This window comes from Lithobates pipiens, unplaced genomic scaffold (genome assembly GCF_037356315.1).
Source record: "Lithobates pipiens isolate NorthernLeopardFrog02 unplaced genomic scaffold, aLitPip1_a1.2 Scaffold_13, whole genome shotgun sequence".
In the NCBI taxonomy this organism is placed as follows: Eukaryota; Metazoa; Chordata; class Amphibia; order Anura; family Ranidae; genus Lithobates; species Lithobates pipiens.
In genome coordinates, this window is record NW_027507718.1 from 25,650,070 (window position 1) to 25,794,248 (window position 144,179).

A 144,179-nucleotide genomic window follows, 5' to 3' on the forward strand; every position below is an offset into this window, starting at 1 on the left:
GAGGAGTCCGGCGAGAAGACCCCCGAAGACGGAAGACCCCCGGAGCTGTGCAATAAAATATTTTATCTCGTGTGTTGTGTTTTTTTTTTTGGGTACTTTTATTTTACAGGTGAATGGGTAGGGGTACATTGTACCCCATACTCATTCACATAGGGTGGGGGGCCGGTATCCGGGGGCCCCCTTATTAAAGGGGGCTCCCGGATTCCGATAAGCCCCCCGCCCGCAGACCCCGACAACCAACGGCCAGGGTTGTCGGGAAGAGGCCCTTGTCCTCATCAACATGGGGACAAGGTGCTTTGGGGTGGGGGGGCCGCGCGGCCCCCCCTTCCCCAAGGCACCCCCCATGTTGAGGGCACGCGGCCTGGTACGGCTCGGGAGGGGGGGCGCGCTCGCTCACCCCCCTTTCCTGGCCGGCCGGGTAGCGTGCTCGGACAAGGGTCTGTTGTGGACTTTGGGGGGACCCCCACGCCTACCTGCACACGCGCTCGAAATGAGCGGACTGTTGCCTCGTGTGTGGGTGAGTCTGTTCATTTCAAAAGTTGCGCGGACTTAGTACGACGAACAAAGTTTGCCGTATTTGTCCGCTCAAAAAGTGCCGTGTGTGGGCGTGTTCGTTCATTCAAAAGTTTGAGCGGACTGTTTGACGAACTTAGTTTCGGCAGACAGTCTCCGCGTGTGTACGCGGCCTAACAAGTCAGGAATATACAAATACCCCCCAAATTACCACTTTTTAGGACGTAGAAATTCCAAGGTATTAACCTCCCTGGTGGTATGATTATTTGAGATTTTAGGCGCTGAAAGCAGTACAATTTATTATTTTTTACATGGAAATTTTGTGTTTTATATTGTAGGCCTGCAATTCTTAGGAATAACTCACTTAAATCTGTCCAAACCAGAGTCTAGTAGACATCCCGGGTATGATAAAGTTTGAAAAATGAAATCATAAATTATAATATAATTAATAACTATAAATAATTATACAAAATAATAATATAACAATAATAAAAAATATTCAATAATGTAATCAAATCAAAAACACTGAAATTTGCTCAATTGCAGAATTGTCACTGTCATTACTTTTCAGTATTTGATGACGGATCTCCCCACAAATCGCTATCGCTCAATTCTGCAAGTGATTCTAATTTATTATCGCTGTTTTCTAGCTGGTATAAAACCATTTTTGATATAAAGGGACAGTTTTGGTTGCTATGGACAATCTCCAGTTTCCAGGCATAAAGAACAGTTTTTATATTATAAAACTACATGCAGGGCACTAGGCAGACCACTAGGGACAAAGGGGATGTGAAATAATTACATACAGCAATGTAATCTGTAAGATTACATTACACTGTATGTAATGTGTGTGTTTCACTTTTTGAATTTTGCACCGTTCTCCGTCCCCATGCGTCGCAACGCTCGCAGGGAACGGAGCTCGGCTCCGTGATAGATCGAGCGGAGGACGGCTCGCTTGTACAGCGGGGGGACATCGGTGGATCCAGGCGACAAGGTAAGTAACCTCTTTCTAGCATGGTGGGGGGCGTGGCTTGACCTCGTAGAGAATGGCTGCTTAATCTCAGAGCTCCGCTGACTGGGCTAGATTTCTGCTTAAAGGGACGGTACCCGACATCTCATTTACCTGGAAAACGATGGGTACAGCCTCTAGAACCTCATCGACCTCCCGATCGCGGTCCCCCCGCGAATTACCGGAAAGATCTAGTCAGACCATCCCTGAGTTATTTCGGGCCCAGACGGGAATCACCTCAAAATCGACTACCTCACAGACCTCTCAGCGGCAACCAGGGAATTGCAACGGAATGGATCCGTCACAGCGAACTGGGCAGAATGATGGAGGGATTCTCCTCACATCTCATCAGCAGCCAAGCCTGAACGATCTTAGATCTGTGGCTGCAGATATTAAAGATACTCTCACGGCCGCCATCACAGACCTGAAATTAGAAATCCAGGCTATCACGGGGAGAGTTCCTGCGGTGGAAAATACCTCAGCTCTGCACTCATCAAGGATCCAAACTAACCACCTTGCGATTGATACCCACACAAGACAACTAAGAGACATGAATCGTCACTTAGAAGATTTGGACAATCGTGGCAGACGCCACAATATCCGTCTGAGAGGTCTCCCTGAATCTGTGGATGCAGAACACCTACAAAGTAAAGTGACTCATTTTTTTAATACTTTGCTTGACAGACCTAACGATGTCCCCATTGTCATGGAAAGGATCCATCGTGCTCTCAGGACAAAGGGCAAAGATTCAGACCCACCTAGGGATGTAGTATGCTGTATCGTGGACTTTCGCCTGAAAGAAGAACTGCTGAGGAGAGCGCGATTCCGATCACCGCTACATGATAACGGCGCTGAACTTCGCCTCTTTCAAGATCTTTCCAATATTTCCCTACAGCGCAGAAGAGAATTGAAACCTCTGCTCACTGTCCTTCGGGAGAAGGGTGTAATTTACCGCTGGAAATTTCCCTTCGCGTTAGCAGCCTCAGCTCAAGGGACAACCACTCTCCTCAGAGTTCCAGAAGACCTGCCTTACTTCTGTGAAACGATCGGGATTCCCCTCACTGATGTTCCAGATTGGTACGCGGAGTTTCGCTCCGCTTCTTCACACACAGTATCTCCCAGAAGCGAACCGATGGAGACCCAAGACACCCGCTATCGAAGACATCGCTCTCCGTCAGAAACCAGAGCATAATGTCCTTTACCCTGGACATATGGCAAAGATGCAACAAAAAATATTCCCTTTCCTCGCTCTGCCCCCCCCCTTACGAATGTGTTGTTCAACCCCAGTATTCCGGATGGCCTGTCTTTGGGCAGGATCTTCACGTGGCTAGCCCCTCCCCTTTTCCAACTTAGAAACCTGGTGCACCCCATCTCGCGTAGACTTCACACCTTTGAAACCCTACGTGCCAAATATGATATACCCAAGCACTTGTTTTACTTTTACCTACAGGTTAGGCACTTTTTTAGCTCCAAATCCCCGACCTTAACCCTTGCAAACCCCACGGCCTTTGAACACCTTTGCGCCCAGGGTCCCCACCAATTACATCTAATCTCTTCTATTCACCAAATCCTCCATGAGTCAACCCCCTTAAATGAAATTACGCACCTGTACATGAGTAAATGGTCTCGGTTGTTAGACAAACCCATCCCCCTACAGACCTGGGATAAGATCTGGGCCTCTACTTTTAAGTCCTCTAAGTGTGTCACGCAAAGGGAAACGGCAATTAAAATCCTCATGTTCTGGTACAGGACCCCCGATGTCATCCACAAATTTGATCCCTCAGTTTCGCCACGATGCTGGAGATGTGGGCTTGACGTCGGGTCATTGTTCCACATCTTCTGGAAGTGCTCCCTGATACGTCCTTTTTGGTTGGAGGTGGGGTCGTTGGTGATGGAGGTGACGGGGGTGTCCCTTCCGATCGACCCCCTACACTGTTTGTTGGGTCTCCCTCTCCCAGGCCTATCTAAAAATACCAACCGGCTGATCTCATATATTCTTTTAGCCGCTAAGAGGCTCATACCGCTATGCTGGTTGTCTGGCGCAACCCCTCCCTGGCCTAGATTTCTCCAATTGGTGTCCGAAATAAGGAGAATGGAGTACCTGACCGCCTCAGTACATGATTTGGTTTCTCAGTTTGATAAAGTCTGGGAACCCTGGGATCGGTCGGAATTTGGGTCCCCCTGGTCTGTACACCCTTAACGGCTCCAGTCGCCGATGGTAGTGCCTTCTTTTCGGCCTTCGCGCCCACCTTTCCCCCTCCCATTAACTTTCTATATGTATCAGTCCGGGTATCTTTCTCTCCTTCCCCTGAGGATTGTCATGATGTTCTTATGGTTGTTTTGTTGCTTTATCTACCTATGGCCTCCGGCCTATTGTGGCACCGACTTTTGTTTTTCATAAACTGTATGTTATTTATTTTAACTGAAACAGGTATGCAGTTCACTTTTGTGCCTGCATCTATGGACATTAATTATCTGACTTCTATGGTTAACGTTTACGTTATAATCTATGTTTATTTCTGCTTACTGATCATTTCATTGCTTGATTATTTTGTACTTGCTTTGAAATTTAATAAAAAATACAATTAAAAAAAAAAAGAAACCAGAGCATATCACCGCGATCCCCGATCCCCCTCAACCTACAGCCCGACAAAACCTCCGCGCTCTAGAAGAGCTAGGAGAGATCGATAGATGTAAAACACTTTCACGCTGTATACTACCGGCTAACCTCTGACTATTTATTCTTCAGTTCGTTTTGGCTTGTTTGTTTGCTCCCCTGACTGGGCATACATCACGATCCTGCTCATGCCAAGTTTTCTACAGCCCCTCTTCCCTACGAGCGCCACAGCGTTCACAGAGAGCATCAGTTAACTTTAGTGACTTTCACTGCTCACCTGCTGGCTAAGTGACCTTATCACATGCTTAGGAAATCTCTCAGGTTAAATTTAAGGTTTAACTCGCTTTACTTTCCAGTTGAACCTCTGTTTTTTTTTTGTTTGTTTTTTTTTGTTTTTTTACAGATTAAGCCCTTTTTTTCATAGAATGCTTGAGCTTCAGGTATGACACGTTACACTTGACTTGCTTATTGGTACATGTAATTACTGTGCTGTTTTTTAGATTCTCCCCGCCAGGCACATAGTTCGGCAGTTTTCACTTGTGTATCGCCTCTGTTCCCACATGTAGATATATTCAGATCCCAGTAGCTTGACTTGGCGGTACCACACCACTCCTAGCTGTGTTACTAGTAATATCTCCTGTTATTTGCTTCAGAGAAACTACCAATAGGCAAACCCGGAGCCGGTAGCCTTGACAACTCTACATGAGGTACCCCAGGTCCCTCCTTCTGAAACGAGCAGAGCGAGGAGGAATTATGTACTACTGTAACCTCATCCCCGTACGCAGGCACCTCTTGGTACAACTATGCACAAGTGTGGTAAAAAATAATAATAACTATGCACAAGTGTGGTAAATAATATGATGAAAAATACAACTAATCTATCACAACTAAAAATGTAAGTGCTTTGGTAAAAAGTGCTTTTGCTCACATAAATGAGCCAATACTTATACTCTAAAAAGTGATAATCAAAAAGGCATTGTGAAACTACCAAGTGAAAACATCAAAAAGATCATATAATGTCCAATCCAAAATATATTATAATGTCCAACTGAAAATATTTATTCAAAGTCGCATCATCTAGTTGCTGAAAAAACGCATAAGACTTTTATCAGATAGGAAGGTGAAGCAAGGTGACTGGTGAAAACAAGGGTTAAATTCCTCTCCGGTGCGCCACTCTGTGTTAGAGAAGAAATGTATATATGCGCTCACCAGACATTAAACCCCCAATGGGTTAGCCAAGCAGTCACAGTATGAGCCACTGTGCAGCTCTCTCAAGGCTCTGCCACCGCTGTGCTGTGGGGATATTTTACACTCTTCCTTCCGTGAATGGTCCGTTTAGCGTTTGTACATGAAGGGAAACAGAAGTACAGCCATGGTGCAATATTGTTGTGTAAACGTACAATGTTTATTAAAATCAGTTTTACTCACAAATTCCAAAAAAGATAGATCGCTGTGAAATATGTTCCGCCGGCGTTACTGCTTGAATAGCAGTGTAAGGTGCACGTTCTAGGCCACGCCCTACGCGTTTCGTCAGAGCGACGTCATCTGGAGCGGCCATATTGGTGCACCTTCACGTTTATGTAGGGTGCAGTGCTCTTCTGCGCTTGCGCGATGTATTAGCGCCATTTTAATTGTGGGAATGCCCTATCCGAGCCGCTGTGCGTCTATATTGTATGGTCTCTTGTGACAGTATAAACGTGGGAAGACTCTTTGCTTATTGTCAATCCAGGGTGTGCCGTCTTCTATTGTGTAACGGTCACAATTAAACTTTTGCCTACATGTTTGTAATTGCGGACTCCGGGCATGGTGAGATATAATAATGTAGCACCGCAACCTACATAACTATTCCAGTATACTTATAAAGGGAATATCAGCAATTGTGCATGAATACAATTGGTATCTTTCAATATACTCATAAAAAGAGGTTAACCACTGTACATAAAAACAATTAGTAAAATTAATATAAAATTAATACAGTGTATGTAAAAAATATATGTAAAACATACAGAAAAGAAAGGAGAAATTATTAAAATATATAAGGACCAAGTATATAAAATTTAATATAAAATTTAATATATTTAATATATTTAATAGTAATACCCTGACCAGCTGCATATTGCATGTGTTACCTGCTGGGCTTCCTGACTACAGGATTTTTATATGTGTTTATTTTCAGTCTGAATGGTTAAAAACAAGAATACAAAAAACTATATGTCCACTATATTAATAAATGGACATATTCCCCGGTAAAGAGGACAGGAGGAGAGGAAAAAAACTAAAAGTGAAAAAATGTGTATGTGTGCTACTAAGCTCACACAAATTAGAAAAAACTTTTTTTCTCTTTTACCAATAAGCTGAAATAAATATATTGTGGGGAGATATTAATATCTGCTCATTTTTAAAAGGCCTTATTTTAAAACATTTGTTAATAGGGCAAACTAGATAGAAGAAGTGCAATGAAAGGAAACTAATAGTGAAGTTGAATGGGGAACTCAGTGTTTAGATGTATACCTCGTTTCAAGGCCTTGTGCATGGCCTTACATGTTGCTAGACATATTCTCCAGTAGGGGGCAGACTTTTTTCTGTAATGTCAAACAATTATTGGTAGGGGGGGGGAGAAGGGAAAGGAAAACCTTCTAGGTTATGGTTCGAATGTTATATTGTGATTTATTGGTTTATTTGGTCTATATTAGTCCTGCCCTGAGCCGATAATGTATAGTTATGAGTTTAGACTGGGGGAGTTTTAAAAGTTCGTTAAAAAACAATTCAAATCCAGCTCTACATTCATTCCCTGGGGTTGGAGGGTGTCTAAATTGTATATCCATTTGGTTTCATTTCTGGATATTTTGATGGTTTTGTCCTCACCTCTCCAGTGGGCCTTTACTTTGTCAATACCATAAAATGTCATCTGTCCTGGGTCACGATTATGGTAATCCCTAAAATGTCTGGAGACACTGTGATTGGGGTACCCTTTTTTGATATTCCTAATATGTTCACCAATTCTAGTTTGGAGTTCTCTCGTGGTGCGTCCTACATATTGTCTAGAGCAGGGGCACTCTATAATGTAGGTGACATAAGTGCTTTTGCATGTAATGAGCTCATTTATTCTATATTCTTTTTTATTTGAAGCTGACTGAAAAGTGGTTCTTTTCTTTTCAGTTTTTTTACTATTTCTACACGGGAGGCATTTACCGCACCTGAAAAAACCTTTCAGATTGCCCCCTACTTTAATTTGTTTCGGGGGATCAATGGTGTTTTTAACAAGTTTGTTCCTCAATGTAGGTGCCCTTCTGTAAATGAATCGCGGTTTTTTTGGGAGGATATCTTTGAGTGTGTGATCTGCTTTCAAGATAGGCCAATGTTTCTTGATGATGGATTCCACCTCTTTATGTTGCCTATTGTATCCCGTGAGGAAAGCAACTGATGAGTTGTTAATTCTATCTTGTTTTTTATCTTCCAATAATTTGTTCCGTTCCATTTGTTTTATTTCGTTTTTGAGTTTGCGCAGGCCCCTTTCATCATATCCCTTATTTTTGAACCTTTCTATTATTATTTCCGCTTGTTGTTCGTAGTCAGTGCTTCTGCTGCAGTTTCTGTAAAGTCGCATCAGTTGGCCTTTCGGTATGTTCCCCAACCATTTAGCATGATGACAACTATTTGTGGGAATGTAACCGTTACGGTCGGTGGGTTTGAAGAAAGTGCGTGTGCCCAGTTTGTTTCCTTCCTTGTATATTTGTAGATCTAAGTAATTTACACTATTGCTGTTGTAATTACCAGTAAATTTTATGTTGTAAATATTATGGTTGATCTCGTTGAAAAATTCTTGTAGTTGTTCTGCTGTGCCACCCCATATTATCACGATATCATCTATATACCGTCGGTACATTTTGAGGTTCTCCCTATGTACACCATATATTTGCTCTTCCTCCCATCTATTGAGAAATAAATTCGCTACACTGGGGGCATATTTGGCCCCCATGGCTACGCCTTTGATCTGATTGTAGTATGTTCCCTTATACCAAAAATAATTGTGGTGCATTGCCATTTTAAGACCTTCCGTTAGATATTGTATTTGCTCTTGTTTTAGGTCAGACATCTGTTGCAATGCCCACTCGACGCTACTGAGCCCATCATCCTGTCTTATATTGGTGTATAACGATTCCACATCAATCGTAACCAATAGGTCTTTCTCTTGAATTGTCAGATTTTTCAGTTCTCCAATCAGTTGTTTGCTGTCACGTAAATAAGACTTTCCTTTGATTACCAACGGTTGCAGGAAGCCATCAATATAGGCCCCTAATCTGGAGAACAAGGAATCGATCCCACTCACAATTGGTCGCCCAGGTGGGTTGTTTTGATTCTTGTGTATTTTAGGGACGTGGTATATAATTGGAGTTTTAGGTGCCTTCTGTATTAGATATCTGGATTCCTTTTTGTTTAAAATGCCGAGGGTTTTTCCTTTTTCTACAAATTTTTTAAGTTTCCTTTCGTATTCGGCTTTGGGATTTTTCTTCAGTTTCTTATAGGTGTTAGGGATGTTAAGTAAATTCTCCATTTCCCTCTCGTAGTCCTGTTTGTTTAAAATTACCAGGCCCCCCCCTTTGTCCGCTGGTCTGATTACTATGCCTTTCTGTTTTTCTATCCGCTTAATGGTGTTCCATATGTTTTTTCCTTTAGTTCTTTTTACTTCCAAGTTCTTCAAATCGTTCTCCACCATCTTTCTGAAAACTTTTATATTCTCATCCTGCGTTACCTTAGGGTTGAATGTGGAGTTGTTCCTTAATTGGGAATGTTTGTATGGACCGTTGTCTTTGTCCCTAGTATTTGGCTTTGTTGGACCAAAGAACTTGGTGATATTAAGTTTCCTCACAAATTTTTGGAGATCTATGTAAGTTTCAAATTTATCCAGACCTTTATCAGGTGCAAATTTCAACCCCATGTTTAAAACTCTGAGTTCCTCTTCTGTGAACACGACTTGGCTGAGATTGTAAATGCCATCTCCTATTGTTCTCTTCTTCTTTTTCTGGAGGCCTCCTCTCTTCCCCCTTGTACGTTTTCTGTTTGCCAGTCTGATGGCCTGTGTGGTTCCGCCCTTCTCTGTTGCCAAGGGCGTTCGTGTTCTCCATGGTTTCTCCTTGGGTTGTCTTGTCTGGTCCATCTCGGGTTCCAACCTCCATTTCTGTAATGGCTTCTTTGCTGGTTTCTTCCCGGGTATCGAAAAGGTCCTCCTCCTCTCCATGGGTTGTGATAAGTGTCCGGTATTCTGGGTGGTCTGCGCTCCTGCCCCCTGTGAAAAAAATCTCTATTGTATCCCCTATTCCTATAAGGGGTGTATTGGGGGTATTCCCTCAGGGGTGAATACCTATTGGGATGTCTGGGGATATTTGGCGTATAGGGAGTGCGGTTGTCCCAATATCTGTTCTGAGTTTGTTCCCTAGGGGTTCTGCCTTCTGTTCTCCTATGTGCTGGGGTAGCAGGGGTGTTCTGTACAACCGTGTTACTTTGTGTCTGTATGTCCCTTACCCAATGTTGTTCTTCTTCTTGTATATCATTTTCTCCTGATTCTTCCATCAGTGAAGTTTCATTTTCCACATCACTGTAGTTATTGTCTGTCTGCCATTTGTAAACCTGCTGGTTTTTGTAGTCCAGTACGTCCCTTTTAAACTTTTTCTGTTTCTTCTGTTGCACTTCTTTGTCATACTTCTTTATGGTTTCTTGTAGTTCCCTTTCCTTGTTTAAGTATTCCTCTGTTTCTTTAAATGGTGTTAATTGCTCTCTAAGTTGTGTGATCTCCGTTTCTATGTTCCTTAATTTGTGTTGTCGTCTCACTACTATTTTTTGTAACAATTCGGTCTCACATTGATTAAAGAACCTGTACCAATCATCCATCAACTGTTTATCATTAACTGCATCATTAGGAGAAACATCCCAGCGTAATCTTCTGGGTGTTATTTTCTCAGTTATGTACATCTCTAGTATGGCCACATCCCACCATACTCTCAATTGTTTTTCTAAGCAGTGTTTTAGGTGTTTGAATAAACTTTCCAGGTCCTGTCGGATGACCACATGTTCTTGATTGAACACCTCCATTAAGTTAACTTTCCTGCTATTGACATATTTAAAGATGTCCATTGCTGCAACTTAGAGTGAAACTAACTGTTTCACAGAAAATAGCAAAAAGAAAAGATAAGATTGCGCTATGGACAAATTTACCTGTTTGCTAGACAAGTTTAAATTTAATCAATGTGAGACCGAATTGTTACAAAAAATAGTAGTGAGACGACAACACAAATTAAGGAACATAGAAACGGAGATCACACAACTTAGAGAGCAATTAACACCATTTAAAGAAACAGAGGAATACTTAAACAAGGAAAGGGAACTACAAGAAACCATAAAGAAGTATGACAAAGAAGTGCAACAGAAGAAACAGAAAAAGTTTAAAAGGGACGTACTGGACTACAAAAACCAGCAGGTTTACAAATGGCAGACAGACAATAACTACAGTGATGTGGAAAATGAAACTTCACTGATGGAAGAATCAGGAGAAAATGATATACAAGAAGAAGAACAACATTGGGTAAGGGACATACAGACACAAAGTAACACGGTTGTACAGAACACCCCTGCTACCCCAGCACATAGGAGAACAGAAGGCAGAACCCCTAGGGAACAAACTCAGAACAGATATTGGGACAACCGCACTCCCTATACGCCAAATATCCCCAGACATCCCAATAGGTATTCACCCCTGAGGGAATACCCCCAATACACCCCTTATAGGAATAGGGGATACAATAGAGATTTTTTTCACAGGGGGCAGGAGCGCAGACCACCCAGAATACCGGACACTTATCACAACCCATGGAGAGAAGGAGGACCTTTTCGATACCCGGGAAGAAACCAGCAAAGAAGCCATTACAGAAATGGAGGTTGGAACCCGAGATGGACCAGACAAGACAACCCAAGGAGAAACCATGGAGAACACGAACGCCCTTGGCAACAGAGAAGGGCGGAACCACACAGGCCATCAGACTGGCAAACAGAAAACGTACAAGGGGGAAGAGAGGAGGCCTCCAGAAAAAGAAGAAGAGAACAATAGGAGATGGCATTTACAATCTCAGCCAAGTCGTGTTCACAGAAGAGGAACTCAGAGTTTTAAACATGGGGTTGAAATTTGCACCTGATAAAGGTCTGGATAAATTTGAAACTTACATAGATCTCCAAAAATTTGTGAGGAAACTTAATATCACCAAGTTCTTTGGTCCAACAAAGCCAAATACTAGGGACAAAGACAACGGTCCATACAAACATTCCCAATTAAGGAACAACTCCACATTCAACCCTAAGGTAACGCAGGATGAGAATATAAAAGTTTTCAGAAAGATGGTGGAGAACGATTTGAAGAACTTGGAAGTAAAAAGAACTAAAGGAAAAAACATATGGAACACCATTAAGCGGATAGAAAAACAGAAAGGCATAGTAATCAGACCAGCGGACAAAGGGGGGGGCCTGGTAATTTTAAACAAACAGGACTACGAGAGGGAAATGGAGAATTTACTTAACATCCCTAACACCTATAAGAAACTGAAGAAAAATCCCAAAGCCGAATACGAAAGGAAACTTAAAAAATTTGTAGAAAAAGGAAAAACCCTCGGCATTTTAAACAAAAAGGAATCCAGATATCTAATACAGAAGGCACCTAAAACTCCAATTATATACCACGTCCCTAAAATACACAAGAATCAAAACAACCCACCTGGGCGACCAATTGTGAGTGGGATCGATTCCTTGTTCTCCAGATTAGGGGCCTATATTGATGGCTTCCTACAACCGTTGGTAATCAAAGGAAAGTCTTATTTACGTGACAGCAAACAACTGATTGGAGAACTGAAAAATCTGACAATTCAAGAGAAAGACCTATTGGTTACGATTGATGTGGAATCGTTATACACCAATATAAGACAGGATGATGGGCTCAGTAGCGTCGAGTGGGCATTGCAACAGATGTCTGACCTAAAACAAGAGCAAATACAATATCTAACGGAAGGTCTTAAAATGGCAATGCACCACAATTATTTTTGGTATAAGGGAACATACTACAATCAGATCAAAGGCGTAGCCATGGGGGCCAAATATGCCCCCAGTGTAGCGAATTTATTTCTCAATAGATGGGAGGAAGAGCAAATATATGGTGTACATAGGGAGAACCTCAAAATGTACCGACGGTATATAGATGATATCGTGATAATATGGGGTGGCACAGCAGAACAACTACAAGAATTTTTCAACGAGATCAACCATAATATTTACAACATAAAATTTACTGGTAATTACAACAGCAATAGTGTAAATTACTTAGATCTACAAATATACAAGGAAGGAAACAAACTGGGCACACGCACTTTCTTCAAACCCACCGACCGTAACGGTTACATTCCCACAAATAGTTGTCATCATGCTAAATGGTTGGGGAACATACCGAAAGGCCAACTGATGCGACTTTACAGAAACTGCAGCAGAAGCACTGACTACGAACAACAAGCGGAAATAATAATAGAAAGGTTCAAAAATAAGGGATATGATGAAAGGGGCCTGCGCAAACTCAAAAACGAAATAAAACAAATGGAACGGAACAAATTATTGGAAGATAAAAAACAAGATAGAATTAACAACTCATCAGTTGCTTTCCTCACGGGATACAATAGGCAACATAAAGAGGTGGAATCCATCATCAAGAAACATTGGCCTATCTTGAAAGCAGATCACACACTCAAAGATATCCTCCCAAAAAAACCGCGATTCATTTACAGAAGGGCACCTACATTGAGGAACAAACTTGTTAAAAACACCATTGATCCCCCGAAACAAATTAAAGTAGGGGGCAATCTGAAAGGTTTTTTCAGGTGCGGTAAATGCCTCCCGTGTAGAAATAGTAAAAAAACTGAAAAGAAAAGAACCACTTTTCAGTCAGCTTCAAATAAAAAAGAATATAGAATAAATGAGCTCATTACATGCAAAAGCACTTATGTCACCTACATTATAGAGTGCCCCTGCTCTAGACAATATGTAGGACGCACCACGAGAGAACTCCAAACTAGAATTGGTGAACATATTAGGAATATCAAAAAAGGGTACCCCAATCACAGTGTCTCCAGACATTTTAGGGATTACCATAATCGTGACCCAGGACAGATGACATTTTATGGTATTGACAAAGTAAAGGCCCACTGGAGAGGTGAGGACAAAACCATCAAAATATCCAGAAATGAAACCAAATGGATATACAATTTAGACACCCTCCAACCCCAGGGAATGAATGTAGAGCTGGATTTGAATTGTTTTTTAACGAACTTTTAAAACTCCCCCAGTCTAAACTCATAACTATACATTATCGGCTCAGGGCAGGACTAATATAGACCAAATAAACCAATAAATCACAATATAACATTCGAACCATAACCTAGAAGGTTTTCCTTTCCCTTCTCCCCCCCCCTACCAATAATTGTTTGACATTACAGAAAAAAGTCTGCCCCCTACTGGAGAATATGTCTAGCAACATGTAAGGCCATGCACAAGGCCTTGAAACGAGGTATACATCTAAACACTGAGTTCCCCATTCAACTTCACTATTAGTTTCCTTTCATTGCACTTCTTCTATCTAGTTTGCCCTATTAACAAATGTTTTAAAATAAGGCCTTTTAAAAATGAGCAGATATTAATATCTCCCCACAATATATTTATTTCAGCTTATTGGTAAAAGAGAAAAAAAGTTTTTTCTAATTTGTGTGAGCTTAGTAGCACACATACACATTTTTTCACTTTTAGTTTTTTTCCTCTCCTCCTGTCCTCTTTACCGGGGAATATGTCCATTTATTAATATAGTGGACATATAGTTTTTTGTATTCTTGTTTTTAACCATTCAGACTGAAAATAAACACATATAAAAATCCTGTAGTCAGGAAGCCCAGCAGGTAACACATGCAATATGCAGCTGGTCAGGGTATTACTATTAAATATATTAAATATATTAAATTTTATATTAAATTTTATATACTTGGTCCTTATATATTTTAATAATTTCTCCTTTCTTTTCTGTATGTTTTACATATATTTTTTACATACACTGTATTAATTTTATATTAATTTTACTAATTGTTTTTATGTACAGTGGTTAACCTCTTTTTATGAGTATATTGAAAGATACCAATTGTATTCATGCACAATTGCTGATATTCCCTTTATAAGTATACTGGAATAGTTATGTAGGTTGCGGTGCTACATTATTATATCTCACCATGCCCGGAGTCCGCAATTACAAACATGTAGGCAAAAGTTTAATTGTGACCGTTACACAATAGAAGACGGCACACCCTGGATTGACAATAAGCAAAGAGTCTTCCCACGTTTATACTGTCACAAGAGACCATACAATATAGACGCACAGCGGCTCGGATAGGGCATTCCCACAATTAAAATGGCGCTAATACATCGCGCAAGCGCAGAAGAGCACTGCACCCTACATAAACGTGAAGGTGCACCAATATGGCCGCTCCAGATGACGTCGCTCTGACGAAACGCGTAGGGCGTGGCCTAGAACGTGCACCTTACACTGCTATTCAAGCAGTAACGCCGGCGGAACATATTTCACAGCGATCTATCTTTTTTGGAATTTGTGAGTAAAACTGATTTTAATAAACATTGTACGTTTACACAACAATATTGCACCATGGCTGTACTTCTGTTTCCCTTCATGTACAAACGCTAAACGGACCATTCACGGAAGGAAGAGTGTAAAATATCCCCACAGCACAGCGGTGGCAGAGCCTTGAGAGAGCTGCACAGTGGCTCATACTGTGACTGCTTGGCTAACCCATTGGGGGTTTAATGTCTGGTGAGCGCATATATACATTTCTTCTCTAACACAGAGTGGCGCACCGGAGAGGAATTTAACCCTTGTTTTCACCAGTCACCTTGCTTCACCTTCCTATCTGATAAAAGTCTTATGCGTTTTTTCAGCAACTAGATGATGCGACTTTGAATAAATATTTTCAGTTGGACATTATAATATATTTTGGATTGGACATTATATGATCTTTTTGATGTTTTCACTTGGTAGTTTCACAATGCCTTTTTGATTATCACTTTTTAGAGTATAAGTATTGGCTCATTTATGTGAGCAAAAGCACTTTTTACCAAAGCACTTACATTTTTAGTTGTGATAGATTAGTTGTATTTTTCATCATATTATTTACCACACTTGTGCATAGTTATTATTATTTTTTACCACACTTGTGCATAGTTGTTATGTAAGATAACGGATACACATTCCCATTCACATATATTTTTAATATCACATATACAGTGTATTGGTGAAATTCCCACATTGGGCTTCATTTTATGTAATTTGCAGAATATTAGCATTTTTAGTACACCATTTAGGTTTTAGCGCCAAAGCTTAATTTATTTTTCAGATTTCTAATCTATTCCCATCTTGAGGGATAGGTTTCAAGCACAGGCAGCTTTAACCCTTCACAGTTCACTTTATTGTAGTCATTTTAACATTTAAACTTATTTAAACTTGTCTAGCAAACAGGTAAATTTGTCCATAGCGCAATCTTATCTTTTCTTTTTGCTACCTCTTGGTACAGTTTATGCCCTATGGTCAAGTCATCTTGCACATAGACCCCCAATGCAGTACACTTCCATTTCGGTGACACTTTCAGCATTTTATGGACTATGTCCTATATAATACTCCTTCCCTCTATCAAATGCATGACCGCTGTTTAATCCGTATTTGTTCTAAACTGGAGGGTTCCTGACAAGACATACCTCTGGATTTATAATCTTAGCACAGGATAGGGCACAATATAGGCTGTGTTACTATTTCACCTATCAAGGTTATTGCTTTTGAAGATGCAGCATTCTCTATAGGTTTTACCCTCAAACGATATGATGCCTAGCTGGGGTTTTCGCTTTCAGCAGAGACATGCGTTAAGGACAAGTTTAGTGATTACTCTAGTGATACCAGGATCTCACTCTCCCCTATCAGGAGTTATTCAAGATAGCTTCTCTCGACATATAGATATATGTTCGTAAGTTAGATTCTGAGCGTGTTGATAGTATGCCATAGAACATGCTCTGAAATACTGCCTAAGACTTCCACGGTTATGATTTATTTACATGGAAACATTATTATTATTTTATTTTTATTTTATTTTATTTTATTTTTTCTATCATTTCTGACGCCACCTGAGGTAATTCATCTACTGTCTCCGTGTTGTTTAACATATTAAGAGGTTTAGCCAGGTACTGGTTCTGCTATTTACAACTTTTGTGTTACTTACTGTAGATGTGTTTTGTGTTTAAGGTTCACACACAAAGTTGTCCACGCTATCTCATACAGGGAATCCTATTGTATAAAGCGCTATCTGACACTCCTGCCTATGGTTATGAGCGCCCTTCTTTATAATGGCTGCCACACAGTTACCTATCCGCTCTTTTCTTCATCAAAAGACACCATCCCCAGTTATGTCCCATGATTCAGCGGCTCTCACCCTGTGTCATCAGACGTCTACTTCTCTCCACAGTGGTCTAGCTATCGACCCACACAGTGATTCCAATCTCTCTTGTATTTTATACATTCACTCTATAGCCACGTTCTCACTGACCCTTTCCGGCTCTACTGTCCTTGAGATAATTCTTATCTTTTTCCTAGCGAGCAGGTATCGCTAGCTGCCGGACCAAACCCCCCCCCCCCCCCTTTTTTTTTTTTTTTACGTCACATATCATTCTAGTACTCGGTGACCACACACGCACCGTGTGAACGCTTCCTACTTCTTACAGCTGACCCCCCTTTTTTTTTTTTTTTTTTTTTTTACACACTCCACTTACCCGTCCCGCAAGGGCAGTGCATAACCTCCTGACACAAAATCTCCTGTTTGAGTATCATTTTTGTACATTCCCCATTGAATACTTTGACTCAATACGCATTACGTGGTATCAGTGTAGATTCATCGAGAAACTTACATCTGACAGTTCAAGAGATTCTCCCAACACGTAGAATGATTCCTAAACATAGAGATCCAGCCTCCCAGGCTCATCACAAGTCTTATCTTAAAATAGTCTCGATAAATGCAAGGGGATTAAATATCTCAGAAAAACGTTCACAGGTTCTTCTATCCATGAGAAACCTAAAGACGGACATTATATACGTACAAGAAACTCATTTCAAAGCAGACAAGGTCCCTAAATTTTCCAATTTCTACTATTCACGGGTATTCTATGCCACCAATCCGGAGTCCAAAACAAAAGGGGTGTCTATCCTTATCTCAAAAAAATGTCCAGTTCAAATAGTAGACACCCTCACTGATAGCAACGGCAGATATATTTTTATCAAAGGATCATTGTTTGGTAAGCAGATGACTTTGGCTAATATATACGCACCCAATGTCAAACAAGTTCCCTTCTTCAGACATACCCTAAAACTGCTTGCATCCTTCCAGGAGGGTATTTTAGCAGTGGGCGGAGACTTTAATGTCCCACTAAATCCCTTACAAGATACCTCCTCGGGTAAATCTACCTTACTTTTTTCCGCGTTGAAAGCAATCAAAAAGTGTTTCCAAGATCTGACGCTCCATGACTCTTGGCGCACCTTGAATCCCTCCTCTAAAGACTACACTTTTTTTTCCAACCCACATGGTAGTTATTCTAGACTTGACTACTTGTTTATCACTCAAAGAGATTTACCCAAGCTCCAAAACACCTCCATAGAGCCAATGCATATTTCTGATCACAATCCTATCACCTTATCTCTGGAGTTCTGTACCGAACATTCTAGCTCCAGAATCTGGCGCCTAGACCCATCACTCCTCACAGACTCCTCCATAGTGTCCGCCATACATGATAGTCTCACACACTACTTCAAGGAGAACGTCTCTCCAGACATCTCCCCATTGCTCACGTGGGAGGCTCCCAAATGTATCATTCGTGGGCAACTAATTGCGATAGCCTCCAAAAGACGATGGGAAAGACTATCTCACATTTCCACTCTATCCAAACGTATTCATGACTTGGAAAGAACGCATAAGTTAACTCAAGCCCTCTCTACCTACCAAGAACTCACTCAAGTTCGATCTGCACTGACAGAGATACTGAACAGTCAAATAAAACGCAATTTTATTTTATCACAAAAAATATTCTATGAACATAGCAATAAATCAGGTAAGATCCTAGCAAATGCGCTTCGAGACAAAAAATCGTCCACAATAATTCACTCAATCACGGACACGAGTGGTTCAAAAATTTCCTCCATTAACCAAATAGCAGAGCAATTTGTAGACTACTACTCGCGTCTCTACAATATTAAAACTCCCTCACCCAAGATAGGCACAGAACCTAGATTGCACTTCATTAAAGATTTCTTATCCCAATATGGTCCCACTCCCATCACTGAAGCGGAAGCGACAAACTTAGAATGCCCTTTATCAAAAAACGAAATCGATTTTGTACTAAAAAATTTGAAAAAAGGTAAGAGTCCGGGTCCGGATGGTCTAACGGTAGGGTATTATAAGGCTTTCACGGACATTCTTCATCCTCACTTCCTGAGTGCGTTTAATTCCCTATCGTCTGCAGTCTCTCCACCTAGAGATCTTTTCATGGCCCATATTGCAGTGATCCCGAAACCCGACAAAGACCCTTCTTTGGTTTCCAATTACAGACCCATTTCCCTTTTAAATGTCGATCTCAAAATTTACGCAAAAATCCTAGCTAATAGACTTCTCCCCCTCCTCCCGGGCCTTATCTCTCTAGACCAAGTGGGTTTTGTACCAGGTAGAGAGGCAAGGGATAATACCCTTAAGGCAATTAGTATTCATAAATGGATGTCTGAGTCGCATCAACAGGGGTTCCTTCTTTCTCTGGACGTGGAGAAGGCATTCGACAGGGTGGCCTGGGATTATTTGTCGGAAGTTCTAAAACATATTGGTATGCGTGATCACATGCTGAATTTCATACTAGCTTTATACTCCTATCCCACGGCCAAAGTTAGGGTGAATGGACACCTGGCGGATGCCTTCTCCATATCCTATGGAACGCGACAAGGATGCCTGCTCTCTCCGCTCATTTTCATTCTCTCACTTGAACCTTGCCTCGCACGATTAAAAAACAATCCAGACATTAAAGGAATAACTATAGCAGATTCTACCCACAAATTAGCGGCGTTTGCGGATGACGTCCTTTTGTTCCTACGCGAGCCGCACATCACGATTCCAAATCTGCTACAGGATCTCACCCTATTCGAAAACTTGTCCAACCTTAAAATTAATTTTGCAAAATCAGAGGCCTTAAATATAACGTTACCGCTTGAGACAATAAATCAATGCCAAAAGAACTTCCCATTTAAATGGAAACAGAATGCCATTAAATATCTTGGGATTTACATTACAAAGTCTCTATCAAACTTATACAGCACAAATTACACCCCAATTCTCCGTACCATACAGAAGGACCTCAAAACCTGGTCAACTAGAATGTTCTCATGGTTCGGTAAAATTTCTATTATAAAAATGGCCATTTTTCCAAAATTTCTTTATTTACTTCAGACGGTCCCACTGGCACTACCCCATGCATTTTTCACCTCATTCAGAAAATCCTGTATGGAATTCATCTGGGGAGGCACAAGAGCTAGAATGACTGTTCCCAAAATGAAAGGTGGTCTAGGTTTACCTGATATTAGAAAATATTATTGGGCAAGTCAACTCACCAGAATTGTTGACTGGAATGTACATGCGGACACTAAAGCTTGGATTAATATCGAACAAGCCTTTTCACACTTACCACTCAAATATCTCCCTTGGATTCCAACTCGCCACATCTCGCAACAAAGTAAACAGCACCCCTTCATTGGCAGTACCTTGGCTTCCTTTACTACGACATGTCACCAATTTCACATCTCATCATCACCAGGACCACTCACGCCCATCAAACAGAACCCTGACTTCATACCTGGTACTGCAGAGTCTTTTCTTCAGGAATTGAAGCCCCAGAAAGCACTGAGAGGATTTTTTCTTGGAAGGGAATCTACTCCCATTCTCCACTCTGTTCCCTCAAGGGTCGACCCGCCAGACTTCTTTCTGGTCCTATATACAACTCCAACATTTTTTACTCGATCCCCACATGGGCAAGGCTTTTTCAAGGAAATGTTCACAATTTGAGTCCCTATGCTCTACTACTGAACCGCAGCATCACCTGATTTCCAAGATTTACCTGAGTCTCTTTGATGAATACACACCCAAAACTGACAGGGCTAAAGTTCAGTGGGAGAAAGATCTCTCTGTCAATCTTTCTGCTGTAGAATGGGGGAAGATCCACTCCAACATTTATAAGGGTTCGATCAATGTCACAACGCAGGAAAATGGATATAAAATCTTTTCCAGGTGGTATAAAACACCCCTTCAACTTCACAGAATTGATCCAACAATCCCACCCAATTGTTGGCGGTGTAATAATAAAAACGGGTCCCTCCTTCACATCTGGTGGGAATGTCCCAAACTTTCCAACTTCTGGACTAAAGTCTTTCAACTCATTTCCCACATAAACACTCTCCTCCTAGACTTCACTCCAGCCCAAGCATTACTGCACCACTCCTCCTTACCTATGAAAACGTATCACAAATCTCTAGCTTTACATCTTTTGAACGCAGCTAAATTGTGTATCCCAGTTTTGTGGAGATCTTCCACACCTCCCACAATAAAGGACTGGATCAAGAGAGTGAATAAAATATCCTTGATGGAAGATCTTGTCCACTGAGCTCATGACTCCTCAGATGTTTACAGGAAAGTATGGGCTTGCTGGCAACATTTCCAAACAACAACTGAATACTCCCAGTTACTCAGATAGAGACACGTTCAGTGGCTCAACACCTCCTTTCTGACCTTGTGGTGATGAACTTCATTTTCCTTACAGTTCACTCTTTCCATGTTACTGTATTTCCGTACACGAAGCACACTTCTATTGTTGGACGGTTGTCTGGTGGTTCCGTGGCTGTGCCATGGGAGGACCGGACCTCCCCAGTCCGCACTTGGTCACCTATATCAGTATGTTTGGGTCAACTTTTTTTTTTACAACTTAGAATGATATGTATTATCTGATTCACTGCTTCAGTTACCCTTTTCACACGTATTGATTCCTTATATGATCTCTTTGCATTCTTATCTGCCTACATTCAATTGTTCCCCTCTTTCTCAATGATGTGGAGGTATTAAACTCCAATACAACGCCTACTCTAGTCATTGTTTAAACTTCTTGCACTAATTTATAAATCTTTGTTGATGTACATCATTCTGTTTGGAACATCTTTGTAGCTCAATGTATGCATATCTGTATGTTCAAATTTTTGGATTCAATAAACTTTTCTTGCAAAAAAAAAAGTAGGTAGCATGGTGAGTTTTTTTAAGTTGCCATTTTTTCCCACAATTCTTTGCAAAATTAAGATTTTGTTTATTTTTTAATTTATTTTTTTACAAAATTGTCATATTATCAGGTTATTTCTCACACGCAGCATATGCATACAACAAATTACACCCCAAAATACATTCTGCTACTTTTCCCGAGTATGGCGATACCACATGTGTGAGACTTTTACACAGCCTGGCCACATACAGAGCACCAACATTGAAGTGGCACCTTCAGACGTTCTCCGAGCAAAAATTACACATCTCATTTCACAACCACTTATTACACTTTTGAAGGCCCTGGAGTACCAGGACAATGGAATTGCTCATAAAATGACCCCATTTTGGAAAGCAAACACCCCAATGTATAATCTATGAGGCATAATGAGTCTTTTGATTTTTTTCCAGAAGTTTTTGGAAAATTTGGAAAAAAATGAAAACGCATTTTTTTTTAAACAAAGTTGTCAATTTATAAGATATTTCTCACACATAGCATGTATATAGCAAAGATTACACCCCAAAACACATTCTGCTACTCCTCCCGAGTATGGCGATACCACATGTGTAGGACTTTTACACAGCCTGGTCACATAGAGAGGCTGAACATTGAAGTAGTACCTTCAGGCGTTCTAGGAGCATAAGTGACACATCTCATTTCATTCCTACCCATCACACTTTTGAAGGTCCTGGAGCACCAGGACGGTGGAATTACCCACAAAATGACCCCATTTTGGAAAGCAAACACCCCAACACTGCAAATAGGTACTCGGGTACTCTGATGGGCTGCAGATAGGTACTCGGGTACTCTGATGGGCTGGTGACAGGTACTTGAGTACTCTGATGGCCCGGTGACAGGTACTCAGGTACTCTGATGGCCTGGTGACAGGTATTCGGGTACTCTGATGGCCTGGTGACAGGTTCTCTGATGGCTTGGTGACTGGTATTCGCGTACTATGAAGGGCGGTGATAGGTACTCAGGTACTCATATGGACTGTGACAGGTACTCGGGTACTCATATGGACTGTGACAGGTACTCGGGTACTCAGATGAACTCAGACAGGTACTCAAGTACTCATATGGACTGTGACAGGTACTTAGATGTACTGACAGGTACTCAGGTACTCAGATGAACTGTGACAGGTATTCAAGTACTCATATGGACTTTGGCAGGTACTCAGATGAACTCTCACAGGTACTCAGGTACTCAGATGGACTGGGACATGACTGGGACAGGTCCAGAATGATGACTGCCAACACCAAGCAATCCTAGGAGATGGCAGTCATCAGAAGTGACTCATGCAGATAGCAGAGGGAGAAGAGAGCTGACAGAAATCACACTAGGTGCTTTGAATTGGGACAAGTATACACTATAGGAGGATTTGTTTTGTTCATTTTTTATTTCAAAGGTTTAAAACCACTATAATGAATGCAGAGCTGAATGTGTGTCATTTATATCTGCCTGAAGTTTGTCTTTAAAGTAAAAGTGCAAGTAATACTACACATCCTATACAGTATATCCAGTTGCAGACTCTGGGTGTACTAGACACGCCCAAAAAATGTCATTACACAGGGCGTGCCTAGTATATCCAGTCCTTCTGCCTCGCTTCCGGGATTCACCTTGTCCCAGTACACGGCAATTCAGCTCTGATTAATCACAGATGCAGTGTCAAGCACAAAGAGAAGGTCCTGGCAGCAGAAGCTGCCAAAAAAACTGGTAATGTTTATCAACAACAGCACACACCAGATGAGTAACAGCCTCAGCTGTGCATTTTCCCTTATGATACTGTGTAGAGGGGTGTGTGTCCTTCCTTGCACTCAGGTTTCAGATTACACTCAGCTCCCCGGTCTATGCTGTGCAGTGTGTCATCAGATCCACACCCCCTCCCTTCTGTAAGCTTAAAAATGGTGTTTAATGGTGCACTTTGAACAGTTATGGAGAAGAGAGGGTCTCAGATAAACAGATACAACTTATGAAGGAGGCTTGGTTTGATCACAGTTTATCACCCAAGGCCAGTCATTTCGGTGGGTATATGTAAGTGTTTACAAGGTTAAGAGTTTACAGCCACTTTAATACAATATTAAATGTTTTTGTAAGCAACAAATAAAGCTTAGTTTGACCTGGTATCTGCCTTTTGCAATTCTCTGTAGAACATAACTTAGAATGAGGGAGAACAATCAATTGTGCTTCAGTTCTCACGTGTGAGTACAAGGGGCATGCTGACAAGGGGAGAGAGCAGAGTGATAAAAAGATAAGCTCATCATTCTGCTGCTTCATATTCCATCATCCTGTCACAGGTGGGAGGAGGGACACGACCCTTAAGTGTTACCTAATTATAATATCATGTCTCATGTCCTGCTGTGTGAAAGACCTCTGTAAATCTCAGTTCTCATATACAGTATGTACAGTATTGCATTTGTGTATTTAAAGTGTATGTGCAGACATTTTTTAAATCTAATTTTATTTAGAGATGTTTTCTTTACAAGAACAGAATAACATAGACAGGGAGACACATTTTTCTTATTTTTGTTTAGAGTGGAGACTTTAAAGAACCCCTGTTGGAGGTTTATTGTTATCTGTGGCTCCATTAGAGAAATTTCCCCTCACAGAACACAGAAATAAAAACACTTCTTTTTAAATAAAGTTGGGGAATGCTAGAACCCATGTTAGATTTTTATTGCTTGTGTCTATGTCCCTGTTTCAGATTTCCTCTTGCTTCCTGTTATTGTCACTGGAAGAGAAATCTCTTTAGTATTGCCTCTGCGTAGCACTGAAAACAGAAAGGGATTTTAAGCATTCCCTATCTAAAATGAAAAAGGTTGACATGTCATATATTTTAATAGTGTTTGGTGAAAGGTTTGGCCAGAACATTTGCCTGTTTAGTGGTTCGCCGAACACCCGAATTTGCAGGGTGTTCGCCCCACTGAACACCCTGCAATGCACAGTGCATTCTGCTCCCTATTTGGACAAAGCTTTGCGCAGCTTTGGAGCAGTGTAAGCTTAGAGAAAAGGAAGGTACTACTGCGCACAGCCTTTTACTGATATCCTAACACCAACTACACAAGTGAGAAATATTAAACTAATCAAATAAAAGGAAGCTGCCAACATATACAGTGATCTCTGCATTAGTGAGTGAATAATGATAAATAAATTATGTGGCGCTACCTATCTGAATAAATAAATAATAAAAATAAACATACAATTATATCAATAAATATGTGCAAAATACAATAATATATAAAGTGCAATGTGCAATTATCAAAAAAGTGCAATGATAAAGTGCAAATTCTTTAACATGCAAAAACCTATGGGTAAACTGTGCAATAAATGTATCCAGGAAAATAAAAAATAAAAATATATAATATAATCACAAAGGGTCCTTGGACAAAATCAAGCAATGATCAGCAAATATCTTGCAGTGTCTACTTTCAAAAATAGGGTCATTTTGAGGGGGGGGGGGGGGGGGGTTAACTGTCCTGGCTATTTATGCACAACATTTAGAAGCTTATGTCACACATCACCCACTCTTCTAAACACTTAGAAGAGATAGGGGTTATTTACTAAAGGAAAATCCACTTTGCACTGCAAGTGCACTTGAAAGTGCAATGAAAGTGCACTTGGAAGTAAAGCTGCTGTAGATCCGTGGGGGACATGCAAGGTAAATAAAAAACAGCATTTTAGCTTGCACATGATTGGATGATAAAATCAGCAGAGCTTCCACTCATTTCAGATCTACCCCTTAGATTTAAAGCTATTGCACTTTCAAGTGCATTTGCAGTGCACAGTGAATTTGCCTTTCGTAAATAACCCCCAAAGTCCTTTCTGACACTTTTTGTTTAAATGAAAAAATATATATATTTTTTGCAAGAAAATTACATTGAACCCCAAAACATTATATATATTTTTAAAGCAAAGGCCCTACAGATTAAAACGGTGGGTGATGCATTTTTATTTCACACAGTATTTGTGCAGCAATTTTCAAACGCATTTTGTTTCGAAAAAACACTTTTTAAAATGTGAATGCACTAAAACACACTGGGGGTTATTTACTAAAGGAAAATCCACTTTGCACTGCAAGTGCACTTGAAAGTGCACTGAAAGTGCACTTGGAAGTAAAGTCACTGTAGATCCGAGGGGGACATGCAAGGAAAATATAAAACAGCATTGTAGCTTACACATGATTGGATGATAAAATCAGCAGTGCTTCCACTCATTTGAGATCTACCCCTTAGATTTAGAGCGACTACACTTCCAAGTGCACTTTCAGTGCACTTGCAGTGAAAAGTGGATTTGCCTTTCATAAATAACCCCCACTATATTGCCCAAATGTTTGATGAAATACAAAAGATGATCTTAGGCCCAGGACATGGATACCAAACATGACATGCTTTAAAATTGCGCACAAACCTGTAGTAGCGACAAACTATATACATTTTTAAAAGCCTTTAAAAGCCTTTACAGGTTACCACTTTAGATTTACAGAGGGGGTCTACTGCTAAAATTACTGCCCTCGATCTGACTTTTGTGGTGATACCATACATGCATGGTGCAATTGCTGTTTACATAAGACTGACAGTTGCCTTTGCGCGAGAGCAGGGGGGGACAGCAAAATTATTTATTTTGCTTTTTTATTTTGTTTTTAAACTATTCCTTTCATTTTTTTTAAATCATTTTTATTGTTATCTCAGGGAATGTAAATATGCCCCATGACAGCAATAGGTAGTGACAGGTACTCTTTTTTTTAAATAAATGGGGTCTATTAGACCCTAGATCTCTCCTCTGCCCCCAAAGCATCTGACCACACCAAGATCGGTGTGATAAAATGCTTTCCCAATTTCCCAATGGCACTGTTTATATCGGGTGAAATCAGTCATTAAATGCTCGTAGCTAAATCCGCAGGCATCATTCTGGTATAACCACTCAAAGTCCAGCAACATACCAGTACATTGCTGGTCCTTGTTGGGCATATATTGTAATCTTTTTTTTTTCATGCAGCTTGTGGGCTGAATGAGAAAAAGAGATTGATTGGTGGGTATGCCCACCATTAAAATACCTCCCTTCATCCACCCACTTCTAATGATGGGCATACATGCACCATTTTGTTTTTAACTGTTGTGGTGAAATCACCTCCTACAGCGCTGGAGTCATGGCTTTATTTATTGTAGGAGCAAACACTTGCTGTCAAGATAAATAAATCAGCACTGCAGCTGAATGCGATACCTGAAAACAAAAAAATGGTTAACAATAAACCAAAGTAGACAGTAAAGTAAAAAAAAAAAATTACAAACCTGAAAAGCTAACACGATAAAACATAATAACAATAAAACATTGCAGAATAGAATACAGTAAAAAAGAGCAGAACAATAGAGAGAGAACAATAAAACAACTATTTTTTTTATATATATATATATTTTTTTTTTGTGTTTTTTTTTTTTACACTTTTATTTGTAACTGTAACTGTAATGGTTCGGTTCCAGGTTTGGGTCTCTCAAAATGAGATGGCATCTTGGGAGACCCTGTGAAAATGAGACCTAGTCTTTGCAGTGCTGTACCCTATGCTAAAACTCCACTGGTGTATAGTAGCATTCAAAACATTCACCAATGCAAAGACCAGGATTGTCAGGATAGCAGTGACAATAATAGCCGTTGTCACACCTATATTTGTGCTTGCTACAGACATGATATCTTCTTTGGGGGGCTCGTTGGGTAGGGGTACTAAGGAGGACATATGGAAAATGCCTCTCATGCAGCCGGCTTACTGCATTTGGATTAGGAAGGTGAGGTGAAGCATCATATGGAAACAGAAGGGATCTGATGATCTCTTCCTGGAATTTAAGGAAGGATCCAGTGCATCCTGAAGCTCTGTATAGCACATGAGCATTCAGCAAAGCCAATTGAAATAAATAAACAGACACTTTTTTGTACCAGCGTTTGGCCTTACGGGCAACTAGGTATGGCACCAACAACTGGTAGCTGAGGTCCCCCCCCTCCCATATTTTGGTTATATTCATGGACACAGAGGGGTTTCTCCACAACACCAGTCGCCGTAGGAATTTGGACCATAGTGTCTGCGCAAAGGGAGGACAGAACAAAAACCTTCTTATTATACCTCCACCTCACACGAGCCAGTTATTTATCATTTTATTATTTATTATTATCAAGCATGCTCTCTCCCCCATCCTAAGACAGGAATCGACAAGCATCTGGGGTAAGCCCCGGTAATTAGACAAAACAAGGCAGCAAAATGTTGGTTGAAGTGGTTTACGAGGGGTCAAATTTTGTAGAGCCAATCGTATCCAGGGTCTCCACGAGGATCACAAAATTCATTGTCGTTGAAGTGTATGAACCGTAAGATCTGCTTGTGTGTCCTGGCCATGGAAGCAGAGAACACGGGTGTATGGTGCATTGGGTCAGTGGACCAATACGACCACAACTCACTCTTTTTAGTTACACCCATGAGTTGGGATAGGTCCAGAAAGGTCTTATATTCAGAAACCATAATTGGTTTCCAATGTCTGGCAATCTCTGGCAAGGGAGGACAACTAGGGATTAGCGGCGATAAATAGACCAGCATACAAATTACTTTGGTCCACAATAGATCTATAGAGATTTTCCATGAAAAACAGCGAATAAAAATCAAGTGATGTAAAATCAACTGTTTCCACCTGAATTCCTGGTTGGCCAGTGAAAAGAGGAAGTACAGGTGCTGCAGAAGTGGTGGGCTCCTTTAACGACACCCCGAGTATGAAAGGGGTTAAAGCTATTTAGGACATTCCCTTTCTGAACACAAAGGCAGCTACCGAACACTCCAATCAGCTGAGCAAGAAACCCATACAAAAATTTTTTTTCCCCCAAGTACGGGACGGGGCTCTGCACAGAGGGTCAAGAGGGTATATACACAGGCCAGGAGCTAATTACAGTTAACAATACAAACAGTGATTCCCTCCCTCAGTCTAGTTAGCAACAAACTATAGTAGGAGTAGACTGTCCGTCTCCTACCCAGTTCTAGAGGCCAATGTGATCAGCTCTCTCAACAAACATGTTGAATTCAGAATCAAACAAACCAAGAATAGTCTTTACATATATCCATGGAGATATTGTGGATAAATATTACTGTCCCATTTTAGTAATCTAAGATATATTTTCACAGTCATCCTGTGCCCAAAAGTGACTCCCATCACAGCCCCCAATTAGGATTGGAAAATTCTGCAGGAAGAACACTATGGGCATGATGGGCCTGTCTTTGTCTTCTTGGTGGCAGCAGGACTCGCCACGTCACCATGTGATACTGCAGTGCTAGATGTACGACCAGAGTGTTCTAGGCCGCTGGTGCTTGCCAGTTCACCAGAAGGATGAGCAGCACTAGTGCTTCTCTGCTCCATAGGAGAGCCCTGCAGTTCTTGCACCTTAACAACAGCAGAAGAAGATCAGGGTCTGGTACGCCTGACCTTGGCAGGGACCACAAAAAGTCTACAGGATCGTAGTCTGAGCCTAAATCTGACACATGAGTGACTTCCGCTTCACGTCCTCTGTCATGCTCAGTAATGTGTAGGCCTCTTCACTAGTGTACCTTTGATTTGGCATTTTGGGCTCTACATTTACTGGTACACAAGTGAGACTCATAGGAAAAAAGCTCCTAGGCTGTCAGCAACTGTATCAAACACTAACAAAAAAACTGTTAGCGATCGCAGGGATCAGGCCTGACTCTGCGAACGCTGCAGTTATGTGTTTAGTGTTTTGTAAGTGACAATGATCGATCGATACTGCATTTGAGTGGGCTGGACTGGGCTTGACGGAGGGGCAAAACCCAGGTGCTAGCAGGTATCTGGGCTGATCCCACTAACACTGCATTTTTGGGAACCCTAAACTGCTGGGGTCACCAGTATAGATCTGATCAGATCAGAAATGGATCCATTCAGACACTATACCACTAAGGGAGGTGTATGCTGCTTGCAAGGGTATTAGTGCTACTGGCACTAATCTGATGCTGCCTGGGGTGAGGCAGACCCTAACTGACCCTAAAACCAAACTGATATCCCCTTCCGGGTGATCAGGGTGTTAAACCTTTATTGGGTAATAAACAGTGGGTGCCTTGATGCTATTAAAAAAAAAAAACTAACCAACCAGCATCACCCGTGACACTTATACAGTGATTACTGGTGACAGGGGGAGAAAGGGTTATCTAGGGGTCAATCAGGGGGTTAAAATCTTTATTAGGTAGTATATGGGGGTACCTGACACTATAAAAACCTGACAGTGAACCTAAATAACTAACAGGCTAAGTAGCGTCACCCACAACACTAATACGCCGATCAGAAAAAAGATTGCTTATTGACACTGGTGACCGGGGGTGAAAGGGTTAACTGGGGGGGCGATCAAGGGGTTAAACCTTTATTAGGGGGGTATCCTAGACCTAAAGGGGCCTACCACTAACTACTCTAACACTTATAAGTCACAAAATGACACCAATGCAGTGATTAGTAAAAACATGAAAACTGCTATTGGTGTCACTGTGACAGGGGGTGCAGAGGGGGTGATTGGGGGGGGGATTTGTGTGCCTATGTGTACTGGTGTTAGGGTGCTGTTGGTGCAACTCACTCTGATCTCTTCTCTCCTCGAGTGTTGGAACGAAAAAGCTTCACAAGGAGAGATGACATCACTTTCTCTGCTTCTGTTTACAGTTTCAGAAGCAGAGGAAGCTTCTCATTTGTCAGGAGCGATCATGAGGGAGAGGCCATGAATCAGTGGCCTCCCCTCAGGACGGATCACTCCTGGAATGATGCTGACCACCTTGGGCATTCTGGTGAGGAGTAATGTACATTACATAAGTTACTCTGCCTGTCCATGCCATTCTGCCAACATATATCATCATGAGGTGGTCGGCAAGTGGTTAAAAAATAAAAAAAGTCACTCGATGTAAATCTTTTGTGACTCACACTGCCCGCCACACCGACGACCCAGAGAAAAACAAAAAATAATGTTCCACCTTCTGGGGCGGCTGCTTGCCGAATGCCTCCTCTGCACTTTGACAGTTATTACATACAGTGCCTTGAAAAAGGATTCATACCCCTTGAAATTTTCCACATTTTGTCATGTTACAATCAAAAACATGTATTTTATCAGGATTTTATGTGATAGACCAACACAAAGTGGTACATAATTGTGAAGTGGAAGGAAAATGATAAATGTTTTTCAAAAGTTTTTACAAATAAATATGTGAAAAGTGCGGCATGCATTTGTATTCAGCCCCCCTGAGTCAATACTTTATAGAACCACCTTTCACTGCAATTACAGCTACTGTAAGTATATAAAGTATTTTTTGGTATATCTCTACAAGCTTTGCACATCTAGAGAATGGCATTTTTGTCCGTTCTTCTTTGCAAAATAGCTCAGAGTCTGTCAAATTGTATGGAGAGTGTCTGTGAACAGCAATTTTCAAGTCTTGCCACATATTCTCATTTGAATTTAGGTCTGGACTTTGACTGGGCCATTCTAACATATGAATATGCTTTGATCTAAACTATTTCACTGTAGCTCTGTTTAACTATATGGCGTTAAACTTGCAGTAATGCAATGAAATTTACAGCGTTAAACTTGCAGTAACGCACAGAACTATATGGTGTTAAACTTGCAGTAATGCAATGAAATATATGGTGATAAACTTGCAGAAATGCACAGAACTATATGGCGTTAAACTTGCATTAACACAATGAAATATAAAGCATTAAACTTGCAGTAATGCAATGAAATATACAGTGTTAAACTTGCAGTAACACAATGGAATATACAATGTTAAACTTGCCATAATGCACAGAACTATATGGTGTTAAACTTGCAGTAATGCAATGAAATTTATGGCTTTAAACTTGCAGTAACGCACAGAACTATATCTCGTTAAACTTGCAGTACCACAATGAAATATATACCGTTGAAATTGCACTAACGCAATTAAATATACAGTGTTAAACTTACAGTAATGCAATTAAATTTATGGCTTTAAACTTGCAGTAACGCACAGAACTATATGGCGTTAAACTTGCAGTAACGAAATGAAATATACAGCATTAAACGTGCAGTAACGCAATGAAATATATGGCGTTAAACTTGCAATAACGTACACAACTATACAGCATTAAACTTGCAGTAACACACAGAACTATATGGCGTTAAACTTGCAGTAACACAATGAAATATATGCGGTTGAACTTGCACTAATGCAATAAAATATACAGCATTAAACTTGCAGTAACACAATGAAATATATGCCATTGAACATGCACTAACCCATTGAAATATACAGCGTTAAACTTGCAGTAACATACACAACTAAACAGCATTAAACTTGCAGTAACACACAGAACTATATGGCGTTAAACTTGCAGTAACGTAATGAAATATATGGCGTTAAATTTGCGGTAATGCAATGAAATATATGGCGTTAAACTTGCAGTAACGCAATGAAATATACAGTGTTAAACTTGCAGTAAAGCACAGAACTATAGAGTGTTAAACCTTGCAGTAACGCACAAAACTATATGGCATTAAACTTGCATGATTGTAATGAAATATATGGCATTAAACTTGCAGTAATGCACAGAACTATATGGGGCTAAACTTGCAGTAATGTACTGAACTGTACAGCGTTAAACTTGCAGTAATGCAACTGAAATATACTGCTTTAAGTGTGCAGTAATGACCAGAATTGTACTGCGTTAAATGGCACGTAATGCACTGAAATATACGGCTTTAAACTCGCAGTAACGCACTGAACTGTATGGTGTTAAACTTGCAGTAATGCAACTGAACTGTACGGTGTTAAACTTGCAGTAATGCAACTGAAAAATACCTAATTAATCGTGCACTATAGCACAGAAATGTACTGCGTTAAATAGCACATAACACACTGAAATATATACGGCATTAAACTTGCAGTAATGCAATAAAGAATACTGTGTTAAAACAGTCACTACACCCACACAGACTGAACTATTCCTACATTCACACTAATGTAAAGATAAATGGTGATCGCACTACACCCACACAAACTGAGCTATCCCTACATTCATGCTAATGTAAAGTGAATGGTCCCTACACTAACACTGACTGAACTATCCCTACATTCACACTAATCTAAAGATGAATGGTCGCATTACACTCACACTGAACTATCCCTAGATGCAAACTAAACTGATATTTTACACTGACAATAGAATCAGAATAGCACACTATAGCACACTAACTGTTTAATAGCACTGAATAGAGCCCAGTTGTATCTCTCTCCACACACCGCTATCACACTACAAATGGCTGCTATGGAAAGAATACATTTATAGTGTGGGGCGGGATTAAGAGCAACGTGCCATGATTGGATACAGTCTAAATGACAGTGTCCCATCATGGCTCTGACAGTGCTCTGTGCCCTGATTGGGTGACGTTTTCATTGTTTGAGCCAATCAGGGCTTTCAAAGCACTGTGCAGTGGTGGTCCTTTGGCAGGCCGATTAAACAGTCTAATGAACAGATAATTTGGTTGTTCGGCAAAAGGCTAAACAGCCAAATTTCAATCCATACTCAAGCTCGGGCTGAACTATGCGCCTGTCCCTAATGCAGATATAGCAACTTAATACTGATTGAGTGAGCAATAACTGATTCCCTATCTATAGGCTCAGAGCTGGGCTTGTATTTTTTTTTCTTTTACTGAATCCTCAGACAGTATTTCATTAAAGCACTGTCTCAAATATATAAATAGTCTTTACGCCAGTAATGGGTGTCAGGGAGTAGATAAAGAATCATGATTATTTTGTGTGTGAAAACTTTCATAGAAAACTGATCAATCACCCAGAGCAGAATTTGAACAGGAACATTGATAACAGCAAATGCTGTCAGCAGATAAACGAAGCTAGTTTAGATTCACAGGTTGGGACATGGGACTTCAGCACCAGGCTAAAGAACACCTGGGATTTTCCAGGCAGGTATCCAGCTAAAATTGATTAGTCTGCTGCAGCTGGACAGACAGAATGTCTGGATAAAACAGGCAACCCTCTACTTCTGAAAGGATAATTATTAACTCGAAATAGAACTCAGCAGAATTATGTAATGTGCAACATGTGCTTCACATGCACACAAAGTGCATTTAGCATTAGGATTGTCTAAACAACAGAAAACACAAAAAAAAGCAATGTATCATCAGTGGAATAAATATTTCAACGTATGCCAGGTTAGATTACAGTTTGATCATTCTATACACTTCACATCTGTGAATGGTGGAGTGTTTACGGCTCACTTTTAAATCAGTTATAGATACAATAATAGATATGGTTCTTCAGAGCAGATAATATTTAAAAGCAAATATTTCTGTAATGACAACAAAGTAATTTTTCATCTGGGGACTCTTTATAGACAATCCAATACTCTAAAACAATACACAATGGAATTATGGATGCAGGTTATTTAAACAATGCTATCTAGCAGTGGGACATATTTTTTGATGCAGAGTAATTTTTTAATGGAATGAATCATTGTCTCTGTGTTCTTGAGTGTGCTAATTCTAGAAGCACTAACTCATTTCCAAACAGAATCATTATGAGTCAAGATAAATAGTCATTTGGTGGTATAGCACAGAGAAACCATGAGATTCCTTTTTAAAGCACTCATTAATTCAGTTTTCAGGGCTGCAGCCACTGCAGCATGTGAAGTATTTTATCCTTTCATCTCATTAATCACTTTAATGTTGCTGAGAAGTAGTCTATTAATACCTGGTCAGGAGACCAGGCCATCCTGATCCATAACAACTTTAGTAACAGAACAGCCAGCTGGAGGTTAATATGCTGCAATTTAATAAACCCCAAATTACTTTCAAATGTAGAACCTAATAATAGAAAGATTTAGGAAGACTATACATTTGGAATGTACAGTTTATTTTAAATTGTTCACTCTGTAGCTTTAAAAAATAGAATGCACATTTAAATGTATTTTACATACAATTAGGATCAGTCACAACAAAAATTACCTGTATGTTTGTTTTAAGATATTTGTAGAAAAAAAAAGAGTTTTAGGAAAGGATTAAAAGCTAACACTACCCAAATGTGATATTTTACAGAAGACACTGTTAGATGATTTTCCACTATAGGAATGTACTTAAGCATCCCCAGAAACCAACTTAAATTTTTTTTCTTTCCTCGCTATAATTGTGTAAAAAAGCACAGCACTAAAGCAAAATATTTATAACCACCCAATATAAAAAATATACAGTAAACAGAGCAATAAAAATAATAAATAATAAATCCAAAAAAATCACATATGGATGTTTGATCCCGAAAACCTCAATTTTTTTTTTATCTGCCACCACCTGGATAACACTACCTCCTCACCTTGAGGAGTAGACTTCTCGACTTAGGAGAAGGTCAAACTGTGTGTGCTCATGATCGGAAAAAAATCTCTTATGTGACATGACCAATTATCTTTCCTCTCAAAACAGCAGAGTTACATGTACTTCTCTTCCCATGGCTCAATTCTTATCAAATCATGTAACGACAAGAGACATTCACAATAGTGCAATATAGTTTAGTTAAATAACAGGATAAAATAAAGTCACTCATATATAAACATTGCATACTACGTTTGCAAAATTGTGCTTACAACTTCTTCAGGGAACGCAACTTTAGACATATTTAATATGCACCTGGCAGAGCTTGCATTCATCTTAAACATCTTCTTTCTATAGATCACCCAAATTCACTGCAAATCCAGACAAAAAAAATGAATCAATTCACTTGTCACTATTTTAAAAATGATTTTAAAAAAAAGTAGGGGCACCACTGCTTTAGAAATGGAACCACTGGTTTTGGTACTGGTTTTTTTTTTTACACTCTTGGTGTTCAAGAATGAGTGCTGGCAAAAGGGCCTTTTTTAATGTTTTTTTAGAAAAGGAAAGTTAACCAGGCAAATTTTTTGATGCCTAAGAACTTTGGCTGAATTTTGTGCACATGTCAATCACATGGCCCATTGAATAATTTATAAATATACCCTATCGTTTTTATATTGGTTAGCCTACTTTAAATAAGCATATTTGTGTCATGAAGTTTTTTAACACCTACATGATAGAATTTTCTAATTATACAGTATGAGATGGATGATCTAATGATATGGATCAATGAAATCCTGTTTTATACTTGTATCTGCATCTAATCTGATCAACATATTCTTTTATATTTCATAGTGGAGGAGACAAAGTTGAATTCCACAAGAAAGGAAGCATGCTTCCTTTCTTGCGTGAATAAGACACATAGTGGCATTCAACAGGCCCCAGGACGATGTCAGGTGTGACAAAACACTTAGGGAGGAGCGATGTGCTGACATCACTGCATTTACACAGGTCCCAGAGTGACGAGCTGCTATCGAGAGCCGGCTCATTTATACTTCAATCTCTTATTGTTTCAACTGTAAGTGCAATACTTTCTTATTTAAATAACGTAACCTAGGATTTTACACTATTGTTGCCTTATGAGGAGTTTATGTGTAGTCTCCATTAGCAACTGGGAATATTTGTATATATACAGTATATATATATATATATATAGTTTAGAATAAGAAATAAGATTAGTGTGTATGAAATATTGCTGTTGGAAGGGGTTAACCTATCTAGATGTAGATATATGACAGTCTTTGGGCTTGAGTATCTAATTCATTTAACAGTTCCTTTTGACTTGCAGGAATGTTAGGCGTGTGTGTGTTACGGGAGATGCTCTTCTATTTACCTGTCATAAATTCAAATGCAAGGAAGAGATACCATCTGAGTTGAATACTGTAGTGGAGACTTGACGGGGCCAAATTTGTTAGGTAAAGGCTTTGTAGTCCCCTATGTCAACCAACCCTTTATTCACTTCAAAGGATGTTTCATATGCTGAGAATATTTCTTTGATCTGTTCAGAAATGGACAATTTGCCCCAGCTATGACCATTCATAGTTAAGTGACCCATTCAAGAGAAGGTGATGACCTTTTTTTAACCACTTCAGCCCCGGCTGGCAAAAGACCAGAGCACTTTTTGCGATTGCACTGCGTCGCTTTAACTGACAATTGTGCGGTCATGCACAACAAAATTGACATCCTTTTTTCCCCACAATTGGAGCTTTCTTTTGGTGGTATTTGATCACCTCTGTGGTTTTAATTTTTTGGGCTATAAACAAAAAAATAGCAACAATTTTGAAAAAAAACATAATTTTTTACGTCTTGCTATAATAAATACCCTCCAAAAATATATAAAAAACATTATTTTTTCCTCTTTTCATTTTTTAGGCCGATACGTATTCTACATATTTTTGGTAAAAAAAAATGCAATAAGCGTTTATTGATTGGTTTGCGAAAAAGTGTCTACAAAATAGGGGATATTTTTATGGCATTTTTACTAGTAATGGGGGCGATCAGCGATTTTTATCAGGACTGCAACATTATGGCGGACAGATTGGACACTTTTGGTTCTATTTTGAGACCATTCACATTTATACAGCGATCAGTGTGATTAAAAATGCATTGATTACTGTGTAAATGTGACTGGCAGTGAAGGGGTTAGCCAGAAGGTGGCGTTGTAGGGGTTAAGTGTGTCCTAGGCAGTGAGTCTAACTGTGGGGGGGCTATGTGTGACACGACACTGATCACCGCTCCCGATTACAGGGAGCTGTGATGAGTGTCATTGTCACTAAGCAAAACAGAGAAATACTTGTTTACATCAGCATTTCCCCATTCTTCCTCTCCGTGAGACGATCGGCGTGCGTGCACCCGCAAACCGTTTCTTAATATGCCTGTATGTGCCCTTCCTGCCGACGTGAGCCGGTCGGCAGTCAGTTAATTAATTTCTCTTCAAACTACTTTTTTCCCCAAGAGAGGAGGTGCTAGTGAGGGGCTGAGCTATGCTAAATTAAGGGGAAGGGGAAATTGTCCAATTTTCGAGGAGATAAGCCTGGAGGGAGGAGAGGGGTAACAGACTTACCAGTCAGGGGGGCCCTGTTCAAGTCAATGAGAGATGGGCCTATATTAGTGGAGAAGTACACACAGAGGAGAGGAGTCATGAGTCTGACGTGGGCCTAAACATATCACTACTGGTAAATATCAAATCAGCTCCCAGCACTTAAGGTATACCTGCTTGTCATATGTTTGTTTGTTTGCTGTTTGTTTGTTTGTTGTTTGCATTTTGATAAATATACTCTGTATTCTTTTATTTTAACCTAATATTTTCTTCCTTGGTGTAGACTATAGATCACTGATGGCAAACCTTGGCACCCCAGATGTTTTGGAACTACATTTCCCATGATGCTCATCCACTCTCCAGTGTAGTTGAGCATTATGGGAAATGTAGTTCCAAAACATCTGGTGTGCCAAGGTTCGCCATCACTGCTATAGATAGATGGTTGTGTATTAGATAGACTTTCAACAACTCACCAATAAATGTTGTTATTGTGTTAAAGCTTTCACTCTTGGTCAAATAACTCTTATTTAACCCACATCATATCCTTGAGATATTAAATATAATAAATGGGTAACACTATGGAAGCTTTTATGTCTTTTTGGGGATCAATGGGCAACATGTGACTCTGAAAGTTACATTCTGTGAAGGTGCCGGGATCACTGTTCCATCTCTCAAAAGGCCCGGGGTGGGAATTAAGCCACAAGCGAGTGTGATCTCCTGTAATAGGAGATCATTTTGAGACAGTAAGCGGCAGTGTGTGCAGAGGTGGAGGTGTTTATCTCTTTTAACCATGACTCTTTGGTGTAACGTGTGTTAATTTCACATTTGTTATCAAAGTGATTGAGTACATTTTTTGAGTGGCTGCATCAGTTCTAGATTTCTTAACTTATATATATTTAATTTATGCCTTACCTCAGTGATATATTTTTATTTATTTGATAATCTAAGCACCATCACATAATCATTTAACTCTGAAATGTATATCATCACATTATAGTGTCATAGGGTGCCACAAATTATTTGGGAGTTGGGAATTATCAGTTTTTTTTAATTTTGAAAATATTAGTTTTGTTCATTAAAAGTATTAATCTAGTGGATCGCCTAGTGCTCGCCTTCAAGACTTCTCCAGAGCCTCTCCCATCCTCTGGAACTCCCTGCCCCAGTCTGTCCGCTCAGCCCCTACCCTGTCCACCTTTAAGAGTTCCCTGAAAACTCATTTATTCAGGGAAGCCTATCCCACACCCACCTAACTGTCCCCGAGACACCCCCATTAAATCATTCTCTGCAGCTATTACCTTTTGTACCCCCACCCCCTCCCTTTAGAATGTAAGCTCTACGAGCAGGGCCCTCCTGTACCTTTTGTATTGTACTGTAATTGTGTTGTCCCCCCTATACATTGTAAAGCGCTGCGTAAACTGTTGGCGCTATATAAATCGATAATAATAATAATAATAGTGGATTTATTACGCAAAAAAAAGTTGTTTCAAAAAATATTATGGGTTTCAACCTGTTTGTGAATTGATATTGCTAAGTTGAAGTTGAAAAGAACTACATGACTAAGACCTCTTTCACATGAATGGACCAATTGGGTCCACCTGTCAGTTTTTCAGGTGAATCTGGATCCTCCATTTTCCTCTATAGAGCAGCAGGTGCAAACAGACACATGCATCAAATATAGCTGCCAGGGGACTACTGACGCAATCTGATGTCACTCACTGACGCGTTTTGTCAGTAGGAGTTCTATTGGACAAGACGCCTTAGGAAGTGACATCAGATGTGCACCGGACGTGTCGTGGCAGCCATCTTTGATGCTCATTTGCATGTCTTTTTTTGTATGTAAGTGTATGGGGGAAGAAATAAATTTTGTTTTTATTTAACCACTTGCTTACTGGGCACTTAAACCCCCCTCAGTCCCAGACCAATTTTCAGCTTTCAGCGCTGATGCAATTTGAATGACAATTGCGCGGGCATACAACACTGTACCCAAATGAAATTTTTATCATTTTTTTCCCACAAATAGAGCTTTCTTTTGGTGGTATTTAGTTACAGCTCGGAGTTTTATTTTTTGCTAAACAAACAAAAAAAGATGAAAAAAAAAAAAATCATGTTTAATAGTTTGTTATAAAATTTTGCAAACGGGTCATTTTTCTCCTTCATTGAAGTGTGCTGATTAGGCGGCACTCATAGGCTGCACTGGTGGGCACTGATGGGCTGCATTGGTGGGCACTGATAGGCTGCACTGGTGGGCACTGATAGGCATAGTTAAGGCGGCACTAATAGGCACAGATAAGGTGGCACCGATGGGCACAGATAAGGCGGCACTGATGGGCAAAGATGGGCACAGATGGGTGGCTCGGATGGGTGGCACGGATGGGTGGCACGGATGGGCACTGATAGGTACCACTGATAGATGGGACTGATGGGCACTGATAGGTGGCACCGATAGGTGGCTCTGATAGGTGGCACTGCTGGGCACTGATGGGCGGCACTGCTGGGCACTGGTAGATGACACTGATGGGCATGGATAAGTGGCACTGGGGTGCAGTACCTTTGAGGCAGATTGTGGGCACTGTTGGGTGGCACTGCTGGGTGGCACTGTGGGTGGCACTGCTGGGTGGCACTGTGGGCACTGCTGGGTGGCACTGTGGGCACTACTGGGTGGCACTGACGGGGGGCACTTACTTTTTAGGCATGTGGCACTGCAGGGGGCAGGTGGGCACTGGCAGGGGGCAGGTGGGCACTAGCAGGGCTGCCCGTGATCGGGACTGATGTCCCGATCACGGCCGCCGGTGATCGGCTTTTTTTTTCTCCTCGCAAGGAGGAATAATAGCCGATTACCGGCTCCGTTATATCACATGATCAGCTGTCATTGGCTGACAGCTGATCACGTGATAAGGGGTCGGGATCGACTCCTTGCATGGATCGGTGATCAGGCGAGTCTCATGGACTCGCCGATCACAGGGCGCGCAGGCCGCTCGTGCACGGGACGATGTCAATAGACGTAGTCCCGGAAAAGGAGATCCGCGCTGTAGCCGTTATTTGGCTATAGCGCGGATCTCAAGTGGTTAAACATACTGCACTATTGCCATTTTTTAATCTCTTACATGGTCATCTTGGTTAACATTGCTGAGAATGAGAGGGGGTACTATTAAAGGAGTGGAGCAAAGATTATGTTATACAGAATTGTATTGCACTTGTGAAAGAAAGGAGAAACAGGATGCATCTTATTTTCCACTCATGTATTTTATTCTGATTCATAAATGAATGAAGAGGCTCTCATTACGTTTGGTGAAAACGATTGTGAGAACAGTTTGATGAACTTTTAAGGACAACTGAACACCTATGTGAAAAGAAGGGAAGAAAACTGTATTTTTGCTTGCAGAAGATTGGATGAGTGAAGTCATCAGATCTTCACCTCATTCACTAAGCTAAGTGAAAATTCTCTTGCAATGTGAACAGTCTATTCATCTTTAGTACATCAACCCCTGTATGTCTATTTAGTATGATTACCCAGACAGCCAACATTTTCAGAGAACAGTAAAGAGAGAACAACAAAGGCAATTTAAGCACCCTCAATATAGTTCAACTTCTTCTGGCATGGATTAAGGTTTAGGTTTATTGTTACAGTATAACTAAAGGCAAAACTTTTTTTTTGTGTTTTGGATGGAGGGGAGAGGGGTTAGAACACTTGTCAATTTTTATAGCTGTGTGTGGCCCATTAGGTAGATTCACCCTATCTATTTCACCTGTTTACCAATATCATTGAAATTAAGTAATCAAAGTAAAAAAAAAAAGCCCCACATTCTGGTTTGTCCCCAGAAAAGTAATAGAGGAGATTTTTTCCAATTGGGGTCCCCAAGTGATTTCCTTAATTTGCAGAGATTTCCTCTCACTCCCTGTTTGGCTATGGGACAGGGAGTGAAGGGAAATCTCCCAAATGGGATAAGAATGGCAAAAATAAACCCTCCCTTACTGCAGCCAAAATGAAAAACACAGGCATCCAAACGAATAACTTGTGTTGCTCTGCTTATAAAATAAATATCTATATTACTACTTCTTCAAAACTTTATAATAGTCAAAATATCATACATTTGTAATCATAATCATTCACAATCTGACATTAGAAGCTGGCATTAGAAGCTGATTGGCTACCATGCACAGCTGCACCAGATTCTGACTGCACCAGTTTTAGTAAATCAACCCCTTTGAGTCTGCAAGTATGTGCAGGTATATGAGCCCTAGAGGAAGTTACAAGCAAACACTGACAATTGTCATGCATATCTAAGTCTTGATTTGTAATGCACATACAGTATATGCATGTTTGGGATGTGTTAATCATTTGCATTTGGCAGGCATTATGTTGTTACATCTGCAGTAAAGTTTACTGTCAGCTTGACTGAAATGAAGAGCACATGCTCAGGGCAATTTCAGGGGCAGTTAAAAAAAAAACCTTTCTTTACTGAAATCAGCAAACATTAAAATCAATTAAATCAATTAAATCCATACAACAAAATATGAGTACTGTATTCATAAGTTTTGTTTGTCATTATTTAAAATATAGTAAATAGAAGTATGTATTTAATCAATGGTATAGTTGTATTTGATATTCTGCTAATGATATCAACATCTTCATATTTAACATCAACAAAATGTTTGTGCTGAAAATTATTCAGAATGAACTATTATTAACTTCATTTGCTAACTGAGCACCCATATAAACCACATCCCAGAGATATTCCACTGAGCATAACTGTGCTCACTCAAGCGAGTGCATGTACGCAGGAATGCACAAGCAAGCAACCATCATTTTGCCAGCAAAGAAGAGTGAATACTGCATGCTGCCAGCGTGAGCTCAACTCTGATAAATTTGTCTCAATCTGTAAACATAAAAGTAATTATTTTAATCATATAACATTTATAGCCTAAACTGGCATCTATAGCATTACCACTTGTCCTGTAATTTGTACTGTGCACATTATCAAATTAATTACATTCTGCAGTCATAAAAAAAAAACAGTTTTTGTGAAATTTAGAAACAATCCATGTTGAGAGTGTGAGGCTTATAAAACGTTGCCATTCTCTTGGTAAATGGAAATAATATAGACCCCGCTGTCAATAAATGTTAAAAGAGGCTTTCTCCCTTAGCATTTTTGCTTTAATTTACAATTCAGTTTAATTTTTTATTTTTTTTGGAAACTTTGTTTTTTCACCTTGTTATTTACCTGTTTACTTATGTATTGAAATTACATGCTGGTCAAACAGCAGGCATTTTATTTCACTTTGTTTTATTATGTCATCAGTAATCCATTATCGTTGAAGCAAATCATTAACCATTGAAGGTGATTTTTTCTTTAATTCCTTATATTTGCAAATTAGTGAAATACATTTTAAAGGAAAACTATGCAAAAATGAAATAGAAAAATGTTTTGAGGGAAGTAAAATTGAATAGTCTGTGTTGTTTGTGGATAATTATTTATATAGTACATATTGCTCTAAGCCCTTGTGCACACGGTCGGAGATTCCGACAACCAAATCCGTCGGAGTAATTCCGATGGATTAATTCCGGGAAGAGGTCCAGAAGTGATGTTACATACACACGGTCGGACTAAGTTGTCGGAAAATCCAATTGTACATAACGTGATGGCGTTATTTCGTTACGACGTGACTACGTTCAGGCTAGTAGCCAATAGCTTTGGCCTAGGAATTTGATCTGAGCATGCGTGGCACTTTGTCCGTCGGAGTAGGCTACACATGATCAGAGTATGTCCGATAGGAGCATTTTGTCGGAAAATGTTACTGGCAAGTTGGAAAACTTGGTCAGTCAGATACTCCGACAGAAACAGTCCGATGCAGACCACACACAGTCGGAATATCCGACAAAACGGTCCGATAGGAAACATTCCGACGGAATCTCTGACCATGTGTACAAGGGCTAAGGCGAACCTTTCACCCTCCCCAGTTGTACCTTATGCTTGCTTCCCTGCCATTCAGTTAGGTCATAAGAAGTAAGGTGAAGAAGACCTCTGCTAAGCGACATTTGGTTTTGCTGGCTTAAATGTCATTACAGGGTATACCAGCCAATGGGAGGAAGCACAGCATGTGGCAGAGGAGCAGGTTTTCAACATACCTGGAAATGTTAGATATCTGTTTTTTTTTTCAAAATTACAGCTTCCCTATGTAGCAATATACCATTATTAATACTTGTATTCTACAGAAAATAAAAAACTTTCTCTATATTCTTGGGTAGGCTTTACCTACAGTGTCTCCTATACAAAACTCCTCCATTACTTCCTGGTATTCGCCCTTTGGAATGAGAAAATCTTTAGAAGTAAGTAGTCCAGCAGCTGATTTAATTAACACACACCCTAAACCTGCCCCTCCCTTCCAGGAGATTGACCCCACCCACCTCTGTAGTTTCATGCTTTTCCATTGCAGGCAATGTCAGCGAGCCAGGAGTGAGCAAGCTACATCATAGCGGCCTGGCTATTCAAACAGCCAAGGCCTGAAAACCCAGAAAGAAGACTGGGTGAAGATGGAAGCCTCTGCAGTGGTGATTGCGCATCACTGGAGGGCTTAATTTCTAGGGTGAGTCTTTCATAATGTTCTAGTATGTACCGCATACTAGCATATTGTGGCATAAACCTGAATGGGGTCCAGATTTTATTTTTCAAGTTTACTACCACTTTAACCATTACGACAAAACAATACAAAAAGTCAATCCATAAATATTATAATAACACATGCACAGTAATATTCTTGAAATTTAGAAATAATCCTTAAAAATATTGAGGGCTCTTGATTATATTTACACTTTTATCTGTATGTTAAACCTTTAGTCAGCTTTTTATAATGTCATTTAGAATCTCAAACTTCTGAAAATTGCATTTAACAAAATTCTTTCTGCACGAACTGCATAACCCTGGCTACATGTTATTTTATTGTTCCATTAACAATGTATTCAAACAGATTTTTTTCCTGCATTGTAATGAACTTTCAAAAGAGAGAAAAAAAAAGCTTTCCTGAACTGAAAGCTGAACTCACTGGAATCCTTAGAATTCCTAATTGTAAAATGAATCCATCATGTACCTCTAAGCTTTGCCAATTCGGGTAGGTGGTAAGGGGTGGCACTGCTGCAAGACAGGAAAAGGGGTCAGCACCCAAATGTAAACGAATATATTGAACATATGAACATTAAAGACATCAATTTGTATCACCACTTCAAACCTTCTCCATTCATCATTTATGAACCATTAGGGTGCTGAAAACTTCTCCCTGCTCCACCATAAAAATATAAAAAAAGATGAGACTCACACTTTGTTGTAAAAGCTTCATGTTGCTTTATTCCATATAGTGTGAAATAACTACATACATATTGTCTTCACCAAACACACTATGTACCCCAGACGTATAGGTACCTATGCTATCCCTGTGAGCAAGGATGATGGGGTAAAACGCCTCTGGAAATGTGATATGTTGGATGGAGACAGTATGTATGCAGCTGTTTCACTCTATATGCAATAAAGCAACAAGAAGATTTTAAATCAGAGTGTGACTCTCCTCTTGGTTATATTATACTAGTTGGCCAGCTTTAATGTGTATTGCAATGTATGTAATACTCTATATTCCAATCGCACACATTCCTGGATTAAGCTTCAAAAAGATTTTAATGCTTCAGCAATGGCCAGCCGGAAACTGGTTCAAAAGTCATAAAGCAGATATTTGCCAGCACACTATGGATCAAAAAAATAGCTCCCAAACTGATTTTGTATTGCATGATCACATCGCATCACATGGGGCCCCTTCATCACACATGTGATAAGTGTGTAGTAACAGTGTACAGTGTACAGTATTTAACCAATCAAAACAGAGAGAGAAGCAGAGAACCACCCACCCCACGACAGGTATGACATCAATGGTCCCTGCAAAAAGCAAGTAAACATCAGCAGAGACATAGAGCATATATGTAAAGAAGAAGAATTGCTGGATTGCATCATAATATGATTACTGACCTTTGTGCTCATTCTGGCAAGATCCCTCTTGCAAGGCATATGGTGGACAAAATAACCATGTGTCACAGGCACATATGCCAGTGGCTCCTGATCAGCGTGAGTGTGGTGATCCAAGATTGCCTGGCAACTGAACAGATCCAATCATGGTACAGACCACCGGCCGCACATGTGCAGCCTGATCAGCGATCGCATTGCAACAGTGGACACGTCCCGGCTGGGGCCATGGATGCCATGGAAACACATGGCGTCAGGTCGTCCCGCCTCCTGGGTGAGCCGCTACCAATCACAGTGAGGGAGAGTGGAGAACACTAGTGGAAGTGAAAGAGATAAGTGTATAGAGGGAAAGAAAAGCCACCAGAGCTGGAGTACATACAGAGAAAAGAGACAGAGAGAATAAGGAGGAGGGAAAAAAAACGAAGATCCGGACCAAGGAGGAATGGAAGACACAAATATGGCAAAGTGGTGAAAAGAAGAGAAAGTAACAGATGTTTGTAAATATAAGATTGGGAAAAAGGAGAGAAGACAAAGAAATGAATTAAGTATAGGTGCAGCAAACATATAAAGATATAGAAAAGACAGAAAAAAAATTGAAATGAAGGAAAAATAGAGGAAAAAAAGAAAAAAAAAGGAAAGAAAACTGAATTACCGTATATAGAAATTGCTAAAGTCCAAGATATGGGAGACAATATGAAAATAAGTATGAATAAAAATATAAATAAATAAAAAAGAAATAAAAGTAAAAAATGTGAAGATAAAAAAAGTTAAGCCAAATGTGAAAAATTCAAATTAATAAATCAAGATTACCAGGAAGGAAGGGTATATCTGTGGCTCACCGACATTGGTTCGACCAAGGCAGAGACTCAACACCGTACTCTCTTTTAGCCCTACTGGCAGATTCCATAATTTTGACTTTGAGGTTGAAATGTTTACATTTGAAAGAACACTTAAGATCAAACAACACTTCCACACATAGCCCACTACAATGTCGGCCAGACCAGTGACACCATCAAATTTGTTCCGCCACTCCATTGACAGCTTCATACGCACAATTAAACATGATGTGCGCAGCAATGGGGTTTATTTACTAAAGGCAAATCCACTTTGCACTACAAGTGAACTGCAAGTGCAGATCAGAGATCAGAGGCACTGCCATGGGGAGCTCGGTGGGTTCATCCTTTGTAAATATTTTTGTAGTTTTTTTTTTAAAAAACACTACATTTATCCCTCTGAGGCTTTTACCAAACACATCAAATGTTGGTTAAGATATATAGATGGCATTTTCCTCATCTGATGGGGACGAGACTCAATTCTTCAACTTGATTTTCTGAACAGCATCTTCATAGGGGTTGTATTTACGCCATAAATTTCACCTTGCAATATTTCCTTTCTGGGTGTAATGATTACCAAGTGCCAAGGCTCCCTTTCCACATCCATCTTTACAAACCCCACTGACAGAAACACACTCTTGCATTACCAAAGTGCACACCCCAAGAATTTTTAAGCATATGCTCCAATGAAGATGATAAGCAACAAAAGATAAGATGTATGACAAGTTTCTGGAAAGGGGTACCCTACAAAGGTACTTGATTGCGTATTGGCCAGATCTATGATCATTCGCATCAGACCAATGTTCATCCACACATTTAACAGGGAGTTTGATCACATCAGACAAGCGGCAACACAAAATCTACACATCCTACGGGCCGCCAGTAGACTAATGTCTAACCCCAAAATGGTGCCACTAGTTGCAAATAGACGCAATAAGACACTTTTGTGATTTTCTTGTTCAAGCCGACCCTATAGACTAAAATATGCCAAAAATCCACCCAGCATTTCCCAGAAAACTAGGTGTTACAAATGCCACAATTGCAATGTTTGTAGTGCTCTTTTATGTGGTGAGCACTTCACACACCCACACAAGGGGAATTGCTATCGTATTCAGGCATATCTGAACTGTAACACTGATTATTGTGTATACGTCCTCAAATGTCCATATGCACTTGCCTACGAGGGCAAAACAATTGGTCCTTTCAAAAGGAGGTTCGAAAAACACAGGAGCAACATTAGGAATGCCCTGTCCAATACACAATAAGGCACACAGTGGCAGTTCACTTTGTCAAGTATAAGCATCAACTACATGAACTGAGGGGTATGGTCACTGAACATGTCCAACAGCCCATCAGAGGCGGTGACCGTGACCGTTTGATGCTACAACACACAGCTTACTAGATTCAGCATGCCCCAATACTGTGACATCATAAGGGGCGGGGTCACCAGTTGACATCACCCACTGACCCCACCACTTAAGCCTATATAAGTCGTCATGCACCGTGTCCATGGCATTACAGTGGGAGAGAACGTTGTGTCAACATCAGAAGAACAGAAGAAGGAAGATGAAGAAGATGGTGACAATGACGAAGGAGAAAGCTGGGCCACAGCTAGCAAAAGAGCGGCAAAAGAGCACAAGATAGTGGAGGAGCCTGACAGAAGAACCAGAGAGTGGGAGAAGAGGCCAGAGAGCGGGAGAAGAACCAGAAAGCACGGAGAAGTCAGAAGAGACCCTCAAATTCAGAAGAAGACCCCCGGAGCTGCCTAATAAACTACTTTAAAAACCTGTGTAGTGTGTTTTTTTATTGACTTCCTTTCCCCCAGGTGAATGGGTAGGGGTACGATGTACCCCATACTTATTCACATAGAGTGGCGGGCCGGGATCTGGGGGACCCCTTATTAAGCCCTTATAAGCCCCCTGCCCGCAGACCCTGACAACCAACGGCCAGGGATATCAGGAAGAGGCCCTTGTCCTCATCAACATGGGGACAAGGTGCTTTGGGGTGGGGGGCCACAAGGCACCCCCCTTCCCCAAATCACCCACCCCCCATATTGAGGTCATGCAGCCTGGTACGGTTTAGGAGGGGGGCGCTTGCTCATTCCTACCCCCTTTCCTGACTGGCTGGGCTGTGTGTTCAGATAAGGGTCTGGTATGGATTTTGGGGGGACCCCACGCCAGTTTTTCGGTAGGGGGTTCACCTTAAAATCCATAGCAGACCTAAGGGCCTGGAGGGGCATTCTCCCTTGCGCTCGCTGCGATAGGAAAATGTGTTTTTCCTATTGCAGCCAGCACAAGATGTACAGCGCTGGAAACATTCTCGGGGCAGGTGCTGTAGCTGCCCACGCATCGTATTTGGTTCATCGGACCAGCATACAGACAAACAGACTTCCCGATAGGAACTTAGTCTGGCAGGCTTCCGGCAGGAAGATTTAAAACATGTTTTATTTCTAGGTCCAGCAGACTTTTGGGAAGAAAAAGTCAGACAGAGCCCACACATGATTGAATTGTCTGACGGATTCCAGTCCTGTGTCTACGGGGCATAAGTGTTAACGTGTGGTTACATCCCTCTAGCACTTAAATGCTGTTTGGATTTGACAACACACTTTCATTTAGTTCTAAGTATTTGTCATCTGTCTATGCTTTTTATAAAGATTAGAGATTAACAGGAGAGTATATAGTTTGTTCACTTAAATAGTACTTAGGTGATAAGGAACAGATAATAAGACTGATTTATTTTAGGCATTCATAGAAGAAAATAATACTATATTGGGAACTCTCATCCAGGGCAGCATGCTGTTTATGTTTTTTTATTTTTTATTTCAGTACTCTGTGTATTTTATTTTTAAGGAATTGTATACATTTCACAGATATCGAAAAATGTCACCTTTTTCCAAGACAGAGGGGAAATCGCTTTTCCTGTTTCTTTCGTTCTTTCTATCTTCTTTTCTTTCTTTATTTCTTTCTTTCTTTACTTCTCTCTTTCTTTCTTTCTTCTTTTTAGTAAATGCAGAATGATCTATGATCGCATTGTCATGAAATCACCCTATATTAAAAACATGATGGTTTTGTAAAAGTAATGTGACATCAAAGATAAGTAAACTAAACTTTCAAAAGTCAAACACTTGTACAGTTAATGCTATTGACTAAAAACATTACCCACTTGTTTTTATACGAATTAGTAAATAATGTGTTCATAAACCTCATATATTTTGCCAAATTTCTCTTTTGTGATGTGTTCTAAATTCAAACTTCATGAATATAATTGCACTGTTTACATATTTTTAAGAACAGATTTAAAAGGTGCTATAAACATTTCTGTAATTTTCTCAAATAGTCTGTGTGTCAACATATAATTACATGTAGGAAGATGGAAACAAAACTTTTTCTCAGGATTTGCCTAATTTAAGCAAGTTTCTTATGAGTCTACATTCATTGTTCAGTGATGCGGGCAATTGATTGCATTGATGTTGTATTGAATTCACCAACAGAGCTTGGATACAATAGTGTGCAGGTGGTCTGGAGTGAACTGGCACATTGTTTGTACACAAGTGATGTCCTGCTTCCTCTTTTTGTTGTCCCAAAGAAATGGGAGATACATTTAAATGTAATTGTCTGCTGAGGCTTTGTGGTTAGCGCTCCTGCTACTCCAAATTACACTGTTTACAAAGCTTGCTTCGCAAGTTGGCACAGATCCATTTATATTGGATACATCCAGCAACTTTATGATCTTGTTCATAGATAAAAGAGAGACATGAATGGAAATATGAACACAGTCAATCAAAAAACAGATAATGCAGAAGGAGAATGACAAGTTAAAGAAATAACAGAAACGAACTATAGAAAGTCACAGTTTGGATTCTCCATTAGAGCAATCTTTAAATGATTCTCCTAACACTCACGGCGTAGAGAGAAACGTAAAACTTGCTTCACTTTTGCATTATTTCTTTATTCTGTTGGTGACATTTATATTGTCTGCTGAACTATATTATCTGTAGTGTGTCAGTTCACACAGAGGTTCATTTCATCAAAATGATTAATGCCATTAAGTGGGGAAATTACAGAATGTTTGGCTAAATCTGACAACATATAATTTTTTCAGAAACTCTATGTTTGGCAAAAATAGCTACAAATATTTTTAAAATGATTACTTAAATTGATCAATATATATGCACATTGAGTGATTTTATCATTTGTAGCTGGGTGTCTGGCATTCACTTTTATTCTAAAACTGTAGCAATACATAATATTCATCTTTTTTTTATATAAATCTTTCTATTTGATTTCTTAATAGACAAACAGACTAAAGCAAAACACAACAAAACATCATACACATTGAACCTAAATTATATTAATATATTGTCAAGATCCAATCACATTGCATAGCAACTATCAATTCAAAATAAGAATTAAAAAAACTGGAAAGGGTATAATAATTAATAAAAGGCTATTTTATCTGTGCTTACTAGTGATGGACGAACTTCCGACGGGATGTTTCACGAACGCGGACCGCGAACGCGGCCGATAGTTCGCGAACCGTAACGTTCGCTGCGGGCCCCATTGACTTCAATGGGAGGCGAACTTTGCAAACCTACAGGTCAAATTTGCAGCCACAAAAAATTACTAGCTGTGCAAACATAATCCCACCACATGGCCAATGACATAACACATGTATGAGGTGAATCTGGGATCGACAACTACAAGCATTCTTTTTTTATATGTGAAATTGTTGTGACAATTCAGGACTGTGGAGCGCATGAAGGCAATGGAGGAGAGGGAAGGTCAGGGTAGGCAAAGAAGAGGGTGCAGGAGATGATCACCAGCAGCGTGACATACAGCAATGACACCTGCACCATGATAGAGTGATCTGACACCAGCACTGTGATAGAGAGCACTGACATCAGCAGCGTGACATACAGCAATGACACCTGCACCATGATAGAGTGATCTGACACCAGCACTGTGATAGAGAGCACTGACATAAGCAGCGTGACATAAAGCACTAACACCAGCACCGTGATATAAAGCACTGACAGCAGCACCGTGATACAGAGCACTGACATTAGCAGCGTGACATACAGCAATGACACCTGCACCGTGATAGAGTGATCTGACACCAGCACTGTGATAGAGAGCACTGACATAAGCAGCGTGACATAAAGCACTAACACCAGCACCGTGATATACAGCACTGACAGCAGCACCGTGATAGAGAGCACTGACATTAGCAGCGTGACATACAGCAATGACACCTGCACCGTGATAGAGTGATCTGACACCAGCACCGTGATAGAGAGCACTGACATCAGCAGCGTGACATAAAGCACTAACACCAGCACCGTGATATACAGCAGTGACAGCAGCACCGTGATAGAAAGCACTGACCCAGCACCACGATAGAGAGCACTGACATAAGCAGCGTGACATAAAACACTAACACCAGCACCGTGATATACAGCACTGACAGCAGCAACGTGACATACAGCAATGACACCTGCACCGTGATAGAATGATCTGACAACAGCACCGTGATAGGGAGCACTGTGTGTCAAAGATACATTCACTTGCCGCTGAACATGGCCATATAGCTCTGGGATGCCCTTCTCTGAGAAATACTTCCTTCCTGGGACCTTCCATTGTGGTGTTCCAATGGCCACAAATTTTCGAAAGGCCTCCGAGTCCACCAGTTTATATGGCAGTAGTTGGCGGACTATCAGTTCTGACAAGCCAGCCGTCAACTGTTGGGCAAGAGGGTTATCCGGCGTCATCATTTTTTTACGCTCGAACATTAGGCCCACGGAAGCCTGCCTTTTTGCAGAAAAACGTGAGCTTGGCATGATGGAAGGTAGAGTGGAGGACAATTGTGAGGAGAGAGGAGAAGGAGAAGTAGAAGACGAGGCTGGACGGTGAGAGCCTGGAGTGTGGCTTTGTGTGTTCCGTTGCTCCCACTGGGCTCGGTGATGGCTGCTCATGTGCCTTCTTAAGGCGGTCGTCCCTAGGTGAGTGTTGGGCTTACTGCGACTAATGCGTTGACTGCAAAGATTGCAGATGACAACGCTATTGTCAGCAGCGGACACGTTAAAAAAAGCCCACACTGCGGAGCCATGTGCCGGTGTCCTGGGAGCGCCAGATGTGACCGTACATGGTCGATGACTCGCTCCTGATACATTTGCAGTCTGCTTTGTCCCTCCTGTGCAATGTAAGTTATTCCTGCTTCTCCTCCCTATCTGCTGGTCCATATCTCCCTCTGAACTCCCCTCCTCTTCCTCTCTTGTGGACACCCACGTTACATCACTAGACATGTCATCATCTACGCCACCTTCCCCACCGCTATAAGTAGAGATCTCGGAGTAGGCAGCAACACCGGGGACCAACCTCCTCCTTGGGCTGATCTGGGTACTGTCGTCAGACTGCTGAGTGGCGGTTGTTGCTACCTCCTCTTCCTGATCCAATGCCAAGAGTGGTTGCGCATCATAAATGTCTTAATATGGATCGGAAAATAATTCCTGTGACTCAAGCGGAAGGTATGTGGTGGTGGTGGTGTTGTTGGTGGTAGTGTCTTTGGGGGTGTACATAGCAGAGAGTGAAGAAGAGGGTGCAGATCGAGAGGATGAAGAGGGTGCAGAAGAGTAAGGCTGAGTGAGCCACTCAACCAAGTCAGGTGCGTCCTTTAAATGAATTGAACGCACCTTCTGCAACTTCCCACTTTGGCTCAAGCCTGTTGCTCCTGCCCTACCCCTACCACCCCTGCGGAAGGGCCTTCCTCTTCCTCTGCCTGTCATTTTTTAAATGAACCTTTGACAAAACTCCCAGTCCCTATACTGATAAAGGACTACTGCAGCAGTAGGGCAGCAGTCAGCAGTAGTGCACCTCAACCCTATGTATTGTGGACCTATACCAGTCCTTAAGGAATAGCAGACTGTACCTCACTCAACCCTATGTACTGTAGTACCCTATACCTTACCAGTCCTTATAAGGACTTTTGTGGAACAAGTAGGTTGTGAATGATTAGCAGACTGTACCTCAGTCCTTATACTGATAAAGGACTTCTGCAGCAGTAGGGCAGCAGTCAGCAGTAGTGTACCTCAACCCTATGTATTGTGGACCTATACCAGTCCTTAAGGAATAGCAGACTGTACCTCACTCAACCCTATGTACTGTAGTACCCTAGACCTTACTAGTCCTTATAAGGACTTTTGTGGAACAAGTAGGTTGTGAATGATTAGCAGACTGTACCTCGGTCCCTATACTGATAAAGGACTACTGCAGCAGTAGGGCAGCAGTCAGCAGTAGTGCACCTCAACCCTATGTATTGTGGACCTATACCAGTCCTTAAGGATTAGCAGACTGTACCTCACTCAACCCTATGTACTGTAGTACCCTAGACCTTACCAGTCCTTATAAGGACCTTTGTGGAACAAGTAGGTTGTGAATTATTAGCAGACTGTACCTCGGTCCCTATACTGATAAAGGACTACTGCAGCAGTAGGGCAGCAGTCAGCAGTAGTGCACCTCAACCCTATGTATTGTGGACCTATACCAGTCATTAAGGAATAGCAGACTGTACCTCACTCAACCCTATGTACTGTAGTACCCTAGACCTTACTAGTCCTTATAAGGACCTTTGTGGAACAAGTAGGTTGTGAATGATTAGCAGACTGTACCTCGGTCCCTATACTGATAAAGGACTACTGCAGCAGTAGGGCAGCAGTCAGCAGTAGTGCACCTCAACCCTATGTATTGTGGACCTATACCAGTCCTTAAGGAATAGCAGACTGTACCTCACTCAACCTTATGTACTGTAGTACCCTATACCTTACCAGTCCTTATAAGGACTTTTGTGGAACAAGTAGGTTGTGAATGATTAGCAGACTGTACCTCAGTCCCTATATTGATAAAGGACTACTGCAGCAGTAGGGCAGCAGTCAGCAGTAGTGCATCTCAACCCTATGTATTGTGGACCTATACCAGTCCTTAAGGAATAGCAGACTGTACCTCACTCAACCTTATGTACTGTAGTACCCTATACCTTACCAGTCCTTATAAGGACCTTTGTGGTTCACAAGTAGGTTGTGAATGATTAGCAGACTGTACCTCAGTCCCTATACTGATAAAGGACTACTGCAGCAGAAGGGCAGCAGTCAAGTATAATATTCTTTCTATATTTGGAAGAAAGAATATTATACGTTTACAAACCTATTACCATACCAGTCCTGAAAAGAACTTGTGTGGACCTAATAGTAACAGCTACTGATTAAACTGACTGTCCCTCACTGCCTCACACACAGCTTCCTGCCTGTCCCTATTTAAACTGACAAAACAGAGGCTGCTGGAACAATAACTTGAATAGCACTTTTGTGGACCTAATAGTAACAGCTAATGATTAAACTGACTGTCCCTGCAGCACACAGCATCCTGTCCCTTTCTCTACACTAACAAAAGACACTCAGGCTGCTGCAACAATTACTTGAATAGCAGTGCCTCAAACCTATATCCTGAACTACACCTAACACCTATACCATGATACCAGTCCTTAAAATAACTTTTGTGGACCTAATAGATAGCGATTTGGGTCACTGAAGTCTCTCCCTGCTCCACACAGCAACCTCTCCCTATAGTGACAGAAGAAAGAATGTAAAATGGCCGCCGGATCGGGTCTATTTATAAGTTAGGGGGAATGTCCAAGTGTCCATGTGCTGTAATGTCTCAATTGGCTGTCCTGTACCCCATGATGGATGTGTCATCATAGGTCAAAGTTCTTTTACACAGTAAACACGGAAGTCCGCCGGGCAAACGGCGGCAATAGTCCGCCGATCGGGCGGACGGCGAACAGCCGAAATTCCCGGTGAAACGACCGCCGGGGGAACCGTTCAGCCATCCCTAGTGCTTACATCTCAGCCATTCCATTTGTCCACTCAAATGTCAAGCCTGACCCCATATACGATATTCATCTTTAAATGATTATATATATATATATATATATATATATATATATATATATATATATATATATTAGCAGGAAAAATGTTTTCTTAGGCCAGCTGTATAATTCCAATTAACTACTTCCTGTCCGTAGGATGTCCTCGGGTCAAAGTAGTTATACCAGGATGATGCCTGCATCTACAGGCATCATCCTGGTATTGAATTTTTCAGAAGGTAATTCTGTTTTTTAGCAGAAGTGATTTGAGTGGCTATCACCAATGCCTTTCCCAGGCTTTGCCATCTGATCGTGGAGCCCAGAAGCGATGTGACTGCCAGTGATGGCGGCAGGGAACAGAGAGAGAGAAAGAGAGGAACTGTGACCCCAGAAACCAGGAATGATGAGTATGTAGTCACTTCTGGTTCTGCCTCTATGTTTACCTGGCCATTAGCAGCCAGGAAAACAGCTGATCGGACTGATCTGTGTCTGATCTACTGCATTGGAGGCCAGAAGAGAGATTTGGGGTCAGCGACATCAATGGGCTCCTAGGATTAAGACAGCAGGCTATCTTTATTACAGAAAATATTGCTTCACTATTGAGCACACTCGATTAAGAAGGCAGGGCCTCTAAAACACATTGTATCACATACCTAGTAATGAGTCCGGAATGCAGAAGGAGACCTCTCTTGCGTCCCTGACTCGCGGTCCCTGATAGAGGAAACAGGAGACACAGGAGTCCAAGGTATTACAAGGGCCTGGCAGAGAACCTCTGAGCCTCAGAGAACTGTACCTGGAACAGTAGATTTTGGTGGCAGAAGACGGGAACCAGCAGGAACCAGGGATCACACAGGAACAGGTAAGTCACTCTGGAGCTGGCATACAGAAAGGTCAGGCAAGCTGGATCAAACCAGACGGTCGGTACAGGAACAGGTGCAGAAGACAGAGATGGTGTTACAGAGCAAGCCGGGTCGGTAACAGGTGAACATGAATGGACCAGAGGATGAGGCAGATATGGAGTCCTAGACAAGCCAGATGTCATAGGCAGGCAGAAAGAAGGGAAGGTCACAGGTCAAGCTGGATAAACACAAGATCAGATTGGGTCAGTAGGTAAGCTCAGGAACGCTGTAGATCAAGCAACAAGATCTGACAGGAGAGCTGGGAGTATATAGCTTGCCTGCCGCCAGTAACTGCATGCGTGCGCACACTCGAATGCACGTTCCCGTAAATGTGTCTAGACTACCGCAGGTGCGCACAGACAGATGAGGGACCACTGTTCCCAGCCAGCCTTTCCTGACACATTATATATGCTCCTTTACTTTCCCATGCTTGCTGTCTTGGTCCTAGGAGCTCGTAGAAGCCATTGTCTTCACATTCCTTTGACGGGTCTGGAATATTGTGCATGACAGCGGAGTTTACTTGAATACCATTTGGTGATGAGAGTGGCTGCTTGTCCCCTAAAGAAATCCAAGCTGGAGATCCCCACAGTGGATATAATCTATGACATAATGACTCATCCATTCATCCCCACGTTAGCTACATAGTATATGGCAGAACAATGATTACATATTTTTATCTGTAAAATATTTGATATTAGTGCTCTAAAATCAATAAAGTGGTCAAAAAATTACATGTATCAAAGACGACACTATCAATACCTTACATGGATTCATATAGATCAGAAATATGCAATTAGCGGACCTCCAGCTGTTGCAAAACTACAAGTCCCATCATGTCTCTGCCTCTGGGTGTTATGCGTGTGGCTGTCAGAGTCTTGCTATGCCCCATGGGACTTGTAGTTGTGAAACAGCTGGAGGTCCGCTAATTGCATATCCCTGATATAGATCCATCATACAGCAATATCCACATAAGGTACTCTCATGCATATATGTGCAAAAACAATTCATTAATCAATTAATTGAAAAAGTGGCCAACGTGCATATAAAGTGCAATCTTCGTTTGTGCTGACTTATGAAAACTTAAAAATAAAATGCTGGGGCGTGGCTTGGCACGCGGAAGGAATGGCTGCCTGATAGAGGAGCTCCCGGAGACCCGCGGCCTTTTCGCTGTTTCCCTGGCCGTACGCACGCCGCAAGATGCATAGACCGGCTCGCCTACACTCCGGCTCCCGTTCCCATCGTCAGTCCACCTCATCTCAGCCCCGCAGCATACAAGACATCTTTCAGTCTCAGGCCCGCTCTGGACGAGATACGCCGCGCAAGATGGCGCAGTGACGAGGGGATGAGGAGGAAATGAGCGACGGCTCACATTGTGCGACGGAGGACCTGGTAAGCGGGATGGGGAACCCTGATCACCCTCTCACGCTGGGAGACATGACCTCTATTGCCTCAGACATCAAAAATACCCTCTTCTCAGCGATCACAGATTTGAAAGCTGACCTCCTGTCCCTAACCGAAAAGATGTCCTCCCTGGAAAGAGCGGAACATAAGAGGGATAAGGCAGTACATAGACTGGAAGCCACGACTGCCGCACATACTGCTCACTTGATTTCGATCAACCGACACTTAGAGGACCTTGATAATAGGGGGAGGCGATGTAATATCAGGGTGAGGGGTGTCCCTGAGTCGGTGGGTCCCGACCAACTTCCATCTGCCCTGCGCTCCATCTTTAACAATTTGCTAGAAAACCCGGCTGACACTCCTATTGACTTCGTTAGAGCGCACAGGGCCCTAAGAGCAAAACCCTCAGACGCTGCGCCACCCAGGGATATAATCTGCTGCCTGCAGAGTTTCCCTTTAAAGGAAGAAATCCTAAATCAAGCCAGAAAGAATGACAGGATCATGTTTAACGACAATGAGCTCACGCTTTACCAGGACTTATCCCCAATTACTTTGCAAAATAGAAGGGCCCTGCGCCCTTTGCTGGAGGTGCTGCGTGAAAGGGGGGTGGTTTACAAGTGGCGCTTCCCCTTCGCGTTACAGGCGACTTTGCATGGGAAGCAACTGATGCTACGTCTACCAGCAGAACTACCGGATTTCTGTGCTAGCTTGAACATCCCCTGCATGGACCTTCCTGATTGGTACGCGGAGTTCAATCCCCCACCAGTGGATGACAGTCCCAGCTGCTCCCCTCACTCCTCGCCAGCGAAACCCCCGCAGAAGAAGAGCAGGAGCGGGAAACAGGGCCCGTCCACAGGGGGCCACCCATCGCATCTCGACCGTCAATCCAGGCATCGTGATAACGCTTGAAGACTGTCGGAACTCCTCATGGAAGGAAGGCGCCTTGCGTTTTTTTCTTTCTTCCCTTTTTTAGTCCCATAGCGAGACATTACGGGTTATGTTTTATTTTTTTGTTCTGGGACTCTCTGGGATGGTGGTCTTCCACTTGGATCTAGTGTTTACGCTACTCTAGTAAATGGGTTTGCACCCCGGGGGTATATTGGGACTGTGTGCTACCTCCTCTCCCCTCCCCCCTAACCTTAGTTTGGCTTTACTCCGTTTATTAAACCCTGGCCAGGGAATATATTTGTGCTTTTGACTTCATTTCCTTTTTGGGTCTGCGGGTCTCCCTTATGGCGACTCTTGTTTTTGATACGTTAGTCTTTTGTTTCTTTTTTTGGTTTTCTTTTTTGGTTTGATCGTTTTTTTTTATCTAACTGTTTTCTCCATTGCGTTTTGAATACCTTCCCCTTCGGCGAAGTTCCTCCCACGATCCCCACAAAAAGGGCGGAGCTGTGCTGACGGTGGTGTCACGAGCACTACTTTTTGCTCTTCTAACAGCTTGCAGTACAGGTTACTGTAGGCAGATACTGTTACTTTGTTACACCCTATAAGCTGTGAATCCCTCATACCCTCTTGTATTCTCACTCACGTATACTTTCTTATCTCCAGTCTGTTATCTTCCCTGTCCTGTCTCTCCCCTCCTCTTCCCCCCCTCCCCCCCTCTTTTCCTTTTCTTCTTTGTTTTGCAGAGTGGGCTTCCTGAAGAGAGTTCTGCCACCTTCGACATGGCATACTCCTCGCTGGGCCATAGCCCTACCCTGATCTCCCACAATGTCCACGGCCTCAACTTGCCGGAAAAACGCACCTCCGTTCTCAGAGAGCTGAACAGGGTAAGGCCCATGTTTGTATATTTGCAGGAGACACATTTCCGGGGTGACCAAATCCCTAAATTGTCAAACAAAAATTTTCCACAGGTTTTTCACTCCACGAACCCTATAGCTAAAACAAAAGGGGTGGCGATCCTCCTACATAGGAGGGCTGGTTTTGAAGTTACTCAGCAGTTGTCTGATCCGGAGGGCAGGTACTTATTTTTGAGAGGCGCCTGGGGTAATACCCCTCTAACTTTAGCGAATGTTTATTTTCCTAACAGAGGGCATGTTGCGTTCTGCAAACAAGTTATTGAGGAGCTTAAGAGTTTTGCCTCGGGATGCATTATCCTGGGAGGGGATTTTAATGTTCCGCTTAATCCCCTGCAGGACACGTCCAATGGCAAATCTTGCCTGACATACCGCACATTGAATTAAACATCTTTTACATTCCTTGACCTTGACCGACGCGTGGCGAACGCTTCGCCCGTCGGACAGGGACTACACCTGCTATTCGGCACCTCATGATAAATACACTCGCATGATTACACCTTCATCACACAGAGGGACCTGTTACATCTACAAGAAGCCCATATAGGCCTCCAGACAATTTCAGATCACGCACCTATCTCACTTACGATGGCCCACCCTGACATGAGACCTAAATTCTGTACGTGGAGGCTGAACCCCTCCTTGTTGACCGATACCGACCTCCTCCCTTCTTTGACGGACGCCTTGCGCAATTATTTTCTAGATAATGAGACAGAGGAATTGTCTCTCCTGACCATCTGGGAAGCGCACAAGTGTGTGATGAGGGGGGTGTTCATTAGAGCAGGGGCGGCCCGGAAGAGAGCGGCGGAACTACAGATTAAAACACTGACCTCCAGGGTGGCGCGGCTAGAAACCCGACACAAACAGTCCCTGGACGCCTTGAAGGCCCAGGAGTTGACTCTGACTAGACTAGAGCTGCGCAGCGCCCTGGAGGTCAGGAGTAAACGCACCCTTTTCCTTAAAAAGAAAATATATTATGAGCATGGAGACAAGGGAGGGACATTTTTGGCTAGGGCTCTGAAAGAGGCCTCTCTGATCAATAACATTTTGGCAGTTAAAATGGGAGATGGCACCCTGACCAACCGCACGGATAAAATCGCGGAAAGCTTCCGCCAATATTACGCTAAGCTCTACAATACTCCCCCACAACACAAACCTGGCACGCTGAGAGGTGATCGGACCCAAATTATACAAGATTATTTAGAGCAGAGTGGTATGCCCATGTTGTCCCCTGAGGATGCAGAATCCTTGGAGGGTCCCATCACGTCGGCAGAGCTGTTGGCCACTATTAAAGGCCTTAAGCCAGGGAAGAGCCCCGGACCTGATGGGCTTACTGCACATTACTATAAAGTTTTTTCGGCCTTGCTAGAAAAACCACTCCTGAAAACGTTTAATTTCCTTAGAAATCCGCATCACCTCCCTGCTTCGTTCCAAAGCGCACATATAACAGTCATTCCGAAGTCAGGTAAGGATCCCTCTGAATGCTCTAGCTATCGCCCGATCTCCCTATTGAATCTGGACTTAAAAATCATGTCAAAGATAATTGCAAACCGGTTACGTCTTTTTCTCTCCCAATTAATTGGTCCCGGACAGGCCGGCTTCATGCCGGGGAGGGAATCCAGAGACAATGTGACCAAGGCACTGAACCTGATACATCATTGCCATAAGGATAAGTTAAAGGGCTTTCTCCTATCTACGGATGCGGAGAAAGCCTTCGATAGGGTGGCCTGGGACTATCTGCTCGCTACTTGTAAGCATATTGGCCTGCGTCCTGGCATGCTCTCCTGGATTTCCTCCCTATATCAGAACCCGACGGCACGTTTAAAAATTAATGGAACTTTATCTGACCCGGGGTAATTCATAATAGGACTTGGCAAGGGTGCCCATTATCCCCTCTATTGTTTATCCTCACCCTGGAGCCATTTATTCGCACAGTCAACAATTCCCCTTCAATTACAGGATTCCACATCAGACACAAAATTTATAAAATTGCCGCATACGCGGACGATTTATTATTTTTTTTAACTCGCCCACACACTTCCATTCCCAACTTACTGCAGGCTTTTACCATATACGGATATATCTCCCATTTTAGGATTAACTATAGCAAATCTGAGGCGATGAGCTTGACGCTTACACCGGAGGCGTTGACGCAAGCTCAAGCGAATAATTATTTTCAGTGGGTCACAGGCGCTTTAAAATACCTAGGCATTAGGCTCACCCCCAGTTGCATCTTATATTTGCACACAACTTTAGGCCTATGTTGCGACAGATAGACATAGACCTGAGTAAATGGTCCCTAGGCTTTTTCTCTTGGTTTGGCAGGGCAGCCATAATCAAGATGATCACGCTACCACGTATGCTTTATCTCTTCCATACTTTACCCATTTCAATCCCAGCTTCTTTTTTTAAACAGCTGCAAACCATCTTATGGAAATTTTTATGGGCCCACAAACGCCCACGCATCAGTCTTCGTTTACTGATGAAACCCAAATTGGAGGGTGGGGTGGGATTCCCGAATTTTAAGCTTTATTACTATGCTACGCACCTAGCCAGAATTATAGATTGGAACTGTCATGCAGCACGTAAGGACTGGGTATCGGTGGAAGAGAGTGTGTCTAAGACACCTTTGCGCTTCTCCCCTTGGATACCGTGGGACAAATGCCCTGCGGAACTGGTCCAACACCCGCTCATTGGAGCTACATTGAGGGTTTTACATAGGCTTGTCACCGGACACAAGTTCACATCCTCTCCAGGCCCTCTTACACCCCTTTCGCATAACCCGGATTTCCCTCCTGGGATGGACACGAATAGATTTATGCTAGACGCAAACACTCCTCTTCTGGCTACACACTTGACTCGGCAGGGGAGGGCTCTCTCATTTGATGAACTTGGGGGTGTTCTGCCCTCAGGGACATTGCCGTTTTGGAACTACCGGCAGGCTTGCCATTATATACGGGCATCCGAGAGAAGACAGGCTGTCCTAAGAGAGCTCTCACCTTTTGAGTCAGTTTGCCTCCAGGGTGCCCCGGTTGAGAAAACGACCTCGTTCATGTATGCATGTCTTCAGCAACTTGACCACACTGATACCTCCAGGTTCAGGGAGAGCTGGGAGAGCACACTTCAAACCTCTTTCACTGATACACAATGGCGGAACGCTTGTATTTTAGCCCACAAATGTACAGTCAGTACTAGGCTACAAGAAAATTCATACAAACTACTCTCTCAGTGGTACGCTACACCGGTTAAGGTGCAACGCTGGTATCCGGCTTCGTCAGACTTGTGCTGGAGGTGTGGGGAGGCGAAAGGAGACATGCTGCATATTTGGTGGAGCTGCCCCCGAATAGTGGATTACTGGAGTCGGATCCGTAGTTTAATACTACACATAACAGAAACTAAAATAAAACTCACCCCGGGTTGTTGTCTCCTGCATATATCTGACCTTTCTCTGGGCAAATATAACAGATCTCTGACAAAATACTTGCTGATTGCAGCTAAATCCCTGGTTCCTAAATACTGGAAACTTTCCGCTACTCCCACTATCCGAGAATGGGTGCACTCGGTCAACCATATCTTTGCCATGGAAGAAATGTTAGCTACTGCTAAGGATTCGGCTGACAATTTCCACATTACATGGTCCCCCTGGGTTCAGTTTAAATACTCCGCAGCTTTCAAGAGCTTGACCAGTGGCTGAGCTCTCCTCTTCCCCAGACACTTAGCCGATTGGTGTGGTGGGGTCTCAATTGGGGCCGGCCTGGCGGGGACGTGATACATGATCTCTGAAGCTCTGCTTACTCACTCTGTCCTCCTTTCTATATCTATAGGTTCTCTATTCCTTGGTTTTCATCATTTTATTTTCTTTCATACTTTCTAACTTTATCCTGTTTCCTCCCCTTCCCCCTGATAAGAGGATGTGATGTTTATTTTACTCATTGAAGGGTTTATTAGGCCCTATTTGGGCGCGTCACTCAATCTTTGTGTCGCTTTCAGTTTGCATTATTTGTTGTTACAGATAAGTGCTCTGCATATTGTAGTCTGAGACAGCTATTTTGGTCTGATCTCCTGTTGGCACAGGCTTTCTTTATGTGTATATGTAGACTCTGTAACTACGATATGTCATTTGTTTAATAAAAACTTATTGTAAAAAAAAATTACAAAAAATAAAAATAAAATAAAATGCTAATAACGGAATAAATATCCCAAATCTTCAAATAAAGTGCTATAAGTGCTGCAAGTGCTATAAATAAATACCACACAGTAACTAATCCTTCTAATTAGATTGTAGCCACAAAATGCTTCATAAAGTGCCTGTGTGCATAAATTATGTAAACTCCACACTAGTGCTTTATAAATTATATAATTAATACACAAAAAAATACTTTGAGCAGTGTATCTTGATACCCCAAGTGTACAAAATACTTTACGTGCTACAAAGTGGTAAACAGCTCATCCTCCTGGTTCCTAATGATAAGGTGCTATAATACTTATAAAAAATGCCACAGTGTCAGTTATAGTAAAACATTAAACTCCTTTAAACGCTGCTCTTCCTTGATCTATTGTGCTGCAGTCTCTTTAAACCTGGTCTCTTGGTCACTCTTGTCTGGTTTTCCTTCCGATTTGTAACCAGATTAATCCCCCAAGTGCGGACATGTAAAGGAAAAACAGAGAGAAACCACAATCGTGTGATACTGCAAACACAGAGTATTGCTGCGCTGTGTTTAGTGATCCTACACAAAACCCAATAGTGTGACAAGCCTCTGATTGAGCGTCAGGTTTGCACTCCTCCTCACAGCCTTCCTGCAGACCGAAGGCTCCACGCCACTTGGCTCCTCCTCCGGACGCGTTGCTTTACAGGTCACGTGACATTCTCAATTGTCAGATTTCCCTTGAGAATGTTATTATGTCTATAGACTTAAAGACTTATAATGATATTATGTTTATAGACTTAAAGTGTATTACTTTATTGATAAAACCCAACAAGGACACAAGAAAAATATTTCCCTTGCAGTGGCGCCCCTTACACTGCAAGAATTACTTGATCATTAAGTCTAGAGGTGCAGTGATAAGGAGTAATGCTTATTTTCCTTTTTGTTTCTGTAGGCTTCTTCTATCAATGTGACTGATCCTGCAAAGCCTCTCTAATGCCATGTACACCGGACTTTCCGGTAGACTAGGTCCGACGGTCTTCACGAGCGGATTTCCGACTGACTTTCTGAGTGAACGGACTTGGCCACACACGAAGTCTGTTTAAAAGTCCTTTCTTCTTGTCCAGTTTATGTCCTCTGCTAATTCACCAGTTCTCCTACTCTGGAGATAATGTTATTTTTTTCATTCTCTTGCACAGGATTGGGTATGAAAAGTGAGCATTCCTTACTTGCTTTTATGTTTTTTTTTCTCTAAATTAGTTCACTGATCATAATATTAGATATGATAAGCAAATATAAATAATTAAAGAGGTTGAAAACCCTTACATATACCCAGTGAAGTGACTAACATTAGGTGATACAAAAAGAATAAATAAATTCTCATATATAAATTGCACCTGTGTATCTGCAGTGTTTTCTTCTGTAGATCGTTCTGAAAACACAAAAAATTAACGATTTGTTCTCAGCTCTAGAAGGGGGCAGGGATCTGAAGTCTTACAATATAAATCTTAGCCCTTGTACACACGGTTGGAGATTCCGTCGGAATGTGTCCGATCGGAGCGTTTTGCCGGATATTCCGGCTGTGTGTGGTCTGCATCGGACTGTTTCCGTCGGAATATCCGTCGGACCAACTTTTCCAACTTGCCGGAAATATTTTCGGACATACTCCGATCATGTGTAGAGAATTCCGATCGGACAAAGTGCCACGCATGCTCAGATCAAATTCCTACACCAAAGCTATTGGCTACTAGTGTGAACGTAGTCCCGTCGTAACGAAATAACGTCATCACGTCGGATTTTCCGACAACTTTGGTCGACCGTGTGTATACAACAGTTTCGGACAAAATCCGACGGACAAAATCCGACGGATTTGGTTATCGGAATCTTCGACCGTGTGTACAAGGGCTAAGTGAGGACAGCTCTGAGCCCTGATTGAATGGTAGTGACACACCCCCCTTTACATAGAACATGTATGGAGAACAAGCACAGCTATGGATAGGATCAGGAAAAGCTGCTACAATTGACTTAGGCTGATAACAGAGGAACCAGGCAGCAGAGAGAAATCACACTCAGTGCTTTGGAGAGAGGCAAGAACACAGCATATAATTATATGCTTTTTCATATTTCATGTCTGAGGTTTACAACCACTTTAAAGTGGTTGTAAACTCATGGGAAGAAAAAAAAACCCTGCAAGACAAAAGCATAATGAGCCAGTATGCACAGCATACTAGCTCATTATGATATATTTACCTTAGATCGAAGCCCCCGCAGTGGTCCCGCCACATCGCTTTGGCCAGCAACATGTGTCCCGGAGTTAATTTGGGGGTCCGGTGATGTGATTGACCAGAGCCTCGATGAAGTCACATGTTATAAACCTTTGGGGTTTCTTTAATAAAAATAACAACCATGCCTATACTTACCTACTCTGTGCAATAGTTTTGCACAGAAGTCCCCAAAATCTATTCTTCTGGGGTCCTCCGCTGGCGCTCCAAGAACCTCCTCTTCACCTGGTGCCCCCACGAAAATCCGCTTTCCATTGTCACAGACGGCGGAACTCACCACCCCCACTCCTATGTCACAGGATTTGATTTACAGCAGTGGGAGCCAATGGCTCCTGCTGCTATCAATCTGTCCAATGAGGAGAGAGACAGTGGCTGGAGCCACTTCGTTTGTACACATAACTGGATCAGATGGGCTTAGGTAAGGAAAGGGGGTGGGGGGGCAGCTGCAGCATGAATGGTTTTTCATCTTAGTGCATAGGATGCATTGAGGTGAAAAACCTTAAGGCATTAGAACCACTTTAACCGGTTCCCGACTGGCTAGGGTACATTTACTGCAGTACACTGGCACCGCTGCGAGAAACCCCGTATATGTCCTTCAAGATCCACCAGAGGGCGCACGCACGTCTGCTGCATGGCAGGGACCTGATGCACAAATCCCTGTGCATGAGCACCAGCACAGGGATTTGTGCGTGTAAGCACACAAATCCCTGTGCTGTCAGAGGGGAGGAGACATGTTGCTTCTTCCTAGTAAGTAGGAACGGGGAAATGTCTCCTCTCCTACTCAGGCCTATCCCCATACCGTTAGAACACAGTGAGGGAACACACATTAACCCCTTTACCACCCCCTAGTGTTAACCCCTTTCCTACCAGTATCATTTACATAATAATCAGTGCATTTTTTATTTTCCAAAGATTTTATTGAGATTTATCGCAAAACATACAAACAATGAGCACTGCTCGCAGTGAAGGTACAGTAATGCGATAAAAGGCAATACAGAAGCAACCTAAATAATCAGGAGAACAAGCAAACTACTAATACTTCAGACAAGAGAATATGTGTCATCCTGTGTGAACCTGAGGTCCATGTACTGGAGGGTCCGGGAATCCCGTCAGCGTCCCGTCCCCTGCAGACACCCCAGTGGGAACAAGCTGTGTCCTGGAGGGACGCGACACTATACCCTATTTCTGCCTCCAACCGAGAAGATATCACATCAAAGTGTATGCGTACCCATGACTTGGTCAAATGGTCTTTGACCGCTGATCAGTGCATTTTATAGCACTGATCACAGTGTGTGTGAATGGTCACAAAAATGTGTCAAAAGTGTCCGATATGTCCTCCGCAATGCCGTAATACTGCATAACCGCGCAATTACCAGTTAAATCGATGCAGGGCCAAATTGTAAAAAGTGCTCTGGTCAGGAAAGGGGTAAAACCTTTGAGGGCTGAAGTGGTTAAAATAAATAGTTTACATCCAATAGTATATAGAAAAAAGTTCAAGCAGATGTGTTGACAGTCACAATCACAGAACATACTTATCAAGGTAAAAAGGTTCTAAAACGAATGCATTGTCCTGTTTTGAATCAGCCCTATACAATCTATTGATGAAGGTTATTCATCTAAATCTTTGTGTTAAAGAAATTGCAATGGGGACATTCCTTTCCTTTACCATATTATATGTTTTATTCTTTAAGATACCCCGATGCATCTTGCCAACAGATGTGCATTGCAGCGCACCACTACGCCCAGTAATGAATCAATGTATGTTGTGGTGTGTGTCATTGCAAATAATAGCACATTAAATTTTTTGGTGCATTTTGGTGTGGCCTGTTTGAATGAATAAACTGCCTTTATGCAGTGCATGTTAACCCACAAGAGAGTGCTCATTAGGAGCAAAGCTCAACTAAGTATCTGATTTCTGTCAGAAATTAAGGACCCTCCATTGCTGACTTCCTGCCAATCTTGGCTGAAATGGGATAGAATGTTGACGTTTTGGAACTTAAAATAGTTTTTTTTTGCTATCTTTGCTCCCCATTGTTGAGGTCCAATTTGTTTTGCGTATAATTTTTATTGGAATATTTTTATTTTTATTTTATTTTTTATTTACAATTTCACAGACACAAGAATAAAGGGGAAATCTTCCTAAACTGACACCAGTTGCAGTGACAACTATCTAAAGCTGGCTATACACAATCTAAAAATAGGTTTTGGATACTTCTGATTCTGTTATCTGGAACAAACATGTACATATCAAGTGTGCTAGCAGATGTTTGTTCTGGATCATAGACTGGCCATGTAAAAGGGTAGGATATGTATGACAGCTCTAGATTTTGCACCTTAAAATACAAGTCAGCAATGGCATCTTATATATTTTTATCCAGACGGGCTTTTAGGTACTAATGGTCAGGGGCGTCAGTAGGGGGTGGCTAATGGGGCTATAGCCACAAATCTGGGGCCAATAGCCCAGAGTCTCTTGCCGCAGGGTCCCTGCCTAACCAGCGGGTCATGGTCACGGCTGCTGCAGGAAAGGAGAGAAGGGAATCTGCGGACAAGCAGAGATGACATCTCTCCGCCGCTCCACATTATCGCTCTTCACAGCCGGGCATCTTCAATGTGGGAGCAAGTTGCCGCAGTGAGCAGAGAGATGACAACATCTCTCACTGCCCACCACCCATAAGTGCTCTTCTGCCCTCACAGCGATGTGGAGTGGAAGTCACATGCTTCCTGTCATCGGTGGAGTTTTGCTTTGAAGCCAGAAGCCCTTGCTTCAATGTCGAAGGAGAGGCGGGGAGCAGCCAGATGACATCTCTCACTGCCTGCATTGCATCACCGCTCTCCTGCCCTCACTAAATAGAGCAGTGCTGCCAGCCTGTCACCAATGCAGCATCAATGCACATTTGGAGACCATTGCTATGGGCTCTAGCCCCAGAATTTTGCAGATCTAGCAACGCCCCTACTAATGGTACAACATATAACATATTGCCTGTATTCCTATTTAATATAAAAATATTTAATCCACAGTACTGTATACCTACTGTTATGTACAATATAAAACGTATACATTTAAATGTAGTAGTTTATACAATTCTTGGAATTCAGTGTTAGAAAATTCATAGTAAACAAAACATAACCATAAGATGTATTCTAAAAGGACAGATTATATCTAAAATAGTTTCCAACACTATTCTTGCAAGGTTGTGTGAATACATGGATAAAAATGCTCATTAATCACCATAACACAATCTCATTTATAACAAAAGTTTTCAGAAGCAATGTCAAGACATACAGCAAGTGTAATTGAATTCAACTATTTTGTGATTGTGATGTGATTCTTTCAAACATTGCAATAAACCCAGGCAGCTATTTAGCAATTCAAATCCTAATATTACTTCTTAGAGCAGATTAGAGACTGATTGCAGAGGAAACAGTTAGACTGTTTTACAAAGATGGCACTGGACACTGGGAAAGAAAAGTTAAATGATAATTCAAAAGAATAATTAAAGCCGCGTACACACGGGCGGACTGTATGGCCTACTTAGTCCGTCAAAACACATTTCAGCGAACAGTCCGCTCGTGTGTGGGCTTCAGCTGACGTTTTCAGCGTGCAGTCTGGCGTACTAAGTATTTAGGAATTTCCGAAATACTGTCCGTCATACTTTGGTTTCAGCGGACAATCCGCTCGTCAGTAGGCTAGTTCGACGGACTAAGAATGGCGCATGCTCAGAAAGGATTTACACGGCGAAAGGTTGCATTGCTGTGTATTGGACTTCCTATTTCTAGTCCCGTCGTACGTGCTGTACACGTCATCGCGCAAGCTTTCGACGGACTGTTTGTGCATCCGTGTGTGGTCAAGTCCGTTCATTCGAAAGCGTGTGTACGCGGCTTAAGAGTGATTTGTGTGTCAAATTCTTCTATATGGAATTTTACCTAGAGACAGGCAGCTATATCCTTATGCCATTGTCCTAAAAAAATCACCTGTAGAAAATAAGAAAGTCCCTAAGCAATACAAGACAGATCAGGACTTTTGTACAATACAAATAGAGTACAGTTAGTTGCCTCAAGAAGGTATTGAGGAGCAAGAGGTAAGGTCAGAATATGATTTTCAGCTTTCTTTGTGTCAGTTATTGCATTCAATAGGTAAAAAAGCAAAAAACAAGAGAAGATGGATCATACAATTAAGTTGTATGCTACTTTTCTTTACAATTTATATTAATTTACTGATGGCTACTGGTTTGACTTTTGTCTGTAGCATACTAACCCATAATTCTAGCTTCCTGAAAATCTAACAAGTAGAAATGAATTAAAGTAGATCCAAACCCTATCCTGCTTTGTGTCTAATACCACGTAGACACGATCGTGAATTTCCGTCAGAAAAATCTTGGATGTTTTTCAGACGGAATTTCGCACAAGCTTGGCTTGCATACACATGGTCACACAAAATTTCTCTAAACTTTCAATCGTCAAGAATGCAGTGACGTACAACACTACGACGTGCCAAGAAAATGAAGTTCAATGCTTCAGAGCATGTGTCGAATTGTTTCCGAGCATGCGTAGGAATTTTGTGTGTGGGAATTGGTACAGACGATCGGAATTTCCGATCAGAACTTTTTCTGACCGAAAAAATTGAGAACCTGCTCTCAATTTTTTATGGCAGGAATTCTGCCAGCAAAAGTCCGAAGGAGCTTACACACGGTCGGAATTTCTGACCAAAAGCTCAAATCAGACTTTTTCTAGAGGAATTTCCGATCGTGTGTAGGGGGCATAAGTTCTGCTGATCTCCTCCAGCACTTTTAAGCCACTTCCTGTTTACATGCACCTACTCCAGCACTAGCTACACATTATTGCTCTGGATCAACTTCTTGGAAGTGACATCACTAAATCATGCTTGTGAAATATAGTCTGGTCTCATGCAGGTGGAACTGTTGACACCCCATTACAGTAATTGCCTAGTCATGGTAGGATCACCAGGTAATATTTTAACCACTTCAGCCTCGGACCAATAAATACCTTAAGGACCAGAGGTCTTTTTCCAATTTTGCACTGCGCTGCTTTAACTGGTAATTGCGCGGTCATGCAATATTGCACCCAAACGAAATTTGCGTCCTTTTCTTCCCACAAATAGAGCTTTCTTTTGATGGTATTTGATTGCCTCTGCGATTTTTATTTTTTGCGATATAAATGGAAAAAGAGCGAAAATTTTGAAAAAAAATGATATTTTCTTCTTTTTGTTATAAGAAAAATCGAATAAACTAAATTTTAGTCATACATTGAGGGCAAAATTTATTCAGCCACATGTCTTTAGTAAAAAAAATGTCAATAAGCGTATATTTTTTGGTTTGCGCAAAAGTTATAGCGTCTACAAACTAGAGTACATTTTCTGGAATTTACACAGCTTTTAATTTATGACTGCCTATCTCATTTCTTGAGGTGCTAAAATGGCAGGGCAGTACAAACCCCCCCCCAAATGACCCCATTTTGGAAAGTAGACACCCCAAGGAAACTGCTGATGGGTATGTTGAGCCCATTGAATATTTATTTTTTTTGTCCTAAGGGATTGAATAATGACAAAAAAAAAAAAAAAAAGTACAAAAAGTTGTCACTAAATGATATATTGCTCACACATGCCATGGTTATATGTGGAATTGCACCCCAAAATATATTCCGCTACTTCTCCCGAGTACGGGGATACCACATGTGTGGGACTTTTTGGGAGTCTAGTCGCGCACGGCATCCCGAAAACCAATCACCACCTTCAGGATTTCTAAGGGTGCAAATTTTTGATTTCACCCCTCACTACCTATCACAGTTTCGAAGGCCATAAAAAGCCAAAATAGCACAAAACCCCCCAAAATGACCCCATTTTGGAAAGTAGACACCCCAAGCTATTTACTGAGAGGCATGTTGAGTCCATGGAATATTTTATATTTTGCCACAAGTTGCGGGAATATTACAAACTTTTTTTTTTTTGCACAAAGTTGTCACTAAATGATATATTGCTCACACATGCTATGGGCATATGTGAAATGACACCCCAAAATACATTCTGCTGCTTCTCCTGAGTACAGGGATACCACATGTGTGGGACTTTTTGGGAGCCTAGCCGCGTACGGGACCCCGAAATCCAAGCACCGCCTTCAGGATTTCTAAGGGCATAATTTTTTTATTTTACTCCTCACTACCTATCACTACCTATCACAGTTTTGACGGCCATAAAATGCCAAGATGGCACAAAACCCCCCCAAATGACCCCATTTTGGAAAGTAGACACCCCAAGGAAACTGCTGATGGGTATGTTGAGCCCATTGAATATTTATTTTTTTTATCCTAAGGGATTGAATAATGACTAAAAAAAATAAAAAATAAAAAATGTACAAAAAGTTGTCACTAAATGATATATTGCTCACACATGCCATGGTTATATGTGGAATTGCACCCCAAAATATATTTCGCTACTTCTCCCGAGTACGGGGATACCACATGTGTGGGACTTTTTGGGAGTATAGTCACGCACGGCATCCCGAAAACCAATCACCACCTTCAGGATTTCTAAGGGTGCAAATTTTTGATTTTACCCCTCACTACCTATCACAGTTTCGAAGGCCATAAAAAGCCAAAATAGCACAAAACCCCCCAAAATGACCCCATTTTGGAAAGTAGACACCCCAAGCTATTTACTGAGAGGCATGTTGAGTCCATGGAATATTTTATATTTTGCCAAAAGTTGCGGGAATATTACAAACTTTTTTTTTTTTTGCACAAAGTTGTCACTAAATGATATATTGCTCACACATGCTATGGGCATATGTGAAATGACACCCCAAAATACATTCTGCTGCTTCTCCTGAGTACAGGGATACCACATGTGTGGGACTTTTTGGGAGCCTAGCCGCGTACGGGACCCCGAAATCCAAGCACCGCCTTCAGGATTTCTAAGGGCATAATTTTTTTATTTTACTCCTCACTACCTATCACTACCTATCACAGTTTTGACGGCCATAAAATGCCAAGATGGCACAAAACCCCCCCAAATGACCCCATTTTGGAAAGTAGACACCCCAAGGAAACTGCTGATGGGTATGTTGAGCCCATTGAATATTTATTTTTTTTGTCCTAAGGGATTGAATAATGACTAAAAAAAAAAAATAAAAAAAAATGTACAAAAAGTTGTCACTAAATGATATATTGCTCACACATGCCATGGTTATATGTGGAATTGCACCCCAAAATATATTCAGCTACTTCTCCCGAGTATGGGGATACCACATGTGTGGGACTTTTTGGGAGTCTAGTCGCGTACGGCACCCCGAAAACCAATCACCACCTTCAGGATTTCTAAGGGTGCAAAGGCCATAAAATGCCAAAATAGCACAAAACCCCCCCAAATTACCCCATTTTGGAAAGTAGACACCCCAAGCTATTTACTGAGAGTCATGTTGTCTGAACGAAAAAAAAGAGATTGATCGGTGGGTATGCCCACCATTAGATACCTCCCTTCATCCACCCACTTCTAATGATGGACATACATGCACCATTTATATATGCCGAAGCATGGGGGCATCCTCCCGCAAAAAAGTTATGCCGCGTACATACGTTCAAACTTTTCCATGGGCAAGCCCCCTGTCGGAATTTTGACCGTATGTACGCGGCATTAGGAGCAAAATCACTCCTCCACCCCTTATGCCCCCATGCTTCGGCATATATGCTCTTTTTTAACTGTGGTGGTGAAATCACCGCCTACAGCACTGGAGTCACGGCTTTATGTATCGTGGGAGCAAACGCTGTTGCTGTCAAGATAAATAAATCCGCGCTGCAGCTGAATGGCGTACCTGCTAAGCAAATTATGGTTAACGTTAAAACAAAGTAACATCCCAGTAAAACCTTACCATACCATACCTGCAAAGCAATTGCCAAAAAAAACTGTAAAAAATAAAACATTTTTTAACACAACCTGTGCCTAAAATATATATATGCCGAAGCATGGGGGCATCCTCCCGCAAAAAAGTTATGCTGCGTACATACGTTCAAACTTTTCCACGGGCAAGCCCTCCGTCGGAATTTTGACCGTATGTACGCGGCATTAGGAGCAAAATCGCTCCTCCACCCCTTATGCCCCCATGCTTCGGCATATATGCTCTTTTTTAACTGTGGTGGTGAAATCACCTCCTACAGCACTGGAGTCGCGGCTTTATGTATCGTGGGAGCAAACGCTGTTGCTGTCAAGATAAATAAATCCACGCTGCAGCTGAATGGCGTACCTGAAAACATGAAAAATGGTTAACAATAACACAGTAAACAGTAAAGTATAAAAAATTTGAGAGAAGAGAGAGAGAGAGAGAGAGAGAGAGAGAGAGAGAGAACAATAAAACGACAACTATTTTTGGTTTTTATATTTTATATTTTTTTGGTTTTTTTATTTTACTTTTTTTTTTTTTTTTTATACACTTTTTTTTGAACTGTAAACTGTAACTGTAACGGTTCGGGTCTCTCAAAATGCGATGGCATCTTGGGAGACCCTGTGTAAGTGTGCCTAGCCTGTGAAATGCTGTACCCTACGCTAATACTTCACTAGTGAATGGTAGCGTTCAAAACACTCACCCTGACAAAGACCAGGATTGCCAGGACAGCGTGGACAATAAGAACGGGTGTCACGCCTATATCCGCACTTGCTACAGACACGACATCTTTTTTGGGGGGCTCGTTGGGTAGGGGTACTCGGGAGGACATAAGAATAATGCCTCTCATACAGCCGGCTTACTGCATTTGGTTGGGAATGGTGAGGTACAGAACCGTCTGGAAACAGAAGCTCTGTGACAACCTCTCTTTGGAAGAAAAGAAAGGTTAATGTTCCGCCTGAAGCTTTGTATAGCACAAAAGCATTCAGCAAAGCCAATTGAAATAAGTAAGCAGACACTTTTTTGTACCAGCGTCTGGTCTTACGGGAAGTTAGATACGGCACTAACATCTGGTCATTGAGGTCCACCCCTCCCATATTTTTGTTATATTCGTGGACACAGAGGGGTTTCTCCACAATACCAGTCGCCGTAGGAATTTGGACCGTCGTGTCTGCATGAAGGGAGGTAAGAACGAAAACATTCTTATTATGCCTCCACTTCATAGCGAGCAAATTATTACACCGATAGCAGGCTCTCTCCCCCAGCCTAAGACGGGAATCTACAAGCCGCTGGGGAAAGCCCCGGCGATTAGGTCGCACGGTGCCACATGCTCCAATCTGATTATCAAATAAATGACTAAACAGTGGCACGCTGGTGTAATAGTTGTCCACGTACAAGTGGTACCCCTTTCCGAATAAGGGTGACACCAATTTCCACACTATCTTGCCAGCGCTTCCTATGTAATCAGGGCAGTTCTCCGGCTCTACGTAACTATCTTTACCCTCATAAACCATAAAGCTCCATGCATAGCCTGTGGCCCTGTCACAGCACTTATAGAGCTTGACCCCGTATCTGGTACGCTTGTTGGGAATGTACTGTTTGAATGACAAGCGACCAGTAAACTTAACCAGGGACTCATCAACGCAGACAACTTTTTGGGGAGTAAACAAGTCTGCAAAACGTTGGTTGAAGTGGTTTATGAGGGGCCGAATTTTGTAGAGCCGATCGTATTCAGGGTCTCCACGTGGACGACAAAGTTCATTGTCACTGAAGTGCAAGAACCGCAAGATCTGCTCGTATCGTGCCCTGGGCATGGAGTTAGAGAACAGGGGCATGTGGTCAGCCGGATGCGTGGACCAATAAGCCCGCATCCGCATAAATTTGTGTGTGCCCATGTTGAGGGAAAGGCCCAAAAACGTCTTAAATTCGGAAACCGTAACTGGTTTCCAATCTCTGGCAAGAGACGGCAACTGGGGATTAGCGGCGATGCGTTGACCAGCATATAAATTGGTTTGGTCCACAATAGATCTATAGAGATCTTCCGTGAGATACAGAGAATAAAAATCGAGTGGCGTAAAATCATCTGTATCCACCTGAATACCGGGTTGGGCAGTGAATGGGGGAAGTACGGGTTCTGCAGAAGTGGTGGGCACCCAATTGGGATAGGCAAATTCTGCAGGAAGGGCACTATGGGTACGACGGGCCTGTCTTTGTCTTCTTCTTCTTGGTGGCAGCGGGACACTACTTGTGCTTGCCACCTCGCCAGCTTGAACTGCACTTATGGGACTCGCCACGTCACCACGTGATACTGCAGTGCTGGATGTACGTCCAGGGTGTACTAGGCCGCTGGTGCTTGCCAGTTCACCAAAAGGATGAGCGGCGCTAGTACTGGCTCTATACTCCATACGAGGGACTTGCGGTTCCTGCACCTCAACAACATCAGAAAATCGGGGTCGGGTACGCCTGACAATAGCAGGGACCTCTTCTTCGTCGTCAGAGCTATCTGACATGGAGGCGCTGTCCTCTACAGGTTCGTATTCTGAGCCTGATTCTGACAGATCAGTGTCTTCCTCTTCACTATCTGTCATGCTCAGAAACGTGTAGGCCTCTTCACTAGTGTACCTTCGCTTTGCCATTTTGGGCTCTAAATTTAGGGGTACAGTAGTGAGACTCACAGGTAAAAAAGCACCTAGCCTGTCAGCGACTGTATAAAACGCTACCAAAAAAAACTGTTAGCGATCGCAGGGATCAGGCCTGACTCTGCGAACGCTGCAGTTATGTGTGTTGTGTTTTGTAAGTGACAGTGATCGATCGATACTGCACTTGGGTGGGCTGGGCTGGGCTGGGCAGAGGGGCAAAACGCAGGTGCTAGCAGGTATCTGGGCTGATCCTGCTAACAATGCGTTTTTTTAGAACCCTAAATTGCTGGGCACGCTAGTATAGATCTGATCAGATCAGATATTGATCTGTTCGGATACTATACCACTAAGGGAGGTGTATGCTTTGCGCGTGGGTGTTAGCGGTGCTGGCACTAACCTAGCACTGCCTGGGGCGACGCAGACCCTTTCTGACCCTAAAACCAAATTTATATCACCCGCCGGGTGATCAGGGGGTTAAACCTTTATTAGGTAATAAATGGCGGGTGCCCTGATGCTATAAAAAGCGAACTACCAAACCAGCGTCACCCGTAACACTTATACGGTGATCACTGGTGAAAGGGTTAACTAAGGGCAATCAGGGGTTAAAACCTTTATTGGGTATTTATATGGGGGTACCTGAAGCTTTATAAAAAGCTGACGGGGAACCTAAATAACTAAATAACTAACTGGCTAACCAGCGTCACCAGTGACACTTATGCAGCGATCGCTGGTGAAAGGGTTAACTCTAGGGGCAATCAAAGGGTTAAAACCTTTATTAGGTTATATATCGGGGTACCTAACGGTATAAAAACCTGGCGTTGAACCTAAAAAAAAACTAGCTTCCTAGCGGGACCAGTGACACTATTGCAGCGATCAGAAAAACGATCGCTTAGTGACACTGGTAAAAGAGGGTGAAAGGGTTAACTGGGAGGGCAATCAAGGGGTTAAACCTTTATTAGGGGGGGTAGGGGGCTACCCTGGACCTAAAGGGGCCTAACACTAGCTGCCCTGACACTTTTTACAGTCACAACTGACACTAAATGTAGTGATCAATAAATAAATGAACACTGCATTAGTGACACTGTGACTGGGGGGGGGGGCGGGGGGCCGATCGGGGGGGGTGATCGGGGGGTGACTGGGGTGAAATGTGTGCCTGTGTGTACCTATGTGTCAGTGGACTGTTGGTGCACTTACTTGCGTCTTCACTCCTCGCTGTCCGGTTCAAAAAGACCGCCACGAGGAGTGTGACATCACTTCCTCCTCCTGTGTTTACATTTTCACAGGGGAGGAAGTTCGTCACTGGCCAGGAGCGATCGAGAGGGGATGGGCGGAAACCAACGGCCATCCCCTCATCGCCGATCGCTCCGGCACCGAAAGGGACCGCCGTATCTAGCGGGAGGGGGTCCGATCGGACCCCCCACCCGCTAGAAGGCATTCACGTACATTTACGTGATTATGCCTGCCTGTGCCATTGTGTTGACGTACATTGGCAATACGGCGGTCCTGAAGTGGTTAAAGAAAGCTGCATATTAGGGGTCTAGTGTGCGGTTTCGATGCCTTAGCATGACTGCAGTGGCAATGCCCATTGCACTGTTCACTTTTTTTTAAAACAAACTTTATTGAAATGTCAAAGTGACTAGTTCTTCTGGTGGTAGATTTGCCTCACACTGGGGGTTATTTACTCAAATTGCATAGTGCAAAATCTGCATTATAGAAACCGGTCAGTTTCCAGGTTTTATTGTCAAAGCTTAAGTTAACAAACTGATGTTATAAGCTGATTGGCTACCATGCACAGCTGCACCAGATTCCAAGTGCACAAGATTTAGTAAATCTCCCCCACTATGCTGCTTCGGGAAAAAAGTGTAGCCTGCCACAACGTGTTAGCCCCCATACACACGGTCGGACATTCTGCCAACCAAATCCGTCGGATTTTGTCCGACGGATTTTGTCCGACGGATTGTGTCCGAAACTGTTGCATACACACGGTCGGACCCAGTTGTTGGATTTTGCGGTTGCCAAGAACGCAGTGACGTAAGCCGTGTACGGCGGGACTAGAAAAGGGAAGTTCAGCACCACGCCTGGCACCCTTTGGGCTCCTTCTGCTGATCTCGTGTTAGTAGAAGTTTGGGGAGAGACGATTCGCGCTTTTCACATTAGTGATTCAGATCGCTACTGCTCTTCGGTTTCTGCTTGTCTTGCGTATCTGATAATCAGTGCGTGCAGTCATTATTTGTTTCTCATTGTAGACTATATCTTGGTATAGTATGCTTTGAAAGGCATTTTTTATTTTCTGCTTGCTTCTGCTATTCAGGTCGTTCTTTCAGGCCTTGCTGTTTATCGGTGCTTTCTGGTGTCCGTTCTGACAAGCCGACCGTTTTCAAACCATGTTTCGTCTATGTACTCGTTGTACAGTTTGTGCTGTGCAGGGGCTTCGTGTTGGGGTTCTTACTTTGACACAAGCCCGGTCCATGAACAGGGAGGGGAGGCGTTTGTGGACCAAGAATTGGTTGCGCCAGCGTGACCAGTTCTCGCACATGCCTTTGCTCCATGAGATCCGCGAGAATAATCCTGATCATTTCAGGAATTATCCCCGGATGACGGATCCTGTTTTTCACCGTCTGCTGGCTTTGCTGACCCCTTATATCACCAGGCAGGATACCTGCATGTGGCAAGCCATCACTCCGGAGCAGAGGCTCATCGCCACGTTGCGCTACTTGGTGACAGGGAGAAGTCTTCAGGACCTCAAGTTCTCTACAGGCATCTCCCCCCAGGCTCTGGGGATCATTATTCCAGAGACCTGTTCTGCCATCATTCAGGTCCTGCAGAAGGACTATATGAAGCTAAGTTTTATCCTTAAACATCACATTCTATGTATTTCATGATTGCTAATGTCTTGCATTTCTTTCCTCATTCCCTAATTACCATCATTGCAATATGCTCCAATTCATATACTCTGCCCCTTTGTCCTCATGCATATTTGCCTCACTAACTTCCCCAACTTGCTCTTCTTGGCCCATAAAACTATAGTCTAGTCACTTAACAATGTTTTTTGTCAGCTCCATTGTATTGCTTTCCCCTAAACACCCCCTAAAATGTCTACAAATGTGATGTGTGTGCTTCAATTCATGCAATTCATTCAAATTAATTTTTGGGGTTGTGCCAAACTCATTAGGAACTCCCTTCCCCCCAACTGCTAGCTCAGCTGATAGCAATCCTCTATCTGATGACTTGACCAAACCCAATACACACTATACCTACCTTTTTGATGGTCACATTTATGGACGAATTCACCAAAGCATGTAGTGTAAGGGCCTACCTCAATACTTTCAAATGCAATTTTTTTTGTTTTAAACACATCAATTTTCTTGCTATGTAATAGCAGAATGTCAAAATGTGCTTCCATTTTGTTTTCTTTTTGTTATTATGACACTTCTTACCTGTCCCGTGGGCTGCCAATAGTGTAAGTAAGGAGGGGCTTCCCAAAGTATCACACATTATTTAGGCATTCAGCTCTCAATCAAGTGGAGAGGGTTACCTGTCCTAAACATCCCCCCTCATTTTTTAGCAAGGGCCCATCATATGGGGGGGGGGGGGGTGGGGGGGGTGATGACTCTCATAAGGGGACCTTATACTTTAGGCTTTAAATACTCAGTTCCCAAAATGATATACTAATTGAGACCCAAAATGTGGGTGTCTAATCTGCTTGCAATGTTGATTTGTCAAATTACTAATTTTTGATCTTGTTTCACTACACAGTGTGCTTCAACGCCACAGGAATGGCAGACTGTGGCCTCCCACTTTGCCATTTTTTTTTTAGTCGTGCCTTTTTCACCAACAGTGCAAACCCAAGTTCAGAGCGAGATGAGGGGACAGTCTCTTCTTCAGATAATGTTATTATGTTGTGGGTCTGCTACACACACACCTTCTTTTTGTAACTAATGTATGTAGTGCATTACTGACCAAAATCGTGCTCATTTTCATCACCATGCCAGGAAAATGGCATGATTGTCTAAATTTACACCTCACTCTGGGTGCTTTTTTACTAAAGGCACATCCACTATGCACTACAAGTGCACTGCAAACGTACACCTAAAACTGCACTTGGAGTGCAAAGTGGAGTTGCCTTTATTAAATCACACTCCTTCTCAGCACAAACTAAAAGTTGACTACAAATACATTTTATGTGCAATAAAAAGGAAGCCACACATTGTTGATAATTAAACTTTTTAATACAAGCACATTCACATGTGCGTTTTGAAAAGGTTTTTACAACAAACCAAGAGATTGTGTGTATTGTGGCAGCAGGCAGGTAAAGTCACCTGGTTGTATCCAGGATGGGAAATATGTGTGCCCTAGATTCAGGCTTTATGCAGACTTGTACAACTAGAGGGAAAGAGATAATGAGCCCAGCTGAAGTAAGTGGGCTCATTAAGACCTCTACAAAAAACCCCAGCATGCTTAGGGAGATGCTCCATCCTGGAACCAGTTTTGTGTTGTATAGACTGGGGAGTGTGATATCTGTTCTGTGCGGTGAGTTAACGCCTGTGTGGCAAACCTCTACAACAGAGACAGGGACTGGTGCAGCACAAGGCTGCACTCAGTTGTTAGACAGGGAATCTAAGTGTGTAGATAGAGGTCAAGCTGACCAGGATTTATTTTCATGTTTTATTTTTGTTTGGCTGTTATATGTATCACTGCATGTAGCATAAATAAACTGCATCTTTTGTTTTTTGCACCTACAACGCTGTCTGCTGTGCCTGATTTTGTGTTGTGAACCCATCCAGGGGGTCACACACACCCGCTGCCGAGCTAACCCCTCACAGTTGGTGGAGAATTTTGGCAGTTTTTTTTTTCATTTTTTTAAGGCCAGCATGGAGGAGATACTGAGACAGCTGGCTCTAGCAAATGCAAATCAGCAGCAAACAAATGCAGGTTTACAAAAAAGCCTTGCAGCTCAACAACAGAGCCTTGCAGCCCAGCAGAAAGCTCACCTGCAGAGTCTGGAAGCTCAGCAACAAGCCCAGCAGCAATCTGAAGCCCGCTTCATAGACCTGTTGCAGAAGCAAGAGCAGAATTTTCAACAGAAAATAGAGACATTAATACAGCAACGTCCGCAGACCAATGAAGCAAGTGGTTACAATAATACCGCATCCTTTGGTGTGAGCCGTTTATTGACAAAAATGACTGGAGAGGATGATCCGGAGGTGTTTTTGACCACATTTGAAAGGACTGCTGAAAGGGAAAAGTGGCCTAAGGAGCAATGGGCTGGACTGGTGGCCCCTCTGTTAACTGGGGAATCGCAGAAAGCTTATTATGACCTAGAGCCTGACCAAGCAAAAGACTATGTGGTGCTAAAAACAGAAATATTGGCACGGCTGGGTGTCACCCTGGCCGTCCGGGCTCAGCGTGTGCATAATTGGACTTTTCAGGTTGTAAAACCCCCCAGGTCTCAAATGTATGATCTCATTCACCTGAGCAGGAAGTGGCTGCAGCCAGAGACTTTAACCGCACCAAACATTGTGGAACGTGTGGTTATGGATCGTTTCCTGAGAGCTCTTCCTACTGCCATCCAAAAATGGGTAAGCCATGGAGACCCAGAAAATGCAGATAAACTTGTGGATCTGGTTGAGAGGTACTTGGCTACAGAGAACCTGACCACCTCTTCCAGGGACTCACGGACTTTCCACCCTAAGACCAGATCATCCCCAGTGGCGGGTAAGATGACTCCAAGGGGTGAGGTTGGAGAGAGTGAGAGGGTGGGAGTTCTACCTAAGGTCTGGCGGGAGCAGCCCAGGAAGCCCATGCTGCAAGAGACAGCGAAAAAGATTATTTGCTACCGCTGCCGGCAAGAGGGACATATTGCAGCCAATTGCCCCGTTGTGGATGAGCCTATGCAATGTGACTTCATAAGGGAGAGATGTCAGTCGCTGTTTGCGACAGTTGCATGCACTGCCATTCGGGGACCTGAGAAACATTTATGTAAAATGTGTATTAATGGTAGAAATGTTGATGTGTTGCTGGATTCAGGTAGCCTGGTAACATTGATAAAAGCTGAATTAGTTACTACAGAGGTCTCTGGGAAGAACAAGGTGGCTGTTATTTGTGTGCATGGGGACACCCAAGAGTATCCTGTAACTTCAGTGTTTTTTGAGACCCCCAAAGGTAACCTCTCTCATCAGGTGGGGTTAGTGTCTCACTTACCACATGATGCTATTGTGGGAAGGGATTTTCCAAAATTCTGGGAACTCTGGGATTGTCCTGAGCCCCCCATTGGTGCCCCTATATACCAGGAAGATGACCAGAATTCCTCTGGGAGTGGTGAGGACTCTCCTGAAATTCCCTTGTCGGTATTGGCGGGGGAAACTCGGGAGGAGCCAACATCCTCAGATGAAAACATGCCGTCTGTGGAGTTTTCGGATCTTGAGGTTCACAGGGAAAATTTTGCCACAGAACAGTTAAAAGACCCCACCCTAATAAAGGCACGGGAAAATGTGGTGAAAATAGATGGCGAGTTAGTGAACCCAGATAAGACTTGCCCTTATACTTACTTCACTATGGAAAGGGACCTGCTGTATCGAGTGGCTCAAAGGGCAGAAGAAACCATTGAGCAACTTGTAGTGCCCAAACCTTACAGGAAGTTGGTGTTAGAATTGGCCCATGGGCACATTCTGGGAGGTCATATGGGGACCGAGAAAACCAGAGAGAGGATATTGCAGAGATTCTATTGGCCTGGGGTCATGAAGGAAATAGAAAATTATTGTTCCTCCTACCCTGTGTGTCAGAAGTCGGCACCTATGCCACATTTCCGTAACCCGCTGGTACCTCTTCCTATCATTGAGGTCCGCTTTGAGAGGATCGCAATGGATTTGGTAGGTCCGATAATGAAGTCCGCTAGGGGGCATCAGTACATTTTGGTTATATTGGACTATGCCACCCGTTATCCGGAAGCAATTCCTCTTCGAAATACCTCGGCCAAAACCTTAGCCAAAGAGCTATCTCTTGTTTTTAGCCGCGTGGGTATTTGTAAGGAACTGCTTACGGACCAGGGTACACCCTTTATGTCCCGGGTTATGAAAGAACTATGCAAGTTGTTCAAAGTACCACAATTGCGTACATCTGTGTATCACCCCCAAACAGATGGGTTGGTTGAAAGATTCAACAAAACCCTAAAACAAATGTTAAAGAAGGTGGTGGATAAAGATGGAAAGAATTGGGACTGTCTAATACCCTATCTGATGTTTGCCATTAGGGAGGTACCCCAATCCTCTACGGGTTTCTCACCCTTCGAGTTGCTCTATGGGATACACCCAAGAGGGCTGCTGGATATCGCCAAGGAAACTTGGGAAAATGAGAGTTCTCCTCACAGGAGTGTGATTGAGCATGTCGCCCTGATGCAGGATAGAATTGCACAGGTAATGCCAATCGTAAAGGAACATTTGACCCAAGCGCAGTTAGCACAGCAGAGAGTGTACAACCGTGGGGCCAAGACCCGTACTTTTTCCCCGGGGGATAGGGTCTTGGTGCTAGTCCCTACGGTTGAAAGCAAATTTCTGGCCAAATGGCAAGGTCCATACGAAGTAATTGAAAAAATTAGTGAGGTGAACTACAGGGTTAGACAGCCAGGAAGGCAAAAGCCGGAGCAGATCTATCACGTCAATCTGCTGAAAGCCTGGAGGGATAGGGAATCCCTAGTCGCAGAGACTTTGTCACAAGCACAGCCTGATTGCTTAGTTCCTGAGGTTGGAATAGCAGTCACCTTATCGAAACCCCAACAACAGGAGGTTAAAGAGTTTGTACTTCGTAACAAAGAGATTTTCTCTGAGCTGCCGGGACAAACATCTGGCGTAGAGCATGACATTATCACCCCGCCAGGAGAAAGGGTAAAACGAAAACCTTATAGAATACCAGAGGCCCGACGGGAGGCAATACGTGGGGAGGTTCAAAGGATGCTGGAATTGGGTGTGATAGAGGAGTCCCAGAGTGACTGGTCCAGTTCTATCGTACTAGTGCCCAAACCTGATGGGAGCTGGCGGTTTTGTAACGATTTTCGACAATTGAATAAAGTTACAAAATTTGACACCTACCCCATGCCGCGTATAGATGAGTTGATTGACCGGCTGGGAACAGCCCGATATATGACAACTCTTGATCTCACCAAAGGGTATTGGAAAATTCCCCTGGCCGAGTCGGCCAAGGAGAAAACTGCGTTTGTAACCCCAGATGGGGCATTCCAATATAAGAGAATGCCGTTTGGGTTACAGAATGCACCGGCAACATTCCAGCGGAAAATGGATAAGATTCTGAGGCCCCATCAGAAATATGCTGCAGCTTACCTGGATGATGTGATTATCCATAGCACAGACTGGGTCTCACATTTGCCAAAAGTACAAGCAGTCCTAGACTCTATCCGGGAAGCTGGGTTTACGGCCAATCCAAAGAAGTGTACCATTGGACAGGAGGAGGCCAAATATCTTGGGTACACTATTGGGAGGGGGGTGATAAAACCCCAAGTCAATAAAGTCGAGGCCATACAGAGTTGGCCACGTCCCAACAGCAAGAAACAGGTACGAGCCTTTCTGGGAATCGCTGGCTATTATTGACGATTCATTCCCCATTTTGCTTCTCAGGCTGTGCCCCTCACCAACCTGACAAAAGGGAAAGAGTCTGTTATGGTTAAATGGTCCCCAGAGGCTGAAAAAGCATTTCAGTCCTTAAAAACAGCCTTATGTAGCCAGCCAGTGTTGTACTCACCAGACTTCTCTAAGGACTTCGTTGTACAAACTGATGCATCAGACGTTGGGTTAGGAGCAGTGTTATCCCAGGTCTGGAACGGGGAAGAGCACCCAGTCATTTACCTCAGCAGGAAGTTGAAGTCCCATGAGGTAAATTACGCCACGATTGAGAAGGAATGTTTAGCAGTGAAGTGGGCTCTAGATTCCCTTCGGTACTATCTGCTAGGTAGGCACTTTGACCTGGTGACTGATCACGCTCCTTTAAAGTGGATGGCTCAGAACAAGGAGACCAATAGAAGGGTAAATAGGTGGTTCCTGGCCCTACACGAATTTAACTTTACAGTTAAGCATCGCCCTGGTGTTAAAATGGGGAATGTGGATGCTTTGTCTCGGATACATGCGTGTCTGAATGCTTGTGTTACAACCCCAAGGTTGAAACAAGAGGGGGGGTATGTGGCAGCAGGCAGGTAAAGTCACCTGGTTGTATCCAGGATGGGAAATATGTGTGCCCTAGATTCAGGCTTTATGCAGACTTGTACAACTAGAGGGGAAGAGTTAATGAGCCCAGCTGAAGTAAGTGGGCTCAATAAGACCTCTACAAAAAACCCCAGCATGCTTAGGGAGATGCTCCATCCTGGAACCAGTTTTGTGTTGTATAGACTGGGGAGTGTGATATCTGTTCTGTGCGGTGAGTTAACGCCTGTGTGGCAAACCTCTACAACAGAGACAGGGACTGGTGCAGCACAAGGCTGCACTCAGTTGTTAGACAGGGAATCTAAGTGTGTAGTTAGAGGTCAAGCTGACCAGGATTTATTTTCATGTTTTATTTTTGTTTGGCTGTTATATGTATCACTGCATGTAGCATAAATAAACCGCATCTTTTGTTTTTTGCACCTACAATGCTGTCTGCTGTGCCTGATTTTGTGTTGTGAACCCATCCAGGGGGTCACACACACCCGCTGCCGAGCTAACCCCTCACAGTGTCCAAAACCGATTTTAATCAGAATTTTGTTTCCTTGTTGTTTTTGTGTAAACAGGCATGTATTAAACCGTAAAATACTGAACACAGGAACTTACAAAGTTCAACTTTGAAAAGTGAAGACAATATCAGACCTGAGTATGTACAAACTGGGCTGATATTGCCTTCATCACATGGGGTGTGACCCCTGAAAAATCCAAATTTGGAAGATGCACACAGTGTGTCAACATGTGCTATCTCCCATCATGGGGGATCAATGTACATGCTTTGGGGCTGCAACCCCTTCATCTCAGACACTTTCCACAAAACATGTACATTGATCCCCCATGATGGGAGATAGCGCATGTTTACACACTCTGTGCATCTTCCAAATTTGGAATTTCGATAAATACAACATTTTGTTTTTAAAATAGCAAAAATAAAACCCTATCTAGTTTTTGTTGTTTCACACTCTCCCCAAAACATCAATGATGTTCTTCATTTTATTTTTTACATCATTGATGTTTTGTTGGATAATTTCCAAATCACGATTGCACCCCATTATCTCCCCGATCAAGATCTGGGCACTTTCACTGGTAAAACGGGAATCTTCTTCCACATCACCTATAAAACAAAGCCAAAAAACACACCATGCAATAAAAATATGGTGATATACATTGCTGAGCTTACCGGAAGCTGTGTTCTCCGACACTCACCTGTTGTGGTGACAATTTGTCCAACCTCCACGATCTCTCCTTCCTCCTGCTCCTCTGTTTCTGCTTTTGAATGTTGCCCTTCTTTGGGAGGGGTGTGGTCCCTGGTGTCCTCATACTTGCCGAGTCTTCTCTCCCCTATGAGAATGTAAAAATAAAAAAATTAGCACACAGAGGGCAATAGGAATATGAAACATTGCTTGGAAGTGTTGTACAATTGTGTATTTGGGCCGAGTTACAAGGTGAGAACATTATTGGGTACACTTTGTTAAGCTGGAATACTTCCCTGCAGAACGATGTTTCTTACGAACGAACGAAATCATGAACTTGAAAGTGGCCATTTTAAAATGCACAACATGAAATCAAAGCACATGGAGCAGTATGCAAGCAAGAATAATGATATGTACACACGACAACGACTTACTTTTTTTAAGAACACGCTTGATCCTTAGGTACTGCTCGTGCTCCCTCAGTTTTAGATCTGACCAGCGTTTTCTCAGTTGATCCTTGGATCGGTGTACTCCAAAATTCTTATGAAGACTCTTCACAACTTTATTCATGATCTTGGCCTTTCTGATATTTGGGTTTAGGTAAGGTCCATACTTCCCATCATAGTCGGTCCTGTTCAATATGTCGACCATCTCCAACATCTCTCCAAAAGACATATTTGAGGCCTTAAATCTTGTCTTCCTGGCTCCGGGCTTTCCTCACCCTCCTCCTCGTTAGTGGAACTATTATTAGTGCGCACCTGCGTTCTCTCCGCCATGTGCTCTCCCCACTGCATCAGAAGTGAAGGGGCGGGGAATAGTCTAGAAAGAACATCAGGGGCGGGCGGAGTTTCACGCATGCGCACTGTATATAAAACGCAACACGCGTGTATCGTCCGTATGATCTGGGAAGAGAGTGATGCGCGGACGTGACGAACGTGCAAACGAAGGTAAAATGTTTAACTTGGTGCTTCACTAGACTAGACTGCTTCTATCTAGGCCAATGTTGGGACAAGATTAGGAGGGTTTTTAATGGCATTATTAGTATTTGAGGGTTTGTCTTGTGTTGTGTCTTGCAGACAATATGGATCCATTCCAAAATCAAAATTTTATGGGGCTATTCCTAGAACTTTACAAGGAGATGCCCTGCCTGTGGCAGTTCCACAACGAGTTTTATGCTGACAGAGCAAAGAGGAACGCAGCACTGGAGAAACTGCTTTCTTTGGTGCGGATCATGGTCCCCACGGCAGACATGGCCTATCTGAATAGGAAAATTGGGGCCATGAGGATTACATATTTCAGGGAGAGAAAGAAGCACCTGGAGTCCTTGAGAGCAGGAGATACAGATGCCGTTTATTACCCCAGGATGGTGCACTTTGACAGGCTGCATTTTCTGGTAGACCAAGGGGTACCCAGGCCACCACTCAGGCAACCACTCTCCAGTCTTCCTTCAAGGCATCCTTCACCCCCAGCTGAGGCTTCTGATGTCCAACCTGGGCCTTCCAGGCAGCAACATGTGGTGGGGCCCAGCTTGAGACAGGTATTGCATTGTTGAACATATTTCTTGTGTTACATTTAATGATGTTAACTAGATGTTCTTATTGATCAGTAAGTTGTGATTTCTCAAAATGGTTTAAATCTCAATAGACAGTAGTGACCAAAAATGATTGGGACGGGAAAGAAAAATGCTGGTCTCAGAATGATAGTCTATTTGATAACATTCAATTATCAAAAGCCAGGAGCACAAAATTGTGTGATTGATGATCAAAAAACTAAAACTATGTCCCCTTTTCATAAACAGGAAGACCTCAGTCGGGGGGAGGCTGTGGCAAGTGGCAGCCAGGAGGTCGACCAATGCCCTCCTTCTCCTCATGCCCCAACTACAGGAGCTGAGCCACAGCCTGGAAGGATGCCTGGTGGGAAGTGCCCAAGGAAGATGAGAGAGTGATGGCCTGCGTTCAGTCTGGTCTGCCAGAAGATGCAGCCTCTTGAAGATCCACATCCTGGGGACAGAAATGGCATCTGAATTTCCTGTTCTCTAGGACTTCGGGACCAGACTTCTCTCCCTGAGATATCTACTCCTCAGGCCACCAATTTTTTATATTCTAATTTGTTCATGTCTGCCCTGGGGGCCAAAGGCTACACCAAAGTAAGAAGTTTCTCCAGTCCTATTTTTATTTTATAGCAAACAAAATAAAGGTTTTTTTTGTTTGATGAAATATTTGTGTAATGTGTTTTCCTTCCAAAATGCCAGTTTATTCGTGAGCAGGCAGGTACATTTCAAAAACACAAAGTGAAATGAATAACAAGGGGTACCAACACTAAACAACCTCCTGTAGATTAAAAAAGAAAAACCAAAGATAAAAAATAAAATAATGTTGTTGTGGTAAGTTTACACACAAAAACACCCCAAAAAAAGGAGAAATGAGCAAACTGTCTTTAAAGGAGATTTTTAGGAATTAAAACAAAATAAACATCCAAAAAAGAATAAACAGAATCTAAAATTGTGTAGATGTGACGCAAACTAAAATTGTATTGCTGAAATGGTTAAAAAAGAGTAATGAAATACGTTCGGGAAAAGTGTGTGTGACTATGAGCATCAAAAGAAGTTCGTTCTTGCAGCATTGTAAAGAACAAGAGAATGCGCTTGATGAAAGAATTTTTAACATTGCAGCGTGACGAATGTGCTATATCGCTTACGAGCAGTAGTTTTACCTGAACGAGCGCTTCCGTGTCGGAATTTGAATGTGAGCATGCGTGGCACCTTGTCCGTCGGAGTAGGCTACACATGATCGCAGTATGTCCGATCGGACCAGTTTGTCGGAAAATATTTCCAACATGTTGGAAAATTTGGTCCGACGGATATTCCGACGGAATCAGTCCGATGCATACCACACACAGTCGGATTACCCGACAACACGGTCCGATAGGACACATTCCGACGGATTCTCAGACCGTGTGCACAAGGGCTTAGTGTGAACTGACCAGGTAGGAAACAAGGCATTTTGTGGTGGGACTGTGGTGGAGCTGTGCAGGAGTTGCCACCCTATGTAGTCCTACCTTCTATACCTACCTGGAATAAAAAGACCTTTAACCACTTGAAGACCAGCCACTGCAGTTGTACTGCGACAGGTTGGCTCTCCTGGGTGAATCGCTGTCATTGTATGTTGGCCGCTTTAAGAGAGGGTGCACGCGTGCCCATGGTGTGATGGTGGAGCCGATGTATGTGGCCACAGAGAGCCAGAATGGGGATCTGTCAATGTAAACAGACAGATCCCTGTTCTGACAGGGGAGGAGAGACAGATCTGCTTTTCCTAGCGATTAGAAACAGCGATCTCTCTCCTCATCCTCCAGTCAGTCCCATACCCCCACAGTTAGAAACACCTCCCATGGAACACATTTAATCCCTTGCTCCCCCCCTAGTGTTAGCCCCTTCCCTGCCAGTGGCATTTACACAGTAGGCAGTGCATTTTTATAGCACTGATCGCTGTATAAATGTCAATGGTCCCAAAAGTGTGTCAAAAATGTCCGATCTGTCCACCACAATGTCGCAGTCATGCTAAAAATAGCAGATCTCCAACAATTAGTAGTAAAAATAAATAAATAAAAATGACATAAATCTAGCCCCTATTTTGTAGACGCTATAACTTGTGTGCAAACCAATCAATATACGCGTATTGCAATATTATTTTACCAAAAATATGTAGAAGAATACATATTGGCCTAAACTGATGAAGCAATTTAACAATGAAACATAGTGCTGCGATGTTGGAGTGTTAATATACTGTAAATAATACCGTATGTGGTAAATTACCTAATATATCCACATGTACAATGGACAGTGACTAATAATAAATCAATATGTTCCACGCCTATACCATATATAGATGAATGAATAATGAGTTAATGTTCTATACTTGTAAAAAATTAGCAAACAGCGAAAAAGTTAAAAAAAAATAAAATAAAAATAATGACAAAGTCCTCTGGAAAGTGATTCACAATCTTCCAAAAAAGTACTAGATGATAAAGTGCTCCGTGAAGTAAACAAAAGATAAAGTAACTTACTTTCTTCTGTGCAAACACCATATAAAGTGCAGTGTGCTTTTCTTTACTGGTGACTCCCTTCCGTGCTGTGCACTGTGATGATGGATGGCCTGTTACCTTAAGGCTGTGGGATAACAGCATGTGTGTTTTAATCACAGATGGTTCTTGGTAGTGGTCAAAGCTCCTATGCTTGTATATTTCCAATATTGAAATGGCAGTCTGCTCCTTTTCAATCTAGTGCCACTTATCTTTTTATACATAAATGTGTAACTCCTGTAATACAGGTACATGTAAGATGGCAAGGTGAAGAATAGAGGAATCGAAGGATAGTGTAGTATGTTTTAAAACAACTCAATTTATTTAATAAAAACAGGTACTCACACAAAGTAAATTACAATCATCAACCACAAGCGCAGAGCTTGCCTGCATCACTTCCGGTGCCTCTACGTCCCTAAGCAGGTGAGCTCGGCGCTCGTGGTTTGATGATTGTAATTTACTTTGTGAATGTGAGTTCCTGTATCCACCGTTTTTATTAAATAAATCAAGTTGTTTTAAAACATATTACACGATTGTAAACGTGTGCAAGAACTGCCTACAATCCACCCCTCACAATGTTCTTTTCTGCTTCTAGGATCCATCATTAATTGCCCAATTATAAATACATAATTACTGTATATTGTTTCATAGTTTAATATCTATTTTTATATTAGTAAAACAAAAACATCTAATGATAATTTTAGATTAAATAAATTAAAATATGTTGTTTTCTGGATGGATAGAGAAAAGTACACTTCCCCATTTTCAACATGTTTGTATTCTGCAGTAAACAATTACACATCTATTTTCCAAGCATTATCTGAAGTCATTAAATATCAACTGGATGGGAATATACCTTGGTCACAATTTGCATTAGCAAAGGGGTTATATTCATAATACATGTGTATATGTCATATTAAGCTAATCAGGTTCAAGATGCAGAACTTGTTGTGGACAAACATGATGAATAAAACAATATGAATATTACTTTCCTCATGAATAGCTCACATGGAAAAAAAGAAAAACCTTTTCAGAAAAGCACAGGTAGCAAAATGCACTTCAATGTGTTTTAAGTAAAAAAAAAAAAAAAAAAAAAAAAAAAAACTAATTTAAAATAATGTCAGCATCTTTTCATAGTAGAATATAAGGATCAGCATCTTTAAATTATTTAAGAGGTCCTCTGAGAGTCGGTTGTGCTTATAACGTCAGATTTACTCAAAGACATGGAAAGAGCAAAGGCAAAGTGTTGAATAAGGACTTCCTGTGCAATCTTCACAGTCATATTTTTACAGAGCATAATTGCAACAGGCTGTGAAAATCACGCATTTTTGTTAGGGGGAGAAAGTTGCTTTTACATTCAGCTTTGCTAAAGCAAGCAACCACTTCTCACATCTATGAATTTGCAGAAACATTTAGTATAATTATTGTTGTGTGAGCAAAGTAGTTTCTGCTTCAATAACAGTACATTATTATTATTATTATTATCACCACCTATTTAAAAATACTATTATTGTTATTACCGTGGTTATTATTATTACTAGTAGTTGAGGTATAACCATTGTATGTTACTAAAAAAATAAGAACATTTTATTAAAAAAAAAGTATAATTTTCATAGAATTTCAGATTTCAGACTACATAAACACATGCAAGTATTGCGCATTTAAAATTTAACTAAAACAATAATGCAAAAAGGCAAAATACAGTAAATAGAAATCTACAGCAACTAGTGATAAAGCAGACTTTTTTTTTTTAACAATACCTTTTTATAAATTGTATGGCCCATATGCACACCGTATACAAACAGCTTCTTTATCCACATTGCAATACGAGTAGGTTACTGTCTTCGATGGGTAGTATAAAACATCCCATGCACATTGTATAAACCCTCAGGGAGATGAGCAGAAATGCGATAGGTGTTGGGCTCAAGCAACCACTTGGTCGTCATCTGTGTATAGTTGGTAACGGGTTCAATGAGATAAAGCAGATGTTAGTTAACCACTCTAAACAGTATCCTTTTCTGAGAATGCCTGTTCAGGAAAACGCGTTGTTTTGCAATGTCAACTTGCACGCCGGATGGTCCTGCAGTGGTGTTGTGTAGACTCTACCATTTTTTTTCATTCCTACTGAACATGTGAGTGCAATACGTTTAAAAAAAATTGAGGTTTAAGCTGTACTGCACTATGAGACTTCTCCCTTGTTTCATTTGGCCGTTATCTGTGGATTTGAGTTTGAGCTAAAGAGACAGATATCCTCTGTTTTTTATCATACTGGAGCTGATTGCTGGGACCCTCAGTATTAGGCCTCCTGCACACCAGACATTATAAAAAAGCCAGTAATGTTAGCTGTAGAAAGCTGTAGCTGTAGAGTGAGTTTTTCAGCATTTTTACACCAGCATTTTTCAGGGTTTTTTTTGCGATTTTTAGCTGTATCGCTTTTTAGCTTTTTTTTAGCAAAACTATACTCCCATAACTTATGGCTCAAAAACGCTGATAAACACAGAATAGCCGTGTTTTTCAGTGTTTTTTTTTGTGTTTTACAGCTGAAAAACGCCTCTCAAAATCCACTTGTTCCGTGTTTTTTTTCCAGCAGAAAACACCCCTGCCAAAAACTGCTGATAACAGCCTGTGTGTGCATGGACACATAGGACACATAGGATAACATGCTGGGGAATCTATTAACTACAGAAAAAAAAATCTGAAGCCAATAACAGCAGCTGTAAAAACGTCCAGTGTGCATGAGGCCTTATTCAAAGTGCTCTGTGATTTTTTTTCTCTGGTAATTGGCTGTGCATTAGGGAGTAGCACCTTAGAAACTGAAGCACTTATATTTGTTTATTTGTCACTTAAAGCACCTTGAGTCACTGGGGGACTTTTAATATAATTTTTGGACTTTTTGGCACATATGTATTTGTGCTTTGGTGTTATTATTTATGTTTATTTATGTTTATGTTTTTTGGTTTTGTTTCACTTTGTGATTGCATTTAAAGAGGACACACACACACACACACTTAATTTTGTTTTATTTAGTTTTCTTATCTAGAAAGGACCCTCTTTTTGTGGGATTATATAATTATTGTTATAAGTTCGACTTAAACATCGGCTGTTCATAGAAGAACCGAACATATGGGTCGTTCGTGGCAAATTCAAGTGGAGTGGAGTGCCTCATAATGCACTGCAAGATCGCAGTGCATTGACAGCTGCTGATTGGCCAAAGCATGAACATGACCTGCATACTTTGGCCAATCACAGCACGATCTGCTGTAAGAGCCATGATTGGCCAAAGGAAGGGTGCCTTTGGCCAATCATCACTCAGGGGGCTAAGCCCATGCCCCATACAATATAAGGCTGCTTACACAGCAGCCATATGTAGTGTGATAATGTGTAGATTGAGAGAACTTGAGCTAGTTTAGGCAGGTTAGTTAGTGGCGTGCAGGCAAAGGGGGTTTCCATATTCCGATAAGCCCCCCGCCCGCAGACCCCAACAACCATTGGCCATGCCATGGTTGTTGGGAAGATGCTCTTGTCCCCATCAACATGGGGACAAAGTTCTTTGGAGGGACACCCCAAAGCACCCTCCCCATGTTGAGGGCATGTGGCCTGGTATGGTTCAGGAGGGGGGGAGCGCTCCCTCGCCCCCCCATCCCGACCTCCAGGTTGCTTGCTCAGATAAGGGTCGGGTATGGATTTTGGGGGGGAACCTCACAATATTTTTTCCTTGTTTTTTTATCTATCTTGCTGGGAGCTGGCAATACATTACAGCCGCAAGCATGTTTAACCACTTGCCGACCAGCGCACGACGATGTACGTCGACAGAATGGCACGGGCAGGCAAATGGGCGTACATGTACGTCCCTTTAAATTTGCCTCCCTGGTCGGGACCCCCGTGAGTCCGGTCGCGGGACCCGCGGACTCGATCGCCGCGGGCATCCCTGCGATCGTCTCACGGAGCGGCCAAATGAAGAAATGCCGTTGTAAACAGCATTTCTTCATTCTGCCTAGCAACTAGTGACGCTGATCTCTGCTCCATGTGATTGGAGCAGAGATCAGTGTTCACTAAATGAAAGCCCAACCCCCCCACAGTTAGTAACACACCCCTAGGAACACTTAACCCCTACACTGCCACCCACTGGTTAACCCCTTCACTGCCAGTGTCATTTACACAGGAATCGCTGCATTTGTATAGCAGTGATTACTGTATAAATGACAATCACTGCTGTGTCAAAAATGTCCGATGGGTCCCCCCCAATGTCGCAGTGACAATAAAAATCGCTGATCGCCGCCATTACTAGTAAAAAAAATAATAAAAAAATATTAATAAAAATGCTATAAAACTATCCCTATTTTGTAAACGCTATAACTTTTGCGCAAACCAATCAATAATCGCTTATTGCGATTTTTTTTACCAAAAACATGTAGAAGAATACGTATCGGCCTAAACTGAGGGGAAAAATGTTTTTTTATATATTTTTGGGGGATATTTATTATAACAAAAAGTAAAAAATAGTGCGTTTTTTTCAAAATTGTCGCTCTATTTTTGTTTATAGCGCAAAAAATAAAAACCGCAGGGGTGATCAAATACCACCAAAAGAAAGCTCTATTTGTGGGAAAAAAAGGACGTCAATTTTGTTTGGGAGCCATGTCGCACGACCGCGCAATTGTCAGTTAAAGCGACGCAGTGCCGAATCGCAAAAAGTGGTCTGGTCTTTGACCAGCAAATTGGTCCGGTCTGAAAGTGGTTAAATTATATTTTTTCCTTTAGAAATGTAATTTTGCTGCTGCACTGTTCTACACACGTACAGATGTGCCACTTTACAGGCAGACTAAGTGGAACCCCAGGCATGATTTTTAAATGAATATTTAATTTTTATTGTTTCACTTTAAGCATTATTAAAATCACTGCTCCTGAAAAAACTGTTGGTTTAAAAACTTTTTTTTGCATTGATACATGTTCCCTAGGGCAGTACCCGGGTCACCATACACTTTTTTATGGCAATAACTTGCATATAAGCCTTTAAAATTAGTACTTTGGATTTTTCATGTTCATATCCCATAGACTTTAATAGTGTTCGCATGTTCGCTAGAACTTTTTGCCTGTTCCCATGTTCTAATGTGAACCGAACCGAGGGGGTATACGGCCCATCCCTAGTGATCAGGGGCACTGTGGGCTGGCTGGCACATGTGTGTGTGTGTGTGTGTTTACATACAGTGTGACAGGCTGAGTACACCCACAGGCTGCCGAAATGGTTCTCTCTCTTATCACAGATAAGATCTTTACTATCACTTTCAATGTTTACAAATGTGACTGCTTTGGTTGCTCCTGTACCCAATTGTGTGATATGCTGCATCCAATAGGACACAGTGATCCCTGAGCTCATGGATGCACACTCAATGAGCCGCTGATTGCAGAGAACATACAGCTACATCCACCTGCACTGGTGCTCATCCCATCCAGCCATATATATACATTGGCCGGATGGAAAGCAGGTAAAGTGCAACAATTTGCAAATGATTGTGGGAAGTAGGGTCAATTATCACTGAGAATAGAGCAATGTACACATGCATGACCATGACTAAACGCTAAGAAGTGTATTAAACAAATTGCATAGCATTTCTCCTAGTTCTTGCAATGCAAAAGATAGTCCCTGTTCTTTGCGAATGGGACTATTTCTTGCATTGGTCGAATGTAAAATATGGCATTTTCAATCTTAAATAAATGAAAAACATTTGACCAGTACAGGAAGTAGCCTAAAAATATTATTTTTTCTTCTTTCATTTTGTTTCCCTCATTTGCACAGAAAACATTTACATGTATTTCAGTGAACTTGAGCATTTTTCTCTAACTGGACTCTAATGCCCTATATACATGGTTGGAAATACTGACAGAAAGGGTCCTATCGGATTATATTGTCGGAAAATAAGATTGTGTGAGGGCTCTATCAGACTTTTTCCATCGGAAAAAATTTGAGTGCAGGATCTAAAATTTTCAGACAAAAAAATCCGATCTGAATTTTTCCAATCATTTGTAGAGAATTCCGACGGACAAAGTGGCACGCATGCTCAGATCAAATTATGAGACAAAAGCTATTGGCTACTTGCCTCTACATAGTCTCGTCATATGCAACGGACATCACAATGTTCCAAACGATCTGATTTTCCGTCAACTTTGTCAGACCGTGTGTATGCAACACCAGTTTTGGACAAATCCGTTGAATAAAATCAGACGGATTTTGTGGTCGGATTGTCTGACTGTGTGTACAAGGCATAAGTATCTTGGAATAGTAGGGTGAAGAATATGACAATTTCAGTGCAAAAACAATGCACAAATATTCAAAGTAAGCAATGTTTGTGCATAGGTGTAGAAAAAGGTGTATCAAGGCCCTGGATAGAAAGGCAGAAGTGTAGAAGGATATCAGATGATGCAAACAATCTGCAGAGCCGAAGAGTACAATTGTGGACATTTTGGTTATAGGGGAGGAGAATAGAGGAAAAGACATGGGGGGAAAAGTGGGGAGAGTGAAGGAAAGAGGGGATGAGGGGAAAGGAAGGGGGAATGGGTAAAAAAAAAGGGGGGGGGGGAGGCAGGGATCAGAACAGGCTTAGGCAGGGGAAAAGAAAGGGGGAGGGAAGTGAAAAAAGTGGAATTAATAGAATGAGGACAAGAGCGGTGGGTGGTAGTAGCAAGCAAGCAAGGGTAAAAGGGTACAGAATACAAGCTAATAGAATGTTGGGCTAATGCGAATTAGAAGAGTATCTATATAGCACTGGGGGTTCCAGAGACATAAGTATTCCACTTTTGTAAGGAAGTCTTTCCAGTAATAACATGTGGTGTGGAGTTGGTAATTTTTTACCTGCAAGACACTAGTGAGGTCCTCAATTGTTTTAATACAATTTATTTAGTTTAAAAAGTGGTTTAAGGAAGGTGGCTTGGACCACAGCAACGTTTCAGGTTTCCCAGCTCAGATTACATTGACCAGGGGTATCCTAATAGACTAATAGTTGTTTTCATAAGAAGAATTTTGTGGTATAGAGGGGTTTTAGGAATTTGGAGTTCAGTGAATTTTAAAGTAATCTTGAGAGCTTGGTCCTAGAAGTGCTGCAGTTTTTGACAAAAATTATATCCAGAAGGTCCTGGGGGTGCTTATTTATTGCTTGCCTTACCATACCAGTATCAGAGATGAAGAAGGATTACAAATACTTTAACCGGTTCCCGACCAGCGCACGACGATGTACGTCGACAGAATGGCACGGGCAGGCATATTGGCGTACATGTACGTCCAATCTTCAATGCCGCCCTGCCATCGGGAGCGCGCCGCCGCCGGAGTGCTCCCGCGCGGGTCGGGACCCCCGTGAGTCCGGTTGCTGGACCCGCGGACTCGATCGCCGCGGGCATACCCGCGATCGTCTCACGGGACAGCTGAATGGAGGAAATGTCGTGTAAACAGCATTTCTCCATTCTGCCTAGCAACTAGTGACGCTGATCTCTGCTCCATGTGATTGGAGCAGAGATCAGTGTTCACTAAATGAAAGCCCAACCCCCCCACAGTTAGTAACACACCCCTAGGAACACTTAACCCCTACACTGCCACCCACTGGTTAACCCCTTCACTGCCAGTGTCATTTACACAGGAATCACTGCATTTATATAGCAGTGATTACTGAATAAATGACAATGGTCCCAAAAATGTGTCAAAAATGTCCGATGGGTCCCCCACAATGTCGCAGTCACAATAAAAATCGCTGATCGCCGCCATTACTATTAAAAAAAATAATAAAAAATTATTAATAAAAATGCTATAAAACTATCCCTATTTTGTAAACGCTATAACTTTTGCGCAAACCAATCAATAATCGCTTATTGCGATTTTTTTTACCAAAAATATGTAGAAGAATACGTATCGGCCTAAACTGAGGGAAAAAAATGTTTTTTTATATATTTTTGGGGGAAATTTATAATAACAAAAAGTAAAAAATAATGTGTTTTTTTCAAAATTGTCGCTCTATTTTTGTTTACAGCGCAAAAAATAAAAACCGCAGGGGTGATCAAATACCACCAAAAGAAAGCTCTATTTGTGGGAAAAAAAGGACGTCAATTTTGTTTGGGAGCCACGTCGCACGACCGCGCAATTGTCAGTTAAAGCGACGCAGTGCCGAATCGCAAAAAGCGGTCTGGTCTTTGACCAGCAAAATGGTCCGGTCTGAAAGTGGTTAAGTAAACAGCCTCTGCTCCTTTAGTAGAGCAAACCCATTGCGTTTTCAGTTGTGGTAAATAGGTGTTATAAATATTTTATGCTCTAGCAAAAGACCCTTGAGAGTCAAATACTCTTAAACACTGCTTAGTGTCTGAATATTGTGGATAACTATAATTGTTTGCAAACTCAGTTAATTTAATTTTACAATGTAAAATTAATCTCGTGATGGACAGGAAAACCATGTGTTTCATTTTACTTTAGTTGCTAAAAAGTGAACCACTGTAAGCTTATTTTTTCTGATGGCAGGCTAACATTAAATTGAAACTCCTTATAGGTAATACAGTTGTAAATGTTATGATTTACTTATCTCCTAGTATGTCTGTGTGAAGCATATAAAACATCATAAGCATTAAACAGTGTATCAGTATGTGCCAAGCACGTGTATGCATGCTCACATTACTTATGAGTGACTTATGATTATCTTTTTATGTTTGGTGCTAAAGGCTGATGAGACAATTCAAGATGTTTGATCAAGGTTTAATACTCCTCTTCAAGCTGTCAAGAATCAGAGTTAAAGTTCAATAATTTCTTAGACTTCTTACCAATTCAGCAACCAGGAAGGTCACCAATTTAGCAACCAGGAAGCAACAAGTATGTGTCAGGGCTGGGCTCAGCCCTTTCTTCTCAAATCTGGCCGCTCAGCTGTCAGCTAATTGCCAGCTCCTGTCTCTCCACAGTGACTCACCTGTTGATGATATCCTGCTCGTCAGTCCTGCCTACTTAAGCTGTCTAGTCCAGATGATCTTTGCCTTCCCCTTGGTCACTAGAGACTGTCTCCTGTGTTCCTGTTAAAGACTTGCTTGGCTGACATTCCTTCTGGCTCCAGATCCTGCTTGCTGTTCTACTATGATCATCTCTGGCTCCCTGACGTTTTGGCTTGTCTAACTATTCGTCCCAGTTCCTGAACTCTGGCTATGTTTTGACTATGTTTACTCTGTTTACCTTTTTTTTATTATTATTAAACAAGTGTGATTTAACTGTACTTCTGTCTCAGTCTGATTCATGGTTTCTGACAGTAGGCGAAGGCCATGGATTCAGAATATTCAGTCAATCCACTTGTTGGTAATATTTTTTCCAGATTGGATGAACAGGATCACCACATGGATCAGTTTGCAATGACATTAAAAATGCTCCAGAGTCACTCGGCTTACCTGGAATCTCCCACTGTGGCTGCTCCGGTACAACCTGTGTTGCAGGCCATCCCTGCTGCTGCTCCAGTCTCTATGCAGGCACCCGCTTTGCATATCACCTCTATAAGGGGTATGCCTGGTTCCACTCTGCTCCCCCAGTGATTTGGGGGCGATCCAGCCCAATGTTGAGGGTCACTCAGCCAGGTTGAGATATACTTTGAGATGCTGCCCGAGACGTTTCCTACAGACAGAAGCAAAGTAGGTTTTGTGATATCTTTGCTTTCTGAGAGAGCCTTGGCGTGGTCAAACCCTCTACGGGAAACACAAAAAATTGTTGTCTTGAGTAACCTTGAGTTTGTGACTTTTTTTTTTTTAATTGTATGTTTTATTCAAAGATTTCGAAATTACATAGAAACATGCAACATCAAACAATTGTCAGTGTCAATGATGTAACAAACAAAGAGGAAAAAAGGGGGAAAGATGAGAACAATCAGTCATATGAGGTAAAACAAAGGCCGGAGCCAGACAAAACCAGGTCACAATTGCACCAGTTGTACAAATTTACACTTTAATGTTTATGGGGATCAGGGAGATGAAGCAACAATGGGAGGGTGAAGTGGGGAGGGACCCAACGGGTGGGCAGGTCAAGTGTATAAGTTTATCACTTCATAAGAGTAGCCACCCATTAGATCTGGGATACATGGGGCCCCAGAAGCGCCTATACCAGACAGAGGCACCTCGGGGGAGTCCCACACGAGGGGGGGAGGGGAAGGGAGCACCAAGGGATCCATATGGGGTGCGTAGGCAGGGTCAGGGGGTGTAATCCCGCCACACATCTATTCAAGAGGAGAGTGTACTGCTGGAGGGGGCTTGAGGGAACCCAGGGTTAAGGTGTTTGTGACTTCTTTTAAAAGGGTATTTGCACACTCCTCTTCTGCTGCCAAGTGCCTCATGTCCATCAAACAGAGAACCATTGCCTGCTTGGAACAATGAGGCCCTCGTGGCTTTTTCTCATGTTCTCTTAGATAAGGATGAGATAGCAGCCCGAGATATACCTACTGAGCTGGAGGGGTTGATCACGTTTTCCATCCTCATTGACTCCAGACTCAGGGAAAGACTCCCTTTTAAGGAGCGCTTGCGGAAGCCTCCTGTACATTTGTCTCCGAACTTTGCAATTACACCCTTGCCTCCCTCACCTCCCATGCCTCCTGGTACCGAGTCAGTCAGATGAACCCATGTACTTGGGCTTCACGTGTCTCTCTGTGGATGAGAGAACCCTTAGGAGGAGGGAGAGAGTGTGCCTTTATTGTGGCCAGGCAGGTCACTTTTTGAAGTCTTGTTTATGGCCATAGGCTCTTCACCATGAGATAATACAATTTCAAGTTATTTCCTCACCTAAGTTTACGCTGGTTATGGGTTATCCTTGGTTACAGAGGCACAACCCCTCTTTTGATTGGCTCTGTGCTGAGGTTTTCTCCTGGTTGCCACAATGCAGTAAAACATGCTTCCAGAAGGTATCCAATGTCCTGTGGACCTCTTCACTCCCTGCCGGAGGAGTACCGTAATTTTAACGATGTCTGTGACAAAGGTCAAGCCAGTAGTTTGCCTCCACACCGGTCGTATGACTGCGCAATTGACCTTCAACCTGGTGCCATACCCCCTCATGGTCGGGCTTACCCTTTGTCGGTCTTGGAGGATAAAGCCATGGAGGATTATGTTTCAGATGCACTTTCTCGAGGTTTCATCTGCAAATCCTTGTCTCCTGCTGGTGCTGGATTCTTCTTTGTGAAGAAGAAGAGTGGTGAACTGAGACCTTGTATTGATTATAGGGGCCTCAATCATTTCACGATTAAGAATGCCTATCCGATTCCATTGATTACGGAGTTATTTAACAGCCTCAAGGGAGCAACGGTTTTCATGAAGCTTGATTTGAGAGGGGCATACATCTCATGAGGATTAAGGAGGGCGACGAGTGGAAAATTGCATTTAATACCAGAACAGGCCATTACGAGCCTTTGTAATGCCCCAGCAGTTTTCCAGGCATTTATTAACAATGTCCTTTGAGATTTGTTGCAGTTATGTGTAGTGGTTTATCTTGACGATATCCTCATATTTTCCAAGTCCCTGGAGAGCCACCCCACAGATGTCTGTTGTGTGCTTCAGAAACTAAGAGAGAACAATCTTGATTGTAAATTGGAGAAGTGCACATTTCATTGTTAACAGGTTAAATTCCTATGTTATGTCATTTCCACTGCTGGTTTTTTGATGGACCCAGAGAAACTTTCAGCAGTCCTACAGTGGCCCTGGCCCATGGGTTTACGTCCTCTGCAGCATTTACTTGGCTTTGCCAACTATTATCTGGAGTTTATTTGTAACGTCTCGTCTCTGGTCAAGCCCCTGACTGAAATGACCAGAAAGGCCTTTGAGAGTCTCAAGGCTGCCTTTGTTTCTGCTCCTGTGTTGGCACATCCTAATCCTACATTACCTTTTTATCCTTGAGGTTGATGCTTCTGAGACTGAAGGTGGCACCCTTCTGTCTCAACGTCCTACCTCTGACAGCACTATGCATCCTTGTGGCTACTTCTCCAAGAAGTTGTCACCTGTGGAATGCAATTACGAGATTTGTGACAGAGAGCTGTTAGTGATCATTTTAGCCTGGAAAGAATGGAGACATCTCCTCGAAGGTACCATTGTGCCGGTTCTCATTCTTACTGACCATAAAAATCTCCCACTCTTGTCTGAGGCTAAATGCCTCTTTCCCAGAAGGATGCGATGGGCTCTTTTCCTGTCTAGTTTCAATTACATTATCTCATTCTTACCCAGTACTAAGAATGTAAGGGCTGACGCTTTGCCTCGACAATTTTCCTCCACTTCCAAGATGTAGTCAGTTTGGATTCCTGTGATTCTTTCTGATTGTTTTCTGGCTACGGTTCACACCAGTCTCACATTCTCCTTTGGGTGACAAAATTCTTGCTGCTCAGGTCCATGCTCCTCCTGGGAAACCTTGTGACCGCTGCTTTGTCCCAGAGAGTCTCCATACTGCCATGATCTAGACTTACCATTCTCCCAAGGCTGCTGGCCACCCTGGGAAGAATCAACTCTTTTGGGCCATTTCAGAATGATTCTGGGGGCCTAGTCTACGTGCTGATGTAACTGCCTTTTCCATGTGTGCTCAGAGTAAGACTCCACGATACCTTCCTCCTACAACCCATACCCAATGGAGAGAGGCCATGGACCCACCTGTCTATGGATTTCACTGTGGAGTTACCCAACTCCCAGGGCAACACAGTTATCCTTATGGTGGTCGACTGGTTCTCAAAAATGTCCCATTGTATTCCACTTAAAAAGTTGCCCACTTCTAAGGAACTGGTTTCCATTTTTGCTCAGGAGAGCTTTCGCTTACATGGGCTACCAAGGGGATTGTCTCAGAGATGGGTAGTCAGTTTGTGTCCCGAATCTGATGAGCCTTTTGTGCACAGTTGGAAATTCAGCTATCTTTCTCCTCTGCATATCACCCGTAGTCTAATGGGGCCAATCAATCCTGGGAGCAATAACTACGTTGCTATATCTCTAACCATCATAACAACTAGTCAGACCTCTTACTGTGGGTGGAGTTTGCTCACAATAGTGCCTTGAATTCTGCTTCCCGATTTTCCCCATTTATGGCGAACTATGGATTCCAACCTTCCATGTTGCCTGACTCATTTGTTCCACAGAGTATTCCTGCATTAGAGGAGCATCTCCATGGTCTTCATTCCACTTGGGCACAAGTCCAGGAGGCTTTGCGACATGCTAATGATAGGTACAGACTCCATGCTGAATGCAGACGCCTGCCTGTGCCTTCCTACCAGGTTGGAAACTGGGTCTGGCTGTCATCTTGCAACCTCCAACTTCATGTTCCCTCTCTGAAGTTCACAGGGCCTTTAAGTATTCTTTGCAGGATTAACCCAGTGGCTTACGCATTAGACCTTACTTCTAATATGCGTATTTCGAATGTATTTCATGTCTATTATTAACACCTTTGGTCTACAACCGCTTTACCACCTCTGTGCCTCATCCTCACCCTGTACAGGTTGAGAACCATGAGGAGTATGAAGTACACTGTACAGGTTGAGAACCATGAGGAGTATGAAGTACAGTCCATTGTTGATTCCTAACTAAGTGCATAAGGAATTATACAAACATGTACAAATCTACTGTATATATAAGTAGACCAATTGTGGATACAAATAATTGGTTTACTCCACTCCAACAATACCAACAATACTCCAAGCAGGAAAGAGACCCCTGGGCAGTGTTGCCAAACGTATTTTTACTGGCAGCCAGTACAAAAAATGGGCACTTTTTTCCTACCAGTAAATGCCAGTGACAGGAAAAGGTTACCAGTAAAAAAATATGGTTGTGATTAGGGATGAGCCGAACACCCCCCGGTTCGGTTCGCACCAGAACTTTCGAACGGACCCCAAATTCGAACGAACTTTAGAACCCCATTGAAGTCTATGGGACTCGAACGTTCGAAATTAAAAGTGCTAATTTTAACGGCTAATATGCAAGATACTGTCCTAAAAAGGGTTTGGGGACCTGGCTCCTGCCCCAGGGGACATGGGTCAATGCCTAAAATGTTTTTAAAAATGGCCGTTTTGGCGGGAGCACTGATTTTAATGACGATTAAAGTGAAAAAAAAGTGAAATATTCCTTTAAATATGGTGCCTGGGGGGTGTCTGTAGTATTCCTGTGAAGTGCCACGTGTTTCCCGTGTTTAGAACAGTCCCTGCACAAAATGACATTAAACAGAAATAACATCATTGAAAACTGCTTGCGGTTTTAACCACTTGAGGACCGCCGTATTGCCATTGTACGTCAGCACAATGGCACAGGCAGGCACAATCACGTACATCTACGTGATTGCCTTCCAGCGGGTGGGGGGTCCGATCGGACCCCCTCCCGCTGTTTACGGCGGTCCGATTCGGTCCAGGAGCGCTCCGTGATGAGGGGATGGCCGTTGGTTTTCGGCCACCCCCTCTGGATCGCTCCTGGCCAATGAGAAGCTTCCTCCCCTGTGTATTGTTTACACAGGAAGGAGGAAGTGATGTCATTCTCCTCGGGGCGGTCTTTTTGACCGGACTACGAGGAGAAGAGTAAAAGTAAGTGTGCACCAACACTACACTGACATGTAGGTACACACAGGCACACAAACCCCCCCCGATCCCCCCCCCGATCGCCCCCCCCCCCGCCCCCCCCCCCCAGTCACAGTGTCACTGATTGCATTGATCATTTCTTTACTGATCAATGCATTCAGTGTCAGTTGTGACAGTAAAAACTGTCAGGACAGTTAGTGTTAGGTCCAGGGTAGCCCCCTATCACCCCCCAATAAAGATTTAACCCCCTGATTGCCCCTAGAGTTAACCCTTTCACCCCCTTTTGCCAGTGTCACTAAGCGATCATTTTTCTGATCGCTGCATGTGTCGCTAGTGTCGCTAGGTAGCTAGTTATTTTTTTAGGTTCACCGCCAGGTTTTTATATCGCTAGGTACCCCGATATACTACCCAATAATGTTTTTAACCCCCTGATTGCCGCTAGTTAACCCTTTCACCCCCTTTTGCCAGTGTCACTAAGCGATCGTTTTTCTGATCGCTGCATTAGTATCGCTACAGTCGCTAGGTAGCTAGTTATTTTTTTAGGTTCACCGCCAGGTTTTTATAGCACTAGGTACCCCGATATACTACCCAATAATGGTTTTAACCCCCTGATTGCCGCTAGTTAACCCTTTCACCCCCTTTTGCCAGTGTCACTAAGCGATCATTTTTCTGATCGCTGCATGTGTCGCTAGGTAGCTAGTTATTTTTTTAGGTTCACCGCCAGGTTTTTATATCGCTAGGTACCCCGATATACTACCCAATAATGGTTTTAACCCCCTGATTGCCGCTAGTTAACCCTTTCACCCCCTTTTGCCAGTGTCACTAAGCGATCGTTTTTCTGATCGCTGCATTAGTGTCGCTACAGTCGCTAGGTAGCTAGTTATTTTTTTAGGTTCACCACCAGGTTTTTATAGCGCTAGGTACCCCGATATACTACCCAATAATGGTTTTAACCCCCTGATTTCCGCTAGTTAACCCTTTCACCCCCTTTTGCCAGTGTCACTAAGCGATAATTTTTCTGAACGCTGCATCAGTGTCGCTAGTGTCGCTAGGTAGCTAGTTATTTTTTTAGGTTCACCGCCAGGTTTTTATAGCGCTAGGTACCCCGATATACTACCCAATAATGGTTTTAACCCCCTGATTGCTGCTAGTTAACCCTTTCACCCCCTTTCACCAGCGATCACAGTATAAGTGTCACTGGTGACGCTGGTTAGCCAGTTAGTTATTTAGGTTCCCCGTCAGGTTTTTATATAGCGCCAGGGACCCCCATATACTACCTAATAAAAATTTGAACCCCCTGATTGCCCCTAGTTAACCCTTTCACCACTGATCACCGTATAAGTGTTACGGGTGACTCTGGTTAGTTTGTTTTTTATAGCATTTTATATTCAAATCCGGAAGGCAGTGCTTGGTTTTCGGGGTCCCGTACGTGGCTAGGCTCCCAAAAAGTCCCCCACATGTGGTATCCCTGTACTCGGGAGAAGCAGCAGAATTTATTTTGGGGTGTAATTTGACTTCTGCCCATAGCATGTGTGAGCAATATATCATTTAGTGACAACTTTGTGCAAAAAAAAAAAAAGTTTGTAATATTCCCGCAACTTTTGGCAAAATATAAAATATTCCATGGACTCAACATGCCTCTCAGTAAATAGCTTGGGGTGTCTACTTTCCAAAATGGGGTCATTTGGGGGGGTTTTGTGCTATTTTGGCATTTTATGGCCTTCGAAACTGTGATAGGTAGTGAGGAGTTAAATCAAAAATTTGCACCCTTAGAAATCCTGAAGGTGGTGATTGGTTTTCGGGGTGCCGTGCGTGACTAGACTCCCAAAAAGTCCCACACATGTGGTATCCCCGTACTCGGGAGAAGCAGCAGAATGTATTTTGGGGTGTCATTTCACATATGCCCATAGCATGTGTGAGCAATATATAATTTAGTGACAACTTGGTGCAAAAAAAAAAAAGTTTGTAATATTCCCGCAACTTGTGGCAAAATATCAAATATTCCATGGACTCAACATGCCTCTCAGTAAATAGCTTGGGGTGTCTACTTTCCAAAATGGGGTCATTTTGGGGGGTTTTGTGCTATTTTGGCATTTTATGGCCTTCGAAACTGTGATAGGTAGTGAGGAGTTAAATCAAAAATTTGCACCCTTAGAAATCCTGAAGGTGGTGATTGGTTTTCGGGGTGCCGTGCGCGACTAGACTCCCAAAAAGTCCCACACACGTGGTATCGCCATACTCGGGAGAAGTAGCGGAATATATTTTGGGGTGCAATTCCACATATAACCATGGCATGTGTGAGCAATATATCATTTAGTGACAACTTTTTGTAAAAAATTTTTTTTTTTTTTGTCATTATTCAATCCCTTAGGACAAAAAAAATAAATATTCAATGGGCTCAACATACCCATCAGCAATTTCCTTGGGGTGTCTACTTTCCAAAATGGGGTCATTTGGGGGGGATTTGTACTGCCCTGCCATTTTAGCAACTCAAGAAATGAGATCGGCAGTCATAAATTAAAAGCTGTGTAAATTCCAGAAAATGTACTCTAGTTTGTAGACGCTATAACTTTTGCGCAAACCAAAAAATATACGCTTATTGACATTTTTTTTACTAAAGACATGTGGCTGAATAAATTTTGCCCTCAATGTATGACTAAAATTTAGTTTATTCGATTTTTCTTATAACAAAAAGAAGAAAATATCTTTTTTTTTCAAAATTTTCGCTCTTTTTCCATTTATATTGCAAAAAAAAAAAATCGCAGAGGCAATCAAATACCATCAAAAGAAAGCTCTATTTGTGGGAAGAAAAGGACGCAAATTTCGTTTGGGTGCAATATTGCATGACCGCGCAATTACCAGTTAAAGCAGCGCAGTGCGAAATTGCAAAAAGACCTCTGGTCCTTAAGGTGTTTATTGGTCCGGAGCTGAAGTGGTTAATGTTATATCTGGTTTCTGCAATATGGTTGAAAATCATTGAGAAAAATGGCATGGGTAGCCCTCCCTGCCCATTACCAGCCCCTTTGGGTCTTGTACGCATATTAAGGGGAACCCCGTACCCATATTAAAAAAAGGAAATGCGTGTGGCCCCCAGGCCCTATATACTCAGAACAGCAGTATACAGGCGGTGCAAACAAGACAGGTACTGTGTAGGTTTGTTGTGTTAAGTTGAATCTGTTTGTAATTTTCAACTGGTACATTTTTAAAGTGTAGCTCCAGTCAAAAAAACTATTTTTAAGCTTTTTGGAAAACATAGGGAAGGGTTATCACCCCTGTATAATTTGTTTTGTCGTCCATCTTTTTTCATCTCACTTGCTGTTGTCTCCTTCCGTTTGCAAGTAGGAGATGTTTGTAAGTTGGATGTTTGAAAGTAGGGGCCTGCCCTATATGCTCTGCAGAAATGGCGGAACAAGGTGTTGGTTTTGCCACAACATTGTAAGCCCTCAAAGCGACTCTTGGTGGGCGCAGGAGCGCCCTGCTGTGAACGATTATATCAAGAATTGTAATTACATGCCATTGTTAAATAGTGGTAGAAAAATTGCCCTTTGGTGGTTGTGGTGCTGGTGCCACAACACTATAAGTCCTCACAGTTACTCTGGGTGGGCACAGGAACGGGCCCTCCTGTGAAATATTATATCAAGAATTGTAATTACATGTCCCTATTAAACAGGGGCAGAAAAATTGGGCCTTAGGCACTGGTGCTGGTGCCACGACACTGCAACCTCTCCCATATACACTAGTTTTATTGCGGGAATTAGCCCTGCTGCAAAGCATTGCATCAAAAATTGTAATTAAACGCCCCTGTTAAACAGGGGCAGAAAAATTGGGCTTTAGGCACTGGTGCTGGTGCCACCACACTGCAACCTCTCCCATATACTCTAGTTTTATTGCAGGAATTAGCCCTGCTGCAAAGCATTGCATCAAAAATTGTACTTAAACGCCCCTGTTAAACAGGGGCAGAAAAATTGGGCCTTAGGCACTGGTGCTGGTGCCACCACACTGCAACCTCTCCCATATTTTCTAGTTTTATTGCAGGAATTAGCCCTGCTGCAAAGCATTGCATCAAAAAATGTACTTAAACGCCCCTGTTAAACAGGGGCAGAAAAATTGGGCCTTAGGCACTGGTGCTGGTGCCACCACACTGCAACCTCTCCCATATACTCTAGTTTTATTGCAGGAATTAGCCCTGCTGCAAAGCATTGCATCAAAAATTGTACTTAAACGCCCCTGTTAAACAGGGGCAGAAAAATTGGGCTGATGGCATCACCCAGAACCAGAAATGTTCTTCCAACATATCAGCGGAGGAGGAAGAGGATAGACAATCAACATAACAGGACAGTCACTCAGCATCAGCATAGACAGTCTTGAAGGGATGTGATATTTCAAAAAAAATTATTCGGTTACATCAGCTTCAGGTGCTTGGTAGCTGTGGGTGATCCAAGACTGATTCATCTTGATGAAGGTCAGTCGATCAACTGATTCGGTTGACAGGCGCACCCTGTGATCGGTAACAAAGCCATCAGCAGCACTGAAGGTGCGTTCCGAAAGAACGCTGGATGCAGGACAGGCCAGTAGCTCAATTGCATACTGTGCAAGCTCTGGCCAGTGATCCATCCTCAAGACCCAGTAAGCCAGAGGATTTTCGGTGGGAAAGGTGTCCAAGTCTGACCTTGCCCCTAGGTATTCCTGCACCATGTAAATCAGACGCTGGCGATGGTTGCTGGAACCGATCATACCTTGGGGCTGCGGACTAAAAAATTGTCTGAAAGCATCAGTCAGACGGCCACCTTCTCCACCGCTCCTTCTGACCGATGCCTCAGCAACACGTTGTCCAGGACCAGGAGTTTGTAACCTCCCAGTCTCTGGGAACACATTGCACAGACCTTTCTGCAAGGCCTCCCGGAGAGGTCTCATCCTCTGCTCCCTCTGCGATGGCAAGATAAGGTCGGCAACCTTACCCTTGTACCGTGGATCAAGGAGAGTGGCCAGCCAGTAATGGTCCCTCTCCTTTATCCGAAGAATACGAGGATCCTTCCGCAGGCTTTGCAGGATCAGGGAGGCCATGCAGCGTAGGTTAGCTGAGGCATTCGGTCCGGAGTCCTCTGGGTCACTAAGAACAACATAATCCGCAGCTAGCTCCTCCCAGCCACGTACAAGTCCACGTGTTTCTTGGGACTGTAAATCATCCCTACAAGACTGCTGCTGCTGCTGATGCTGAGTGCCAGCCTACCCCTCCATGCTGACACAATCATCCTCCTCCTCCTCTTCCTCCTCCTCATCCTCTTCCTGTGTGATGGGTGGCACAGCAGGAACACTGTCTGGATAAAGGGGGCCTTGAGAGGCAAGGAAGTCCTCCTCTTCCTGCCTCTGTTCTGCCTCAAGTGCCCTGTCCATTATTCCACGCAGCGTATGCCCCAAGAGGTGGACAAGAGGTACAGTGTCACTGATGCATGCACTGTCACTGCTCACCATCCTTGTGGCCTCCTCAAACGGTGACAGGACAGTGCATGCATCCCTGATCATGCCCCACTGGAGTGGTGAGAAAAAACCGAGCTCCCCTGACCCTGTCCTGGTGCCGTAGTCGCACAGGTACTCATTGATGGCCCTCTTCTGCGTGTGTAGCCGCTGCAGCATGGCCAACGTTGAGTTCCACCTGGTGGGCATGTCACATGTAAGGCGGTTCTTGGGCAGGTTCAACTCCTTTTGGAGCTCAGCCAGCCGAGCACAGGCATTAAATGATCGGCGGAAATGCACACAGACTTTCCTGGCCTGCTTCTGGACATCCTGTAAGCCGGGGTACCTGCCCAAGAACCGCTGCACCACCAGGTTAAGGACGTGAGCTACACAGGGCACATGGGTCAGTTGTCCCTGTCGGAGGGCGGAGAGGGGGTTGGTGCCATTGTCACAAACCACCATTCCTGGCTTCAGCTGGCGTGGCGTCAACCACCTCTCGGCCTGCCCCTGCAGAGCTGACAAAACATCCGCCCCAGTGTGGCTCCTGTCCCCCAAACAAACCAGCGCAAGCACGGCATGGCATTGTTTTGCCTGCGTACTTGCGTAGCCCCTGGAACGCCTACGGAGCACCGCTGGTTCTGAGGACAGAGCACTGGAAGAGGCCATGGAGGAAGAAGAAGAGGAGGGGGTGAAGGAGAGAGGTGTGTCATAACCAATAGTAGCATTTTGGAGGCGTGGTGGCGGAAGAACCTCCAACACTACTGCACCTTGTCCTGCATCCTTCCCAGCTGCCAGAAGAGTGACCCAATGGGCCGTGAAAGACAGGTAACGTCCCTGTCCATTCCTGTTGGACCATGAGTCAGCAGTAATATGCACCTTACCGCTGACCGCCCTGTCCAGCGAGGCAAGGACATTGCCTTCCACATGCCGGTAGAGAGCGGGAATCGCCTTCCGTGAGAAAAAGTGGCGTTTGGGGACCTGCCACTGAGGAACCGCACATTGTACAAACTCACGGAAGGGGGCCGAGTCTACCAACGGAAAAGGCAGCAGTTGAAGTGCTAGCAATTTAGCCAAGCTAGCATTCAACCGCTGGGCATGTGGATGGCTGGGAGTGAACTTCTTTCGCCGGTCCAGCAGCTGGGGCAGGGACATTTGCCTGCTATAATCGGACGTGGGTGTACTGCTAGCAGAGTGCCCGGAAGCACTTGGCTGTGACACACCTAATTCTACACCTTCATTCCTCTCAGAGCAGGTTTCAGAGAGGACTAGTGGGGTTGGAGATGCTAGCTGATGAGAAGCAAGGAGAGGTCCGCTTTGTTCTTTGGTGTGGGTCTTTGAGGTACGCTTGCCAGGTCAACATATGTCTGGTCAAGCATGTGATGCCCAAGCGGCTGATGTTTTGGCCACGCAAGATACGCTTGAGACATATGTTGCAAATAGCAGCGGTGCGATCTGATGCACTCGTCTCAAAAAAGGCCCACACCAAAGAACTTTTAGAATAATGCGCAGAGGCAGCGCCCTGCACAGGCGGAGCTCTGCGGTGTGATTCAGTCGGTGTGCTGCCCCTAAGCTGGCCCCCGGAGGGCATCCTGCCTCATTGGACATGTGCCTCCTCCTCCTCCTCCTCTCTCCTACCAGGCACCCACGTGGAGTCAGTGCCCTCATCATCCCTCCCTCTTCATCGCTGTAGCAAACCTGGCAGTATGCTGCAGCTTGTGGAACATGACTGCCAGATTGCTGTCCTTCTTGAGCATCCCCTCTCTCTGCGCTCACGCTACTGCCTTCCTCTAGCTGAGTGTCATCATCTGAGCCTACAAAACACTGGGCATCCTCCTGGAGCATGTACCCAACACTGTGCTCAAAGAGTTCAGGAGACTCCTCAGGAGGACGTGGTGGGTCTAGGGAAGGAGTCACTGATGATGACATTGAGAGGAGGGAAGACGATGCGTTGGCAGCTGCTTTGCTACTACCCTGAGACTGGGTGAGAGAGGATGAGGAGGATGAAGAGGGCTTGGTCATCCAACATGTCCAGCTGCCGATAAGAAGGACAAGCGTGTCCCATGGAATAGAGTGGTCTGAAGGGATTACCTGGCTTAGAGAGAGATGCACTGTGATTCAGGAGCGGGCGTGTCGTGTTGGTGTGGTGTCATCATCATCTGTGGTGTTGCACACTGCAGTCAGTATCACTGTGAGAATCACTTTTGTGTGTGTGTGTGTGTGTGTGTGTGTGTGCCTGCCCATTCTAATTTCTTGCCCTCCAGAGTCCTGTCACTGAGCTTCTTACTTACAAAATCGAAAATAAAAAAAAATTCAATTATTCTACATTATAAAAAATGTACATTATTTTCTGTATGCATTACTATTTGCTGTTTCAATAAAACCAATTGTGGAAAAAAAAAGAAATATGTTTATTGCCTTAAAGTGATTGTAAAGGTTAAAAAAAAAAAAAACATCTCTATACTTACTTGCTCTATGCAATGGAATTGAACCTCTTCTTTTTGGTTCACCCACCAATGCTCCTGGTCCCTCCCCTCTGTCTAGTGCCCACCATTGAAAGCTGCTTTCCATGGGGGCACTCGTGCATGCTGGCACCCCAGAAGAAGAGATATACTGTAGCCCTAGAACTAGGGTCATTACCAGGGAAGTTCCTATAAACAGGACATACAGGTTGCAAAATCTCATTAGTAAATGGAGAAAACGCATGGATTAGAGTCAGCCGCACACCCCAAAAAGTTTTTGAAAAAGGAATTGGGAAGTTCCCCCAAGGTTTTTTTAGCAGCATGACTATATATTAGTCAGAAAAAATGAAAGTATAATAACATCATTTATTTATACAAACAACAAACTACAGATCATTGATCGAATTAAAAAAAAAATACAGACTCTGGTTATGGGTATGTCTCAAGGAATATTTCATCAATATTGGCAATACAATGCATTTCAAGTATTTAAAATATAAAAAAATGTATTGACATCCACATGAATACTCCGACACGTTTCGACCAATGCGGTTACGGTCTTCTTCAGGGTATTTGTATTCTGGTGAAATATAGCAAAAAAGTTAATTATTCCAACACCTTATAGCATACTGACAACTATGTATATGTAATGTTATATTAATATATTTACCACTCGAATGATGAATTCCGAACAAATGTCACATATCCAGAGATTTCTAAATAAAATCACTAATCCATATCTTCCCCCTCTGTTGTTCCAATAACACATGACTCCTTGCAAGCTCCTTGGTGTTGGCGCCTGTCTGGAGGGCTTTTATTTAGAAATCTCTGTATATGGGAGGGAGAAGGCGGAGCCTAGCCAAGAGGTAATGCTGGCTTAGAGCTCCATTCTCAGCAGGACAACGGAGCCATATAACGGCAGAGGTAACTTTACCCTCCGCATATATATCATACCAAACGGTAGCTAAATATCCCTACCTTACATTGGTGACATTCGGGGGGGTCAGAGGAGACTCATGAGGCAGAAAATTAACAAGAAAGTGCCGCCTCACACACACACAGCAGTATGGCACTGAAACCCTCCCCCTCTGAGGGGAGACACAGTGAGGAGAACAAACAGACAGCCCCTTCTGCTGCTTTACATAAAGATGTTCTCTCATTAACCACTTGGGTACCGCGCTATTGCAAAATGACGGCAATAGCGCGGACCCACATTTCCGGGACTACGTCTATTGACGTAGTCCTGGTTACGAGCGGCCTGCGCGCCCCCTGGGGGGCGCGCGCGGCGCGCTCTGTGATCGGCGAGTCCGTGAGACTCGCCTGATCACCGATCCGTGTAAGGGGTTGATCCCGACCCCTTATCACGTGATCAGCTGTCAGCCAATGACAGCTGATCATGTGATAAAACGGAGCCGGTAATCGGCTAGTATTCCTCCTCGCGCTGACAGCGCGAGGAGAAAAAAAAAAAGCCGATCGCCGGCGGCCGTGTTCGGGACATCAGTCCCGATCACGGCCAGCATATTCAGCGGACACCTGCCCCCTGCCAGTGCCCACCTGCCACCCGCAGTGCCATCCTGAAATAAAGTAAGTGCCCCCCTGTCAGTGCCACCCAGCAGTGCCCATAGTGCCCACAGTGCCACCCAGCAGTGCCCACAGTGCCACCCAGCAGTGCCCACAGTGCCACCCGCAGTGCCACCCGCAGTGCCACCCACAGTGCCACCCAAAATCTGCCTCAAAGGTGCTGCACCCCAGTGCCGCCCATCAGTGCCCAGCAGTGCCGCCCATCAGTGCCCAGCAGTGCCACCTATCAGAGCCACCTATCAGTGCCACCTATCAGTGCCCATCAGTCCCATCTATCTGTGGTACCTATCAGTGCCCATCCGTGCCACCCATCCGTGCCACTTATCCGTGCCACCCATCCGTGCCATCTTATCTGTGCCCATCTTTGCCCATCAGTGCCGCCTTATCTGTGCCCATCGGTGCCGCCTTATCTGTGCCTATTAGTGCCGCCTTAACTATGCCTATCAGTGCCCACCAGTGCAGCCTATCAGTGCCCACCAATGCAGCCCATCAGTGCCCACCAATGCAGCCCATCAGTGCCCACCAATGCAGCCTATCAGTGCCGCCTAATCAGCGCACTTCAATGAAGGAGAAAAATGACCCGTTTGCAAAATTTTATAACAAACTATTAAAACATGATTTTTTTTTTTTGCATCTTTTTTTGTTTGTTTAGCAAAAAATAAAACTCCGAGCTGTAACTAAATACCACCAAAAGAAAGCTCTATTTGTGGGAAAAAAATGATAAAAATTTCATTTGGGTACAGTGTTGTATGCCCGCGCAATTGTCATTCAAAGTGCATCAGCGCTGAAAGCTGAAAATTGGTCTGGGACTGAGGGGGGTTTAAGTGCCCAGTAAGCAAGTGGTTAAAAGCACATAGTCTCTCTAACCAAATACCTGAGAAAAATATGTCAGTTCTGGAGAATTTAGAACTTTCCACACAAAAAGACTTATCCCCTCCTGTAACGCTGAAACAAATAGAAAATCTGCTTCAAAAATCACTAAAAACCACTGCAGATATCATCACCACAAACCTTACCAAAGAAATTATAATACTTGGTCAGCGTACATCAGCACTGGAAATTAGAGGAGACGATCTGGAAAATTATACATCTAACATTGCCTCAGAAATTGATTTTCTTAAAGAGGAAAATTACATATTACAATCCAAATTGGAGGATTTCGAAAAGACGCTCCAATATACATATTAGAGGAATACCCGAATCTGTGACTGATTTAAACGGTGCTATTACTGCACTTTTTCAAGAATTACAACCAGCTATCCCACTAGAGCGTCTTGAAATGGACCGGGTTCATAGAGCCCTAGCACCAAAGAAAACAGATGGTCCTCCCCGTGACATTATCGCAAAATTGCATTTCTACCGCACTAAGGAACTACTGCTAAATACAGCTAGAAATAAAGATCCCCTAATTTTCCAGGGTCATAAATATCAATTATTCACAGACCTCTCACAGATTACAGTCAACAAAAGAAGAACCCTGAAACCACTACTGCAAATATTACAGCGAAATGACATAATCTACCAATGGGGCTTTCCTTTCTCAGTGCGTTTTACTTTCCAAAGTCGCAAATATATGTGCCGAACAGCTAAGGACCTGCAAACTACTTTACAGAAACTAGGGATGATAAACTCACCAAAAATAATCCTCATATGCTGGTAATCCCTCCTCTGCTTCCAGAAGAGAAGAAGACTACAATCCACAGAAAAGAAGTCGCATACAATCTCCACCTCCAGATCTGGCTGACACTATGGACTGATAAACACTTGTACTGAGGCTACTATCTTGCCTCTTCAACAGAATGGTTACTGCCGAGTTTCTCTGACTTCCAATCAATATTTTTTATCATAATCTTATTTAAGAAATGTTCCTAATAATTTAGGCACCTTATTATAACTTTTTTTTCTCTCTCTTCTCTTCTTTGTCTCTGAGGTTGCCTTAATCTTACATTTTTATTTTTTGCTTGAAAAATGAAATTATATGATTGGCTCTTGGTGTCCTGCAGGGAAGTTCCTTGCACCCTCTCTTGCTACCCTCAGCAGCTCGGTGTACACCGGGCAGTTGACAGTGGCTCATGTACCCTTGGAGGGAGAGATTTTCTCCTCCCAACGGACACATTAAGAACATAGATATGTTAAGATATATTTCAATATTGTATATTAATTGTATTTTCTTTTTCAGTCATTATCTCCTTTCCCTCCACCCCTATACTCTGGAGACAAATAATTTCTTATATGACACACGTTCTAACATAAACACCAACACATATTTACTTTTCCCAACTCCATGGCCTCATTAAACATCATATCATTAAATACTCAGGGACTAAACGTTCCACACAAACGCACTAAAGCCTTCTGCACATTTTCATCCAAGAAAGCACATATAGTTTGCCTCCAAGAGACTCATTTTGCGTCACAATCCACTCCCAAATTTTTCAGTAAAGACTACCCCCAAGTATACACAGCTTCGGCCGCCTCTAAAAAACGAGGCGTGCTTATAGCTTTCCATCGCAATACACCATTTTCACTAATGAAGGAAATCAAGGATCCAGAAGGTCGTTACTTGATTCTTAACCACTTGCCGACCGCCGCACGACGATGTACGTCCATTTTTTGAAGAGGGATATCTCGGTAACGGCAGCAGCTGCTGCCACAACCGAGATATCCATCTCTTCAGGCGGCGGTCGGCTGTACGATAACGGTGGTCTCCGCGGCGGATTCGCCGCGAGATCACCGCTATCGGCGGCGGGAGAGGTGCCACCCCCCCTCCCGCCGCCCTCCCGCACCTTCCGCCGCTTACCGGAGCCGTCGGTAGCGGCGGAGGCGATCGGGTCCTTCCGTCGGCTGGGCATAGAGACAAGTGAGGCTAAGATGGCCCCCACTCGTCTCTATACCATAGGAGGGCGGAAGCGACGTCAAAACGTCACTTCCGCCCATACCTCTTAAAGGTACTTTTTTTTTTAAATGTCAGATTTTCTTTTTTTTTTTTTTTTTTTTTTTTGTTGCATTTTAGCCCAAATATGAGATCTGAGGACCTTTTGACCCCAGATCTCATATTTAAGAGGACCTGTCATGCTTTTTTCTATTACAAGGGATGTTTACATTAATTTTTTTTTTAAAGTGTAAAAATAAATAAAATAAATTAAAATAAATAAGAAAAAAAAAAAATTTTTTAAAAACACCCCGTTACGACGAGCTTGCGCACAGAAGCGAGCGCATACGTGAGTAGCGCCCGCATATGAAAACGGTGGTCAAACCACATATGTGAGGTATTGCCGCGATTAGTAGAGCGAGAGCAATAATTCTAGCCCTAGACCTCCTCTGTAACGCAAAAAATGCAACCTGTAGAATTTTTTAAATGTCGCTTATGGAGATTTTTGAGGCTAAAAGTTTGACGCCATTCCACGAGCGGGCGCAATTTTGAAGCGTGACATGTTGGGTATCAATTTACTCGGCATACCATTATCTTTCACAGTATAAAAAAAAATTGGGCTAATTTTACTGTTGTCTTATTTTTTTATTCAAAAAAGTGAATTTTTTCCAAAAAAAGTGCGCTTCTAAGACCGCTGCGCAAATACGGTGTGAAAAAAGTATTTCAATGACCGCCATTTTATTCTCTAGGGTGTTAGAAAAAAAACAATATAAAATGTTTGGGGGTTCTAAGTAATTTTCTAGCAAAAAAAACTGTTTTAAACATAGAAACACCAAGTCCGAAAAAGAGGCCTGGTCCTTAAGTGGTTAAAGGACACCTACTTGATACCGCTATCACCATTACATCATACTACGCTCCTAACAAAAATCCTATTTCTTTTCTTTCTCATTTATTTCAAACTATAGAACACCACAAAATAGGTACTACAATTCTATGTGGAGATTCTAATCAGACCATATTCCCATTTTTGGATAAATCACCAATCCCACAGTCACATACAGCAGACAAACAACTCTTATCAAAACTAATTACAAAACATAACCTAGTAGATACTTGGAGAGAATTGAATCCAACTAAGAGACAATACACACATTACTCGTTCCCTCATCGCTCATTCTCTAGGATAGACCATATATTTATGTCCATAGGGCTAATTCCAGAAATAATATCTACAAAAATTATTCCCATCCCATGGTCCGATAATAGTGCAGGCTACATTACTGTTGCCTCTATAATTCCAAAAAAAAAAGATCCAACATGGATATTAAGAGATTTCCTACTCAGAAATCCAGCTCATAAAAATAATATTGAAATTGCGCTCAAAGATTATATAAAATATAACTCCACACCTACGTCTCTCCGACTACATTATGGGAAGCACACAAACCTGTTCTCCGTGGCATACAATGGTGTGAAAAAGTGTTTGCCCCCTTCCTCATTTCCTGTTCCTTTGCATGTTTGTCACACTTAAGTGTTTCGGAACATCAAACCAATTTAAACAATAGTCAAGGACAACACAAGTAAACACAAAATGCAATTTGTAAATGAAGGTGTTTATTATTAAAGGTGAAAAAAAATCCAAACCATCATGGCCCTGTGTGAAAAAGTGATTGCCCCCCTTGTTAAAACATACTATAACTGTGGTTGTCCACACCTGAGTTCAATTTCTCTAGCCACACCCAGGCCTGATTATTGCCACACCTGTTCACAATCAAGGCATCACTTAAATAGGAGCTGCTTGACACAGTAAGGTCCACCAGAAGATCCTTAAAAGCTACACATCATGCCGAGACCCAAAGAAATTCAGGAACAATTGAGAAAGAAAGTAATTGAGATCTATCAGTCTGGAAAGGGTTATAAAGCCATTTCCAAAGCTTTGGGAATCCAGCGAACCACAGTGAGAGCCATTATCCACAAATGGCGAAGACATGGAACAGTGGTGAACCTTCCCAGGAGTGGCCGGCCGCCCAAAATTACCCCAAGAGCGCAGCGACGACTCATCCAAGAGGTCACAAAAGACCCCACAACAACGTCCAAGGAACTGCAGGCCTCACTTGCCTCAGTTAAGGTCAGCGTTCATGCCTCCACCATCAGGAAAAGACTGGGCAAAAATGGCCTGCATGGCAGAGTTCCAAGGAGAAAACCACTGCTGAGCAAAAAGAACATCAAAGCTCGTCTCAATTTCTCCACAACACATCTTGATGATCCCCAAGACTTTTGGGACAACATTCTGTGGAGCGATGAGACAAAAGTGGAACTCTTTGGAAGGTGTGTGTCCAAGTATATCTGGCGTAGAAGGAACACTGCATTTCATAAAAAGAACATTATACCAACAGTAAAATATGGTGGTGGTAGTGTGATGGTCTGGGGCTGTTTTGCTGCTTCAGGACCTGGAAGACTTGCCGTGATAAAAGGAACTATGAATTCTGCTGTCTACCAAGAGATCCTGAAGGAGAATGTCCGACCATCTGTTCGTGTACTCAAGCTGAAACGAACTTGGGTTCTGCAGCAGGACAATGATCCTAAACACACCAGCAAGTCCACCACTGAATGGCCGAAGAAAAACAAAATTAAGACTTTGGAGTGGCCTAGCCAAAGTCCTGACCTGAATCCTATTGAGATGTTGTGGTATGACCTTAAAAAGGCCGTTCATGCTCGAAAACCCTCTAATGTAACTGAATTAGGACAATTCTGCAAAGATGAGTGGGCCAAAATTCCTCCAGGACGCTGTAAAAGCCTCATTGCACGTTATCGCAAACGCTTGGTTGCAGTTGTTGCTGCTAAGGGTGGCCCAACCAGTTATTAGGTTTAGGGGGCAATCACTTTTTCACACAGGGCCATGATGGTTTGGATTTTTTTTTTACCTTTAATAATAAACACCTTCATTTACAAATTGCATTTTGTGTTTACTTGTGTTGTCCTTGACTATTGTTTAAATTGGTTTGATGTTCCGAAACACTTAAGTGTGACAAACATGCAAAGGGACAGGAAATGAGGAAGGGGGCAAACACTTTTTCACACCACTGTATGTCTACAGCAAGCAAACATATTCAACAGAGAGCGGAAAATCCTTTGTCAGACTTTAGAAACAAATTTCAATAAATGTCACACAGCATTCCAAAATAACCCTTCTTCTTTATCTAAAATAAATATTGACAAAGCTAAATTGGAATTTGATCTATTCCTTACTGAAGCAGCGGATAAAACAATCAAGAGATCACAACACAATTTCTATATCAATGCGAATAAACCTCACACACTATTAGCCAGGGCATTAAAATCCTGCCAGAACCCAACGAAACCGATACGTCTGAAAATCTCTAGGGGGGTATACACAAATAATCCTTTAAAAATATTTAAAAAATTCAAAACACAATTAAAAAATTTATACTCTTCTAATAATGAGTTGGACCCTTCTAGAGCAAATGATTTTTTCTCTCATATATCTCTACCGACACTATCTAAAACACAAATGGAAATGATGGAGGAACCAGTGTCAATTATAGAGGTATCTGAAGTTATCAAAAACCTGAAACTAAATAAAAGGCCAGGTCCTGATGGTTTTTCTGCACTGTATTACAAAACGTTTGTAGACACCCTATCTCCAGTCTTGACAAACACTTTTAATTCCCTTTTGGAAGGTCATTCTTTTAGAAGAGAAACCCTAACTGCAATTATCTGTATGCTCCCTAAACCTCACACAGACGATTCAATATGGTCTAATTATCGCCCTATTTCGTTATTAAATTTGGACATAAAAATTTTAGCCAAAATTCTAGCTAACAGATTAAATACTATTATAGGCAATCTAATACATCGTGATCAAGTGGGCTTCATTCCATTACGTCAAGCAGGAGATAATATTAGACGTGCAACACTCCTGTCACATGCCGCTAAAAAAAAGACGTAATCCCACTTGTTTTCTTTCTTTAGATATTATGAAAGCTTTTGACACAGTATCTTGGTCATATATGAACTATACCCTTTCCAAATGGGGATTTGGCCCTCATTTTTTACATTGGATCTCTAGTTTGTATCAAGATCCCAAAGCTTATATCAGATATGCAGGGTACAAATCGGACGAGTTTAATATACTGAGGGGGACTCGTCAAGGATGTCCACTTTCGCCATTATTATTTGCTTTACTCATTGAACCTTTAGCACAAAGAATTAGGATGGAACCCACTATAACAGGTATTGAAATGGGTGGCTTTCATCATAAGCTCTGTTTATTCGCAGACGATATTCTCCTTTTTCTCCACATGTTTCGGCCCCAAATCTTATGGTTGTACTACAAGAATTCTCATTTATTTCGGGCCTTAAGGTCAATATTCAAAAATCTTCAGCATTAAACATTTCACTTGTCGAAAAAGATAAACAATCTTTACAAAATTCACTACCCTTTAAGTGGGTAGATCATAGCCTCCCATATCTGGGTGTGCAGTTTACTCCTAACCCCTCCGATTTATTTGCAGCTAATTACCCAGCTCTATTAAAAAATATTACAAGGTCGTTATTTAATTGGTCATCAATGCCGATATCATGGTTTGGGAAAATCAATATCATAAAAATGTCTGTTCTTCCGAAATTTTTATATTTATTCAGAACTCTCCCGATTCATATTCCTGCATATTTTCTTAGGCTGATTCAACAAAAAGTAACAAAATTTACTTGGGGGAAAATAAAACCCAGACTTCACAAAAAAACACTTGTTCTCCCCAAAGCTTTGGGTGGTTTGGGATTCCCAGACTTTAACATATATTATAAGGCAGCTCAATTATCTCAATTAACAAAATATCACTCTTCTACAGAGATTCCTTTATGGGTCCTCATTGAAGCTGTAGACTGTGATCCTCTTCCTATAAACAATATATTATGGTTACAACCTGCGGATCGTAAGTCTATAAATAACCCCATTTCTAAGCATTCTCTATCTATATGGGATAGGTATAGAAATTCACATGGTCTGCAATCTCCACAAAATCCGCTATTATCTTTCCACAAGAATCCGACTTTTTACCCAGCCTGGAAATATCCCAAAACCTTTAAAGCTTGGTCTAAGGCTGGTATCACTTGTCTATATAATTTAACTTCAACTACATCAATAAAATCTTTTACAGATCTATGTGAATTATATAAGCTTCCACAATCAGAAATATTCAGATATCTCCAAATCAAAGATTTTTATACTCTTCTCAATTTAAATGTAAACTTACATAATATTTCTCAATTTGAAAGATTTTGTCTCAAGGAACCACATGCTAAAGGTCGTATTACATCATTGTATACACAACTGATATCTAATTCTAATACTGTTATACCTAAATATGTGACCAAGTGGGAAAAAGATTTGGATTGTACGATCGATTCTAGGTCTTGGTCCAACATATGGTCTTTCACAAAATCTTCCTCTATAAATATATTGGCGTCTGAATCATCATATAAAGTTCTCACACGCTGGGATTTGGTTCCTGCGAGAATCGCCAAATTCTCAACAGACAACACTGGCCTCTGCTTTCGTGGCTGTGCAGAAAAAGGTACCTATATACATACCTGGTGGCATTGCCCAATTGTACAATCATTTTGGAAAAAGATCTTTCTGATAATTACAAAATTTTTTGATCGTCCAATTTTTCCAGACCCAATTATAGCTCTCCTTAATTTAAAACCAGCCTTTCTGAATCAGAAACAATTCAAATTAGTTCTTACACTCCTGATAGCCGCAAAGCAGACTATAGCCAATGCGTGGAAAACAGATGTGGTGAATATTGCAGAAACCAAACGTAGAATGAATCAATCTTTCATCCATGCTAAAATGGACGCTATAGATAAAAACCAGATGACAAAGTTTGATATCATATGGAAACCCTGGATTAAATATTATACGTCAGCAGATAATATTGACAATCGAGTTTTATTGTTATGGTGATTAAGATTTTTTATAGAATTACAACATTAGCTGATATATAAAACCTCCTCCGGAGAATTATTCCCTCCCCTTCCCCTCCTATATACCGTTTATGTTCTTCCCTTACTATATAATACTTACTATAAACATACTTTAGAAGTTATGGTCAAAACTTTAAAATCATATATTTTCTTTTAGACATATTTATATTTTCTTGGGATTAAAATGTTTAAAACTCAGCTATAAGAATGTTTTCAAATTCTAAAATATATAAGGCCATTTATTGTCATTCCCACGAGAATATCTTGAAATTCTTCTTTGCTTTGTATCATCCGTACTTCAATAGGTCTACTTTTTATTTCTGGTATCACATAATTTGTCTTATATTCTGTACATGTAATTTATTTTAACATAAAATAAAAAATTTTGAACGAGAGAAATCTCTGTATATGTGACATTTGTTCGGAATTCATCTTTAAAGTGTTGTCAGTACGCTATAAAGTATTGGAACATATACATAGTTGTCAGTACGCTATAAAGTGTTGTTTGTTTTCAGTATTGATCTTTCCTTTATTTCACCACTTGTTCACACACATATCCTCACACATCTACATATCCCCTCTAACACACAGGTCTTTAGAAAAAAAAAAAAAAAATATATATATATATATATATATATATATATAAAATAATCTCAGCTCACCTCTTTGACACATGCACTTACCCACTTCACTTACATTGGTTCTATTACTCAATCATATCCAAACATGCTATTTGATAACACTATATTATTTATTTTACCCATTATCCCCTTTATTTGGCATGACACTAAAATACGATTACCAAGATATAGTAATAACAATATAATATATTCCAACATACTGTATTCTTCTTCACACATATTGAGTTGAGAATCAAAATACTTGTATATACAGGTAGGGATGCAAGCCCCTTGGTGTTGGCACCCGTCTGGAGGGGTGAGGATTGACATATGAGGATCCCTGGATTAGTGCTTTTATTTAGAAATCTCTGGATATGTGACATTTGTTCAGAATTCATCTTTTGAGTGGTAAATATATTAATACAACATTACATATACATAGTTGTCAGTACGCTATAAAGTGTTGGAACAATGAACTTTTTTGCTATATTTCACCAGAATACAAAGACCCTGAAGAAGACCATAACAGCATTGGATGAAACGCATCAGTTATTCATGTGGATGTCAATTCATTTTTTAATATTTGAAATATTTGAAATGCATTGTATTGCCAATATTGATTAAATATTCCTTGAGACATGCCACAACCAAAGTCTGTATTTTTTTTTTAATTAGATCAATGATCTGTAGTTTGTTGTTTTTATAAATAAATGATTTTATTATACTTTCATTTTTTTTGACTAATATATCATCATGCCGCTAAAAAAAAACCTTGGGGGAACTTCCCAATTCCTTTTGCAAAATCTCATTAGTTTTGTCATAGGGTCATTATAATAGTAAACTCACAGGTTCCCTCCCAGTCCACCCAAACAAGTCCATCTATATATTAAAAATATTTTGAGATTCCCAATAATATATATATATATATATATATATATATATATATATATATATATATATATATATATATATATATATATATATATATAGAGAGAGAGAGAGAGAGAGAGAGAGAGAGAGAAAGTTTAATGAAATGTATGATGCATTTTGGGTGAGCTGTGTGATGGGGGAGTGTCTTTACAGACAAAAGATTTCTTTTCCAAGTTGCGATGCACACTGGCATACTGGGAGTGGCACTCTGTTTCCTTTTTACATTTTTTATGTGCCTTGACTTTGAGGTGCCTTGTCTCCTCCTCCCATGCTCGCCTCCTGGATTTCTCCAGAGCTTCTCCCATCATTTGGAACTCCCTACCACAATCTGTCCGACTGTCCCCTAATCTATCCATCTTTAGACGATCCCTGAAAACCCTTCTCTTCAAAGAAGCCTATCCTGCTTCTAACTAACACTGTTTTTTCCTCCAGCAGCTCATTACATTTTGTATCAATTGCCCCTTCCTTTTTAGATTATAAGCTCTTACGAGCAGGGCCCTTTGATTCCTCTTGTACCAGATTGTAATGTAACTGTAATGTCTGCCCTCGTGTTGTAAAGCGCTGAGCAAACTGTTGGCGCTATATAAACCCGTATAATAATAATAATAATAATAATAATAAATAATTACTGTCATACAAAAGTTTGCTCTGTGTGAGCTCATTGGATTCCTGGCAGGATCAACAGTTTTTTGTGCATGTTGTATTGAACAGATTTAACAAATCACTTTCAAAGATACAATTAACAGACTGTATTGGAGCAAATAAGAAACGTAATTGTTAGGGTTTACATAACATACACTTTAAGGTAGATTTATGTACTATGCTTGATGCAAATAGATTTTTGTTATGGCAATGGAAACACAATGTCTTTAACCACTTGGGATCCGCGCTATTGCAAAATGACGGCAATAGCGCGGACCCACATTTTCGGGACTACGTCTATTGACGTAGTCCCGGTTACGAGCGGCCTGCGCGCCCCCTGAGGGGCGCGTGCGACGCGCTCTGTGATCGGCGAGTCCGTGAGACTCGCCTGATCACCGATCCGTGTAAGGGGTCGATCCCGACCCCTTATCACGTGATCAGCTGTCAGCCAATGACAGCTGATCATGTGATAAAACGGAGCCGGTAATCGGCTAGTATTCCTCCTCGCGCTGATAGCGCGAGGAGAAAAAAAAAAAGCCGATCGCCGGCGGCCGTGTTCGGGACATCAGTCCCGATCACGGCCAGCAATTTAAAAGGACACCTGCCCCCTGCCAGTGCCCACCTGCCACCCGCAGTGCCATCCTGAAATAAAGTAAGTGCCCCCCTGTCAGTGCCACCCAGCAGTGCCCATAGTGCCCACAGTGCCACCCAGCAGTGCCCACAGTGCCACCCAGCAGTGCCCACAGTGCCACCCACAGTGCCACCCAGCAGTGCCACCCACAGTGCCACCCAAAATCTGCCTCAGGTGCTGCACCCCAGTGCCGCCCATCAGTGCCCAGCAGTGCCGCCCATCAGTGCCCAGCAGTGCCGCCTATCAGTGCCCAGCAGTGCCACCTATCAGAGCCACCTATCAGTGCCACCTATCAGTGCCCATCAGTCCCATCTATCTGTGGTACCTATCAGTGCCCATCCGTGCCACCCATCCGTGCCACTTATCCGTGCCACCCATCCGTGCCATCTTATCTGTGCCCATCTTTGCCCATCAGTGCCGCCTTATCTGTGCCCATCGGTGCCGCCTTATCTGTGCCTATTAGTCTGTGCCTATTAGTGCCGCCTTAACTATGCCTATCAGTGCCCACCAGTGCAGCCTATCAGTGCCCACCAATGCAGCCCATCAGTGCCCACCAATGCAGCCCATCAGTGCCCACCAATGCAGCCTATCAGTGCCGCCTAATCAGCGCACTTCAATGAAGGAGAAAAATGACCCGTTTGCAAAATTTTATAACAAACTATTAAAACATGATTTTTTTTTTTTTTTTTGCATCTTTTTTTGTTTGTTTAGCAAAAAATAAAACTCCGAGCTGTAACTAAATACCACCAAAAGAAAGCTCTATTTGTGGGAAAAAAATGATAAAAAATTCATTTGGGTACAGTGTTGTATGGCCGCGCAATTGTCACTCAAAGTGCATCAGCGCTGAAAGCTGAAAATTGGTCTGGGACTGAGGGGGGTTTAAGTGCCCAGTAAGCAAGTGGTTAAAGATATTATTATAATCTACCAGAGTAAATGCTTGGAGGTCAAGGTACATTATTAATGCACTATACCAACATAATAAGGCTCCAAATGCACAGTGGCATAACTGTGACTATCTTAATATCTTCATGCTGAGGACATAATGCCATAAACGGTTAATATTGGTGCCCATAGAAGTATGCTCCTGCTTGGGCCACAATGCCAGTTCATTGTGACTATAAACCAGTTTGACCTGCCTGACTCACACATAAAAACATTTGCTGATCTATGTAGACAAATTGCAAAAAGATAGTATTTTTTTTCCATATTGTATGACTAGAAAAGGATCCCCAGGGAATAATTTGGAAAATTCTTCCTATCACATTTATCCATATCAATAAATTGTAATTTAAAGTGGGGTGCCCCCTAAAAAAAATAAATTAAAAGTCAGCAGCTACAAATACTACAGCTGCTGACTTTTAATAATCGGACACTTACCTGTCCCAGGGTCCAGTGATGCGGGGGAACGAAGCCCCCCCCATTCCCCGCTTCGCTCATGGCCCCATCATTCGTACTGTGGAGCCACAGCCGGGCACCCACTGCGCATGCGCGAGTGGCACAGGGCACCGTGATACGCCGCATAGTCACCTGGGACTATTTTTTTTAAAGATTTTTAAACAATTTTGTCTTTTTTGGTGGCAACACTACTGAAGGGAAATGTAGATTGTCTAAAGGTGATTTCTTAACCCCTTCATGTCTGTCAAAGTGTGATGTTCAATCCCCACACAGGCCTGGGAGATTAGCCCATTGAGACAATGACACAAACAGCAAAGTCTCTCCGAGCAAATCTAATCTTTATTCTTTGGTGTGAATATTTAAAGGGGGCTTTCAGAAAGTACCACCCTTTGAACGTGTCATACAGATTATCCAATCATATACAAGTACAGCCTACAATAAAAGTGAAACTAGCAATTCCTCAAAATCATGTGCTTTCCAAGAAACAAAACAACTAAATAAGATAACAGTAACATGGGAAAACGAAACTAGACTAGCAAAACATGAGCATACATTTTGTGAGGTGGATGTTAGAGAGAGACACAAAATGGAAACCAAATTTCTTAAAGAATGAAAGCGGTTAAGCTAAATATCCCTTCAATTCCCTCTTAGATCATATAAGATGATCTCTACATTCTATGTTGTGTCTTAATACTTCTTTGGGGTTGTGCCGTTGATTGCCTGATGACTCTTCATGTATGTCATGTAGGATAGAACCTTATCGGGAGGTTGAAGGCGTGCAACTATGCAAGTGCAACACTTAAAGCAGAGGTAAAGAATCAGAGCAAGGATAAATATCATAATAATAACAAGGACAATGTCTTTTAACCATGAAAATATACCTCCAAGCCCAAATCCTGCATTGGCAAATGGGCTCCATGTTTTAGCAATGTCTTTAGCTTCCTGCTGGAGCTGACCTCTAAGGGATGTCCCCTTTTATCATCCCCTACCACTCCCATGACAGGTACCAAGTATGCAAGGTAACACCATCCCTTAACATGAAGGGGCACGCAGGGATAACACACTTTCCCACAACATACATAAATACTTTGTCCTAGTGCAAAAGGTCTCTTAGCGACAATCTCATGAGTGTACTTGTCCTGTGTTGCGATTATTGGTGCAATATTTCACCTACATTTTTAGGGAAAGAAGAAAAGTTATGCAAAGTACGGTTTAGCCCTGGGTCAGATACTTGAAACAGTGAGCAGGCATTCCCACATCTTGATGTTAAATATTGACCTGCTGCAGAAAGAAGGGTTAGTCTGTGTCTCATTCCCCAAATTAGAACACCAATCAGGGGAATGACTTCTTCCCGCTTACCTTCCTGAATTTAACAAAATTGTTTATGTACAGAGTGGATATGTTTGTCAGGAATACAGGACAGGAGGAGTCTCGTTGAGAAAGGAGGAAATATTTAAAGGTACGGACAAAATGGGAATTCAGGCAGTGCTAGGATGTAATTTGTTACATATCCTACATTCTTCATACCCTGATTTTTTCCCAAGAATAAGCATGCTTAAATTTTAGCAAAAGCATCTCATCAGTAAAACTATCTCCAGTCTCTCTCTTGATTCTTGTGTCACTGTAATGCTCTCTTGTGTGTATGTGTGTGTGTGTGTGTGTTTGTGTGTGTTCCAAAAGATACTTTTAATTGCACCCAAATCTTCAGGTGGGTAGGAACACTGTCAGAGAGATCAGGATCAGGAGGCAAAATGCCTTGCCAGAAGTCTGTGGTGAAATAAGCGAGGTCATCTTCTCTGGCCGGACCTGCTTTCCCAGGAACTCCTCCTTCCTTTGCTTGGACTTTTGCTTGAGGGCCTCTTGTATCCAAGATCTCCTTCCTGCTCTTGGGGCTTTGGGCAACCTTTTTCACTCTGTTGGCTAGGATGGATTTGACTCTGTAGACTAGGATGGCTGTTCTGGTCACTGCAACCACTGTGGTAGGAGGTCCATAGGGATACTCTTGCTTCTTACTTCTGTTCAGCTATTGGACCACCATGGTGTCTCCCACCTTGAAGAGGTGAGTAGCTTCCTGTGAAGAAAAAGGAGAGGTGCGAGCAACATTTCTCTCAACTGTATCCAATGTTTCAACCAATTTCCTTACATATTCTTCCTATATTAAGTCTAAATCTACCTTTTCCATCATTAAACGTGCTCTGGCCCATGGGGTGGGGAAAGGTAGACCCATCAAGACTTCAAAAGGTGAATACCCTGTTGTCTTGGAAGGGGTCATTCTTATTTCTGCCAGGACTGCTGGGAGGACCTTCTTCCAGTTGGCAAAGGTTCCTCCTGTGGCCTTTCTTATTTTGTCTTTTTAATTGTTCTGTTCATTCTTTCTATTATCCCTGAGCTTTGAGGGTGGTAGGGAATGTGAAACTACCATTCTATCTTGAGAGTTTTTACCAAGTCCTGGCAGACCCTTGATACAAATGTAGGTCCATTGTCTGAGTTTATTTGAAGTGGGCATCCCCATCGAGGAATGATTTCCTGAATGAGGATCCTCACTACTGTTTGTGCATCTTCTTTTGTGGTTACAAAAAGTTCAACTCATCTTGAGAAAATGTTCACAATTACCAAAAGATATTTCTGACTTTTGCCTAGTTTGGGCATGTGTGTGAAGTCAGTCTGCAAATGTGTAAAAGGAGTGTTTGGCCTTGTGTGGGTTGCTCCTGATACATATGATGCATCTTGATACATAATCTTTAACCCTCCAGGAAAGTTCTGGAAAATAAAAATCTTCCTCCAATAGTTCACAAATGGCCTTCCAGCCTCTGTGACCTATTCCATGGTACTGGGAAATAAAGTGATGCACTAGCTACTGGTATACATGGCTTCCCCTCTTTGCAGAGAAGTCCAGTCTTTGGATCTTTCTGCACACTTATTTTGTCCCAATCCCTGAGATCAGCTTCTTCTTCACATCCCTGCAAATCTGAAAGAACCCGATCAAAGAAGGGCAATTCTGGGGCTAGCATGGGCATTTAGATCTGTGCATTTTGTGAAATAGCAGCTTGTTTAGCAGCTAAACCAGCCAGAGCATTTCCCTTGGCTATCTGTTTGTTGGCCTGTGTGTGTTCTGCAGTGCTGTGAAAGATAAATCAGACCTGGGTGATGTGTCTTGGTGAATGGGGTTTATGCAATCATGTTGTGGCACAACCTCATCCTGTTCTAATTTTAATTCTAAAGGGCATTTAAGATTGGTGCTGGTCCTGCAGTGGGAGAAGCATATTTGATGTGCAATTTTGGATTAGACAGCACGATCACCTCATAGCCGCTCAACCTCTGAACAGACATGTGCTGTGTATGTACATTTTTCAATAGGATTGATACATTGTGGGTGGTGTGAAGTGTGGTGTCGTGCCCCAGAGTGAAAGAAGTGGTCATCTGAACCATCATAGCACATGACGCGAGAGCTCTGAGACACACCGGCATGCCCTAAACCTGCACCGGAACCATCTTTGAGGGAAAAAAAACAATTAGGCGCAACTTGCCTCCATGCTCCTGAGCGAGGACACCTGACAAAGTCTTACAATTTTCCCTTGCAAACAAATAAAACATTTTTCCATAATTAGGGAGGCCGAGCCCTGGAGCCATTAGCATAACATTTTTCAAATACACAAAAACATTGCACATTTCATCTGACCATTTTATACAGTCTGGCATGTCTGAACCTGTGGCTTGTCTCAGGAGATTGTCATAGTAGGAACAGTCAGGTATTCATTGGAGGCAGTAACCAATCATACCAAGAAAGGTAAGCATGTCTTTCTTAGTAAGTGGGCAGGGCAGACCCACAAGAACCATAGCTCTTTTGTGATTGACTTTCCTTTCTCCTTTTGAGAGTACACAACCAAGATATGCAACCATTTCCTGACACCATTGCAATAATTTCTTTGACACTTTGTGACCACTTTCAAAAAAACATTTCAGAAGATCCCTCCCATCCTCCAGGGCAGCCACCGAGTAGAACTGCAGATGAGGAGCCACATACTGCAGCAGGGATGAACAGTGTCCTGGTATTCAAGCTCTGAGAGTAGTTTGGAGGACAATGGGATAGACTGCAGAGGAGTCTACATAGCCCTGGGGCATTCTACACCATGTATGTTAGTTAGAAAGCAAAGATTGGCTGTGTCTCCTCATTCACAGGGACGGAAATAAAAAAAGCATTCAATAAATAAATCACAGTAAAATACTCTGCATCCTGTGGTATAGCAGTATTGATGACACATCAGGCACTATTGGGGCAATTGGTACCATTAGGCTATTGATGACCCTTAGGTCTTGTACAAACATATAGTCACCATTTGCCTTCTTACTGGGTTAATGTTAATGTAGGGCGAGACAATTTCCCTCTTGGTTGTCTCTGTGTGTAACCCCCTCTTTGTCCTTGCCCTCTCCCTTTTTATAAAAGTTCCCCCTTTTATTTCCTGAGAAACCATTTTGATAATGTGTCTGCACTGGTGTTTGCTTAAGGATGTCAACACATCCTGCAACATCCTTCGCTATCAGAAATCAGTTATTGTGCTTGTAGCCCACTCTGATATTTACTGTGTGTCCTCATGTAATGAAGTCTTTTGTGAAACTCTTATCTGGTTGTGGAATGTAAGGGGGAGGAGGGGGGCACATGGTACATGCATAGAAAACGTTGATTTAACCCTTAAATCCACACTCTCATGTCTCTGTTAAACCCATCGTGGACAATGTTGTGGCTAGGATGCTATAGGGAGCCTCGGTCCAGCCGGGGATCTCCACAGCATGTTTATTTTCATCCTTATTTTTCTTTCTAAACATTCTGACTTTTATTTCCTTTACTTTTTTTTTTCTTGGCAAAATTCCAACAAGCACTCCTTATGGCCAGAGGTTCCCCTGATCACAAGCAAGCTTTGTGCATTATTACTTTTCTTATTTTTATAACCAAACAATTTTTATTTATATTTCAAATTTTTAGTGCCAACAGGTTCAAACACTACTTTCAATTGCTGTAGTACCAATGCCGCAAACAATTCCTCACTATCTATTACGGTCAGTGAGATATTAGCACTTGAACCCTGTTGGCAAAAAGCCACATATTCAAATTTTGCACCTGGCTTCCCCTGTGCAAGAGATGTCAGTAGCAAAAATAATTATTCAAATAGCATGTTTTGATCAAAACTTAGCCTCAGAGTATACTACAGACTATGCCAATTTATGTATTACCTTAAGAGAGTGTTATTAACACTGCTACTATGCTCACTATCTCATACATTGGAGTCAAAACATTCATATGAAAATCATTAAGAGAAAACATAAATATATCACCGGACACTGTAGCATCGCTCTATGTTTCGATTGGGGAACTTCCATCAATCACAAAAATGAGCCGGGAGTTCACCGCAAGATGCGTCTGTCGCCTTTTATTTACGTACCCTTATAACACAGTGCAGTGGAAAGCGTCGTCTTACCTTACAAAGCTGACAAATTCCACACAAACAGTTAAATCATCTTATAAACTTCTACGGGCGATAGGAAGATAAGCAAAGAGTTGGGTTTTGTCCGTCACACTTTAGCAGACTTTTTCTTATAATTACAGTACTGTATAAATCATTTTCCCCAAGAACTTCTCAGAGTCCGTGAAAGCCCCCCCCAGAGCTTTCTCCTTGTTCACACGGGAACAAGTGCTACTTCATAAAGCAGTCTTATTAAATGAACTTCTCGGAGTCCATTAAAGCCCACCCAAGGCTTTATCACTGTTAACTCAGAACAGCCTTTTTTTACTGCTTCTCAGAGCAGTTAAACTTCTCAACGAGGTCTGAAAAACAACGTCTACATAAATTACAGGTTCAAAGAACGATTTCTAAACAGATGTCACAGTGAGAGATACATATATCAATTCAACTCACCATATAGACATATATTATAATCGATCCCGGACGAGCCCCCAAACTGAAGGGAAATGTAGATTGTCTAAAGGTGATTTCTTAACCCCTTCATGTCTGTCAAAGTGTGATGTTCAATCCCTACACAGGCCTGGGAGATTAGCCCATTGAGACAATGACACAAACAGCAAAGTCTCTCCGAGCAAATCTAATCTTTATTCTTTGGTGTGAATATTTAAAGGGGGCTTTCAGAAAGTACCACCCTTTGAACGTGTCATACAGATTATCCAATCATATACAAGTACAGCCTACAATAAAAGTGAAACTAGCAATTCCTCAAAATCATGTGCTTTCCAAGAAACAAAACAACTAAATAAGATAACAGTAACATGGGAAACGAAAAACTAGACTAGCAAAACTTGAGCATACATTTTGTGAGGTGGATGTTAGAGAGAGACACAAAATGGAAACCAAATTTCTTAAAGAATGAAAGCGGTTAAGCTAAATATCCCTTCAACTACTTTAATGCTATAATAAAAAGAGTGCCTTGATCTACCATTCAAATATGCACCTCAATGTCACTATTTAAAACTCAGAAATTACACTTTAATGACAGCATGATTTTCTGAGCATCTTTTATAAGAGTCACTACAATGAACCAATATGAATCCCATAAAAAAGTATTACACTGCTCTTGTATATTAAGAGAACAACATAGCTGCAATTCTTTCAGCTTTTATTTGTCATGGGGATTACATTTCCAGCCACATCATATAAGATAATTTGAGTATTATCCATATAATAATTGTATAGTTAAATTAGAAAGTGTCCACAATAACAGCGATTTCTATACTATGTAACATATTTTGCCAAGAGGGTTCACCAAAACATATTTTTGTAGAACTGAATGTGCAAAAAAGAATTATGCAAAGAGATAATGCAAGGAACATTTGTTAGTGTTTGGTATTTTAAAAGATATTCAGATTGCAAACTGCAGCAACTGTCTTTCCCCTTAGGCATACACATAAGTACTACAATATTATAATATGTTTTATGTTGGTCATTAATCTTACAATGTTTAAATTTAATAAAGTATGCTAAATATGGTAACCAGAACATACTACGGTTATGTGCAGTTATACATTACTGTTATGTATTTTTAAATAAGCTGTGTGCTGTATACAAAAGTAGACAATAGTATTTTACAAAAGATTAGACGCTAAGAATAAAACATACAATGCTATACTATTCTTTTTTTAATCAATTTCCTTTTTTATTTTTAACAGGTCTTTCACGTATGATCGAAAAATTCTGCAGATATACAGAGAAAGGATGCTAAGTTAGTAAGGTGTCCAGTATAGTAAATAAAACCAGCAGACTTTTTTGATTATTTTTGAAAATGTTTCACTACTCATCAGAATGGCTTATTTCCCTTTTAACGCAAAGTTACTAAAGCCCCGGACACACTATCAGATTGTCTGCTGAGTTTTTCCTTCAGATTTACCAAAACCATGTAGTAGAAGGGCCTGCCTGATTGCATACACATTGAAACTCCTAAGGTTTGACCTCATATTATATGGTTTTGGTAAATCTGAAGGAAAAACTCAGCAGACAATCTGATAGTGTGTACGGGGCTTAAGATTGTGATGTGCAGCCCAATGCAGCTTAAACAATGAATTGGCTTATATGAGAAACTATTGCAAATATAGTGTATTATCAAATATTGTCTTTAAGATTGTTGCAAATATAAGAAATTTGTAGTGCAGACCATGAAATGAAAATCAAAACCTGTTTTTGTTTACTTTCATTTTTTTTTTCAATAGCTACATAGTAGCAAAATATGGCACAATCTTGCAAAACTTATTTTTTATGCAAATATGTGGTGTGTTCAGTGAGGTTGTATAAACCCTTCCCACCCTGCCCTGGTGTTCATTTAAAATGGTCTGTATGCCTGAGGGTGGGGAGATCTGCCCAATCAGAATGGTAATGGGATTGGTCAGGTCTTCCCACCCCCCCCCATGTAAAGACCCTTTTTAAATGGCCAGACACAGAAGGTTGCAGATCACACTGCTGCACACCCCAGGGAGCACAGGTGTATCACAGTGCCTGGGAGAACCACAGTTACTGTTGGTGGTTGGCAAGTGGTTAAAGTGAACCAAATATCATTGTGTCTATTAAATCATAAATAAAGATAAAAATATAATGGTGTCCTGTGTTAACATGAAAATACTAATCCAATAGTGAAAAGAAACTAAGTGTCTTTAATCTTTCATTGCTCTCGCGGTTGCTTGCTGTGAAAAAATATTGTGTAACAAAAAACTTTCCACCCTGTGATAAATGTCCTCCTATGCACTGCTCCAAAACAGTAACAACAGTAATAACTTTCAGCACAATAATTAGGTCTGCACTCACTAGACAAGTGGCCCAGTGGCCCAGTGGCCCAGGGGTCACATACAGCCTTTTGCTTGCTTTTATCTGGCCCTTGGGGCATTATTCCCACTAATACCAATGATGGGCACTATTCCTCCCAGTGACACGTAGGATAGGGCACAATTTCTCCCACTGATACCAATGATGGTGCATTATTTCTCCCACTGACAACAATGATGGGGCACTCTTCCTCCTACTGACATCAAGGATGGGGTATTTTTTACTCGCACTGACACCAGGGCACTTTCTTTTTCCATTGGCCACAGTTTGACCCCCCTAAAGTTTGAAGGACAGTAAAGTGGCCCTTTGTTTAGAAAGTTTGAAGACCCCTGCACTAGACTAAATTCTCTTTTTTCTCATAAAAAGGCACACAAGCTCAAACTGTTTCACAAGGAATCCTTCTCTGTTATCATAGATGGCTGCTTGGGACTCAAAACTGCATTGTCTCCCCTTCTGTCTCTCAAGAAATCCTTCTCTACATAGGTGGATAGCTGTTGTGAACTCCAAAGGAGGATAATTTACTTATGGAAAGAAAATTTTAACCTGCAATAAATTGTTACAGTAATTTAAATAATTTATTAAAACAATCATTAAAAATATAAGGTAACAAGTATTGTGTACACAGGAGTTAACAACTGGCTTGCTCTGTATGTGCTGAGACTCCTGTGCATGCAGCGCTTCTGGGACAAACAAGATCGATTCACTTTGACGGTGCTGAACAATCAGAATTGATCTTTTAAATCCTTGTCCCACTTGAGTAGCTGCAGGAGTGCAAACAGCTTATCAACCTTGGTGGTAAGTACAGTAAGGACCAGGGGAGATGGTTGGGAGGATGTCCGGTGTTAGTTCGCCTTTACATTTTTTCTGTTAAAATTATTAAACTTAATCAGGGTTTATCAATACTTGCAATTTCCATTCTGCTACTGTAGGTGCTTGGGACTCAAAACTGCATTGTCTCCCCTTCGGTCTCTCAAGAAATCCTTCTCTGCATAGGTGGATAGCTGTTGTGAACTCCAAAGGAGGATAATTTACTTACGGAAAGAAAATTTTAACCTGCAATAAATTGTTACAGTAATTTAAATAATTTATTAAAACAATCATTAAAAATATAAGGTAACAAGTATTGTGTACACAGGAGTTAACAACTGGCTTGCTCTGTATGTGCTGAGACTTCTGTGCATGCAGCGCTTCTGGGACAAACAAAATTGATTCACTTTGACGGTGCTGAACAATCAGAATTGATCTTTTAAATCCTTGGCCCACTTGAGTAGCTGCAGGAGTGCAAACAGCTTATCAACCTTGGTGGTAAGTACAGTAAGGACCAGGGGAGATGGTTGGGAGGATGTCCGGTGTTAGTTCACCTTTACATTTTTTCTGTTAAAATTATTAAACTTAATCAGGGTTTATCAATACTTGCATTTTCCATTCTGCTACTGTAGGTGGAAATGGTGATATCCATTTTTGTGCTATAAGCTTACGAGCCTGGAATAGGCTCCTTGTTATTGATACCGTATAGTCAACTGGAATTCCCAATTCATCCAGTATACCCAGAAGACATCCCCCTGGCTCTGGAGACAACCCAGTCCCAAATATGTTGTTAATCATAGACACAACCTCATGCCAGTAACAATGGCGTTTAGGGCATCTCCATAGTATATGTATTAAATTAGCGGCATCATATGAGTTTATGTATTAAATTACATCTGGGACATTGGGCTGTATCTCTACGTTTCCATTTAAATCATTTCTCTGGTGTGTAGTGAGCCCTATGTAAAATAAATAATTGTGTTAAATTCTGTGTTTTTGGATAGGGAGGCCAGGGGTATTGCCGACAATGCCAGTGCCCACTGTTCATCTGAAATTGGCCCTATATCGCAAGACCAGGCTGACCTTGCTGGTATATCCACAGCTACTTGAAATGTATCAAATAATATATCGTATAATTGTGATATCAAACACTTTTTTCTTTCTGTCTTATCCAACAAGGCTTTTATTTATTATTATTTTATTATATGATTTATTCAATTTTAATTCATGTGCCTTTAATCCATGCCAAAGCTGTAAACATTGAAAAAAATCTTTAATTTGGGATATTATATTTGTTTCTTAATTCAATATCTAAAACTCTTCCAATTTTATCAGTTCCCCATAACTAATATTTTTCCTTTTTCGACTATATAACGTATAAGCCTTCATTTCAGTAATTTTTTTAATTTCCTGTCATACTTTGTCAATAAATTTTCCCCTTAAAAAATCTTTTATCGGACAATTGATTTCTAGTCTCCAATAAAGAAAAAAATGCATATTTGTCATAAACTGATAGTAACAAGCTCTGTATAGGATCAGAATTTGATACTACTGTCCACCCACAAAAATGTTGTAATTGTGAGGCTAAAAAATAATTTTTAGGATGGGGAATCACCAGTCCACCAGCTTCTTTGGTTAGTATTAATGTAGTTAACTTTATACATTGTTGTTTTTTCCTCCAAATAGGTTCTCTAAAAATAGATTCTATTTTTCTAAACCAAATTGCTGTGATCCATATGGGTGAATTATTAAACGCATTGAGTAATTGTGGAGTCCAGATCATCTTAATATGATTTACTCTACCTATCACTGTCAACGGTAGCTTGCACCAGCTCTGACATTTATCCTTAAATTTCACTAATAAAGGTTTAAGATTCAAGTTAATATAGTATTTTACAATCCGAGATATTGCTATCTCCAGATATTTCACTGTATGCTTAATTTGGATTTGGAAGCTTGATTTAATAGAGGTTTTTAACTCATCTAGTGGTAATAATACAGACGTATCCCACTTAATCTGGAAGCCGGAGAATAGCCCAAATATGGAGACGAGGCTCATAAGTTCCGTTAATGACTTTGAGGTTCTTTGAGGTATCCCCCAGGAAATTAATATAGGGACATTTTATCCTCTCTTCCTGCCCGGCGAAACCCAATTATTTCTGCTGATTGTCTAATAGCAAGGGCAAGAGGCTCCACTGATATGACAAACAGTATTGGGGACAGGGGATAGCCTTGCCTTTTCCCTCTAGACAGAGTGAACGGGCTAGATAATGTATTAATAATTATTACCCTTGCTTTTGGGTCCCTGTATAACATTTTGACCCATTTTAGAAATCCTGGGTCTATACCAAAAGCCTCCAATATGGCCCATAGGTATTCCCACTCCACCATAGCAAAGGCTTTTTGGGAATCTAAGCACGATATTTCTCTAGATCCCATATTTTTCCATAGGTAGCTGCATATTTAAAAAAAGTCTACAAATATTTGTTGATGCTGCTCTCATTGGGATAAAGCCTGTTTGGTCCCCGTGGATTAAGATGTTCATATATATATATATATATATATATATATATATATATATATATAGGGCAAGAGCCCTAGTCAATATCTTAACATCTGAAGTGAGGAGAGAGATAGGGTGATAAGACTCAGATACCTGTTTTGGGATCACTATTATTATTGTTTCCTGCATTGACTCTGGAAGTTTTTGTTTCCTGAAAGCATCATTTAATACTGCTAATAATTCTGGTAACAAGATCTTACCAAATTTTTTGTAAATCTCTGTCGGTAGTCCATCCATCCCTGGTGCTTTATTATTATGGGTCTCTGCAATAGCTTGTTTTAGCTATTTCAGGGATTTGGGACTATCAAGAAATTCTCTTTCTTCTAATTTAAGTTTTGAAAGAACCAATTTATCCAAAAATTGTTTAACTTGATTCATCGTCTTTGACAACAAACAAATATATTTTGAATACTACTTGTATCATGCATCACCATCCCTCCTGCATATTTGACTGCTGCAATAGTTATTGGGCCCTCATGTGCTTGAGCTATAACGGCCAGCAGGCATCCCACCTGTTCCCCCATCTCATAGTGTTTTTGATTTTGAAAAAATCTGCTATTTTCTGATTTAGTTAAAGATAAAGTTTTATAGATTTTCTGGGCCTCCTGCCATGCTAAACGATTTTCTTCTGTGGGATCCGTGATATAATCCTGTTATGCTTGAGTCACCATTTGCAGTACTTCCTCCTTTTGCCTCCTAGTCGAACTCTTAATTTTATAAATCTCTTTATTCATTACTATATATAAGCCTTCATAGTGTCTCAAACTACTAATGCCCTGCACAAACGATCGGTTTTTCTGTCTGAATAAACTCTGAAGTTTTTTCCGACAGAGATTTCCAAAGGAATTCTGCTGAAACTGTCTTGCATACAAACGATCACACCAAAGTCTGACCGCCAAGAATGCGTTGATGCACAACACGTACAACGGGACTAGAAAAAGGAAGTTCAATAGCCACTGCACTACCTTTTGGGCTCCTTCTGCTAATCTTGTGTTAGTAGAAATTTGGTTGGAGACAAGCTTTTCAGACTCCTGCTTTTTCAGATCGTTTTACTGCCATTCAGTTTGTGCTTGTGGGTTTTTATCTGGTTATCAGTGCATGTGGTCAGTTCATATCTATTTTTCAGTGCGTTCTTGCCCACTCGTTGCTGATTTTGAGCTCTCTTGTCAGAGGCCTTGCTGTCCTTTAGTGCATTCTGTTAAGTTCGTTCTGACCAGCTGACCGTTTTGAAACCATGTTGCGGGTATGTACTCATCATAGAGTTTGTGCTGTGTGGGGGCTTGGTGTTGGGGTTTATAATTTGACCCAAGTCTAGTCCATGAACAGGGTGGGGAGGAGTTCATGGACCAAGAATTGGTTACTCCACCAATTCTTGCACATGCCTTTGCTTCGTGAGATCCAGGAGAATAATCCTGATGATTTCAGGAATTTTCTCAGGATGACAGACCCCATTTTTCACCATCTGTTGGCTTTGCTCACCCCTTATATTATGAAGCAGAACACCTGCATGTGGCAAACCATCACTCTGGAGCAGAGGCTAGTCGCCACCTTGCGGTACTTGGAACTGGGAGAAGTCTACAGGACCTCAAGTTCTCTACAGACATCTTCCCCCAGGCTCTGGGGATCATTATTCCAGAGACCTGTTCTGCCATCATTCAGGTCCTGCAGAAGGACTATATTAGGGTAAGTTTTATCCTTTAACAGCACATTATATGTATTTAATGTTTGCTAATGTATTGTATTTATTTCCTTGTTCCCTGATTACCATGATTGTAATATGCTGTGAATGTCCCCTTTATCCTCATGCATGCTGGAAGCTTTTAATGCTCCTTTTTTGGCCTTCATGCATATTTGCCTTCACTAACCTCCCCAGCATGCTATCCTGGACCCATATACACCTATAGCCTTGTCACTTAACAATGTATTTTGTCAGCTCCATTGTAGTGCTTTACCCAAAACACCCCCTAAATGTGTACAAATGTTATGTGTGTCCTTAAATTCAGGCAGAGTGCTGGAGGCTTTTTTTTGGCTCTCAAAGTCACCTCAACCCCCCCCCCCCCTAAAATGTTTACAATGGGCCATCAGAGGGGGGAGGAATATGATAAGTGGACCTTAGATTTTTAACTGGAAATGCTCCTTAAAAAAAGTTATACTGATGTCGGCCAAGAATGTATTTTTTTAACCACTTGACCACTGTGCACTTAACTCCCCTTAATAACCAGACCAATTTTCAGCTTTCAGTGCTCTCGCATTTTGAATGACAATTACTCAGTCATGCAACACTGTACCTATTTGAAATTTTTGTCCTTTTTTTCACACAAATAGAGCCACTACATATATTTGGTATAAATAACCCAAATCGTGTATATTATTTGGTCTTTGTGAAAGTTATAGAGTCCACAAGCTATGGTGCCAATCTCTGAAAATTCAACCCACCTGAAGTACTGACGGCCTATATCATTTCTTGAGACCCTAACAAGCCAGAAAAGTACAAATACCCCCCAAATGACCCCTTTTTGTAAAGTAGACATTCCAAGGTATTTAGTAAGATGCATGGTGAATTTTTTTAAGTTGCAATTTTTTCCCACAATTCTTTGCAACATCAAGATTTTCTTTTCTTTTCCTTTTTTTTCACAAAATTGTTATATTAGCAGGTTATTTCTCAAACACAGCATACGCATAGCACAAATTACACCCCAAAACACATTCTATTACTCCTCCTGAGTATGGTGATACCACATAGGTGAGACTTTTACACAGCATGGTCACATACAGAGGCCCAACATGCAGCGCCATCAGGCATTTTTGGAGCATAAATTACACATATAATTTCTTGACTACCTCTTACAATTTTGAAGGCCCTGGAGTAGCAGGACAATGGAAACGCCCTAAAAATGACCCCATTTTGGAAAAAAAACAACCCAATGTATAATCTGTGAGGCATATCAAGTCTTTTGAACATGTCATTTTTTCACACGTTTTTGGAAAATGTGTAAAGAAAATGAAAACACGGGGGGCGTGGCTTGATGGTGGAGAGATCGGCCGCATAGTCTCACAGCTCCGGCTACCAACTACCATCCTTCCCTTATCCTGAGTCCTATTTCCTCGCCAGTGGCACCAATCTGTCCCCCACAGCTGTGGGCATCTAGCAGGCTGGCTGACATGGTGAAATACGGGCCGCCTTGGCCCCCATCCACGGCCAAACAACTAGCGTGATTCCGGACACAAGAGACACATGCGGAGCACACAGACACGCTGCAGGCCTCCTCCTCTGCAGATCAGAGTACAGCTAAAGGGGTGAGTGCTTCAATTCCAGCCATCTTCCACACATAAACAGACCCTTTGCTGTCACCAAACCCACAGCATGTTAATGAGAGCATACAGGCTGAGGATTCCTCCCCTGCTGAGCCTACACTGTCTACCATTTTGCTGGCTATTCAAGACTGTAAGGCCTCCCTCTCCACACAGATAGCCTCTATCCGCATGCACTTTTCCCAATTAAAACAAGATGTCCAGAACCTCTGGGACAGAACCAAAGATGCAGAGGAACGCATTAGTACTCTGGGGGACACTGTAAATCCCCTGACAGTTAACCTGCAAAATACTACCAGTGAGATGGCAGCACGCCGCGCAAAAATCGACGATTTGGAAAATAGTTCTCGCAGGAACAATCTTAGATTTGTTGGGTTCCCAGAGCGATCGGAGGGCCCTCAACCTGAAAAATTCCTTGCTACGAGACATTTTTGGGTCGGATGCGCCCTCCTTCTCCCATGTTATAGAACGAGCACACCGTACACCCCCTCGCCCCCCTCCTGAGGGAGCCCCGCCACGCTCTATTATTGCACGCATTCTCAACTTTCAGGATAAAGTCACTATTCTGCGTCTTGCACATGAAAAAGGCCCGCTTAAGTACAACGGTACCACTATATCTGTCTATACTGACTTTTCTGCTGAAGTTTAACGCCAGCGCATCTCCTTCTCAGCAGTAAAAACCCATCTGCATACAGAAGGCCTGTCCTATGCAATGCTCTTTCCTGCCAAACTGCGCATTATTCATGATGGTAAGGCTCATTTCTATACCAGCCCTAAGGAAGCCATGGCATGGCTGAATGACCACTATGGTACTGCCCACAGGCAGAGAGCTGACAATGCCACTGAACCAAGGATTCACCTAATTACTGCCTTGTTACTGGACCTCCTGTGCATCCCTGAGTGTTTCCTGCACCTCTGTGGTAATCTACAATGTTTGATGTTTTTTGTTTTTTTTGTTTTCTTCTACCACTTTATCCCCTTGGCTGGACTGCACTCTTAGCTTGGATAACAGATTATTGTGACTTTCCTATTTACCCCTCCAGGTTTCCTCCCTTTTATGAACATTATTTCATCTGCATAACTTGCCATCCTGAATTATCTGGAGGGGAGACCACCAGATCCTGAACTCTCCCCTAAGGCTAACAAGGCTATACATCCTCCAACAGGACATGCTTTGTCCCCCTAAAACACATTGGTTGGGAGCCCCCCCACCTGACTCCACTTTACCCCCACACCAGGTAGT